This window comes from Haliotis asinina, chromosome 8, assembly GCF_037392515.1.
Source record: "Haliotis asinina isolate JCU_RB_2024 chromosome 8, JCU_Hal_asi_v2, whole genome shotgun sequence".
Taxonomy (NCBI): Eukaryota; Metazoa; Mollusca; class Gastropoda; order Lepetellida; family Haliotidae; genus Haliotis; species Haliotis asinina.
Genome location: NC_090287.1, coordinates 40,238,858 through 40,360,753, shown reverse-complemented (window position 1 = coordinate 40,360,753; position 121,896 = coordinate 40,238,858). Strand labels below are relative to the sequence as shown.

At 39.5% G+C, this 121,896-nt stretch overlaps 1 protein-coding gene across 1 annotated transcript; it reads right to left on the bottom strand.

The window, feature by feature from the left end:
* Positions 1 to 8,811: 8,811 nt before the first annotated feature.
* LOC137294229 (neuroglobin-like) lies at positions 8,812 to 86,535 on the bottom strand. Its single transcript, XM_067825225.1, has 3 exons — positions 86,279 to 86,535; positions 28,293 to 28,530; positions 8,812 to 11,791 (listed from the first exon to the last, which is right to left on the bottom strand). The coding sequence occupies exons 1-3, from the start codon at positions 86,428 to 86,430 to the stop codon at positions 11,624 to 11,626; spliced, it is 558 nt and encodes a 185-aa protein (XP_067681326.1). The 5' UTR covers positions 86,431 to 86,535; the 3' UTR covers positions 8,812 to 11,623.
* Between the last annotated feature and the right edge of the window lie 35,361 nt (positions 86,536 to 121,896).

Genomic DNA, 121,896 nt, shown 5'->3' with positions numbered 1-121,896 from the left:
TCGCCCCAGGACATACCTGTGTCTTCACAAATTCAAGAGAGAAGTTGAGCAAAGACTACGGACAGATACTTGTATGACACCTTTTTGTGTCAATAAACAGCGAGAGTATGACGGCACCTTGCCGTACGGAATTATAATGCTAACCTTGCAGAAGAACCAAGCGTGTGTATAGACAAATTTCCTTCACTTGCACTATTTCGTCCAGCTCGCTATTTCCATGAGCATGTGTCGACAGAAATAGTGTATTATTGAAAACCCATTACGGTTACAGTCTTACAATAAAATCCACCTGAGAAATAATCTTCATTTTGAGTCTTCATCATGTAGGGAACTACCACAATCATAAACCAATATTAAAAAGGGATTGAAAAAACATAATAGTACCTACTAATACAACGGCTTTTGCAAATGGAACGAGTACTGCGTCACAATGATATGATGTTCTGATTGCTGACAAGGCGATCGATATTCGAACTCGTACATAAACATTGATAGTATGTGTAGTAGTATCCAACTACCAATGAATACTAAGTCTACCGTTACAATAGTATGACAGATTTTTCTGGAGACATTCTAGCCCTGTAAATAGAAAGTAATAAGAACATAAATGTGTTAAAATTGGTAATTAGGAAAGTCAAATCGCATAATTTGCTCATGATGATACAGTGCTATTAGATGGGACAGAAAAAAGTCTATACATAGTGCAATGAAAACCTATGCTAGATGACCTAGATAGCATCTAAAAGTAGGTCTAGGTACAAAGTATGCAAAGAGAATGTGTTCGTGCGTGTGTGTGTGTGTGTGTGTGTGTGTGTGTGTGTGTGTGTGTGTGTGTGTGTGTGTGTGTGTGTGTGTGTGTGTGTGTGTGTGTGTGTGTTCGACACAAAATTGCCCAGTGCCACGCATGTGAAACCTAGTGGTACCATCATATGAAATCTTGTATCATGCCAGTCAGATACACAACTAGGGACCTTCCATTCACCGGGCAGACGCTCGCTCAGCTAAACCATAAATTTATGGATCACGTATTGATGGCATGAATGTAATTATACAAAAGTTAACACACCGTTTTTAGTTTCAACAAAATCTGTGTATGTGCCATCGAATGCAGATTGTGTAGTCGACTTTTTGTAAGGCAGACGTCGAGTCACAGGAATATTAATATGCAGTGTTATATAACCCACACTTGTCCATACAGTCGTAGGCACCCGTGAACGGCCACCTCCTTGTGGTGGGTGCTGGGTAACATTAAGAGCCGTTCACCCCCGTTGTGGACCCGGAAGGATATTTGGTCTACCAACCCGTTTGCCGTGGGTTGCGGTCCTGTGTCGGTAGAGGGAGGCAGCCTGGTGGTTGAGGACAATAGGTGTCTGCAACCGTGTTGCTATTGCCTTTGACAATTTATCTTTTTAAGTCTTGGCGCATTTTTTGGACCTTCTTTATTTCAACTTTCATGTTTTTGCCTAGAGTCGTATGCCCAGAAGGCGGTTGCACATGGGCCAATCTGGTGGAATGATTACACATTTAATTTTTCTGCTGGAGTATATCATCCGGGTATCATTGGTGCTGCAAGCTGGTGATCCGTTTGTTTTTAGCATTGTCCTTGTGATACTCCGTGTCGGGTGGGGAGCTCGGATGATGAAACAATTATAAGCTGGCTATGGCCTACCAAACTCCCTCGAAAAGGATCAAACGACAAATTGACAATGACAATGAAGAGAATGAATCCACTGGAACAGACAATTGGCCATGTTTCCTTGTTCTAGACCTGTTGACAAAACTCCACTCAAGTTGAATCATTTTATTATTTCTAAGGGGATATATGGCATTGCAGGCGAAAAAAGCAGGCCGCAAACTTTGGCTGTCAAGCAGACCTGACTTGGGTTGCTCTGACTTTTGCTCTTGAGCAAGCTCATGACACAGCAGCGGGTGATGGCAATATTCATTATCAGCTGCTGAAACACTTGACTGAACCATGTCTGGTCTCACTTTTAGATATATTTGACAAAATATGGACATCTGGAAACTTTCCTTCTTCATAACGTAATGTCATTGTAATTACAATACCCAAACCTGGTAAGGATCATACTGGTCCTTCTTATTACAGACCAATATCTTTAATCAGCTGTGTCTGTAAGACCACGGAGCGAATGGTAAATAACAGATTAATTTGGTATCATTACAAATATTCAATGTGGTTTTTGAAAGAATAGAAGTACCATTGATATTTTGGTACATTTAGAATCCTTTGTAAATATGCTATAGTAAATAAACAACATGCAGTATCGATATTCTTTCATCTTCAGAAAGCATACGATACCACCTGGAAGCATGGCATTTTAAAGGATTTATATGATTTGGGGTTGAGAGGTCCTTTACCTCATTTACTCACAGTTTTTAACCGACAGATAGTTTCATGTCCGAGAGGGTTCAACCCGACCATTATAATCAGGATCAGGGTGTTCCACAAGGGAGTATTTTAGTATTAAGATCAACAGTTTATCCAAGGTTTTAAACGAGTCCATTGACGGATCGCTTTTTGTGGGTGATTTTAATATTTCTTGTCACGGTAAAAATACAGTTGTGTTTAAACAAAATAAATAAATGGTGTCTTGAAATCGGCTTTACATTTTCTTAGTCCAAAACTAATTGTATACACTTTTGTAGAAAATATAAGCCGCATAAGGACCCTGAGCTATCTTTAAATGGCACTCCCATCAAAGTTGTAAAGGAGGCCAAGTTCTTGGGTGTACGTTTTTATTCTCATTTAACCCTCTTATCACACATTAAATCTCTTAAAGCCGAATGCCAGAAGGCACTAGATTTGTTGAAACTTGTTTCCAACTCAAAGTGGGGAGGGGATCAAACTACCCTCTTAAGACTTTGTCGTGGGTCTTTCAGAACTTCACCTATTGACAGTCTCTACGTTGAGACCGATGAACCATCTTTGACACAGCGTCGTATAAAATTGCCTTTACAATACATTACTAAATTATATTCTAATGAGTCTACCCATGCCTATAACTGCGTGTTCAATCCGCTTTATGAGGATTTGTATAACAAGTCTTCTCTTGCTCCACTTCTAGGGCACAGAATTAAACCATTTATTTCTTCTGCCAGCATTGAGCTGGAAAGTATATCGCCTTCCCGTCTTTTATCTTCTCCTCCTTGGCAACTGGTTAGGCCACAAGTTGACCTAACATTAACATCATTTATAAAATCAGAAACAAATGACTTACAGTATAAACAAGAATATAATCGATTAAAACACAATTATAACAATTACAAATCCTTATTCACAGATGGGTCCCAGGACGGTGCAGTAGCTTGTGCCACTGTCATTGGATCCAGAACAATATCTTCTAGACTACCAGATAGCAGCTCTATTTTCACAGCTAAGACTAACGCCATATTAAACGGCTCTTAAATATATTCAAAGACACCCTACACATAAACACTACATAATCTATTCGCACGCTCTTTCTTGTCTTCAGGCGATGAAAAATTTGTCATGTAAACATTCACTTTTAATAGAAATTATTGAACTGTATAATGATCATGCTACTGGCCAGTACGACATCGGGTTTTTTTTGTTTTGTGTTTTTTTTGGTTACCTAGCCACGTAGGCATTTCTGGTAACACAATGGCCGACCTTGCCGCCAGGGCAGCACTCAACAAATCTGTGACGCCATTTCTTATTCCATACTCTGATTACAAAGCTAGCATTAGATCTGATACAGAAGAAGTGGGACACCCAGGTAGGTATAAATAAATTATATGAAATAAAACCGTATATTGGTTATACGTACTTGGGTTGTCAGTTCCGATTTGAAGAGGTTATTTTACAACGATGTCGTATTGGCCACACAAGGTATACACATAAATATTTGCTTAAAGGTGTGGATCCCCCGTTTGTATCCCTTGTGATGAAAGAATCACAGTCAAGTATATCACAAGAGATCAGTATTTTAATTCACAAACTATAAAGGATATTTTTAATAACACAAGTTCGCATTTAATCATTGCATTTTTAAAAGAATTAGATTCATTAACTGAATTGTAAATAGATAAATAGTTTATTATTGGAAGTGTAAATTCATAATATAACTGTGCTTGTTAGTGGCTGTATCCTCAAAGGGGGTTGAAGTACTGTAAAACTAATGTCCTCCTGAGAGGGTACGTAAGTCCACAAACATTCAAAGTAAATTCAAACTTTCCACGTTTTTAATCGTAGAATAAGTGTCTTTTTATTGTATGGCTAGATTGCCCAAATTGCTGACGACTGAGGGATGATATAAATACAGTTAGGGTCCATGCAGGTAGCAAAAGTACTGTAAGTCCCCATGGCCCTTAGTATGGTGATCTACCTTCGGTTGTTACCAATCTATAGCCCAGTTTTTTATTGTGCTGTCCTCTATAGGTAAATTGTTTTAGGTATAGTTACTAGTTTTGCATTCTTTTCTGTGATATTCTAGTTGCTTTACTCTTGACCGGTTTTGATAATACACATGTATTCCATTTCAGTGTTTTGTTCCCGTCACGATGTGGCTGAAATATTGCCGATGTGACGTTAAATATTAACTCACTCACTCACTCATACAGGTGTATATAACAACCTGGCAGAACAAGCTAAACCTTTCTACGACCATCTCGTAATTAATGTCCACATGTTCGTAAATAATGCCCAGTGATACTTTCGCCACTCTTTCCTCTTAAGATAAATAGAATCTGTTCCCGCAGATAATTGGTTATTCCTTCGGGTTTTTATTTCATATTTAGAAAGCTAAGGTCTCCTTGGACTACGTTTTGTACGACTAGGACATTTGCACTGGAAAACATGATTATGTACATGACAGTACGCTCTGTCATGGCAACGTTCTGTGTGCTAAGTAGAATATATTTCAACTTTATAGATCGATATTCAGTGCTGTCCCATTACGATATAACATTTCTCCTCTGTCCTAAATATTATATGAGCTATCTTTCTGTGTGTGACCACTTCAGAGCCATTGATCCATTAGATCAAACTGTGAAAATATCACCGAAGTTCCAGTCGGTATACCAGATGTTCCGATTGCCATCAGTGGACGCGCGAGGTTTGTCGATAGTTTGAGGAAGCAAAAGCGAAATTAAGTTTCTGTGCTGTAGGCTGAAGGGTATTTGTGTACAAGCTCTTGTCGGTAGGGCGCCTTGGTAAGACATGTTTTAACAACTGCCACTAACTGGAACTGGGTCGCGTATCTACCAAGGGCGAATAACGATCCCCCGACTCTTTAATGGGGAATATTTGGTGATAAGGCGTTATGGACATTGATGTCTGCTAATGTCAAGAAATGTTGCATATACGTTCGAAACATTATTTTTATTGACGCCTTGGACTATCAAGAAGTTTATCATAGCCTCATTTGATATCCTTTAAGTAGCGAGAAACAGCATATTTTCACCATAAACTTTAGTCATTCCTCAAAATCGTTTTCTGTTATATTCTTTGTTAAAATAGTAAGTGTTCATCAACCCAATGCAATGGATGACGAATAAAGCGAGGCTTTAGCGGGGTTCTAAGTTACAAAAACGTGCACAAAATTCGTCTTGAAGGGAAAAGAAAGAATAAATGTGAATGTAAGCAAAACATGCTGTCAAATCATTATTTAGCTGCAAACAACATTCGCTAAGAACTGCAAACGTCAATACCGGTATCAAACACCACTGAATGAGTATTCATAGTTTAAGTTCTCACACACTGGTGAATACCTTGTCTTCACGTTATCGTGTCTACATATGATTTTAGGTATACAGTGTGGTAAAGACTAAGCCTGATGAATGGTTCAAGTAACTACCAAACTAGATTACTGGAGGAAGCAGTGTCGGTCAGATGTCCTCGAGCTAAGGATACATTCAGGCTTAAGAAGTCACTTCCGAAATTGAACTTCATGTGAACGCTTCGTGATTTTCACTACTCAGCGTTACTCATCGACTACCGTTAATCTCTGGGCTATTGCTTTGTAATCGGAAACCTTCCTGCCCAATTAATCCACATTGAAGAAAGACTCAACAGTGATGGCGTTGTATATTGGCTGTTACCTCCATAAGGAGGTATACCCACTGTAACTTAAAATCAATCCTTGTTTATTACATGACTTTTCACTATGCACGCGTAGAAAGGGTCATTTTTTTCAATCATTACTGTGAACTCTGTTCGGTGAGGGCAGTTTCTGAAGCTTCAAATGTACATCAGTAGACATGCGCACATAGACCCATACGTCGTGATTCCGAATCTCAAATGTATTCTTGGTGTATCAGTTATATTACTGTACACTGCTCACGATCTTTAGTTTCACACAAAGAGAATGGCATCTTGTCTCAGACCTTTTCTCCCATATGAAACTGAGTCCACAATGTGACTTAAATACATACAACACGGATAAATCCAATCTGTACTAAATGTCACTGTTTAAAAATATCAATACGTACCATCAATAGGTGTTGTAGTGCATGTGATTTTGATGAAAAACAATAACAAATGAAGTAATGTCCGTGTGTATGTACATCCATGAACGGACCGGCCCGTACTGAGATCAACGCCAATATTTACACATAGACCACGACAGTCGACATGATCCCTTGTCTTGGGTTGCGTATCACAAAGCAAACATGGATCGAAGAACTGTTCCTGTACCCGGGCGTTTCTCCAAAATGAGATGTTGGAATTTTGGCGTATGAATGAGACAGGAACATGAATACGCACTGATCCACTCAGGACTTTGTCTGTACTGTTGGTTCAAACGAAGTTCATGTCTTACTTGCCTAAGTCTCTAGAAGTAATTGTTAGGAACTGTTTGTATCTTTTTGAAATGCACAGACAAAATACATTCAACACAACCCAATGTGCTCAAGACTGAAAAACACAGAATGTGTTTTATTTGTTTGCGATTTGCGTGTGTGTGTGTGTGTGTGTGTGTGTGTGTGTGTGTGTGTGTGTGTGTGTGTGTGTGTGTGTGTGTGTGTGTGTGTGTGTGTGTGTGTGTGTGCGTATGGCATGTGTTTGTTTATCTTGTTGATGAACTTGACGATTAGGACCCTTGCGTAGTTCCTGAGGGTGACTTTGGGCAGAAGTACTCAGACATGAACCTGGTATGTATATATTTTGACAAAGTGTATGTAATGACAGTCTGTCTTGGAATGAGATGATGTAAAAGAAGTTGTCTAAGATCATCTCGCACATGCCAAGAATGGGTTTAGTATGCAAATAGAAATCACAGACAAGCCTCTACCAGAGGCACAGTCCTTTATGTGATTCAAAGTTATAGCCTATGTCTGTAAGCCACGATCAAACAGTGGCGATACCAATAGATCTCATGTGGCGAGCCACTGACACAACAAATGTGTGTTTTTTTAACTGTTATCAGGTATAATGCACTCGGTCAGCATGTCTAAGCAGTTTCATAGACCAAAGACTTTTTACAAGTTTTTTAAAGAGTGGTTACTTTCTGGCCAGGATTGGTGGTGCTGTATTAAGCAATAATAACTCACTTTCGTCGCAAAGTTTGAACAAGCTTTCTTGTCTAAGCAGACCTTCTGAACATACTGAATCTGAACATTCTTATCGTGACATGCTTTATTCGCCGTCTGTACTTGACTTTCGAATATCAGAAAAAACAGTTCTTTGGACTAGTTGTCTGTCGATCTCCGAATTTGCAACATGTTTACATGTTGGGTGTCTCGCCAGTTCATTTGATGTCAGTCATGAGATATTACTTCTTGATGTGTGTGCATCTAGATTGCGACACAGGACGGTTATATGTTTCTTCAAAGTATATCTTCTTTTGAAAATGAAGATCAAACACATCACCAGACTATGAACAGCCACGAATGAATAGTATTTTGTACCAGAATGAATAGCATTTTGAACCGGAATGAATAGCATATTGAACCGGAATGAATATGTGCAAACAACAATCATGCTGTTTTCATGGAATGTGGTGCTATTCCTCACATCTGACCTAATTCACGTCAACAGTTCTACACATCTAACCTATGATGATCCGGGTTAGTATTGACCTTCAGCATCCCATGCCTGTTGTAAGGGGCGACTTAACGGGTACTGCTGAGTGGTTCGCAGACTTGGCAGATCCATATGATCGTATCCCGTTTGTGTAGATCAATGCTCATAATGTCACTCACTGGATTGTCTAGTAGAAACTCGATTTTAACAGACGGTGAATATTCACAGAGCTGGAATATGGCTGTGTAAGACGGCAAAGGACAGAAACACTTTCTCATTTACTTTACAGAAGCAATTTCGATCTGAAGTTCAGATTGTCCTCCTTACAGCGTGCGTAAGTCCGAAACCATTCGGTGTAAAGTTAAGTTTTCCAGGTTTTTAATCGTAGTATTTTTGTTATTATAAAGTATGGCTAATTCTCTGAATAAAAGCCAATAGCAGAGGGGATGGTGTAAATCCGACTAGGGTCCATGCTTGTAGCAAAAGTAATGTAAGTTTCCATGGTCCCTAGTATGGTGATCTACTTTCAGTTGTTGGCAGTCTGTAGCCCATTTATATTTTCCCTGTAGTTAAAATGTTTCAGGTTTAATTACTAGTCTTAAATAGATATCGGTGATAAACCAGTGGTTTTACAGTTCTTCGCCAACAGGGTTTTATTTTCTAATTTACATGTTATCGTCTCGATATGGCAGCAACATTGCTGACGTGACGATTAATGTCAACTCACTCACACACTGAGTTCAGCTTTGGTTCTTCACGGTTGAACAGAAAACAAAAGTTAGCTATGTTCATTCTTTTTTATCTCTGACAATATAATAAGAGCAAACAGACTACATGTAATATTCCGTGAGTAACAGTGCGGATTTCACAGCACATTAACTAACATATTCAATATTTCAAAATATACACATAGTAACTTTAGTGATGAGGTGAACTATGTCTGTACAATGTGTGTTTTAGACTGGACTTAGGAGACATTCTAACATTTACTATTGTCATATATCAGTATGTATTTACACCAAGCAGACTGGGATCCTTTGTGAAAACTAAGCACCGTGAATGGATGTACATCAACATATATATGTAACACATTAGTATGTATACATGTTTATAAATAACAATGTAGATGCATTGTACAAAGATCAGAGGGCACGGTACATATGCGTACAAACAAATACACGTAACGGACTTGGACAAATGAACACATACAACGAATGAGGCATATACAGAGAAATTATTAAATGCTTCGCATGGATTCGATTAGTGTGTCTCACAGTCCCTGAACAGCATTTTGTCTCTACTGCCTAGCCCTCTCTGCAATGCTAAAGCCTTAATGAAGCAAATCCGGATTTCCCCTGAGTCAGTATATTCCAACTCACTGGAGCTTCTTTTCAAGCTAATTGGATTAATTTGTCACAATCAAAATTACACATATACTACATATGTGTATTCTTGTTATAAAATGGATGGAAATGTAACCAAAACGTGGAAATAAAAACGTTATATATATCCTATTACTGTCAGATCGACGATACGTGTGCATGTACACAAATAAAGAGATAGTGTGTACGCATTTCCATAGTGTGGAGGTCGGCGCCAGAGAATAATCAGTCCCAAATGTGTGATATTAGGCGTAAGAGGTAATATAAGGGGACACATCATGGAACATTGGAAGTGAGTGAAAACACCAGATGTTCGCACTACGTTTGAATATATCCTGCTCTAGCGGCAGCATCTATCACTCATACAGTTGCCATGTAGACGTTTGCTGCCAAAGTCTCCGCAGCATTACTCCTGCAAGGCGACAGTGGCTTGTAAAACAATTTATTCTTGTTCACACAATCCACTGGAACATTACATTAATTTTGAGTTACTTTTGATTCCGTGGACGTCCTTGTTTCCGTATAGAGATTCTATAATGAAAGAAACGTTAAAGAATTTTAATAATTTTGTTCGTTTTTGAACGAAGTCACATCCGAAATGCATGTGTGTTTTATTTGTGCGTATACTAAGGAATGTGACGAATATTGATTATGGCATGATTCATAACAAACAGTCGATAAGAAAAAATGAAAAGATATTTTTTTTCTAATGAAAGAAAATAATATGTTCTGTTCCAAGATGTCAGTGGTACAGAAAAGAAGGGAACTGGAAGAAATATTTTCAAAACGGCTACATCATGACAACAGTGAAGTTTCGGGCTTGATACAATCAATTGACAAGATACGAATATGATAGGGCAATTCGATATATTGAATGACAAACAAACAATAAACAATGACTAATAAATGAGTGAAAGAATGCAAAAAGGTGTGAGATTATATTGACATAAGCTCAAGTGTTGATTTAAATATATCTATTACAAAAACCGACACAGATAACGATTCAAATAACTCCAAGACTGTATGTTTCTCAACAAAACAAATACATTAGCAAAACAAACAGTAAGAACTAATTCGTGTAAATCATATTATATTATGCACTCTCACCTGAATTTGATGGGACGGTGTGCGTATCAATATCGATTTGTATTCCTTCAGTTAGATTTCATCATCGATAACCAGATCTCCATAATGTAACTTCTCGGTACATGTTAGAAATTTCGCCAATACTTTGAATGTTAGAATTTTAACGGATGTCTCGTCTGTAAAGTACCCAGTGCCTTAGAATGCTCAATAGAATATACTGGCTTAAAGTATTTTTGTATTTGAGAAATATAAGGAAATAATAATCCTTGCTTTGTAGAACCAACCCAAACATATTCAGTGATTTGGCATCATATACATAGCTTAACAAGAGCACATGCGCATATATTTGCCTATGCAGTTGAATTGTCATATCAAAACCCATGTGTAAAACGCAAATATATAATGCATATATACAAAAAGGACAACGTATATAGGCAACTTGACATGTGTATAATTACAATTCTGTAAACCATATGACCTAAACCACCATTTCGATTGAAATGACCAAATGTCTTACTTCCTAAACCCATGGCAACTTCCGTGTCATACAGTTAACCTGCACTCCATTTAGAGTTTGCTCTGTCTAAAATCCCAGATAAAACACGTATACAGGCCTCAAGCAACGAGCGTGCGTCATGTTCTGTTGAATCAATACTGTTGCCATGTTGTCAAATCAAAGCCACTTGACATGTGCTTTGTCATGAGTTTTGGCAGGTCCTTTGCGAAAGGAAACCTTTTAAAACATTTCTATTTAGGCGAAGTCTAATCAATGACGGCAGGTTCCTTGTTTTACACAATCGTGTATTGCAACCTAAAGCTAGGCAATGTGTATTCATAGTTAGGGAACTGTATGCAATATACAATTACTTGTTAAAATAACGAGCCACCATAATCGGTACACAATACCACACCTTGCCACGAGTATTGGGCAGTCTTTACACTGTATGCAGTCATATGCAGACATGGTCAACAGGCATACCTGGACAACTGTCACGAGTGAACTTCATGTATTTTGGCACAGTGTGACATAGGGATAACATTATGGCTGTAATCCTTAAATGAAATGAACAACTGACAGGTGCAGTATGTGACAGGATGTGCTTCTCGGTGGTTCCCACCAATCTTTGCTATGTACACCATGACTAACAAGGCGTCATGAAACTGACATGTCCTCATTGAAGTCCCTGTCCGGATTTTCCATGCCTCTCTTCATTTGGACACTGATGTAGATGTACACCTTTCTCCACGCCTCCGATACCTCTTTCGTGTACTTTTCAGCTAGCACCACTCCTAGACCATGGTTGAGGGAAGGCCAAAGCCTCTGCAACACAAACATTGATATTAGATTCAGATGGATACACACCGATTCCGAGTGATGCAAAAACATATCTGTACAAGAAGGCCTTTCAAAAGTCTGCACGAGACAATATGACTTCCTTCAGGACACCCTAACCTATTCGTGAACACTATTCCATAGTGATGGATGGAACTGTACAATAGATTCTGCATTTATCAGGCTTGTAATATGATGATGGAAGTGAAAAAGGATAACACTCCTCAGATGTTTGAGGAAATTATTCTATGTATACTCAGTGGTCATGATAGAACAGAACACGTTTTCCACATTCTGTTAAACCTCCTAGTTACCAAATTACTGTAACATATGATAAACTTGGGGTTATACTTTCTAAGTAAAGTCATGAGATCTACAAGTATTTTTCAAAATATTCGATGAGTTTGGCCATTTTACTCCATTTCACTGATTTGTCGTATTGCTGTGATAGACATTAGGCCTGATTAAATATATGATTATATATATATATGTAACACCCCTTACATGTTACTCACTAGTTATGTTAGACCGTAGGAATAGTTGCACGCACATGTACACCTGTGCACACATATCACTGTAACCACGGAAGGTAAACTGATATCTACTAGCATATATACTACCGACATATATCAAATTCTAAAATACTTCTGTGAAAGATCAAAGGCGTCGACAATACTTTATCAGACGATAATGTGCACTTTTTTGCATTACGTTACAATGAGTTAGCGTCACTGCGCCATTCCAGCCTGCCCCCTCGTACTCGAACGTAACCTTAGTAACCGGACGCTAGCCTTACACAAAATAAAGATGGCGTTTCCGCTTCGACTGTCAATCGGAGAAAAGTTGTGTCTCTGAATGGATGGTGGAATTCTATTTTCTCAACAGAAATATGGGTAGAAAAATTTGTTATCGAAAACACGACATAGACTTTGATGATAGCGATGATGAAATGCTACTCAGCGTTCCGGAGACTGAACTGACACGTAGATCTGAGAGTATGATTACTGGCATTGGCAATGGTCGCTTCGCAAGTGCCAACGAACATCGACTGTATATATGTTATTTATTTCCGTAAAAAAATCATAATAATATAAATCTATCTTCAATCAAACACTGTTGGCACTTGTCAGTACTACCTACCTGACATGTTTCGAGTCTCATGTCTTTTTCCTCAGTAATTCGTATCACATAGACTAGAATCTAACAAAACACACGTACTATTTCAGATTGGCTCCTATAAAACAACCTCCCCTGGCCCGTTGATTCTGAGATGCGCTCGGTTCAAGAACCTAACTCCATTTTCCGAGGAATTTAAGCTGAAGTCCGGACTTAAGCTGGAAAAGAGTATTCATACTCTGCTATGACTTCCATCCGTGCTTCTGTAAATAGGCACATCACATCCCCTCCATTCGAGCGTCAAATAAACATTATGCATGACAAAGAATTTATGACATCAAACCATGTTTTCAAAGGAGTTGCCAAAGAGATGAAGCGAGCCGGCAAGGATGTAACCCGCAACCACGAGGCCATTTCACATGGAGATTTAGACAAACTGTATTCAAGTGCCACACTATCAAATCAATCCCCCGTTAGTCTGGTCAGAAAAGTCTGGTTTGAAGTAACCCTTCATTTTGCAGTCGTGGAGTTGAAGATCTTCGAGATCTGCGCCACGATTCTTTTGGGTTTACAGATGATGCTGGGGGTACATATTTCCATATGGTATACAATGAGGCATAAAACTCATCATGGCATAGACAGTCGCGAAAAGACTAAACAACCAAGGATGTATGAGACAAGGATACGAACTGCCCCGTACAAAGCCTCTGTCTGCACGGCCAAAAAAGAAATCCATCAAATATTTCTTTCTTTCAGCGTCCTTTATCAAAGCCTACCCGTGATCGTTGGTATTCCCAGCAATCCATGGGAGACAGTACTCTTAAAACAATGATGTCAACAATCTCCAAAGCAGCGTGTTTATCACAAACGTACACAAACCACTGTGTCCGCGCTACAGCAGCTAAAACGTTGTCCGAGGCCGGTGTTGGTGCGCTGGGAATTATGCCAGTTACTGGTCACATAAACGAACAGCCATTAAAAAGTTACATATCAACACCCTCAGTTGCACAGCGAAGGGCTTTCAGTAATATACTCCAGTCCAACAACACGCCTGCTAATGCACTGCCTCCGCCATCTTCTTCGTACGATCAGGTCGCTTCACGTCAGGTTACCTCGCCCCAGATCGATTCGAGTCAGTTGTCACTGCAAACTGCATACAGTGCACTTCATTTCATGGTGTGCAGTTGCTCCAGTCAGCAAATATATCTGGTGGACATATTACCATCAACTTTTTCGACGGAAAGCACGCCTTAACTTGACTCACAGGCAAACTGTAGCGCAAATGGCGTTGCGCAGCATAGAGAATATGACAAGTCTTCTTCCATGCGAGCTGTGAAGTACCCAGTGAAGTAATGGGTGTATACCTCTGATGGTGGCGAGATTTTATTTGACATGAAAGATATTTTTCGAACCGAAGCGAGGCCAACCTTTGCTCGCATCGCGCGCCCGTAAGAAGACTGCTCATTTTCTCTATGCTGCGCCACCCATTTGCGCTACAGTTTACCTGTACTTGACTCGACACAGTCCCGTGTCAACATTCGTGGTATGTCATCTTGACCCAGATGTACTGATTAAAAGTATGTTAGAACTACAATGGCAACCATAATGTTACCCCGTTGGGTTTACGAAAATCACAAACGTATTTGAAACATTAAATATGTCTGATTTGAATGTAAACAATACTGAAACGTGTTCTCGTTCGTTTCATCGGAAGAGTGTGCCTTAACATAGGGGGTCTGACACATCAGGAGAAAAGCCTGTCAGTTACGCCGGAACATGGATGGTACATTTATGTCTTCCACAACATCGTTCTTTTATATTTTTTTTATTTAGTGTGTGTGTGTGTGTGTGTGTGTGTGTGTGTGTGTGTGTGTGTGTGTGTGTGTGTGTGTGTGTGTGTGACTGACATTGATCGTCGGTAAGTATTAAACATGGCATCTTATAAAAGAAATACAGTTCGTTCTACCACCATGTATAGTGTAATAAAGCACACTTTCGCCCTCAACGTTTATAACGTTAAAGCACTCAAGTGTAGCCACTTACTACAGTCAACTGTTCTAAACTAGATTTTCCAAAACATTCCATTCTGTTTAACATGAACTGATGTATTGTAAAACAAAGTTATAACGCTGAAAAAGGTAAGTTCGTAAATGATTAAAATAAGTGAAAATTGGCAATTTTAACACACCTTTACGCCAAAATGCTGCTGTTCACATGCACGGTATCCGCACATGCAATTTAGCAGTTTAATGCATGATCCTCCTTCAATTCTTGTGCATAAAGGTGCAGTTGGTTCCCACAAGTTAGTGGAGAAATTCATTTTCTATGTGCCCATACATGCATACTAAACACTTCGTGAGGCTAAACTTTTGATTAGTAGTATATTAGTATGAACATTCGACATTTTGTAGGATGGTGCATTAACATAGCAGCTAAAGGCGTTCGTTCGTCACGCCGAGGATCCGGGTTCGATTCCTAAAATGGGTACAGTATGTGAAGCCCATGTCTGATGTACGCCACCGCGATATTGCAAAAAATAAACATTGCAATAAAAAAAGCGGTGTGAAGCAATACTCAATCTTTCTTGTTTAAAAAGATTGCTTCTTGTCTCGAATCTTCTCCATCAGCATATTCAGTTACATCAAAAGAAATATTTTTCTTCAACAGCGGTCTATTTTCTGTTGCGTGGCTTTCGTTTAACACATTATGTTTTCTCAGGATGTCGTATTCCCGACACTGCCTAAATCAACGTCAAAAAGCGCAATTACAGAAGAATATTAGTTTCTTCACACCGTTCTAATGGTTGAAACTCATACGATTGGGATGGAGAAAAACAGAGTGATATATATAAGAAAACGGTATTAGGCTCGATTATTCTAGTCTTGTGTGGAGCATACCCTGTCTGGTAAATATTATTGTTCAATCTTTAATATCATCAGCGTCATACCACCTTCTTTTCTAATACACAGCGCCCCTAGCGACAGAACTGAGATAGAGAGGGTAATTTGGACACTACAGAGGTTATTTACATCTTGAAAGAATAGGGGATGTTTTTATTTCCAACGTCATGTCCCCACACGTCCTTTGGTGTTTCAGCATCAACTCCTCCAGCAACAGCCGCCAGAGACACTTACCAAAACTCGGAATAGAGATAATATTATCCCCTAGACTGACTAGAATGGATATAAATACCCTTGTTAGACTGCGCTTCTGGCAGAGGGATGGGTACAAAATAGGCTGGGGACTTGAAATCAATGAGAGACTTTTCCTGGGAGGATCTTGTTTGGTTCGACCGAATATTTTTTCGCTGAAGTTAACACATTTAGTAGTTAACATATTTGGTCAAAAGGCGTCTGTTTCCAGAATTAGGAACAGCGCCTTTGGATAAACGCATTAAGACACAGGACAGGATCTGATTAAGTTCAAAGACAGGTGGTTCACTAGTTGAAGGACATAACGTTTTCTTCCAACGGGAATCTTGCCCAAATTCTTCGATTTGTAATTACACTAACCCTTGTCTGTGAGTGGATGCGCGAGTGAGTGAATGCACTCGGCAATATTTCAGCAATATTCAAGCCTCACGACGGAGGCACCAGAAATGAGCTTCACACATTGTAACCATACAGGGAATCGAAGCCGGGCCTTCGGCGTGACGAGCGACCGCTTTAATAGCTAAGCTACCCCCATCGTCCTCTAATTGTGCTCTGTGAACAAGACTACAAGGACCTACGTGCACGGAGTGAAAGTAGTAAAGAGCATTCGGTTTAACATATATTGAAATATTTATTGGATCGCAGCAAGCACATTTCATATTAATAAGCTTTTAAGTGTATGTATTTCAATGCAGGTCATATCAGACGTCATTCTTGTTAATGATTATGACAAATTTCAACAAATCAATGCGTCAACTGAGTCGTATATACGTGTTACAAATTCCGTTCATTTTCAAAATGACTTTACACAAACTGAGAAATACATACACTCAACACAAAAAAAGAAGCTTCATGTGTGTGGGATGCTTGTGGATAAATCTTTTTGTTGTTGTTTAATGACCGTAAACTGACCGGGTGAGGCACTGAGATGTCCTTGCTGCACACTCCACAGTCAACAGTAGCTCGAGTCGTTTCGTATTTCACGGGGATTAAAAACCTGTATTGGTGCTGGTACCACCACCCCTCACTCACTGGGGGTTCAAGATCATTCTGTACCTGTTCAGTGGGACTGAGGTCAGGTGATCTCGATGGTCGCATTTTGCAGGAAACTTCTGCGGGTGTACTTGTTACCAGCGTAGACGTCCATTACGGTTTACGTACGTCAGAATTAGCCATATCATAAGATCTTCGGGCATGAAGATGGACAGCGAGCATGCGGTATCGTAGGGTTTGACAAGTTACTTCACCCCCAACACAGCGCGATACTGTTTGACTTTGCGGTTGTAAGACGACTACGCGAATGACGTAGCCCAATTTAATTGTCTTCTCCAAATGACGTCACACATGGCCGTCCAGACCTGGGATGATCAGATGTCGTACTGTTTGATGCACGTGTCCGTAGTTTGTGATTTTGTCTGTCTACTGCATCTCAGGGTAAGCAGTCACAGCAGACTGGCCAGACGGGCCAGATGTTCGCGTTCAACATTTGTAAGCCGGGGCATAGAAACTGTGGATCTGTTAAAGATTGTTAACACGGGATACTTTCTAATAACCAGCACATTCTGAACAGGTGTTGGTGGTTAGGCACATGAGATTGTGTCCAATTGACGCACACGCTCAGGGTTGTGTTTTCACGAAATAGCGTGCTGCATCCACCCCGCCTAGTTTGCGACGGTTACAATGGGCAGATGCGTCAGGTAAGGCCTGTCCGTCAAGGAATTAACCCATATCAACTACCTAGTACTACACATTTTCAATATAATTCATTTCCCAAAGCGTGAAGTTTTTGGGTTCAGCATATTTACTTGAGCGGACTATATCTTCCAGTTGGAAATGGCTTTCAATACGACCTTTTTCCATTCATACATCATCTGTAAATGTGTACAATTTACTTGACAGTTGCCAACTCGTGTTCCATTATCCAACATCTGCACGCTATATTGGTTATAAGAAATGCTTGAACGAAGAATTCAAACATGACATTCACTAACAAATCCCTGGAACTAAAAGTCACGATCATTGGTGTTCAACAGTGATGACTGTATATTATCGATTTTGCAGAAGACTAAGCAAAGAGCAAATTGATAGCAATCTAATATATCTCCAAATGACCCGTGCTGACCACATTCTCTGCCGGCCCTGTTATTACTGCATAATTTTGCCGCAATCTGAACGTATCCTCGAAGCGTGGATGACGGCTAATTTAAAGTGAGATGAAGTTAGAGGAACAACTAATTTTCCCGGGAGGGCATTTCTATCGTTGATTAGTTTCAGCATAAACGCTTTGCTCGCCTTCGTGGTGAAGTGCTGTATTATGGAGCTTCTGGAGTGAACATCCTTGGGGAAACGGTTGGTACTTCAGAAGAGAAGGCGCGTTGTGTGCGATATCTCATGTCGACACGTCTTCAAACTTAATGTAGACGATTACGTTAAAAGGAATATCTGGTATTGAACACTGAATACTTGTGGATCTGCAGTTTGTAAGGACACTGTCAAATATTGCGCTTGTTGTGACATACATGTCAATTTGAAATTGATTTTCTATCGTTAGGCTTCTAATGAAATATCAAATAATTTAAGGCGAGTGACGGGGACATCGGTTTCCTTCAACCTGGAGTAGGACCAATGCCTAAGGCAACAGCGTGCCATGCACAGTGCGGTAATGATGTCAAGAGTGTTTGTTCTTGATCCCCTTAAAGAAATCAGAACAGCCTCAGTCCCTTTTTTATAAGTACATTGCAAGTGAGCCAGCACTGAGTACCACCTGCAATTACATTGGTATCTGTCTTTCTGCAATTTATGCGTATGTGCGTGCGTGTGTAAGTTCTTCTACGTTTCTTTTCTTTAAAAAATGTTCGCTTGAGAAGAACAATTCCACGTCAGCTTTCATAACATGTTTGATTGCAGAACATGTTTCATTTCCCTAAACGTTGGTCTTTCCTCTCTTTGTAATGAATTGCGATTATTAGATGTTGAGTTAATGCACATCGTGTAAAGCTCCAGTCGGCAATTTTAGAAACAAAAGGACGGTGAATACATCTGCACCGATAAACGTTCTTATGGTTCACATAACCGTTCTGGAACACGTAGGATACTGGGCATCTATGCCATCCTGATATCGCTACGGGGGTTAGATTGAATAAAATTAGACATGCAATCGGAGGTAAATTATAAGTTGGGGCATGGAGATTTCAGTCCAGCAATCTCGTTAATAACAATGTAAATCTATCAACGCCTAGTTTAGATTCTAATTGAAATGATTCGAGAACGTAAACAAAGGTAAATTAGAGCAACCTTATTGTTTTTTTCTGATAATACAATGTAGAAAGAAAACACTTCAGGCTTGATTTCTAATGATGTCGTCATTTTCACGGATTGGGGAAATAAGTGTCATTAATCAGGTGCCAAATTGTGGTAATTATCGGATATGACCGTCAGAAGATCGATGACTAGCTATTATCATTCCGCGAAAAACTGTCGCGGAAGCACAGCATTATTTTAGCGAAAAGGTGATATGACAATTGGTGCCATTTGTTTGTTTGCACATTAAAAGATAACCCATTTATTTATAAGAACAAGTCAGAATTATGTCTTATAATTTGTGAAGACGCGAAAATAATTAAGATATATGTTTTGATAAAATGATTTTCTGCTACATTGATCATCATTGAAGATACAGCTTCATAGATACATTGACAGGTGGTTTCTACTGTTCGTTAGCAATCCTTTATCTGCAATATGGAAAACATCAAATATATACATGTAAATCATTATTCGAATATATATTAGTATGTACGGGGAGCGGAGGGGATTATAGGGTTCGATCGTCACACGGGTCGTGACGAGCACATTAATATTACTAAAATGTCCTTATGTTACATTTTCGGTGTTGGATTCTCTTTCCTTGCTAAATGTAAACAACATAACTATAAACTATAACTATACCATAAAGCCCAAACTTTGGTCAAAACGTCGTAGATGGTGGTGACAAGATGGTGGACAGTACAAGGACGTTTCAAACTTTGCCGCAACAGTAACCACAATTGTCTGATTTTTATACCATACTTTTCATCTTGTATTCCACCTGGCCATGGTTGCACCATTATGTAATACTGATGTACAAAAACATTCTCTTGATATTCTCAAATTGCACATTAAACTCTGTTACACGGCTTTTGTCAGTGAGGTTTCTGTTGAAATCATTGCTTCTTAAACGAGTTTATTTAACAATAGACACATCTAATTATGAAACAGTATTTTGTTCTGTATTTGGATTTAGTCGCTGACTTGATTGATGTAATGAACAGATATTCCCTCTTGTGGTTCTACGCTTTGTTAGTATATCTCAATAACGCCAAACTATACAAGAACACCCTGACTTTCATAGAACATAACTGACCTTTTCTTTAGATTATTATGGGGGAGGGGGAGCGGTTTGATGATAACCTGGTGGTTAAAGCGTGCGTTCAGCGTACATCTGAACTCCCGCAGTCACCCTTTATTTTTTATTGGTGTCAGTATCAATAACATTCGTATTTTCCTTTAAGCCAGGAACTGTGTGTCTTCCCTACAAAGACGTATGCGCGTAATGATATCAAACGTGAATACCGGGACCCGTGATTGCGACGTTTCGATACAGATTCTTTTAACGTTGTCAAGCAGGAATGATACGGATTCCTTTAACGTTGTCAAGCAGGAATGATACGGATTCTTTTAACGTTGTCAAGCAGGAATGATACAGATTCTTTTAACGTTGTCAAGCAGGAATGATACAGATTCTTTTAACGTTGTCAAGCAGGAATGATGCATGAAATGATGATTTCATGCATCATTCCTGCTTGACAACGACACAAGAATCTGTATCTCAACGTCGCAATCACGCAATAAAGAAATTGTTATCCATAACAATTTGTCCTATTTGTACACCTCAACTTCTAAAATGCCACTCAAACAAGGCACGAATGTCTTGTTCACAATATAGAACATAATATGCCCCCCGGAGCATACCTTATTACTGGTGAATGCAATTCACGAGAAGGCATGACAGATACTGTTCGACTGTAGAGTCTGAAGTGAGAAACACATCACTGGGACATGCATAATTAAGATTCGTACAGTATTTCATTCTGCAGACAATGCGTGAGGGGACATCCGCTTGAGATCACTACAAGCTTCCTTTTGTGCCTGCCTCAAGCTACTTAATTACAGAAGCAATGTGATACAATTAAAGCCCCAAGCTGTAGTGGGACACGGACGGGACTGGACAGTCAGCATATCCCAATCGGACATTGACGTCCACACACGTCTTAATAACCGACTTGAAGGTCACACTCAAATCAGAGTATCTCCCAAGGGCGCCATCATAAGATTGGATCGAGAGCACATATGTCTAAGATTGTGGAGGGTACATAATGTAAGCGAGTCAGTTTGTGTGTGTAATAACGAACTTGTTTGTATGTCAGGCATTTGGGGCATCGTTCTTTTTTCCATTCTAAACGGAAACAGATACTAGTATACCATTTACCAGGGCCTAGATTTTCGAAGCTGTCTTAGCGCTAAGATAGTCGTAAGTTCATGTTAATATATAGCATTTACGGCTATCTTAGCGCTAAGAGAGTTTCGAAAATCTAGGCCCATAGAGGTAAATGTTTCCAAACATTTTGCTACACATTTTGTATAGATAGGGATGTATTTTTCAAAGGATTTCTTATTTATGTTCAGATAATGTTTGTTTATGTTTTGGGCTGTGTATTGTGATTAAGTTTGATCATTTCCACAATAGAAGGTAATATGATAGCGATGTTCCCAGATAATTGTAGTGGAAAACTAATAAAACTGAACTTTTGGAGTTTTTATCAATGTTTTAACAGCATTTGCATCACGTTTGTTATGTTGATATTAGTCATGTCGGTGGTCAAGCTGAAGCAGTGCGTCAGTGCTGTATAGAGGTGCACAATGAAGCGCCGTGAAATTAGACGCATTTTCAGTACAAACATTTCCAATTGACTAGTGGAAAATTCCAAAGTACTCGTCGAATTCATGGAGTTGTCATGATCCGCCATCATTGAGGTCAGTTGGAACTAGTTCTCACCATAAGATTTGGTGGTGCGCGGTGAAGCGGCCTTAAAATCAGCTGAGCGTCAATCCAGAATTGATACCGTCTGATTTTTCTAAACAGGGAGTCAGAAGTTTGTATTTCCTTGATTCATGATAGAATATATGATCATGAGCTATGCCGATCCATTATTTCCCACAGCATCTACATTTTATTCTTTTTTCACCCGGATGATATATTTTGTTAACATTTTCAATCTAAGGTCATGGTCCCTTGCGTGGTGATCTACCTTCTGTTGTTTGTGAGCCTGTTTTTATATTGTATTGCCCAAGTTGAGCTGTAGTGTTAACTTTACACCTTTGTTTAGTCTAACTGTGATATTCTAGTTCTTTCGCTGCCTTTTGCAATCAGGTTTATATATTACACACATGCCACATACGTTCTCTTGACGATATGGCTGAAATATTGCCAGTGTGACGTTAAATCCTAATTCACTCACTCACTCAGTCTAAAATAAGGTTATCACAGTAAAGTAATGGGGACTATTCATGGGAACCCATGACAAATATAGCAAATATGACACATGGGTTGTCAACGGGATGCACTGTGCTATCCCATAAACCTAAACACACTCACTCAAATTTTCTATTTTAATTTAACTCGTAAGTTCCTAAGCCACCCGTTGAACCCGTATCATTACTATTTTCTCCAACTTGTTATATCCTTATATTCCTTTTTACTACCTGTGGAGTCCGGCCCAGCAGATACCCAAAAGTTTTTAATACTTCTTAAGAATGGCATGATTAGAATATATGGCAACACTTACAAAAAACTGGGCGGCATCTCAGGTTAAAAGGCGTATTTCTATAGGAGGGCTGGTATCTTTGACACACATGTACAGCAACTCTCACCCTTCCAAAGACGTTATGTTGTGGGGCAGATGTAAAACCCAGTGGTTAAAGTGCTCCCTCGCCCCACCGTCACGATTCCCACATGGGTACATTGCGTGAAGCCCACTTCTTGTGTCCCCCGCCGTGATATGATGTTATCTGAATAGTGATACTATAGCCAGTTCACTCACTCAATCTCATGAGAACTGTTCATGTGAGATGCGAACATGACACATACTACCCATCAACAGTTTAGCCACATTTAATTTATTTAATAATGTGTGTGGATAGAACGGTAGGTAGATAGGTAGATAGATAGATAGATAGAGATGTGTGTGCAGAAGAATTGAAGGATCAGGCATAAAATTACTGGAAAGCATGTGCAAAGATCGTTTTGCGTTTTGGTGTAAATATTTGTTTGGAATTTGCCAATTTTCACTGATTTTCATCATTCAATGAACTCATGACAATAATCATTTCAACGTTACAAACTGTTTTCACAATACATCAGTTCATGTGCTAAGAGTACCGTTAAACAAAATGAAATATTTTGCGAAATTTAGTTAAGAGCAGTTGACTGAAGTACGTGGCTACTTCAAACACTAGTGAATCTAAACTTTTAACGGGTAGAATATGAACGATCGTACCTGTGAAAAAACAGAGTCTGTATATCACAACATCGACGCCTTTGTTTCTTTTGATATTTTGTTTACGATAGTGACAGCCCACTACGTTGACACTAACAATGACAAGTACACCTCTCTGCTAGAATGACATGGTCACTTGGTATAGAGTATACAATGCGAACACACAGGAAACATTTCCAGCATTCTCAGTTCCAGTCTTCAGCAAACAGTACATGTTAATGAGACATAACCTTGTAGATCAAACTCCATGTTTCCTTCAACAGTCTGCCAAGGATTAAATTGTAAACAAAAGAAAGAATCCTAAATGGCGGTATCAAGGGACTGCCATTGACTGTTCAACGTCATGCAGATGACATATGCACTGTCTCCTGGTATTATTTAATGTCATGTTACAAATGTTAATCCCTTTGTATGCTAAACAGCTGAATACGATTTTCTTTGTACTCTGCGTGCCTTTGTGAAGGATTATACAGATTACGCAGATTTTATCAAGGGAATTGTTTTCGAATAAAATCAGTGTAACAGGATGTTTTGATCTTACTGTAACACTTTTATGTCTGGAGTATTATAACTGAAACCTTTATAGAACGGACTCTGTAAATAATGGTGTCTGCCCGACTACTATTTCCTGAGTTTACGCATGATTATGAATCAAAAAGGCTGAACGACTGGTTGAGAACGTGAACCTTCAAACAGGCGCTGATTTGCTCTCCTTAGTGAAAGGGGAACACTTTCATTACACAGGTTACATTTCGTAGCAGATAGGTTTTGCTTTGATCAAGTCTAAAATGGATTATTCAGTCTCAAACTCTTTAGTGTAGATCGTCCTGTAATTTCAAATATTTCATCACTTTAAAGAAATCAGTCTGAGTGTTTCTGAGTAAGGCACCGGTAATATGAGGACACCGATACTTGACTGACTTGCGTAATCACAAAGTAGTAAGATTGCTTGTTCGGTATTCACTACCATCCCATCTTATCCTCGGTTCATATTCACATCTAATCCAAGCATGTATAGTGGCATACTTTCCCCAGAATGAATTACTAGGACGTACTGGAACAAATTATTCCAAGAACTGCATCTAATCGTAAAAATGAATTGAAGAAACTGGTAGTAATTGGTTCTAGATTAATGATTCTAGAATCAATGCTTCTGTTTCATATTTCAGAATACTATATATGTATTGAGTGAAAGATAAAAAACGACACTAAGCTACGAGGTTGCACCACACGTATATCTGTAGCATGCGATTGCATTTCACAACTGGAGACAAAAGCCATTATGTTTCCATGCGGTACGTGAAACAGCTACATATAACGACAAAATATTCCCAAAGGCGAATCATTTGTTCATCTAAGGGAACATAGAAACATAAAGTACGTGTCGAATTTGGATGTTGCATGGGGCACGTCATATTTGATACTGCCTCCTCAAGTCATAAATGTAATGCTGCATCAGAACCAGATGTTGTTTGCGTCTTAATATTTTGTGTGTTGTTTATTGCATACAACAGTATTCAAGCTATATGACGGTGATCTGTAAACAATCGAGTCTTGACAGACAGCCATATGACTGACACCATGAACATCGATCTACGCGATTGGGAGAAAATAATATGCATCATTTAAATCAGCAAGCCTGACCACCCGATCCCGCTAGTCGACTCCTACGAGACAAATTCGTACTCGGATCTTCACTGACATGTTTGCATCCTTATTATTTCTGTTACGCAATTATTCTGCAGGCTAACGAATTCTGATATTCTAGGAAAAATCATAATCGTACATGATTCTTGGGATATGAATTTTAAGAATGATGTTGTTATGATTTCGGGGCATTTTCTTCATACAACCTAATCTCAATGCCCATAGGAGCAATTACCAGTGATTGAGAGAAATAACACGCTGTCAGCCACAGGCCACCTGCTGTCGCCAGAAGACAAGCTGAGATCAGTTCTCACCGGGAAATCTACCACAAACATTTTTTTTGTCCTAAACAGCTGCCTATCAGTGCAACGACGCTCGCCGCAAACTTCTTCTTTTTACAACCTACATTTAATTCAGAACACCCAGCACAATCCACCTTTTCTCCCAAAAGCTTCTCCAGAAAAGCGCCTTCCAAAATATGGAGAACTCCAGAAACCTGTTTTTATCTTAACATCAACATGGTCATCAAAACACCCCGCACAATCCCCCTTTCTCCCCAAAGCTTCTCCAGAAAAGCGTCTTACAAAATACGGATAACCTGGACACACTCCTGATCGGCGTCGAGAGATCAGGAGGTACCAAACCAAGGGCTTTTCCTGAACCTTGCCAATCACTGTCATAAGGAATAGAAATTTCCATATCACAAAAAGTCAATGTCTTTATACAAAAGGACAAGATCAGCTGTGTTGGCAGGAATTCGTTATAGCCTGAGCATGCTCCTAAGCCAACGAGGTTTGAAAGCATCATTTTCCATGACGCCCTGGGCATGTTCTAGGTCGTACCTTGGGTGGACCTCGAAATGAAAGCCACAGGTATGGCGACGAGGTTAATAGAAACGACGAGATATGCCATTCTGTAGTTTAACATCTACTGTTTGCGTCAAGAAAGGACTGGCCAAGTGTTGAACATTCTCAGATAATTCATTACACTATATTTCATGTTAACGCCCAGATTTCACTTTAAAGACCACCCGCCTTTATCCAGCAAAGGATATCTATTCTGTTCCATATGCTGCATAAAAACAGCGGTTTGCAGCAAAGCTTCACCTGTTTTTATCTTAACATCAACATGATCATCATCGAAAGCTACTTTAATTGTTGATATTCCCTTCAACATTCTTAGCCTGCATAAACTGGCTATAGAGCTCACAAGATTATCATCGGAAAACATATATACATGTACGCAAAGGTACACAATTACATTCTACCACGAGGACCAAAATTACCCATACCTGCGGAACTGAGTGTTTATGTAGCATTTACACATTTTCCTAAAGCGAAATATATACTCGGAATTTGTCTTGCGCATTCTTGAATTTGTATGTCTGATGTTACGGCCGATGGTCAATAACGCTTTACTTGTATAATTCGAAAGAAGAACATTGCGAACATTGTTTGTCAGATTCAAATCCCATACCTGTATCTTTGGAAGAGGAATTGGTAAGGGGAAAATGATGTGTCAAATTGACGTCTCCTTTGGCGCAAGGGGTTGGGCATTATCCAGAGAGGATGCGTAATCTGTGTTGTGGAGATATGGAATGGTAACCCGTCGTTCTTTTGAGCAAAAACGTCAAAGGGTTTGAAGCAAAACAAGGACGAAAAGAACCCCCTTGAAAGTTTGCACCTCTGATAGGAATTTACTCTGGCGTGCGCACCTGCATGTCAAGACCTCAAGGTCAGTCCACCAGTAACTCACTGAAGACTACCTGCTCTTGCAGGTCAATACGATGATAATATTCATATGAGAGACAACGGGGTATGCTTGTGCATCCTGTGAACGTCTTTTATTGGCAATTCAAACATGTCATAGGGCTGAGGTTTTTAAGATTGATCTCTCATTTTCTCGGGAAGGGGTTTTGCGCAATGTCTGTAGGACCATGGTGGTAAGTCTCCAACAAAGTGCCAACGGATGCTAAAATTTGTTAAGAGGTGTAGCTGAATGCTAGGAAACAGCTTTCAGTATTGGTTTTGTATGCCACCAGACTCTAGTGCAGTATTAGATTTTGAATTTTTTTATAATAAATTGTAGGCAATACAGTGTGGTAGAACATAAAGCACGCAGATATTTTCTCATGTTTTGCATGAGTGTAGCCACGGATCCATGTAACCTTGAGTCTCCCGATGCAGACGACAACTGCTTCCGAAACTTGGAATCCGCGTGAGATCATTTATCATACTCACCATCACCATCACCAACTGACTTGAGTTGCCTGTAGAATTACTTTCCATTATTTTTTAAAAGTTTGGCGTTGTTTGACAAATTCATTTTCTCCTTCTTCTCTTTCATTCTGAATAAAACCTTTGAGTTTGCCTGAAGAACATCAACAGTTAAGAGAAATATGGGATTGGATTCCCTGGTGATCTTAATTAAAGACACAGTTCAATTCAAGAAACGCGGTTTCGTGTTTCACGTTTGCTTGAAACCAATATTTCTTTCGCGGTTTTTGTTTTTGGTTTTATTTCTCATCAATAGACTTTTTACTTCATTCGGAAACTGTGTGAAGCTCCTCCACGATTCTGCAGTTACCTTTAGGTAGTGAGCAGTCTGCAAAAGGTTTCAAAGACATTATTTCATTTAATAAATCAATTTCACGGTCAGGAAAAAATTTGGCCTCCATTTTTTCTACAGGTAGTTTTAACGATTAATGTATATGGATGCAACCAAGAGGGTTCTAGTGATCCTGACATAGTCAAACTAGTTAGTCTCATCATCAACTCAGGGGCCTAACTCCATGTTGTTATTAATACGTTTGTTATTATTGTTATACCAATACCTCAACAACACATCCATGAAGATTAGGGTTAGAACTGATCTTCAGTAACCTTTGCTTGTCGTATGAGGCGACTAACGGATTCGAGTGGTCAGACTTGGTTGATTGATGGTCATGCTGTTGATCACTGGATTGACTCATCACTCACTCACCTTCAACATCTGGGGTTTGACACTCCTCTTGACATGGGTCTGCCCTATTGATATAAGGACGCTGTTGAGGAAGTCCGAGTCCTCCAGACTCTCGACTGCAGCACCGAGCCCCTCCATGACCGTCACTGCATGCTTCTGAAGCATTTCTCTGTCCATGTCCCACTCCAGCTGGTTCGCTTCATTCATTCGAACGATTTTAGGGAACAGCGATTTCATATCTGGTTCGGTCTCGAAGAACCTGAAATATGAAAAGATCATACATCAAAATAAAGTGACCGTGCCATCGATTTACTTATAGTGTGAGGTTCAGCATGGCTTCAGGAGCAATGAACAGGAAACAAGGTGCGGATATTTGATATTGGAAACTTTCAGCTACATGCAGCGAAATATATCAGAAATATATCAGGTCAGATTACATCGAGACAAAGCTTAAACTTCGATTGTATCTGACAAAACAGTTCAAACAAAATGAAACAAGAACGGCACTGAAATATTGAAACGGTCTTTTGGGGAGCTGTGCACCATTCGTTGTCCCTTAGACTCCGACTGAAGGTAGTTAGCAATAGATATGTTTTAATACCAGTGTGCCAAATATAATATAAAGACACATTTACTGAAATATCATTTTACGTCAAATTACACAGTGACTGCATTTTAGTTGAACCTGTTTGGGATTGAGGACAATTCAGGAACTTTTGAATGAACAAATGTACCATGACATCAAATATGGTAGTGAAAATGGTAATTGTAAAGAGTAACGACAGTTACCAGTTCTCTGTAACTGCCTATTTCTCATGACAGAAATTTGACAGAGGGTCATCAATAACATGCGAAACATCTCAGAATAATGTCACTTAATTATGTGTTTCCGAATGTATGTCGACTGGAAATATGATGTATATGCTACTGCAATTAGACAGTAACACACTTTCAGTTGATCCGTCACAACAGGATGGAAAGCACGAATCATCCGTTATAGTACGCTAATCAGAGATACAACAAGTCGGCTTGTCTTCTCTAATCACGGCTGTACCCTCGAGAGATGTTCTGTCGTGTATATGGATGACACCACGCTTCTGTCACCGAGGAACGGCGACAGCATGAAATCTTTCTCAAACTCAGGAAATTAGCAAGTAAGCCGCTGCTTCAATCACCAAGTCCTCCTTTTCTGGAAGGAGTATCCGGGCTGTCAAATGAAAATCGTCTTGAAGTATCCTGAAGATAGTTTAAATCAGCTGAATAACACGATTTCCCTCTGAGACGTGTAGTGATGCACAAATCGAACTTTTTTTCCTGTGGGCTACAATTTGGACTTTGTTATTTGTAGTATTTCTAAGGAGCATAAATATCATTTCATTAATAATCTCTTTTTCCTGCCATTACTTCGGACTCTAGAACCGTCTAACTTGACTAAAATTGGTGATGGTACGTTTTTTTACTATAATCTTTTTTTATTGCGAAGAATCTTCATGATATTATCATTGCGTTATTTTATGTGAACGTTTATTTTGGTTAAACCTATGCAACTGACTGATATTATAACCCTCATAATTCCCTGTGGCCTGCTATGGGACAGTAGAATGTTAGCTCATTACACGACGATTTCTCGATTTGCCTCGATTTCTATCAAGGGTACACTTTGTCCCCTTTCAAGTTAATCCATCTGAGAAACTGCACACGTGGGAATCCCAACCATCAAAAACCACCTATCCCCCACCCCCCACCTCCCCCGAGTTTAACATCACGTTTAGTTAAAGCTGAATTCGAGACATCAGTCAACAGGAGTATCTTACTGTACTGACATCTTTAGTTAACATTTCTTGCATCGAAGTACCAATGATCGTTTTCTTTTCAAAGTAGCGTGCGCAAAGAAAATCACTCCCTTGACTATCGCCATCAAACGACCATGTATTGCTTACTTGACGCTTTAAGTACTGTTGAAGTACCATTGACTTGTTCTTCAGCACAAAAAAATGTCCACTGCTCAAATTCCTAATTCCTTTCAAAGAAGTTATCAATCGTCTTCACGGAGATTTAGCAGTCTCATCGCTTGCATGATAACGGTGTTAGAATCCTGCAGAGAAACGTCACTCTGACAGCAGAAAGTTGTTCATCCATACATTGTTATCCTCCCTTCCTGCTAATACTTCATACAGCTTCCTAAAGAACTGTTAAAATATTGTCCTCGTGGACAATAAAGCGTGGATTACACACATCTTAATAGTTAAGTAACAAATTAAAGAACTGAAGTGAGAGAAATATAGTTTGTTATTTGGTAGTTTGAACAGAGGATTTTTCCGTGTATGCATTTTGTTGTAAAAGATATTAATCGTATTATGTTTACGAAAATAACTGTCAGTAGTCACGTGTGTTCGTCGGCAGCTGCATCTGTAGCCAATGGCAATCTCAACAAGCTTAATGGAGACACAATTCCAGGCCGGAAACTACGGTATCCGGTTTTAGCCAAAATGAAATACGATTTTTTGCGATTAACTACGCAGCTATCAATGTTGAACGCCAGAGGCGTTACACAACTGAAAATTATTACCCAAAGTTTCAGTCCAAAATATACAGTGCCATCATTGCCAACACTGTTCCATGAACTGGACAGATAAACAACCTCAACAGAACGTATATGAAGACAGTTTACACACACACACACACACACACACACACACACGTACGTACGTACGTACGTACGTACCTACGTACGTACGTACGTATGTATGTATGTATGTATAATGGTGGAATGATGAAAAGAGTTGTTATGACATGATGGTTTAGATCATGATGGTTGTATACATACATGGCACTGAGAATATATATATATATATGATGATGATGGGGTACCCCGTATTAACCTATAACGATGAGTCAAGTTCTTGTGGGTGCAGCTGACTTTGTGTCAGTGATTCACTGGCGATTCTGAACTTGTATTTTATGTCCTTAAACTGACTTGATTATCAGTCTATATGACACACGACGGATATGCATCTATCATACGTTTTTTTTTAAATCAGGAAACTTACTCGAACACGAGGATCTTGTAACTGGAATTAAAAAAACCCTTCGGGGCTCGTTGATTCTACTTCCGAAATCAAAACATTATCGCGGTCTCAATAACGTCATCTTTTGATGGGATAATCAAAAATGTTTGGATTCATTATACTGTATCATACTGAATTCACGAAGGACTGCTGACAATATTTCAAATTACACATTTGCATTTCTCTTGAAAATGCAGTCGTTTAATCACTATAATATACTTGTTATCAATATTTGATGTTCTAAATGTTTTTGTACCAAATTGTGAATTGGTTAAGGACGCACTGGTTACGACACACAGAGGTCCTGCTCTGGAACTCATCTAGTCGTTTCAGATGTAATGTGAACAAATATCCATGGTCATTAATTTTCGAGAGGACGATGACAACAACGAGGGATGAGAGTTTAAACACTAGACTAGAAACAAGAAGTTGAGCAGTTTCACCAAGACAGTGAAAAGGCTGAAGGAGAAGGCGACAGAATGTCAAAGTACGTTGTCGGAGACGAATAGAAACATACAAAAGGGCAACTGGTCTAATTGTCGACGGTTGTTTGAATGTGAGTGATGAAACACGCCATTATATCGAACGAATTCCTTTCATGGTGTCTCAAACAAACGACGCATCGTGCAGATTTCAGAATCATTACGTGAAAGGTGAACTAAATACGACACCGGACGTCGCAGCATACATCGATCACTGGGAGAAACTGGTTTCATGTGACGATATTTGACTTTTAACATGACAGTTGGTGTTCTGCAAAATATCCATGTAGGGTTTTTTCTTTCACAGATTAGCATTTGGATCTCTACAGGGCGTGTGCAATGAACATGAGTGCATGACCATATGGCCCCACTGGCACCAGCAGTTCGCCATTCCTTATCGACCCTCGTGTGTTCTGTATGACTACTTTTCAACACCAATGCAATGAATTCTCTTGAAACTTTTTTCATAACTTCATCCTTAAAGTTAACTGCAAGTCGTGTTGTGGACAATGATAGATAAGGACATCAACGGGTCCTAACCGTTGAGCCGTTAATGCAAATGTGGCATACGTTCATGCAAATGTGGCATATGTTTGAAAACTTCAAAGATCTTGAAGAATGGTCCAGGTAGATAAGTGTTTTTAAGTGTTTGCAGATCCAGTGAAAGGTCTGGAGTCGTTTCCCCAAATGGGTTTGTGAAATACAGCCTATTTACGGAGTAACGTAGAAAAGGTTCTAGAGTATTTCATTCTTGCATCTTATTGAAGAAGTTCTCACACGTACTACTCTCTACGTACCTCATTGTGTATTTGATTTCTTTATTTCTGTTTTAGCGGGCTTGGATCGTACTGACCCTCTGCTGATTGGAATCTCTGAACTCTTAAAATTACACTTGAATTTACCATTATCAAATCAGCAAACTGGAGCTTACTCCCCACAGTACACCTACTGAACATACATACACATCCCTTAAAAGATATGTGTCAGAATCCACAATTCCTGTCAGTTTGCCATAGAGCTTAAAGCGAGTCGTTTAATACACAATCCCAAGCAATGTCTGACAGTGAAATATAAGCCGGCGATGAATCAAATGGTCCTTATAGAAAGAGGTTGTTATGTAGAAGGTGGCAGACTGTCCAGTTAATGTCCAATTAATGCCCAACCATGTTGTGGCTCGTGGTCCTGGGTCGGAAGCACGAAACATGTCTCGCGAAGAGTACAAAACTGTGTTAGGCTACATGACTCCTGGGAGTTACTAGAGATTACTGACTAGATTTTCGAAACGCTCTTAGCGCTAAGATAGGCGTAAGTTAATGTTAATGTTCAGCACTTAAGACTATCTTAGCGTGAAGAGAGCTTCGAAAAATCTAGGCCTCGGTCCTGCGCCGTACTTGATGAGACTTGGAGCAGTGAATGGGAACCCGGTGGGTTGAGATCGCAAGGTGGCTTTTAACCGTTTAGTACCTCACAGCTTGCATAGATACATCACGGATGTAAATAGTCATCGCGAAGTAAGAACCAACTATCATCCGTTATCATGGAATACCTACGTACCATTCAAAGAACGAGACCAGGGGCCCGTTTCACGAAACTCTCGTAAGCCTAAGATCTCGTAACTTGTCTCGTAGCATCCATAGCTCCTATGTCACAGTATAGGAGGTACAATGGCTACGAGAAAACTTACGAGATCTTAGGCTACGAGCGTTTCGTGAAACGGGCCCCAGTATAGTAAACTACTGTTATGACAACCTTAAAGGAATCAATAGCTGTATATCGCTGTTGCCGCAGTTGAACACAATTCCACAATTGTTTGTTACCTTAGTTTACATGTTTCCATCATGGTGTGGTGAAGAGTTTGCACTTCAGGAATACGTTCTGTTGCAATGACGATTTAAGAGGATATTAGCAGCGTCCAAATCCGGTAGAATTGAACATGCATTATTGAAGAGCGTGGACCTCACAAGAGAACGCTAAGTACAGGTAAATACACAACCTTTAAGTACGTGAGGTAAATCTCACTTCCATATGCCTATAACCCGGTCAACGCCTAGTATATTGTGTAGGTCGACTGATTTACCAGAGATTTATTCGTACAATATTTGACGAGATGAATGGTCGTTGAAGATGAAGGCACAGTTGAGGCCAAACTTCTTTTTGTTGGTTTGACAAGACATGACAAACAAGTACACATGAAGGAGGTGAGCGGACTTCCAGATCAACCCCAGGGCCTTTCCTGCGACCGGCATGATCCTGCTCGCAGTCGCCCCTACACAGACACTCTGAATACCGGACTCCGCACTCACACCCAGTATAGATGGGAGATGTGAGTATATATATATATATATATATATATATATATATATATATATATATATATATATATATATATATATATATATATATATATATAGTTTTAACAACAATGGACAGGCAGGGATTCAACAATGGACAGCTAGAGAATCAATAGCACTTCCTTCTACAGATGATGTGATGACTGACACAGCCAAGGGGGGTGGCCAATAAAGACCACAAATGTCATACAGGTTATAGACTAGTGGTTTCTGGCTCGTCAGAGACATGAACCCCAACCAGAGGTATAACAAGCCACAACCTATATTTATATCATGTTACATATCTACCCTTTAGGAAAAGTAAGGTTGTGGTCGCATAAAATAGGTAAGGCCCATGGTAACCAACATGTTGCCATAGCAACACATGAAATTTTCAACAAACACACATTTTCACTAAATGTGCCATAACTTCTGAAATATTACATATATTTCAACACAACTGATTGCAAATTAAAGGGCATAGGTTGGCCCTTCTTTCATCGTATATATGTGTTTTGAAAACATTTGTAAAAGTTATATTTTGTTCAGCAAAAACGAAATTTTAGTGAAAATTTCTAATTCCTGACTTTTCAAAACTCACTGAAAGAAGAAAGTGACAAAAACAAGAGTAAGCTTGTTTTGATTAAACTGCTTAAACCTTTAGCTTCACAAAAATGTCACCAAAACTGAGAATTGGTGTAATACACTTGTTAATTTATCTGTTTTGATTGGCACGTTACAGAATAAAGAAACCAAAAAAATTACGGCCACTTCAATTTGGGGTAGGTAGCCAATGCTTCTTTTGCCTGATTACCGCCATATATTTTTGGGCAAGTTATACTATGATGTGTCAAGAGGAGAGTCGCATTTCTATGACAACAGCATTGGGATCTATGTTAACAGAATCTAATAGTTTAGGGGCTGTCATCCCGTCGAGCACCTGCTTTCATGATGCACTAAGCATGATGTAAATTTATGCTGATGTTAATATCACATTGTCACTTTCATTAAGATATCTTATAGTTTGTACAAAGTATGTAACTACAGATTTATCTGTTTCTTCACATAGCCATTGAAAGACTTAATCACATCTGAACCTACACTGCAGATGATCCAGACATCACGTTTGCCAACAACAGTCATGTTTGAAACGTCATCATCCGTGATCAATGTTACTCAAATTCTTCATCTACATCACTGTCACAGAATGTAGAAGAAAAGGTGTTCTGACAATCCTGTCCTCCACATTTACAAAATTCTGTGCATTTGAGGCCTGAATGGAGACACTGACACTTCTTCCCAACACTACAGTCCTTGTCTGTGCAATACAAGTGTGTAAGATGTCTCAGTTCAGTTGGAGCTATCTCCTTTGTGAACATCACTGGTTCAAGAGAACCATCCATGGCAACTGCCCACCCATGATCCGTGGCCTCACCAAGGACTGGCATGGGTACGTGGCTTTGGCACCAAATGGCTACTTGGTACCTGGCTCTGCTCACATGCTGGGAGAAGGCATCCTCAGTTGGAGGTAGATCAGCAGCAGACTTGTCAGTCGTTGACGCCATCACATATCGCAGACGATCCAGAGTTGCACAGGGCTGGTCTTTTCTCTTGAATATGGACAAAATAAATCTCCTTGCTATTGTAACATCATCCTCAAAATTACCGGACATACCGAAATGTCCCAAAGATGCATATTCTTCCTTGACATGTTGCAAGAGTTTACTGTAAACAGTGGATTTTCCAACTTTGTAAAAGCTACTAGTTGTGTCACAGCCAGTTAGTGCATGAGCTGCAGGCAAACTCTGACAGACATCATTTCCCACTGTTGCAGCTATGGTGCTGATGGGAATGTACCTCCGTCTGTTGGTGGACTGTGTATTGTGTCCAGCTTCCATATATACAGATGATCTAGGCATGGCATTTGTTGTGTAGTACAGGAGAAGTACCATGACATCTGTGTCGTCACTTCGAATAATGATGCGGTCATATCGTTCTGAAAAATGAATTGCATGCAGCACCATCCTTGTATCAGCTTCCTCATGGGAACTGAATAGGTCTGTGAGATCAGACACACTGGTTCCACTGATGCGTTTTGTCATACAGCCATCAACAAATCCACCAGCAATGATGAGTTCCTGTCCACTGAGTAGAAATTCTTTTCTTAACAGAATATATTCTGAAACAAAAACTGCTAAACCTGCCTTGTTAGTATAATTTTTCAGAAATTTCTTATAGTTTGGAACTGTACGGCTGCCTCTTACATCAAACTTGGCTCCTAACTCCTCTCCACGCCTTTGTCGCTCCAACTGTTTGATGGAATTTGGACTGTCATATCTATCAAACACAATGGCAATGGCCCCAACACCAAGATTGCCATCAAGAATTACCTTCAGTCGTCGAAGAACGCAATGTCCTAAGTCATCAAAGGTTGTGAACTGTGTGTCTTTCAAGCTTTGCAAGAGTGCCATGCCATCAACTACATAAGCTGTACTGGGACCTGTCGTCAAGCTGTGAACTTCACCACATGTAGCTTCAAGTTTTTTTGCTAGATCAGATTTGGTGCATTTCCTCATTGTGCCATCATCGTGGAAAAGGGAAGGAGGGACAGCTGCAAGTTCATGTTTAAGGACAGATTCCAAACTGACATCTCTCTGCTTCGACACAACCAGCAGTCGACGAAAAAGCACCTCAGAATCAACCATAAACCTTTCAGTTTTCATTGTTGGCAAACCTTTGCGCATCTCTGAGAAGGTCAGTACTTTCATACGAGGTTCCGGATCCCAGAAACTCTTGTTCTTAGTTTCTTTAACAAGGCGCTTTGCCAGGAAATCCTGATGTTTCTTCTTGCCTTTATCCAAAAAGCTATTCAAACTTTTACTTACCTCAGCTGAGGCAACCTGTCCAGTAGCAATGTTAATCAATTCTGAAGGTACAGTCAGTAGGTCAAATGGATTTTGATATTGAGAAGCAGCCTCCATGATGCGGGTAACGTCCTGTTCATCCCTTACAAGCCTTGCATTTCCGAGTTCCTCATGTGGCTTATCACCCCTGCTTCGATCATTACACAGAGACGTAAAAGATTCAGCATATTCTGCAGTGATATGCCTTGTCTTTAACCACCGGGTAAGAGCACCCTTGCGTAATGTCAGACCAATAACTCCTCCTTTGCTTTTGCCACCCCTGTTGATGGTCTGTTCAAGGGCTTGATCTGTTGCCACACTATTGAAGCTGTGCCTTGAAGATCTTCTTATGACAAACCCACCTCTATCCAAGTGTCTGTAGGCTGGCAGATCCTTGTCTTTCAAGTTGTTCATGTCCGCTACGTACGTTGGAACAAACCTGGCATATGAGTGTCTACCTGCGGCCACAAACCATGGAATTGCTTCACAAACAGTATTGAGATGAAGACTGAAGTTTGCTTCACGCTCTGCTCTAAGTAAGCGCAGAAGTATATCTCCTCCATCCAAGAAAGTGTCCCAGTAGGAAAATGTTAGAGACATGGTTCGTCCAACCTGTCTGAACTCATCAATAGTTTCTATGAGTGTATCAAGATGATGATACTGAAGTTCATTTGATATCTTGATTGCTGAGTCGCGATCTTTCGTAGCAAATGCATCTTGCAGTTCATTCAACTTTTTGCCAAGAATGGAAGTCTCTAAAGTGCGCCCTTGTTGTTGAAGCCATGACTCCATTGCCACAAGCAACATACGGAATAGAGCTTCATGTACCAACTTCAAGCCTCGAAGTCCTCTTGCATATTCCTTCCCTTGTAGCATCTTACGGGTTGTGTTGACTGCATAGACATCAAAGTCAGTCAGTAAAGACAGAAGGCCTCCATCACAATAGAGATGGCCTAGACTAGCAATAAAGGCCAACGTGAGGTGCATGCCTCCAACTCTCATCGTTACTTTTTTATACAAGGCAGGAGGTTTTGCCCACAGGATTTCCTGTGCCTTCGAGTAGATGGCCATGTCAGCAGTTACAAGTATGTGGTCTTGGCCTAGTTTCTGAGCCAGCTGAACTAACTGCAGCAGAACAGTGTATATTGTGGAGAGATCTGTTGGAGATGCCTGAATAAAGGGAAGATATCTCACGGATGCAACAGGTGAACTTTCTTCTGATATGAAAGAATTGAACCCAGTCCAGGATGGAATATGCTGAGATTGTCCTCCTTTTCGCACACGAACTAGCTTCCATAGTATGTCCTTGTTGTGGGCACTGGCACAGACTGGAGAAGTGCTGTGTAACAGTAACAGAACCATCAGCCACTGGATTGGGTTCAGGGCGTTGTGCTGGTTTAGTATACCTGAAACAAAGTAAGAAACGTGATTCAAATTAGATAATGCTAGACATGTATCTTCATCAGTGCAGCAGTCAACTCCTGGGCTCATCTTTGGTTCTACTTAGAACTGAATCCAAACTCTCATGAACAAGTAAAGTCAGTTGACAATACTATTCCACACAATGTTTTTTGTTGTTCACATCACATTGTATACATGAAATTGAAAGTACATGTAACAGATAGTTATTCCATCAGATTGTGGTAGGTATCATGTACTCTTTTCAATGTATATAACTAAATTTATTCATTTATTTTGGCTTCTATTCGCAAATAATTCATAACATACCTTGCCAAAAGAAGTTCATTGTCATCAAACTGGATGGACTTTTGAGTGACACGTGGAATTGGAGATTCCTCTGATGTTCCCGTTTTCCCCCTCTGAAACACGACTGCAGCCATGGCATGGGTGGTTGACTTTCCATCAAGGGTCTCTTCATTTTGATCAAAGTTATCAATTGCTGCATCGATCTGAAAGTTCTGATCACTTGACAACTGGAGACCTCTAGGCATGTACATAGTTTGATCTTGTTGATCAGGGGCCGCCGAGGTAAGGAATCGTCGAACTTCATCATAGGATACACAGTGACCCAGTGAATGGAGAATATCTATGAGCAACTTACTCCCAAATTCATGATGTACGTACACACCAATACCCAAGGTCATGGGTGTTCTTACATGCCTAGATTTAGAGATAATGTCATGACAAATTGCAAGTGTTGCAAGATCATTCTTTGAAACATTTGCATCACCACAATGTGATATGTGTTTGTATGATTTTTCATTGGTAACCCACATTACAAAATCATACAGTAAACTGGGAACAAATTTCGCACATGACAGCATATTTAGTGGCGTAGATGGTTCATAATACAAATTTGAGTCACAGATACTTGACATATGGTATCTCAATATCTTTGCTGCAGAATGAAGGATCTGTCTTTCACCAATCTCAGATAGTCCAGATGCTGGCGCAAGATCACAAAGATCTTCAGCATCATCATTGAAATACTGTTCTTGCAATTCAGATGCTTTTCGTAGAGCATCACCCACAGAGACTGTACTTGAGACCAATAAGTCTGAACGTCCACGGCGTTCAATGAAAACAAGTTTTTCACCAAAATATTGACTTAATTTCTCTTTCAGTTTCCATGAATACACCTGAACTTGCATTCCCAACTTTGACAAATTCTTTTCATATTCTACCGTTACTTGAGACAGAGTTTGTACGGATTTACTCCTGGAAAATATTGTTTCTTGAATGTTAGACACAAGTTGTTTGAAGGCCATGTCATACTCTGAGTCTCCCTTGTAATGATCCAACTTTCTCCTTGCTGCTGTAATGTTGCGTTCTGATATGTATGCAGCGTAACAAGAACGATGGTACTTTGCATCAAAGGCAAACAAGTCAGAATAGGATGTCATACGTAAAACAACTTTTTCGTCATTTCTAGCATTAGCTGCAGCCAACACCCTTTCTTGTGTACCCTGCCCTGTTCCAGTGGCAATCTGTGTTAGTTTCTCACCCTTTTTCCACCCTTTGCTACAAATGAAGCAATGTTGCCGGATATTAAATGATGACGTGTCATTTCTGCTTAAGCGCTTGTTGTATATGGATTCTTCAGACTTTGTGTTATCAGATAGCTGACTGTTGTCATGTACATGCTTCAAATTGGATTTGCTGGTATAGGATGCTCTGCAAGACTTGTGAAAAGCAACTTTAATAGTCCCTGTCAAAATATCATCTTTGAATGGCAAAAGATCATGATACACTTCATCTAGACGTACTTCAGATGCTGTGAACAATGCTTGCAGTCCATCTACTGTAGGTTTCCTCACGATATTTGATGCCTCTTTCCCTTTTTCAGCAAGCTGTCTATGACAAAGAATGCAGTGTTCTAAATCTGGTGGGACTGGGCGGATTCTTTTGGCTGGTGGTGCCAAATCCATCCTTATTTTGCTTACACAATAATGAGCATCACAATCCAACTTACATGGATCACAGAACCTTCACTGAGTCCAATATTTATGTTGCATCATACAGATCAGCCATTATCCTCCATATTAGATAGCACAAGGGGAAATCACTCTCAACAAACATTTCCAAATTTGATAAAAATGAAGCGCCCATAAAATCTTTAGTGAAACTTGATGAATGCACTGTGTTTTAGAAAATAGTTGTTTGACCTTGTGACAGTTTGTAATGATAATATACCTTCAGATATATTATTGCCCTTTCCATGTGCTATCACATGAGACTAAACAGAGCTTTCTGTCTTATTCTGACAAATAGTTATGATGAATGAAATCTATCAAAATATTTTTTTTTCATTAACCGATACAATAAATAACTCATTATGTCCATCTGTAGCTTCAGAAGAGTTAATAATTAGTACTTATGGAAATGATGAACATTAGAGATCATTTTAAAAAAAGATGAGAGTTGTACCCCATCCAAAAATGTTTTAGTGGATGGTTAAGTGAATGACCCGTCAAAATCATATTTTGCTCATGTTACCATGGAAACAGAGCATTATATATATTGCATACCTATTTCATATGACCACAACCATATTTTTCATGAAGATTAGACATATATCTACAAGAAAAAATAGGTTGTGTCTTGTTATACCTTCGGTTGGGGTTGCTCCTGTTTTTGTAGGCCTTCTGAAGAATGGCCACTGGACTATTAACTGACACAACAGAGTACTCTGCGGTAGTGATAAAGATTAAGATTGCAGATTGAAAAATAGTAGCTAAATATGATATGGCCTGGCTGCATAGATTTTGGTCTTTAGAAATATTTGGACGGTGGGTGCCCTGAATTAGACGCTATAACAACCCTATAACTATAACATAATTCGCGTGTACCGGAGCACCCTACACATGCACATATTTACTCATGTAAGTAAATCTACATGTGTTCAATTTACGTACTGTGAAAGAGAAGATTTACTTTGCGTTCACACTGATTTATGTAGAGTGAGTAAATTTGCGTTCACACTAAATTTGTGTAGTGAGTGAACTTGGAAGTGTAAGTAATAAATGTCTTAATTTGTCTCATACGTGTCTCATATCTATGAACTTTAACAGAGAAACATGTTCTCTTATCAATGGAGGTATAGGAGACAAAGGGGTTTTCGATCTTATCTGCAGGCAATTGCAGGATTTCTTAAAAGTTATTGACGAGGCTGTTCGCCAACGATTGGATGTACGAGTGAAAGTTGCAATATAATTTATGGCTTCAAATTCAGAATATAGAACTGTGGAAAATTTGTTTGGTGTTGGGAAGTCAACGGATTGTAAATGCGGTCAAGACGTTTGTCATACCTCATGTGATGTTTTGCTTCCGAAATATGTAATTTTTTTCCTATATGAAGATGACATGATCTAGTTTACTCACATGTGTAAATATGCTTTTGAACCTGGTCCTGACCGCATGTAAATTTGCTCCTAGTGTACATTTATATACATGAGTAAATACTTGCATATGACACATTTACACACACATGTAAGGTTTGCTCATGCGTATATTTATACGTTAATATGCAAACAAGTACATGTGAACGGGGCACATTGATTTCATAGTTTTCCAACACATGTTATATCTAGGATAACACTTTCACAATACAAATTGTAGTACATGAATCTAGTTATATTTGTCAAAAGAAAGACAGTAGCGACAACAAGTAAATCGCTTCGCAGCTTCACAAAGTTTGAATGAGCTGGCTCGGATACAATGTGTCTCTGCAAGCATCTACTCATGACACTTTGAAGAAGTGTCTGCCCGAGACGGCCTCTATTTACAAGTAGTTAAATGGAACTCTGATTCTCTCCTTTGTCCACTCCTTGATACTCTTCTCGTGTTTACACAACGTTAAATGAGCCAGTTAGTTCAATAAGCCATTTTCATCGAGCTGCCCCTCTTAAGCGATGAAAAGTTAGCTTGGAAAGCTGTGTTAAAGATCTGGACCGCCTGTATGGATAACTGGCTCCGTTCTCCGGTAAAGCAAACACGCAGAAGGTCTTATCGATCTTCAAATCAGTTTCTTGCGATTCTGAACACTTGAGATTATTTTCATTACTTTGGGTTTATCAATGAACTCTGATTGTTCTTCCTGTTGCATTTGTGGTGGAAGGACTGGTTCCCTGGACCTCCATCCAAATGGGGATCAGGTGGCTCCAACTCTGTGGTTGATTGAGTAACAATGTCCTCCGAAGACAAATGATACTTCGCCTCGGTTTAAATGCGTTATCGAACTTGCTTCTTCACAAACATAAGACGGTCTATAAGAAAAGGGTATCACTTATGAGATGGAGTATGGATCTCAGAGGTATGTCCGTGCAGGTCCGGGTTAGAAATGGTGTTCAGCAACGCATGGTTGTCGCAAGAGACGGATGCTTGGTTGATACATGTCACCGTATCCCAGTTGTTGTAGACTGGTGCTCGTGCTGTTGATGCTCTGGTCGATTGTTTACATACCACTGCTATAAAGCTGGGATATTGCGGAAAACTCACTCATTTACTGGTGTCGCACGGTAACCATGGGTATAGGAGCATAGACTATTCATAAGATATACTGGAGCCTCCTGCATCATCTGTATTACAATACGTATTGACGATATGAAGGAATTATAACGTCAACAGTTGAGAATAATTAGTATTGATTATCTGACGAAACATACCGGTGGGCGTAAAAGACCAAAGAGGAGTAAAGAACATGAGACTTTATTACTGACACCGGGTGTTCGCTGATGAGAACAAATGATTTGGGAGCACTTGCTGCTCACTTCAAGTGCCTATTCATGAGCTTCTTGCTCGGTACTACTGGTCGAGGGAAACCAATGACACGACAGCCCATACAAATGTTTTGCTAATTACTGCGAGTACCAGGACTTTGTTTTTACAATAATGGTGTTTCGGAATTCGCCTGTTACTTTCTTCTCTATTTAAGTTCTTACCTGTTGTGTAAGTTAAAGAAATACATGTATGTCAATGTGTCATCAATTCATTATCTTCTTTTTCGTTCAATTGCTGACACGGTTCTCTATGTGTAATCTTTGGTGAATCGCAACACAGAATACTATCAAATACCAAATCTCATTAGTTTGCTAATCGTATTCAATCAGACCCGATTTGCCAAACGTAAGAGCCGGGAGAGATGCAGGGACGTGCGAGTTTAGCTTGGCATTAAACGAACCGGGATAATTTTCTCCAAGTTGTCACGGAGCCAAGTGGAAGGATTTATAGAACTGAATTCAATCATTGTTAAGCGCGACCTAATCCAAGAAAAAGTACATTTTCCCAACTTATAAAGTACAAAAATGTTTCCTACAAGAAGCCGCGTTCCTCTGATTAAGCAACAGCTAGGAAAAGGTTAGACACAAAAGACACCAGTCGCATGAGATAGTCACGTAGAAATGTTTTCAATTGCCCAAATTGTATTCAAGTGTAACAAGCAATGCTTGATGCTCCCATAAATGAGGAATACTTCTAGTTTTGTCACTAAATGACGTAGCCAACATGAACTCGTTACATCAACGTATAAAACGAACGGTCCTCTCTATTGCAGTGAGAGCGGTAACATGGAGCCAGTGATGCTGCTTAACATGCACGTTCCTGTATATTCAGTCAGTGAGAACCTACCTATACCCTATCATCACGCTGTTCAAAGCACGTGTACGAAAAATGATACTATATCTAGAACCTATAAATGACTAGCAGATGTCAATTTTCGTATCATGAAGAACACAGTAAGCATATACGTATGTAATACGCAAGCATACACTCAACGACGTTGTGTCCCTGATGTAATACGCAAGCATATACTCAACGACTTTGTGCCCCTGATGTAATACGCAAGCATATACTCAGCGACGTTGTGTCCCTGATGTAATACGCAAGCATGTACTCAACGACGTTGTGTCCCTGATGTAATACGCAAGCATATACTCAACGTCGTTGTGTCCCTGATGTAATACGCAAGCATATACTCAACGACGTTGTGTCCCTGATGTAATACGCAAGCATATACTCAACGTCGTTGTGTCCCTGATGTAATACGCAAGCACATACTCAATGACGTTGTGTCCCTAATGTGGAGAGCAAACATATATTTAACGATGTTGTATTCGTGATGTAAAGATCAAGCCTATGCTCCACAACGTATGTTCCTGTTGTAAGGAGAAAACACATACTCAATGACGTGGTGTTCAAGGGGAAAGTAGAAACTTCATAAAAAGAAGGCAATAGTTTGTTTGTTTGGTTGGTTGTTTTGTTGTTTGTTTTTTGTTTTGTTTTTTTTTGTTTTGTTTTGTGTTTTTTTGGGGGGAGGGGGGTTGTTTGTTTTTTATGTCTGCAATGTATTAGTCAACATATAATTATGACGTCGTTTTAGGGCAGTCAATGTGACCTTCAGAAGTCACGTGATTCAGTTAGGATTTTGGTTTTCAAATACACATATTTCGTTCACACGAACAAACAAGGCCCAATCATCATATATATGAAGGACAACATTATTTCATACAGAATATGTTCCATAACACGTTTCTCATTGCAAAGGAAATGAATGTTGCATTTTGAGTAACTCTAATATCGAAATTGGTAAAGTGGAAAAAACTAACAGTATCGATTTAAAGTTATCAAGATGAGCGCACATTTGTCCCCATCTTGTGAGCATTAACCCTCAGAAGTTATAATTCCTCTTGTCTTTACACTCAATAAATATTCTGTTATTGATTTAGCATCTGGCCTTTGTACCAGATGAACTTTAAAACTTTGCCGATGTACAAATGTCTGGATTACTGCACTAATAGTGTCCGCAAGGAAAGTAATCTTTTCAACAACCTGAAGACAGTATTAGTCATACGAATCGACGTATCTTCACTCACAGTTATTCTCTTGTAAGATGTAACATATACTGAGCCAGAACATACTTGTATACTTGCACATTGAATTTATATGCAAAGCTTCCCACAGCTCTGCAGAAATGCCTTTGAACAACTGGGAACTGGGATGTGGACGAAACGGCTACAGATTTTAAAGGCGCGGAGTGCTGGAAAAAGTACCATTATTAAAGGCATTCGGTGCGACCACTGAACAATTCCAATCTGGTCTCAAGCAGCGTCTAGACCTAGACTGGAATTGAAAACAAAAGCCTGGGACATGGTGGCCCTGCCTCTGCATCAGTCTCAACTGTCCACGAGTAGTGACGTCAGCGCTAATGTTTCAAAATAAGCGCAGGTGATAATTCTGCTCCCATCTGCCGCTATTTGCGACACACACATCTGAAACACAACACAGCGGACGATGTGGTAAAATGTAGCAATGTGCCCTTAAAGGTCAGGTCTTATAAAAACTACTGGAGGATTGATTTTCTGGTGACAAATTTCGCCCAATTTGGTTCATTAAGCGACACCCTCTTCTCGAAGGACGACCTTTAAAACAGAATGGTGTATCCAAGAGCCACATGGATTTTGAAGGTCAAGGCAATGCCCTTTAATTTTGTAAACACCAATTTCCAATGAGACACGTTGTTGTCTGCTGATTGCGGCGACGGGGAAGTGCACCGGCATGTCCGGGCCGAGGACGACAGTCGTCACAAAGCCCTGAATTAATAGAAAGAAGATTCCCCAGCTGCGAATTAGGCCTGTCCAGAGAGTCTTTGTGGGGGAGATGGAATGGTAAATGCACCTTACACTACAGGCGGAAATACGCGAACTGTAACCTAATGATGACGTACACTGGATTCCAGTATGGGGGGTATAGAACAATCTTCTTTTTCATTTTCCTGACCTGAGGGTGTGACGTTTTTTTGTGATTGTTGTTGCCACTGCTGTCTAAACTGTCCCTTACATATTGACAAGTGATGACCAAATGATGATAAACCAACTGTCGTGACTGATGAGGATAACGATACCTTACTATCATGAGAGCAAAGTCTGTCCCTGGCTGGCCAAGGTTACAAGAAGTACTATTATTAAAGTCTTTCAGTGTGACGTTCAAGCGTCGTACTGAACAAATTCAGTCTGATATCCGACACCAACAACTAATATACCAATATGCCCTTTTCGTCCCAACGTCTGTCATTGTGTAATACTGTGGACTTTGAGCTTTTCTCCCTAAATTTGATCATTTGTCCAGTTGGAAGTCGGATCAAGGATGCTAGACTCCGCCGACAAACGTCAGTCCTTTGGGATCTAGATGACCTTCACCTTGTCACTGCCTATGAGACGAGGTGTGGACATATCTAAATTGCCATTGTTATTTATCGAGTCAGCGTCGGAAGGATTAAACGATGAATGTGCCCGTGGTGATGATGCCATTGCCACAGCTGGTTATAGATGAAAATGACATTCCGGATCCGACATTTCGTAGAGACACTTCCGTGTGTGTAATGGCTTCAAGAAGGGTGCATGTAAATGTGGTAATGGCGTTAGCCTAAACATTGGAATTGCATTATTGTAGAACGACATTCGGTACGGAGAAATCAGAATACGCGATTTACTTATACGAGTGCCTAAATGGGATTCAAGTGTGAGATTCTTCGTGTGTGTGTTTGTGTGTGCTGGGTTTGTTTTTTTTTATCGTGTTGTTACTTGCAAACATGACATTGTGAGCTATAAGACGATGTTATTTCAAAAACACAATAATGTTCTGTCATGTTGATGAGCATGGAAGTCAAAATAAGAAGCCCTAGGGAAAGAAACCCTTACAAAGTGAAGGAATGAGGCAGTAAAAGTGTACGTACATGCTCTCGCAAGAGGACGTACGATGTGACTATTTCAGTCATAGTGACTGTCAAACGTAGCAACATTATATAACAGTAATTATACAATGTAAAATGAAGAAGTCGTGATCTTCTAGTTACTTTTATCATTTTTTTAACTTTCCTTAAAGTGAACAAAAACTGCAAAACGAAAAAGCAACATATCTACACGTTCCCCACGTCGACATCTACAGGATCATCAGCTACTGTGTCGTTATTCTATGACTGTAATAATCAATAATGTGTTCCGTAGTATCATGGCAGGTTTTGCTGACTCATCAACGTGAAACAGATGTCGTCTTTCTTGTGATGATCAGCCCAACTGACCTTATCTCGAGTTTATGACGAAACGTACCCTTAGAGATATTGCATTGTTTGAATGTGAGGTAATACAACTCATAAAAAGCTGTCTCATAAAAAATCAACCCAACTTACATGTTATTTCTTAATGATTTCACAGTGACACCATGTTTAAAAGCATGGGTATTGTGATATTCCCCGACAGCAATAGGACATCAGTGAGTGCTGTGGAGTCCTGGTCAATTGCTTGCAATGTATAAAACTAATGTATCCGTGTCGGGCAACATAGCGAGATGAAATCACCACGCAGCAAGCAGGTTTCACGGTTATATATAACGAAACAGTTATTAAATTCTGACTTCCCGCTTCGATGATAAAAAACTGCCGCAAGTTATAAACGGTCCTAAGAATATCGGAATGGTCTGGTAGAAGAGTAGTGATATGTTGGTTAACTGCGTGTCACCTCACCGTATCCCACCAAGTTGTTCATCATTTCGATCACTGGTTTATTGTAGTTAATATTGTACTACGCCGCTTTTAGCAATGTTCAGAAATATTCCAGCAATATCACTAAGGGTACAAATGGGTTTCACACCTTGTTCCTCTATGGATAATCGAACCCGGGTGTTCAGGATGACGAACAAACGCTTTAACTACTACACTACGCTACCACCCAGGGGTGTGTCACGTTGTCTATTTAAGCATCACTCTCGTATTCCGGAACATTGCTTATTGCAGCTTTCAGCAAAAACAAACCGACGTTAATGAGAGTGTAAACAGGTGAATATAGCGTCGGAGGTCAACACTCACTATCTAGATGATGTTTGACGGTTTCATTTCGTTTTAAAATTTCCGAGATGTCACAGATGGCATTTTATGAACTCAGAATCTGTACTTGAAGTAGCAACAGTTTATAACATATTCCAATGCAAAACATCGTAATGAGGTCCATAAATCTGTCTAGTATTACCTAGTAGCGTCAGTATAAATACAATCCACATTCGATTGCCGGTAACTGAACGATAGCATTTAAAAGAATATGTGTCTTGGCGAACAAGAACACTTATGAACCATAGCAGTGAGCAGTCTTCGTGAGTAATGATACCACAATTACTCCCGAGGATGTAGAGAGCTGATACGAGGATCGCCCCTGGTACTTGTTAAGAGTTTCTAGATATGAGGCTTCATTCTGTATCAGATCCTACTCGCCGTGGGTGGAAATCCTGCATACATGTATAGTGTCAATATCAATGATTGGACAGTGATCAAAGACATGTAAAATAACCATCAGCGTGTCTTGAAATAGGTATACACGCGGATCGGTTAATTGAAGGAGGTCTCACAAAGGACATGCGTTTCAGTGTACCGCGGAGCGTCAACCGTGAGGAAAATTATTTTCGACTTTGATGTTTTTCTTTGCACGAGCGTTGTGTTCAGCCAGACGGAAATCTTCCTCTTCATGCCATGTTTTGCTCTTACCTGATAAGTTTGTTCGCCTAGTTTCCGGAAAGGCAATGACGCTTAAAATTACGTGGAACTACATAAAGCAATTCAAAATCTCAGGCGCAATGATGCTTGACAAAATGACTCTACGTTTGGTTTGGGGTTTTGTCTTTCGCGTTTTCTTTTTTCTTTTCTTGTTTATAATTATTGCTTGTTCTTCAATTAAGTGTTGTTGTGTGTTTTATGTTTGGTTTTGATTTTTTGTTGTAATTCATACTGCCGCTGTTGTTTTGTACAGAGAGTTGGAGTTGGCTTCAGGGTGACTCCGGAGAAAGACGTGGACACTGGTAAACACCTAAAAAATCACTAATTGGGCAATCATTCTTTTTCCGACAAAAATGTGGACGTGTACCTGCAACAGGAGATTTCGCGGCAGCACGTTTCCTGCTAACAGTAAGCAGTATACATTCCAAGTGATATACGATCGTGCAGCATTTACTGTCAACAAGCAGGGCATCCGTGGACATTATCTGGAACATATCACCAACATGGCAGGTTAAGTGATTCAAGGACCAATCTGTCCCAGCTCATGGGCATTGATGGTCCATGAAATCAAGCAAAGAGACTTAATCGGGAGATAAATTCCTGCAAATGATTGAGATCCGTCGCATGATTGAATTGTCTAAGTCTCGAGACAGGAAAGGTCATAGAGGATTTCCAGTCCTAGACAAAAAATAGTGCAGACAGCGTCTTGAAATTGACAATCGTGAATAGTGTAATTGATTGAGACTTTGGCAAATTGGCATCACTTCGACGTGCGATCATGGTCCATACAGGCCGCATGAAGCGTAATTCCTTTCAAAACGGACACGTTGAGATGAGAAATTGAAATTGATAAATTGGGGAGCGTATTGATTATGATATTTATGGTACTGGTGAAGACATGTAGCGGACAGTCGCCCTCGTAGATTTCCGCTAGTTGTGTCGTGCATTTCCGGTCAAACTGCTAATCATCAAACTGAAATCTTTCAGCAGTCAGTCTGTAAGGTAGGATTAGTTCAGAAAGTTCGATAACTTTCAGACTTTCTAGAAAAATGTAATGAATACAGTTTTTGAGAAGTGATTTTCAAGATAAATAGCCTTATTTTCGAAATTGACATGCCAGAAGTAATACGTTCGGTAAATTTCTGAAGCATCATTTATGAAAACTAGGATTATGAAAACATGGTCATATTTTCAGAAATCCAATCTCAATCTTTTCTCCGTTCTTCAATTACTTGAAAATCATATTTTAATAATAGCATTTTAGCAAACACTTAAAGAGGGTAACATGCTAATGGAGCTGCCGACAAGAAAATGTTGGCTTTTTGAAACCATCTCTGTTTCATCTGCTTCGTGTTCACGGAAATTCGTCACAGTACTAAAAGAGAGGTGAATTTTCCAACTTCACATTTCAAACTTCAATATGAGCAGAGCAGTTGTACTGTATTTCCCCTGTAACTCACGTCTTTGTGGTCCTTTATTCTGCATGCATGAAATTAAGGATGGATGACAATATGTGGATGAACAACTTCTCAGTTGCAATGAGAGCGACGTTTCGGTGTAGGTTCTAACACCGTTATCAAGCAAGTAATGAGCAGTATAAGGAAGGGGAGCATATACACAAGTTAGAGGACATGTTTGTACAGTTTGATTGGGATTGGAAGCAAGACACAATAAAACCACATGGACTTTGATAGGAGCGGGGCAAACGAAGCCTAGGGTTTAGGTTCTGTCGCACTGGATACTGTGGTCGGGATTGTCTTTGGTGTGATATGATTGGGCTGATTTTGAGTCAAGTTAAGTAACTGAGGTCTGGTGTTCTTTGATTCGGGTTTTGAGAGGTCTTGATATTTCTCCTACGCAGGTTTGTCCACCGAAATGTCGCTCTCATAGCAATAAAGAAGTTGTTCATCCATATATTGGCATCCTTCCCTACTACCCTTACTACTTCTAAATACCTCTCAAAGACGTTTGAGATTAAGCGAGCATGGGGCGATTTCAAACAACCTCTTACTACTGTTGTTTAAATGGTGCTTGATATGGAATATAGCATTCACGGCATCAACAAAGCCAATTCTGGTTTACTTTTAATCAAGTTAACCATTCACTTGTTTTGCAATTGTTTGTTAAAGTAGAAAATGCATCGTAGTTCATACCATTTTCCCTTTGTAAACAATATGATTTGTTACACTCATTGTGTCCTATGCAACGTGCAATCTACTTTGCTTGAAACAGACATTTCTTATGATTATGGATGAATTTTACAGTTAGTCAGGTGTTCTGTACGTTTCATATCAGTACCATTCCGACGGTTTCACAGACATGTTTGCAAGTTTTCCAAAGGAAGTCATACAATATAGGTTACACGTCCACCATGTGCTGATTAAATGCATGGGCAGTTTTCTTAAAAGTGCTAACAATACTGTCTTGTCGACGTGTTGACCATGAGAGGCTCTTAACACACTTTGTGGCACCAACCCTTGTCAACAGCATGGTCAACATTCCTTCAGACAAGACACAGCCTACCTGACAGAAAATCTATACTGATATCCCCTTATGGTCTCACATCACAGGGTAGTTGTGTAGTAGCGTTCATCCTAACGAACACCATCTCTAATGGGATATAAGCCGTAGACAGATCCCCTACACCGCTGTGGTGTCCACACTCAAGTCTGCAGATGATGCTAATACTGTCTACACTGCCATTATACAGCTGCATCTGTATGTTGAACAGTCTGCAGTATGTTCTTCACACATTTACAAGGCATCCACAACACAACTGTAATTTGTAATGACAGGCAGTTATAACTCATGGAAACTTCTGAAGCACGAAACTGACGAAGTAGTTTAAGGTGGGAATACCGAAAAAAGCAAAATAGCGTAGAAAAAGTATAAATAGTTTACTTAACATCAGAGATGACACCCACATCACAATGCGGTGTCCTGACCTATGGGTATCCCTGTAACACAAAGTAATTGCATAAACACATACTGTAGGTGAATATATATATTCACTTGAAAACATCTATCATACGTAGGGATCCTGATTGTAACTGGTTGTCAGCAACCCATGCTTACCAAAAGTGGCACTCTACGGGATTATGCTGTCAGATTCACGGTCTTGATGCATATCATTGTATTCCAGATACTCATGATGACAATCACTGCATTGTCTGGTCAAGACTCGATTATTGCGGATGACGCCATATAACTGAAAAAAGTGTGGCGTTAAACAATGTCATGCATACAAACAAATCTGAGTGATAGCCCAGTGAACTTTGTCAGACGGTGTTGGTTTCATTTCTGTCAAGGATGCTTACATTTGGGTTCATACCATGTGACTTTGGAACTGGGGCGAATATTTGTAAATTTCCAGTATGGCTGGCGATGTGGGTTTCCGTTCTAGGTCTGGGAAGTTGATATCTGGTATGTGACGCCTATATAATTCACGCTATGGCAACATCAATACATACTGATATGAAATTTCTCACTTGACAGCCAGACATCACTACCAGACAGTCAGATGGAATGTGTCAGTGGATCAGGAATGCCCTAGGGGTAATCATTGCACACAATTATATTTCTGTATTTCAGAATATATTAATGCCGCATTAACTCACGAAGACAATCTATAATCCGTTTCGAGTGACAACACGTATTATATTGACGAATCTGACTGAAGTCAGTTCCTCAGACGTCAAAACAGGTTATTTGGTCACCAAGACTTTCTACAAAAGCCCAAACTGGGAAGACCCCCTGAACTGAGTTCAAGTCATACCATCTCCATTACTACTTCAACATATAATCTGAAGCGATAAAACTCTTCTGTACGTCCCCGTTTATAAACGAAACAGCCCCCACCTGTCAATAACAAGTAGCTCATCGAACATAAGATCAGGACTTCCTCGTCAGGCATACGATTGGCATAATAATGATGATAAGAAATACGAAAATAGGAAGAGGTGGAAGATAACGAATGGCATTATAAGAGAGCTTGGTCATAAAATAATGTGTTACAATACGCCTTGCATCATAAACGACTGATCGGCCATAAGGGATCCATATCTACTTGACAACAGTGGGACATTTTTTGGCCATCTGAGATAGATTCGGTTGACTAGCACACTAATGAAAAGCAGCGAGGTAGCTCTGTTTTCCCGTTGTTCACAACACCAACTTTATAATGCCGCTCAAAAAAGTTAACAAATGGGAAGCAAATATATCAAGAACGTGGGATCGAATCACTGAAATGTATTGTCTCATACCATTATACTATCACCATGTCTTTGAGTCCCTCTCGGGGCAAATAAATTCTGTTCAATTCTAATTCCTAACATATCAACTATTCAGTTCACAGGCAATCCAGCGCTGATATTCCGTTTTAATTAAAAGATAAGCCTCGGTGGTTTCAATTTATAGGCTTTTTTGAAAAGGAATGCGATACACTGCAGGTTTGTAATTTGAAAAGTTTAAAGGGTTGCTTTTTTCCCATGCTATGAAGAACCAGTAAATTCCTTGGAAACGTCTGAAAGGATGATCGGCTGAATCTAATATCTGACGGTGGAATACAGCAAAGAGCGGCGTAAAACCATACTCTCTCATTGTTTTATTGGCAGGGCGTATCGAAGGGTTGTATCGTAGAACAAATGATATCACAAGACGTAAATGGGTAAGTTTGTATGTAAAGCAAACTAGATGTTCACAAAGACAGAATACACACATGTGAGCAATATTCTCTGTTCTTCAGTTCAGAATGTTGCATTCTAAAGTGACATTGCACAGTATAATGCATTGCATCCTATACTGTTGATTTTGTCATCTACATGTGAATCAGCATTTTATCATTCAGATATTTTTCTAGCTCGTCTTCGGAAAAGGGCGACTGGCGAGCTTTGTTTCTGAAGCATTTACTCATCCCGCCCTAGCCCGGATTCATTTACGTAAGAGACCATTACGTGAAGCACATTCCTAATCCCCCGTCGTGAGATTGCTAAAATCAGCGTAAATTAATACCCCTTCCCCGCGATATAATCAAGGCCAGAGCTCGAAGACCTGAAGGTATACTAGACTACTACTCTGTCCATTCTAATGTACACAATATTTACTTTGTACATATTCAGTTTGAGCTAGCGATATATTTGCAATGTGCGCAAGGTATCTAAGGATTGTGTCCAAGAACAAATGATATCACAAAGCATAAAAAACAAACCTGTATTCGCACCAAACATGTGTACCAGACTTACTAAGTGCAGTTGCAAAGACTCTCTCCATTCTAATGTAGACAATGTCTACTTTATACACATTCTGTTTAAATTAACGAATCGGATATATTTGAAATGTGCGCAAGATATGTCTTCAGTAATGACATCAACAGAAACTCGTATGGGGAGAATTATGAAGAGCAATGTACTAAACTGAGTTTCGTAAGGTTTCAGCATGTTCTTATGTTACCAATTATATTACACAACGTTTCTTGTACCATCACGTCCATGTTAATCGAGGTGCCAATTATAATGCTTACTTCATATTATTTTCATCCCCTCTCGAAACGAATTCGCTTTGATGTAGGCTCTGACTGATATAATGATTGACGTCCTTTTGTAACATGCATTATATGAAGCAATTTTACACTTACTCAACCTCTGTATTCTGATAATTAACATGTGGCCTTTCTGAAAGTAGTTCATACACAATTACTCATTCTCTTGAAAACCCATATCTATTTACACAGATGTTATTTTTGCGATAAATGGGTGTATATAAGCATTTTAATGACCACTTCAGTTAGGTTTTTATCAAAGAACATGGTGAGAAAAAAATGAATATGAAACTGATATCCTGTATCTGAAGGCTGTGGATCAATATCTGCAATGGCATGGACGCTTTCCGAGGCAACATGCTACCAAAGCGTCGCAAAAAAAAAAGAATTAAAGTATATTTCCTGTGCACTACGTCTATGGCTAATTTACTTTATCCTTCATAGTAAATCCGCCTATATGGCGCTCATATCCAGGCACACTGTCGGCTCACGGCGCTACGTACGTTGCTACATAGAACCCTGTCGTACTTTAAGATACTTTTTCAACTCCCTGGGGACCATACAGCCATGCTGCACGTTAGGCGCAATGAACGGAATACTCACATTGCCAGGCATCCCCACGGCTATCCGTTTTGCAGCTGGGTGAAGTGAGACGATGTGGATCCAAGTACCTTATCCAAGGATACTACGCTAATTTGCCCACCTCGGGACCCGAACGTCGGTTCCTCCCCGGGGTTGGAACTCGGGGCTCTAGCGTGATAGGCAGACGTCTTACCATTGCACTACTGCACCAGTAAAATGATAGAATATAATAAACATATAATATTTTCAGTATATCATGTCATTCAACAACTCCAGAACAAGTGGATGTTCAATGAAACACTTCTTCATGTCGTTCATCATATTTGTTAGGGATATTACTTAGAAGCATTTACTTGTGAATGAATATTTATCACATATTTGTGTTGACATTGTGCTGCAACAGACTTTGTGACTGAGAGCAATCTAACTGGGGATCGTTTCTATGTACTAGTAAATAGATTATAATAACACTTCTACATAAATATTGTGTCATGCAGCACCCATTATATGTTTCTACAGAGATCCCTAGCAAATTTTGTTTAGTATATGCCAGATTGTGCCGCCGCTTTAAACCGTGAAACCGCAAGAACTAATGGGGCAGGCATCCACATTCAAGTGTATTTAAATTACTTACTTCTGCTGTTTCTGTCATTTCCAGTCATCCAAAATGTAGGCAATTCTACAGAAAATCTCAGTCATTATCAAAACGCTTAAAGCTACAGTCAGATTCGGGACCAGCGAAAGACGTCAATGAATACTTGACCTCTCCCGACCGGTCACAAGAAGGGAGGCAATCAGTGACAAGATTGGATGTACTGCTGGTTAGTCGCGCTACTTAATGATTACCTAACGCAATATATGTATATAAAATCAGATATCAGAACCTACATAGGTATTTTCTATGTATTTAGTTTATTCTGACGAGAGTTCAACGAACTGATGATGTTAGAAAGAATGTTATTGTACATTAAACAACACAGATAATCCGGGACTAACGCTGGCATCATTGAGTATTCATACAAATCTCTGTTGAGCCTTGTTATTACTTTCAGGAAACGTCACGTGACACTCACATTGAATGTCACCGCGGGCCTTTCAGGGGATTGAGTTTGTTCTAACTGTGTCAACTGTGGCTTAACTTTGCTTTGCAACAAGTCTCCGAAATATGCAGTAGGACGTCTGATGATAAAAGCTAACAAGCCTTGAAAATGTCGATATTCAAGAAAGCGTTTGGTCAAATAACCATCTTCCAGCCACTGATTTGTTCGCCGGATAAAATAAGTGAGTGAGTAGTTTAATGCCGCTTTTAGCAACATTTCAGGGAAACACAAGAAATGGAATACCCAAGTGGGGAATCGAACCCGGGTCTTCAGCGTGACGGGCTAACCACTGGGCTGTCTCCACGCCGCTTTTACCAATATTCCAGAAAATGTCACGGCGCATGGCACCAGAAATGAACTTCACCCATTGTATCCATGTCCGGGTTCTAGGCGTGACGAGCGAACGTTTTTTGCCACTAGGCTACCCCATCACTATAGACTTTTATGACTTTTACGACATTCGTATACAACATGAAGGAAACAAACACATGTTAGGTGTTTTGTTTTTTTCTTTTGTTGTGTTGGGTTTTTGTTGTTGTTGTTGTTGTTGTTGTTGTTGTTGTTGTACAACCACAAATATTAAATGTATCATCTTTCTGTGTTTCTCGTATCAGCGATGCACTGATGTGGGAATAAGCAGCCAGCATTCAGATTACAAGTTCATGAGAAGCACAAACAAGAAAATGTTCTTTAAGATTGAATCAGCTTTGGCATTCATGTGGTGTTACTGAAAAACATCCATTCTTATATGAAAATGTCAAGATCTGTTTGTGAAAAGGTTACGGTTGCCTTTGCTTTGAGCATTGCTACACCTGGGTATTTACGTCCCTAAGATGTCTCTGTCTGCTGAATCCAATGTCTGGTATTTTAAGCTGTCTTCGTTTTAGACATGTGCGGTGACCATTGAAACGTCCAATTATAACATGACTATGATGGTGTGCAAGGATGTCTGTACATTTTATCTTGCCAATTGATCGTAGTTTAATTCTTTAGTTTTGTTCTCCCGACCAAACAATTTCTTTCCACTTTTCCAGCTTTCAGATAATAGTTCATGATATCTCTCCCAGTATTCCTAGACATCAGGCCCTATGTGTTGACAATTCACAACCTTTAGGTGCATTCGAACATTTCTACCAAATTGTCTCATGCGACTCGTGAGGGTTCCGGGGTAGAACAGGTATTCAGTAACACATGCTTGCCATAACAGGCGACTGTGCTTGTCGTAAGAGGCGACTAACGGGATCTGGAGGTCAGGCTCGCTGACTTTATTGACACATGTCATCGGTTCCCAGTTGCGCTCATGTTGTTGATCACTTGATTGTCTGGTCCAGACCCGATTATTTACAGACCGCTGCCATATAGCTGGAATATTGCTAATTGCGGCGTAGAACTAAACTCACTCACTTGATTAAGGGTGGTTTGATCGGGGTAACAGTATCAAAACCTCAGTGAATCTTCCCAAAAGTTATAGTAATAGTCCGCTAATACTGCGCTCGTATCCAGGCACATTGCCTTCTCACAGCGCTACGTACATTGCTATTCCCAATCATAGGACACTATCGTACTTTCCAAACTTCTCTTGGAATGATACCGCCATATAGCCTGACATTCGCAATGAACTAAACATTGCCAGACATCCTTACGGGTACCTATGTTACACCTGGGTGAAGTGAGACAATGTGGATCTCAGTATCGTGTCGAAAGCTACTATGTGCCTATAATGTGGCTATCTCGGAACACGAAAACTAGGTGCCTCCACTGGGGGCCTTTAGCGTGACCACGTGTCCTAGAGGATTACAAGAGGATCAATGCACTGACATCTCTACCCTGACCAGCGTTAGGCCCAGATCTGAACCCTTTAGAGCATGAAACCCCCACCACAGAACTGACATCAGTTGGAGGCTTCTCTGCATGCTGAGGGGTTGTTATTGACAGATTCGACGTCTGACCAGGAGGTATGAGACGTAGGGTGGAATGTCCACCCGGTACTGATTAGGTTCAATGAACACGTACACTAGTCTTCAAGGAACATGTTTATGTGACGATATCATTGTCAACACCCCTTCATTAATTTGCAGCTCCATACTTTTGGGGGATTGTTTCGGGGTAAAACAGTACCTGTGATAACATGACGTAATCGCTATTAAATTCTAACCACAACTAATCGGTGTTGAGTTTCTGTCTAGCCAGGTGGCTTCTGAATGATCGGGCTTCTGGATGTCCGAGCATTAAGGGCCACTGCGGTGTTTATGTAGGGTATATTGTGTATATGTAGGGTATTACATATAAGTCATTCTAGACAAATTGGACATATTATCATTAAAGACTTCTTACATCCATTTCAGATACTGTGTAACCTCTTTAATCGGGATATTTCTTATCACACAGTGACTCAGGATCAACAAGATGTCCATGTTCCCAGCTGGGTTAGAGAACAGGAATTGAGTGGGGTTCATATTACTGAGAAATGTTTCTGCGGACAAAGGTTATTCAATGGAACGTTTAAAGAATATACCCACATTCTTTGTTTGAACAATTCCCTATAGCAGTCCTTGTTTCATACATAAACATTTAACGTTAAACTGTAACTGTAACAAAACCGAATGAATAACACAATCATTGAATACATCTACGGCGACTCTCAGATGAAATCAAATTTTCCAATGATTCGTTCTGGCCAAATCAGGCAAGCACTCCGAGTGCCTCAACGCTGGCCCATATCCGTCTGCTGGCCGATACGAACCATAATCGGCCGTGAGTCTTCATTACATTGATATTTCTCGAAGAGTCCAAGAAAGAGACGTGATATGATCAGACTGGTTGTGTCAAATACATTTCCATTGGTTCCGTGTTCTGAATAAAGTGCCCTAATCTATATTCAGTGTGACATATAAACGGAATTTATGTTTGTATCATAAAAAATTCTCACTTCCTGATACGCCTTGATAAAAGGCCAGTCGACTGCACTGAGCGTCTGAAACAACCGTTGTCAGTTTATAGAACGTTACAAGGCAATGATTTTGGGTGTCCGTCTGTCTAACGCCGAATAACATATTGTTACATATCTACGATATGACGGCGGTATGTATACACTCGAGTCGGCATCCGTTTACGAGTGAGTGATTGTCTGAGCATTATTATCAGTGTCGAGGGCACGACGGCATGCAGTCTAACAAAATGATCAAAGCGACCAACTCCTCGCCCAAGAAAACCCAGTCTTGTAAAGCTCCTTGCAGCCTTGTTTCTCGCAAATCCTCTCTTCGACCGAAATTCCGTCTGTTTTATTAGACTGCATTCAGAACTAACACCTTGCAGACATTTTACTGAACTCCAGATATCTCGCTTAATGTGGTCAAATGAATGTATCGTAGTGTTGAAACATACCAACCGAAATCGACTGAGACACGCTAAACGGAAAAGTGGTCTTTAAATAGCATTGAATCGTTATTAATGCGCTGCGCAGTCAGTTACACCAGTCAAAGTTCAGAAACATCGGTACAGAGCAGCATATAGAGTCAGCTGTCGGTAATACTATCACTGATTTATTTGACCTAGGCGTTGAGATTTGACTAGGGAACCTAACTTGACAGAAGATCGTAAAACCCCCTTGAAATACGGTTGAAAAAAATGTCTCAGGTTTCCAAGGTGATCGTAATGCAAGTGATATCTTTGGAAACACTATCGTTCTTAGCGATGATGTTGCAACGATATCATGCATATAAGATACCGTTACTACCGTCCTTCTATACAGTTCTTATAAACCATGAGATCGAAAGGTCGGTGGCTCTGCGTCATAACGATATACTTTAAATAGGCATTTCTCGTCACCCTGTCTTGCCTCGTCACATTGTTATATGGAACAAGGGTTGGTTGGGGTATCCTTGTTGAAATATGGCATTTCATCTCAGGGTGATGTCATAAAAGCGCAACAGACACGCGGGCACACATCCCCTTCACAAACGCACACACACATCACCACCACCGTACCACCATTCATACACCTAACACACACTTTGTGTAGTAGTCTTGATCCTAAACACCCATTTACCTCAACTCAGCTTTTCAACCTTCCTTGATATTCTTATACAGACTATTCCTTTGACAAATCACGCACGCAGAATCTTAACGACGTGTACTTGGCTTCTGCAACCTATACATTAATCCTCCTGAAAGAAATATGGTTGGTTCAGTATTTATCACACATGCCTAGTGGAATGATATATAACAAAGTCCGATTCCTACGGAGTGGTGGTTCCCTTGGTGTATTCACAACATCGTCACAGTCTCAAACCTTGAAGGGGAAACAGTCGGAAAATATGATGTCCAGCGAAGTCTAGAGCACAACAGTGCTCACTTTTACGACTATGGAGTTTGATTCATCATCCAATTTCAGTTGTTGAAAAGACGTTCACAATGGAAAGCTATTTCACAGTTCTTTGATATGGAATGTGAGGTTTGCAGGGCACCCGACCCGCCGAGGCATTCTTGCCGATTTCAATTACAAGAACCACATGATGCAGACAAAGCGGTTATGAGCTAATTTCAATAACTATAGTGTTAGTTATAGAGGTTTTCTAAACCTCTGCCAAAGCATGTAGTGGACATTGGATGGCGTTTGTTATCTGCTGACTGTCTGTAATTTGATCATTCAAGGCGTAAAACTAATTGTGAAAATGCGGCATTCAAAAGGAAGTACAGAAAGCTGAAGTCCTCTTTCCTTGAATACATGTTTCTGTGGATTTGTAGCTCCCATTTGTTCAAAATCTGATTCGTTTCTTTTGACAGGATGACGTGAATGGATTCCCCTAGGGCTTTTGAGTTTTAATGAAATAAACAAACTTACGCTTTGTGAAATAGTCGCATGGAGTGACAGTATGGTCGCGAAATGAAATCTTGAAAATTATATTTAATGCCCTAACCTACAATAAATAAAGGGATATGCTCAACGTACTTATAGCGGCGACCTAGATATGATATATAATTAATTTAGTAACGCATACAATTACATCCAGGTAGCGACTGTGCCTCCATAATTTGCTCATGTGAGGCTGAGATACGAGCTTTCTACACCCAGAGCATGATTATATATCAGCCCTAATTGACATTGTTGGACTAGTACAGCTCCGATACATTTTTCAGATGCCAGCAAATGGACGTGGCAATATGAGAACTCACTTAGATACAACATGTAACACATCAGACCTTGTGGCACTCCATTTACTGTGCAGATTAAAAGGAAATAAAACACAATAATGATTTATGTGAAAGCCTCTCCGTTTGTTTTAACCATCACTTGTAATCGTTTTGAATATTCATGCAACTGTTCACAAAAATGCAACTGTGCAAATTCCTTACTTTCGCGATAATTGAAATTACACGACAGAATGAAATAACGCTGAAGCTGTTTTACCCTTATTGATTGGGCATGATAATGGAGGTCCATATTGAATTACTGACCGATATTGTTACCAATTTTCCAAGAAAATTTTCACCATTTCTTAAAGAAATGCCAATGATTACCTTTACACACATCATCCACGGCACTTCTCGTATGCCTTTCTTTCTTTGTTAGATTTGAACAACAAACACTAATTACGATATCTGGATGAAGACAAACACTCTGTAGTTTATGTATTAAGAACAAATATGATGTCGGATTTAGATATTCTGAGATAGACATTTAATCTGCAGACAGAGATGAGGTACCGTTCCGTAGACTATAAGGCATGCATTCCAATTACATTGTTAGCCACATCGCATGCTTATGTGTCGTGTTTTATGTCGTTCTTGCGCAGATGACCCCATTAACAAATCATTGATAAATTACCGTTCGCCAGCTGGTCTCAGGTCCTTCACAGGACGTACCTGATTCACTGAAGCTCGGGGAAGCTTTTAGTACGTTTCCAGAATGATAAATCATCTCGAACTGCGACATGTGTAATATTCTCAAACCTGTCTTAGCGCGTTGTGGTAATTAAGAGCTGAGCCACACCGCTCTTCGAGGGCGTTTCTGACTTCGATTATTTTCCAGTTTTAATGCCTAGAGATATAGTGGTGTGATATTGCTTAAGATGTCTTTTACGCGTGTAAAATGTGCGTGATTAGTGCTTAATATACTTCACTCACCTAGTGGAATCACGAATTCGACTGATTTCTTATTGATACCATTGAATTAGCACAGACGCATTGTAGTATCTTATACCCACTCGTCCAAATCTGTTAGATACTTCATCACTCCGGTGACACCACAACGTCCGAAGGTGTCATACAGGTGTATACATACACGCAGTCCTTCATCTAGAATATGTATACACGAGTAGGCTTTTCTATTTAGGAAGCCTGTTTTCTTAAAACAAATTGACATACGATCCTGAATATGTTCACTGATATTCACAGACGAAATACGCGATAACCTCTGTAATCATGCGGACCAGTCGCCACACTTCCCATGTGTTACAATGCATGGTTACTGCTCTTGAGAAACAAAGCTGAAGTTAGGTACAAGTGGTTTGAGTAGCAATCCTTTCAACGCAGGAAGTATGTGGTTTCTCACAAACATTTTCTGGTAAGAAAAACGAAACTGACATTGACGATGCCATTCAATAACTTTTGATATATTAACGTTAATTCCTAAGAATGAAGGCACAGAATTTCTATTCCTTCACATTACTTCTTAATTTAAGAAGGTTCTAACCACATTTTCCCATCTTCTGTCGTAATAACGTTAACCATAACTTACGAGGACGTACGAACAATTATATCCTAGACAAACTCAAATGAACTGTGTAATTGATTTCAAGCAGACGTTAGCGATGGGAAATTAATAATGACACAACTCTTATTTAATAATCTCCAGTGTCAAGATAAGAGAACGCTAAGAACCGAGAATAAAAATAATCCTTTCAATTGAAGGAAATTACTCTTCCCTTAGCTGATCAAATAGTTGTGTGTTCTAGTTATTGCCTCAGTATAAATCATAAACGTGTGTAATATCTGCATAATATGTCCTTATAAATGCAAACAGCATGTTCCGTGGAAATCAATAATGTGCTTTCAAGAAATTCTTTCTTTGCCTTCGGATATGAGATAAATGATCTGGAAACAAATTTGTCTTGTGAAACGGTAATACAAAATATCATGGTAATGACTCGATGAATAAAACTCATCTTGGCACTTGCACTTAAATTATGTTTCTCCGAGCTGAAGAAATCAAATTAGAATTATGATATACACTGACAGTACAGCATTATTAAATTAAAGTCATTCAGATGGTAGTCTCGTCTTAACTTAACGTACATGTAATCGAGACAACATGTGTTTTTCATGTTTCCACAGAAACAGCTAGGAAGGATTATATGAGCCAGCCAAACCGCAACAGGTCAAGGTGTACAAGGTTGTATATTAAAATTGTATTCCTGTCACATAAAAATCTATTTGTACACACTTTATATTTTGTTCCTGGCTGTGCACATAAAACCTAGAGAACATTCAGGGTCACATTTCCATCGCCATGGCCATATAATTATAGATTTGCGTATGTCGTGAGATACGAGCCATGATCTGAATCAGGACATTCACTGTCTTCATGATATTCATATCCTATCGAAGTCTATTAATATTTCTACGTATCTTTGACGAGAGAAATGACATCATTGACATAATAAGGATATGGATGATACGAGAGTTTGTATGACACCGGACCAGCCACCATATGCTTCACAGTAACTAAGCCTCCACAAGCATGGCGTTTCATGCCAGGGCTAATATTGTCCTGGCATACGTACAAGGAAACTGAGGTATAGAATTACTATTTAACACTCGTCAGAAAAAATGAATTCTATCACCCTGATAAAGGGGCATATAGTGCCTATTTGTCTTATCAGCTTTAACACATGTGTTCTTTTGCTGATCGACCAATTACTATGGAGTTACTATGGGGTCCTTAATGCGCACTTTGTTTTCATACGCAATGATAAACATGTAACTGAACCACTGCCAATGCTATATGTAATATATTCCAGTTGTGAGTGTGCGAAATAGACGGTCTGCTGGATACAGACATATATCATTATGCAAAATGTCTAAAATGCGGTTTGACGTCATCAAAAAGTATGAAAACCTAAGAATGAGAAAACCTTTCAGTAAGTGGTCACACGTCGTATGTCCTATATTTGGGGGTTACACTTTCGCAGTGAAGTACATATTCTAGCAACCCATTCGTAATTCGAACCCGCCCACTCAGAGTTAGGCACCTAATCGCCAACTAAATAACACTCGGCTACATCGAGCCTGATACATGCAAACCATTGTTTGATACCAGCCAGGCTTTACAAACGGAACCAGAGCACCATGAAATGCTATCAACTAAGTGCAATGGGAGGGGAACATTCTTTTGTCATGATTTGCTAGTATTGACATTTCTGAGTTACTTGAGATTTGTACGATCCTCCCATGCCGTCAAGCAGAGAGAGTCCTGTTAATCCAGGAGAGTAATGTAAGGCAAGGAGAGTTATGTTAAGCATGGGGAAGTCATGCTAAGTAAGGGGAGTGATGTTAAACCAGGAAAGCCATGTTAAGCCAGGCTAGTCATGCTAAGCAAGGACAGTTAAGCAACGCGTACGGGCTCATGCTAAGCAAGGAGAGAGTCATGTTCAGCAAGGAGAGCCATGTTAAGCCACGGGAGTCACGTTAGGCAAGGGGAGAGGTGTTAAGCAAAGAGCACGATCTCAAACAAAAGATCCGTGTTAAGCAAAGAGGGTCGTGTTCAACAATGGGAGCCATGTTAAGCCAAAAGAGTCGTGACTCGTGTTAAGCAAAGAGAGCAGTCATGTTATGTAAAAAAACAGTCGCGTTAAGCAAAGAGAGCCGTGTTCACCTAAAAGAGTTACGCCAGAAGTGTCAAGTCAAGCAAGGAGAGTGGTGTTAAGCAAGGAGCGTCATGTTTTGTAAGGAGAGAGTCGCGTTAAGAAAAAAGAGTCATCTAAAGCAAAAAGAGCAGTGTTAAGCAATGAGTCGCGTTAAGAAAAAAGAGTCATCTAAAGCAAAAAGAGCAGTGTTTAGCAATGAGTCGCGTTAAGAAAAAAGAGTCATCTAAAGCAAAAAGAGCAGTGTTAAGCAATGAGTCGCGTTAAGCAAAGAGAGACATGATATGCAAGTAGAATCAAGCATGGAGAGTCACGTTAAGCAAACAAGAGAGCCATGTTAATAAAATATATCCATGTTACGCAAGTCACGTTAAGCAAGAAGAGACATATTATCCGTTGCAGTTTTTGTACGTAATTTGGATTTTACCATTTTAATGTTTACCACCTTTACCATTTTAATGTTCACATCTCCCTGACTTTATGATTTCATTAACAAATTAATTGATTTCAGCACCACAAATTTATCTTTGATCGTGCACCTGTTCGTTAGTTCTATGAAGAATTTTATGCATAATTTCGTGTGACTTTTAACTTCATTTTATTATGAAAACCAAAATGATAAGATTAATTATCATCTGCTGATAAAAGCCTTCGAGAGATTGGGTGCTTTATGGCTGCGCCTGCTAGTTTAGGTTGCCATTACTGTTACACACTAATACCAATATCCTATACGATGTGACACTTTTAACACTTCTTTGTTTCGGGCTATCATTATGAAGAAAAATGCTAACTTCAAAAAGTAACATCAAAGCAAACCCAGCTCATAAGGTGGGGATACTTGCCGTTATCTCTAACGAAAAAATGTATTTCCCAGCGAATGTAATCTACCTCTTAATGCATAAGGTTATCTGTATGGGAAAGGGGTGATAGATCCTATATGCCCGTCAGCTGTGTGTTGTAGATTGCACAAACACAGTTGTACATGACAACCAGGGGGAACCAGCCATCAAACTTCAGCTATGTCGCTGCCCACAAAACATGCAATCGATTTCTAGTCCTTTGCTCTAAATTAACAAGTTCATGAAATTGAGTGGGCTCTTAATGTAGTTGAACTTTCACACGTCAAACTACATTAGGCTTCAGATCAGTGTTAAGAATCGGAACGTTGTCATTGTGTTTTCGGTACTTTGCGTCAATGGAGGTAGCAAATTGCGCCTGCACAATTCTCAAAACGGCACCTTCCGTTCCCATTTTCACATGCTAAGCCCCAATGCTAGTATATAAGAAGGCATCAAAACAACGATATCTGCAAATGTGTACGGCCAAGATGTGCGTTACTATTAAAAGCTACTTACCTTTTGTTTAATTTTGCTGTGGTTTATGGAGTTTGGTTTGTTCGTGTATCAGTCATGGGTTTCAAATGAATACTGACTTCTGTACTGAGGGTTAAAATTTATTTTTTCTATAAGTAATCACTGGTGTCTCGAGCTGGTGCAGGGCAGATGCTACCAAGGTAAGACACACCATTATATCCACTGACATACATATCAGTTGTATTTGGTAGAAAGAAACCGTTATAAAAACCGTTAACTGACCTTGGTATTTTGGACTATGGAGATAACGCGATATGTATCAGACTTTGAATCATCATCCATGTCTCAAGGTTAAAGTGTTACACAAGAAACAACAAAATCAGAGGACATGACGTTCAGGTTATGACATATCACGCGTTAATGAGCCTCTGAAATAGGGTTAATAGTGGGTTTTTTGCGAAATTGCTATTTACATTGACGAGTTTGGTTTTATTGTTTAACCTCACTCTAAGCTACATGACAGTTATATAGAGATAACAAGGAACCTACTGACTGACAACTTAGGAATCAATCTACGCAGATGGAATACCCTAACATGCGTCAGCCAGCCTCACTACCACATCCCGTTAGCGTATCTTATGACAAGCATGCTGTAGACCAGTTCAAAGCCGCATGTTTACGGGTATATATATACGGGTATATATACAACAGAGCGTCGATTAAATGTTCCTAATAAAATGAGTGAGTGAGTGAGTGAGTGAGCGCGCTTCTAGCAATAATCCGTCACCACGACTGGACTGAACACATTGTACCCATTGACATCGAACTCAGGTCTTCGGCGTGACGAGCGGACGGTTTAACAAAAAGGTTACTCCACCTGTCCCCTAATAAAATGGTACGTTCCTCACAATTTTGACTAGTTACAGAGGTTTCAGTTTGTAAATGCAAAACCGCATGATCATGTGAACATCCCAGACATAACTTATGGACCAGAAATCTTGTCACAAGTAAAAGATTTATGTTTAATTTGTGCTCAAGTGCCACTCTTTACAACTAAAGAAGATTTTTTAGAGATATGTTCGTTTTGCAAGACAGTTGGAAGCAGTTCTTTAAGTCTCAAGTTAACTTTTTTTATTTTATAAGAGATAGAGAGTGGTAGATACATGCTGTAATTCAGTATAATAGAGTATGAGTACTCCATTCCGGCAGCAAAAACATCGACCTGGCCTTCATTCCACTAGCTTAACTGTCGACCAAGATAAATTTAAGATGGAATGTTGTGATCTTCAAGAATCTGCCGAAACCGTTTCCATTCATCAAAAGGCTGTACATTCGTAAAACTTGTATGAATTACTCACTAATCAGAGATGGCTGCGGGTGATCGAGGAAATTTAACCTTCCTTCAGCAACTGATTGCAGATATATATTTTCCAGAAGAAAAACAAGGAAAAGCTAATAAAATATCTCTCAAGCAGTACCTGGCGTCAGCTCATAAACACCCGTGTCCCTATGACAGACTCAGAGCTCAAAACCTTTTCGTTGATTTCCCACAAATGCCAGAAGGACATGTAGTATCAACTATGAATCTTCATTCGATATATTTTCCTTCTTTAAGCTCTATCTAATATTTGTCACTGTAACATCAAGTATTTTGAGATCCAGTCATTGTGGTTACAATTTAGTCAGCATAACATGGCCAATAGTAAAACAGCTAAACGTGATCATGACGTTCTTGGAACGTCTTTCTGGACCTGTAATTTGTAAGTTCTTCGACGGCCGGAAATAGCTGATCACTCCTCATATGCGGTTCACCTTGGAAACAATTCTCTTTGCAAACCCACCAGTATATAACGGTATTTGACGAGCTTGCTATCTCACCTGAAGCCGTAACGTGTGCAGTTTCTCTTGTAAACTCAGTCACATTTATTGAATCATCCTCAGGTTTCGTGAACATGTGGGTCCACAATCCCAGCGGGATTCATTGAGTTCTTGTGAACTCCTGGCTTTGTGTAATACTTGTGACACTTGTGGGTCGATTTAGGAAATTGGGCTCTGCTCGTCTGGTGAGAAACAAGCTCGAAGGGAATGCCTTTGTGTTTGAACAACTTCTTCAATCAGTGAAATGTATATAGTGCTAAACCTGAAACCTCACATGCGGAAAGTTAACGATAAATGAAGACACTCTAGGGAACTGTTGTATAACTGGAAGTAAAACCGATCTTTGGCGAACGTTAATGTACCTTTTGAGTATCATTTGATTAAATTGTTCCAAGATGAGATGGGAGCGTGAAAGTGTTAAAGGATTTCAAATGTCCGTATCAAGATGATGGCATTCCCCTTAACAATGAGAACAATTTAAACTATGAGTACCCGGTTATCAATAGTCATATGTATTATCCCCAAATGTGCTGAATTGTAACCGTGTATATCGCCAAGTTGTTTTTGTGAAGGTAACGGCGTTTAGTCAACTGTGTCGTTTAGACGGGGTAGTAAGGTTTATAAGCGCACAAAGCACAACATACAAAACCGTGTTCTATCGTTACCAGAGATCATAGATGCCTTTTGTCTGGAGTCCACTTGTCGTATATATCAGAAACATATTCCCAAGAAATGTGTTCACGTTTATCACTTTATACGGATCAAATCAAGATGGTATTACCAATGTACTTCTTTGAAAGTTGACAAAGAAAGAGTTGCCTATTTGACAAACGAACCAGACAACGTATTGGACCTCACAGCCAAACTCTTTTTATTACACTACTGTTCAAAGCGTTTATAGTGCTTTAATAGCGTTTTTATTTACAAAACTCAATATAAAAGATATTCATGGTATCTTTCGAGTATTAATCGTTTTCAGCTAACAGTATCGGAAACGACAGTGATTCTTTCGCGGAAGCTCGTATTGATTCTTGCATTGCGAGAACGACAAGGAGAGAGTCTCCCAGTGGTCGTTGCTTGTTAGAGCAATATGTGGACCTATAAAGAAGACTTGCATCATATACATGCAGCACTTAACATGGTGCTTTGTCCATAAATACTCTCTGCGTTGCAGGATTCAAAGGTAGGAGTCCCTATTCAGCAGTGTCCACGTATGGCAGAACACATTATCTTTAGAGCAGTTTTTCTTTCGGGAAGTAAAAGTGAATTTGAACATTAGGTGCTTGGTCAATAAATGCTTTTACCGACTTCTCATTTGGGGCTATTTGGGGTTTCAAATTGGCCAAATTGGATAGATGTTACGATTACTGCAATTTATTTAATGACATGGGAGAATTTCTTATGGGCAAAAGTATGGTTAGTCTTAAACTAACTGTATTGAAGGGTTGTATTTGAAGGGAAGACGTTATACCAGTGGGTACAAGTACTGTGAAAGATTACAACGAGCGGTCTTGATTTACGTTAAACGTCAGTAATTGTGGCAAGCATGCAGTGGGCAAGTTTAATGTTCATCACAATCTGATTTAGCAACAGATTAGAAAAAAACGCCGGGATATTAAGTCGTAACGATAGCACTTTACAATTCAGTGATTCTGTGTCTGCTATTTTATTGATCATGTCATTTCCTGGAAGGTTTCACGTGGCGCTTTGTTAAAGTGGAATGACTGCTTGTTCTGTTAAAGTGGAATGACTGCTTGTTCTGTTAAAGTGGAATGACTGCTTGTTCTGTTAGTAAATTTGATAACGTTCCAGGTATAGCATAGACTTACTTTGTGCTTATTTTCACATATCCACTCTGTTGTACAACATATACTTACTTGGCAAGATGTCATTATTATGAAAAAGAACTGTTATTTAAAAATTATTCTTCAAGAAATAATATTATGATTATCATTATTATTCAATTTACGTGTAAACATACCCTAAATATATAAAGAATAAACTGTAAGGTTATTGCTGTGCAGAAGCTTTGACAGGGAAATTTACTTATTCAGTTTCATTTTACCGAGGAAACACCAGACAAACTATTCCTTAAAGGGTCTCGAGGGAAAAGAGGAAAAAGCATCTCCCGAACAGAGGGTGATGTCAGCTAATGAACACTCGTGCTTCCCAAGGCAGTTGCCCCGAGCTCAACATGACTTCTTTAGACGCAAACCTCATCTCATTACATAGCTTGATTTTAACCGCCGAACGAGAGGGTCAGATGGTTCAAATGCCCAAACCACAGTTATTATGTTTTTCAAGTAATCGCCGGTTGATACATCATTAGTTGCATCGTTCCAACAATACGGTAACCATTAGGGCAACCGACGGCATTAAATTACACACTCGAACAGCCGTATCAAAACGACTGAGCAAGTCCAGGGATTAGCCTTGGAGGGATGTGATCATGCTTCCAATGACTGACGCAACAGCTTCCCAAAGTGTCGAGATCCCCGAGGTGGGGAGACACAGAAAGATTGTGAAAAGGTCTTTGAAAACACTATTACAAGCTTTGGTGTGTAATGATCGAGACTGAAGTTGATGAGTTCTTGGGTGGCATTAATCACAACACAGAGACGGATTGGTTTGGGTATGAAAACTGTTTGACATATTCTAATGTAGTGGACAGATGATGACTTGTCCTCACATTATATGTGCCTCGCAACTCGCCCACCTCGCTCGCGAATTCATGGTATCATCACTACTGGGTAGAGATGCCAAAATAAATGGCCGTATTGTTGGAATTGTATAGTGGACAGAGTTTGACAGAGATTATGTGAATCTGGAAAGGGTTCTCTGTGGCCTTATTCACATATTAGACAGTGGCTTATATGTATGAACATACAGTAATACAGGGGATACATGCAGATACGTGATATAAGCAGTCACGGATTCAATAAATACACAAATGAAAAGAGAATGATGTGTACAGAACCTGCATTATGGTGGGGTATAAAATTGAGGGCTTAGAATTATGACCTTACTCACCTAGGCAACATAAGAATCAACACCAGATGTGCCTGAGTGACCGAGACAAGTCTTTGTTCTGACACAAATATTTTAGCATCAAGATACCTGACAGATCACTGGCGTCGCTGTTCTGACAGAAATAAGCGTCAAGACACTAACTCCTAGCTGATCACTGGGCGTCGTTATTGTAACACAAATGTTATCTCATCAAGACACAAGCACCTGACAGATCACTGGGCGTCGCTATTCTAATGCAAATATTATAGCAGAAACACATAAGCACCTGACAAATCAATGGGCGTCCTTGTTTTGGCACAAATATTACGGTGTCACGGAAAAAAACACTTGACAGATCACTGACATATTGCCCTGACACAACTATTATTGTGTCAAGGAACAACCAACGATCAGAGATGCAACCTTAAACCACTTGGCGTATTTATGTTCTTGTTGTAGTCGCTGGGTTTGTCAAAACACAAACATTTTAAGTCTAAGGTAACAAGCAGTAAGAAATCATGGATCTGAAGCCAGCATTTCGAATGCTAGAATGACTCCTTGACCCTGTAGTCACATAATGACAACACTCAGCTAGAGCTGTTGGGCGCCTCAAGGTTCACTAGGCAGGAACTGACACTTGGCGAGATGAAGCTATTCCGTCTATCCAGTGCCTTGCAACGTAAGAATCACTGGAACCCCAGTCATTAAACAAAGCACGAATGCATTAGATAACGAGTCGGGCCTACGTGAAGCAACTGTGTCGTCGTCTATCGATGTGAGTAATTAAGTATGAATACCTCTCACATCACAACGAGATCACTGGACATTAACTGTGCTGAGGCATTACGGGGCTATATGACCTTTCCCTAACTGTTTGTGTGTGTACGTTCAAACCACTTAGTGTCATGAGATCACAAATCCACTCATCAGTGAGAGCTACAAGATTAGGTAAATAGGCACCTGATTTAAAAAAAGTCGTTTGTCTTTCGGTATCTAAAGAAATACTAAAACAGAAATGATCCGGTAGGTGAGCTCATTTCCAATATTATATTTGCACGACAAAGGGAAACAATCCTGCACACAATCAAACACCGCCTGGGGACTTGCGCTGTATTTGTGTGGGTGGGTTGTGTTAAACTCCATTTTAAACATTGTTTTATCTCGGGCGAAATCGAGTCTACTGGTAAAAGCGCACGATTATCACGCTGAAAACGTAGGTTCGATTCCCCGCCTGGGTTCAAAGTGTGAAGCTAATTTCTGTTGTACCCCGGTATGGTATTGCTGGTACAATGCTAAAATGGTCTAAAACCGTACCCACGCACTCACTCAAAGTGGTGTATGAGATTATACTCGCTTAATTCTATCACGGGGTGTCGGTGATATCTAGGTGGTAAACCCGAAGTTGCTTTTACCAAGTTGGTGAAGCCAAATGATTTGAATCCTAAACATGCTGATAAAATTATACAGAGCAATCACAGCAGAGTCAAACCCACGCTTTTTCATTCTGGTTTTTGGCAGGTCAAAAGGACGAATGCCTGCACATCCACTGGCATCCAATGACTTTGTTGTCTGCCGCCGCTTTAATTTGGTACTACGAAGAGAAACAGTGTCCCTTGTTCGAGATTTACGTTTCACTGTTCACATCTGGAATGATGGAATATGGGTTTTAGTCGAATTCTGTAATGTTTACTCATTTGCTAAGCAGACAAACATAATTCGATAACGTGTGAAAAATGGTGATCGTCATCACAGTTAGACGTGTGGGATTTTTGTGAATAAAGGAGAAGTTCGTTTAACTTTAACGTCCAGTTGCCCTGAAAGTAGTTCCCTACATAAATTATCTCCAATGCACAAAGAAGTAATTGCAATCACCTGTAATTCTTTAACGGTCACCTGACAACAATGCAAAAATGAGTCATTTCTCTTATCTTTAAGTATGGAACCTACTTAATTTCAGACAATTCGTCAAGCAGAATCTCATTGTGAAAGCTGGAAGGACATTATCAGACGGCAAACAAAGTACAGCAAGGACAAACTCTTCAAAACCAGTTTCTCAAGAAAGGAACATTCATGAAGGAAATGTTTCAGAAGGAAACATTGCACAAAGGAAATGTCTCTTTTGATAATGACAGAAATAAACATGGGAAAAATTCCTGCTGTTTATTTTGGCAGCTTGTCTTGTTTAACTTTAATTCCCTTAAAATTTAAGTCATATAAATGTGATCCTCCTACTGGCAAGTCAATGCTGAAAGAACACTACGTGAAAAGTTCCGATTGATTTTTCCATTCCCAAATTACATTCTACTACCAGCATGTAGAACATTCCAAGGGATCGTGACCTTTGTTAATCGGACTGGATAACGCTATTCTTTGCTAAGACACGATAACATGAGATTTGCCATTTTTACTAAGAAATGGAGTGGCATTAGGAAGTTAACGCGCACGATGTATTTCATGTTCCTATGCTGTTTTTTGTTTCTTTGCGAGGAATTTTAGAAGTTGTAAAGATAAAGGAAATCCAACTTTCATGGATAGTCAACCTTTTTACTGCCGTATGTTGTCCACACCGAAACGTCGTACTCACTGCGACAAAGACGTTGCCTATCCATAGAACTTTGTTTTTCTTTACTCTGTATAAGACATACTGGACGAAATGGGTCCTATTGTGTAGGCAATAGGCAATGTAGTCTGGAGCTAATCACGTCAATTCCCCACAATATTCATGAGCAGTCGTTGTATGTAATTGTTCAGATGAACTCATAGGACACAGATAAAGGAAGAACTGATGGGGGACAACAGAAAATGAATAAAAAGACGGGAGTCAAAGTCCTGGCCGTTCTGAGACTAACGTCTCATGAATATGAAACCTGAATGCTGGAAACAATCATCGATGTACGGATTTGATATTTTCAGCTGACGAATAGACGAGTGACGAAAACTGTCTTTCTTCATGGTAGAGTCAAGTCGTGGTATTTGAAGCATTCATAGACTCTCCTACGCCAAAACGCCATAAAATAAACTTTACAAACGCCAATGTCAGTTGGAAGATGTAATGCTTAATGATTAATAATCTGTGTAAATTATCACCTTTTTGGGTAGAAGTGGGTACGACTGCTCAAATATTGTGTTTTATATGTCACTCATTGAAAGTCTAGCTTCACTTAAAACACTGACAACATGTTATGTATGTGTGTGTGTGTGTGTGTGTGTGTGTAATGTCTCCACTAACTTGTGGAAACCAACGTGCTGACGTGTATGAATAGCACGTGGATCATACTGAATAGCACGTGGATCATACTGAATAGCACGTGGATCATACTGAATAGCACATGGATCATGCATCAAATTTCTGGAAGATATCAATATCCTGCATATAAGCAGGTACGTTTTATGCAAAGGTTTCATCAATGTATTTAATAATATTCTTGTCAACGTTGCAAATTTGTTTTACAACACATCACATAATACGTAAACAGTACCTATACACAGTATGGAATATTTTACAAAATCTAGTCATGTATCTACCTTCCGTATGCTTAAGAACTTCTTAATGCTCTCCTTGAATACGTCCTTTTGCTGATATCATACAGGCTACCTAAAGGTTCATTAAAGTGATTAGAACAGCAGCTAAGTAAAGGGCTGCAACTGTCTTCATGAAACAAATATGATTGATAAGAATGACGCTTTCTTACAGTCGACGAAAAAAGGCATGTTATCATGTGGCACAAGTGTTCGCTCGTCACGCCGAGAGCTCGTTACATGGATACAGTGTGTACGCAGGTACAATGTGTGACAGTTCATCTATTGCGTCTGCTGTCAATACATTGAATAGTTATTGATACAAATATTACATAACTCTTACCAATTCCCTATTGTCGTGCCGCCTGGTTTAGTTTTAACGAATGTAACAATCCCTCGCACTTATCTTGTTACCTTGCGCACATTTCATAATACTATCTTCCAAATAGGAATCGATATGTTTCATAACGTAGGTGTATCTATAACCAAATGAAACCCATGCTAAAAGCTGATCTAAATTGTACGGTTCCAAGTCACCCAAAAGCACATATTTATTAATTGGTATCACTTAGGGACCACACAGCCCAACCACGAGGTTCTATAACCACGAGGTTAACATACTGTGTCCACAGCAGCACTGTTTTATACGTACCACTGAAAAGTCGAACACTGAATGCAGAGAGGTGAAGACTATAATATGATGGGTTCGGTTTTCGCACTGACAGAACGAGGAGTGAGTGAATGAGTGCGTTTAGTTTTACGTCGCACTCAGCAATATTCCAGCTAAATGGCAGTACATAATCGAGTCTGCACAGACACCCGGTGATCAATAGCATGAGCATCTATCCACGCAACGTGGATACGTTGACATGTGTCAGCCAAGTTAGCCTATTAGCCTCCTTTTACGACAAACATGAGTTCCTGAAAATTATTTCTATTCCGGATCTTCGGGAATTCGGACTGACAAACATAAAACGAATGATTTGTTATATATAGATTATATAGTCTAAAAGGTATGTAGTACGATAAACACCATACAAAAGTTACCGACCTCCTTGTGTCGGCTTAATTTAATACATTCAGACTTAGGTTAGGATGACAGTTAAGCACATATTCATTAAGCACATCTGCAGCTCGTAGGTGTTGATTAGTGACACCTACATGCACAAATCATACTTAATGTATAATGGACGCCTGACCTTCATTAGAGTCCGACTTAACACTGATATAATTGCTTGCTTGATGTGTTAGGACAGACACACATCAGAGTACGCCTATTACATCCGCCACCGACAACGGGGGCATCTCACGACTGCAAGGAATTCTTTACAACAGACGTGACGCTACGACCATTAACTAGAGTGCAATTTGCCTTGATACAGTGTGGATCAACGCACTGACCGAAAACTTCGCTCATATGTAAAAAATTAGGTCGGTGAGGACGTAAAAGGGTGTATATTTGGAATAGGGTTTGCTTTAAGCCAAAAATCGTATTCTGGACCACTAGGAATATATTTTCGATATTACCTATTCAAATAATTAATTACAACATTGTGATTAAACACGATTACAGTACTTAAAGCGTTCGCTCGTCGCGTTAATGGCCCGAGGTCGATGGGCACAATGTGTGAAGCCTATTTCTGGTGTTCCTCGCTTTGATATTGATGGAATATTATTAATGGCGGGTAAAACCCAACGTACTCACCCTTGACAGATATTGATGTTGGTCGACGCTACATGACTTCATAGCGTTCATTTTCGGATTATTCTCAAACATCATTTTCAGCGCGCCATGAGGTTGGATTGTCTTTTACTTTTGCCTTCACGTCATCTATGGGGGAACATGCTGATACGTTATATATCACAGCAATTTCGGGTTATCTCGGCATAACCTAAAACCATATCTGTATGACACTGGCAGTTAGCCTTTCAATTTTTGGTGATGATAGAAACTGAAATGAAGTACAATAGTAGAATCAAGAGTTTCTTAACCGGCACTCATGTACAAGCCACGGACGGGACTGAGATTGTACGCCGGTGTTGACAACGTGCCGGATTGGGCAGATGCCGGGTCCACTGAAGTAGTTTCTTTCATCACTACACTGTGTTAAGTCATCACTGGACTCACCTGTACCATTGCACGGTTTAACCATAGAAATAGATATGACGTCCAGTTGCAGAATTCAAAGCACGCAACATAAATATTTTGTTTTGCTAAAGCTATCACACCTGAGAGAGACAGAGGGAGAGAGAGAGATGCAACTGTTCACCAATGACGTCACCCTTCCATGGTGCTTTCTCACACAGTCGACACTCATTAGCTCTTGTGAGTATGAATAAACTATTCATGTTGATGGTGTGTCGATAGTCTGAGATCACGCGATACGACATGTGTTTGAGGTAGTGCACAAACATCACGGTATAGATCTCTGATATTCCTAAAATATGTATGCTGCAGATATCATGTAAGTCTCCTCCAAAGATGCAAGCGAACGGGCCGTGTATCCGAGCTAAGCTTAATGACGTAATGCAATATGCATACTTAGATAACCTTAATGAATAGACGATACTATGATGCTCATCACTTCTATTTCGGACTTACAGAGTAGCAGTAGTAGTTACTGAGAGGATAACTTACAGAGTTAGTGAGCGTGAAGTGTGAAACTTCATAGTTGATAACGTCTGCGTAAAGGTTCATGGTAAGACATTCCCGCTACCATAGGCACAACCTTAGGCACACGTTGTGCTCTCCGTCTAATTGTTATTAGACCCATGAAAGATCCGCGGTAGAATAGGCCTTCAGCAACCCATGCTTGCCATAAAAGGTGACTTTGCTTGTCGTAAGAGGCGACTAACGGGATCGGGTGGTCTGACTTGGTTGACATATGTCATCGGTTCCCAATTGCGCAGATCGATGTTCACGTTGTTGATGGCTGGATAACTGGAATAATGCTAGGTACGGCGTGGAACTAAACTCACTAATTATTATTATATTATTATATGGGTATTTATATAGCGCTACAGTCCACCCACACATGTACGCTCAAAGCACATCTTTGTTTTCCCTTTATCATTGGATGTCAAGTCAGCGGCACATCATATTACCAATCTCAAATCTGAGAAGCAAACATCTCTTGCAGCCACGAGGCTCACCGAGTTAATGTGCACGTGACTTTCCTACTATTCCGAAGTGCCCATCCTTTCGTACGAATTAGAATTTCTTCATGAGCTGGAAAACGACATGTTAGGAACGGCCAAACAAGTGGGATAGAGAGAGAAACTTCTGTTAAGCTTAACGTATACTGATGATTCGCTATGATGCAAAAAGAGTCAACTTGCATACACCGTCCCAGTAATACGCACACCTGAATTGGAATATGAAATGCTTACATCTGCTTAAACATCATGTGGTCACTATAAATCAAAATGGGTACCCAGTAGATCCTCAAAGGCAGCTCGGGTTATTGGTTATCGATGCAGTGCAATTGTTGGGTCTCCGATAGCAATTACTCGATGGAAGAAACAAAAACCTATCCATGCATCAATAGTATACGTTACTATCGATAGTTTAGTCACTGAAGTCCGTTGATAAATGCGCCGCGCAAAATACAGGAGGTATCAGATTTTTTCACTTTGATTTAGAGTTATCCTTCCCTTTTTTTTACAAGAACAGCTGACGTCGAGTTTCTTGTCATCTGTTAATTCGAGTTTCTTGTCATCTGTTAATTCGAGCTTCTTTAAGAGAGACTGTTAAGAGAGACTGAAACTTCTTCAACTTGTTTTCATTTCATAGGCAATAACTTAGGAAATAACTTCTAATGAGACAATTCAAGGAGAGAAAAACTGTTGAAATAGTATTGCAATGGTTGTTCGTTATCTCAATAGTTTGTTGCAATAGGTTATCGCTATCGCATTAGTTGCTTACCCCTAAAAAGCTCACCCCTAGTAATATTGTCCATCATGCTATATGTCTGAGCGAACTATATAAGCGTAGTATTAGTATTAGCAACAGAAGTAGTAGTAACATCATGGTGATGGTAGTGGTCGTGGTGGTCCCAATCATGGCTCTGAGTTTCCAGCATTACACATGATGTTTTCCTATTACGATATATACCTTGCATTGTCACAAATTGTTCATATCTTCTGAAGACAAGGATGTAAACTGAAGAACCTCACTCAAATCAGACACGTGTTCTTGTCGTGACTCACATGCAGTACTTCTGGGAAACTTGGGAGATGCTGACATTAGATTGGGGTTGGGGGGGGTGTGGTACTAGGAGAAGTGAATTAGTTAAGAAAACGATCAATATGCTGTACGAATCCTTCAGTAAAAACCATGAAGCAATTAATCATAAAACACATGTGACGATAAACTAAAGTGAAAGGAATGTCCGAGGCTTCAAACGCTGTGGAACCTGCTTTGATGAAAATTAAACCCAGAATAAATATTGATTTCAATCAGTTTTGCATCGTTTTTCACTAAATTTAACTCCATTTGATTAACTATTTTTCACAGAAAAATACATCAAATAGATCTAATCAAGCAGTACTCCAGTATATTCATGTTTGAAGCTCATTAACATGGGCGTACAAATACCGTTATCAATTAACGAACAATATTTACAACTAACAAACTTTGTTCATCTTAAGGATTGAATGAATACTAACAAGCATTAATGATAACATAAACACTGATGTTTCATCCAATTAGAAGTTTCACTATATTTTCTGAAAAAAATATGTTTTCTATCCAGTTGGATGAGGGTTAATGTCGGCAGTGTGAAAGAGCATTACAATTGGTTTCCATTTGGATTCCAAATGATTTTTATATCTGATACGATTGTGATAACGTTATATCTGTCAAATGGCTTCGATCAAAGAATTCAACTCTTTCATCTTTTGAAATAGGGTTCCGAAAAGGTGAATATTATTACTGAGGCTTAGAAAATTTAGTCACCGCTTGAAAAGGGTTTTCTTGGGATTGCATCTTATAAGTGAGATTGCATGGAACTATATTTTGGTGAGGTTCTTTTGTATGCTACGTTGTTAGAGATTTCGAGCTATAATTAACCATACTTTACACCTAAATCTGAGACACTATGTCATACAAACCTTCTTCACGGGATAGCTTTGATGACATAATCTCCCTGCTTCTGAATCTACGAGCAGTCGTGTAAAAACCTGATGAAAGCTTCCAGCGACCACGTTGCCCGAAATATTGTCCGCAACTCAATAGAGGATGACATTAAAATCCAAATCTGTTTCTTGTTGAATGAATGGTAGGTCATTTATTTGTCACTTACAAGTTGCATTTTCTATTCCATCCTCACAGATGAAGCATTACATTACCATCCAATAACTATTATTCTGAAAAAAAAACACACTGACTATTCCAGCGACGTGTGTATGTGATGTAACCATATCGTGATTCCTGTCCTTACTTGTTAATTAAAAAACAAACACAAAAAGACCGAATGCAGGTTTGCAGATGCAGAGAGTTCAACTCCCAAGGTGGTCCTCCTTAATCTTTCATGTAGCTATCAGCAAAACCGTTTTCCTCATTTGTTTCCATTTGTTTTTGAGTTGCAGTTTTGCAAATAAACACTAAAGTAGGAAGTGCACTGTTGGGCGGCGTCTTGCTTAGTCTAGTGATGTATTGCCTTTCGCAGCGAGGTTTTATCTATTTGCTTCTTTTAAGACTGCCCCCGCAACACTTTAGCTGTCTGATAGTGGTCTGAAAACAATCAGGCCTGGAACAGATAATCCAGATGTTGTAGCCATGAGCATCTCTCTGGAACAGGACGACATGAAGCAAAGTCAGAGCACCGATCCCGTAGGTCGCCACGTGTGAGATCGGTTTGTGACGACCTACGACCTGTATCTTCTAGGTCCTTGCTCAAAGAGTGACAGAAGTAACAGATACTATGTGTTATGACTAATAGGAAATCTGTGCATGAACTCTTCAACGCAATGTCAGTGGGGCTTCGTGCCAGCTACTGTATGCAGTCATACGAATATCCAATAAATATTCATTACACTGTATTTCGAACTGTTGAACGATTTACAATACGGCATTATTGAAACTCGCAAGTATACTGAATCAATCCAAAGACATAGATATGCAATCAGTACATTTTCATCAAGGATGTCGACTGCAGTGATTAACCAGAACCATAGAGCGGTGTAATGTTCTTCACCACCTGGCCTGATGGTCTTTTAATACTAACAGTCTTACCTTCCTTACTTTTGTGTATTAGCTATTCCAAGATACATACATATATTTACCAGATTTACCCGAACTACATGTATGGCCATACTAACCAATTAGTCAGTAAGAAAGAGCTGCGTAACTCAATCTTCACCTGTATATTTTCAGTGGGACTATTTATTATGTTTGGGACTGAGTTTTATGGATATACACCTCATACTCTTCCTTATGTCTGCCAGTTCTAAATGTCATTCAGTTATGTTATCACATCTAACGCTAGCCACCTTCCTGATCGAGCGATTAAGAAGATATTGCTTTTAATTAGAGACAATATTTTTATACCTAGCTTAAGCTTAATGAAACATAATCTTTGATAATTTAGCCCATGGTGCCTAAGAGAGCGCAGATGTCGGTAGCACGTACGGTTATTTTGACAAATGTGTTGTTCAGTTAGTTATGGAGGAATGCTCAAAAAGTCTTTGACGTTCCACTGTTATTCATTTGACTGAGAAACACTTACAGTCAGGGAGATGTTACAATATCACATAGGTTTTGAATGAATGATACTGTTTACATACCTCCCCCCCCAAAAAAAAAAACAAATAAACAAAAAAAAAACAAAATAAAACAAAAAAATAAAAATTATAAATAAATGATTAAAAAAAATTAAAAAATAAAAAAAACAACATACTCCGAAACAACGCGACAGGACCTTCATACCGATCCCACATCTCCAGATAGCCAACCTTAGGTTGTAATGCAACCTGACAGTTCAGCATTATCCAAATGCCAGGGATCTGTTTTGACTCACCGTCAGCGTGCTCCCAGATGTTTAAGTCACCGTAATCCCTAAAACGTCATCTGTAGTGTGCCTTTAACACATGTCTGATCCAGCTCAGGCTTGGCAGCTTAGGACTAAGCTTTGTTTAAATAGGATCTGACATACCGTATACTTTAAATTACATTTGACTCTTAATGGTAGGTTATTTAATACCATTTTATCTATTGTTTGTACTGTGGCACTCGGTGGTTTGATGCATGGTAAAAGTGGTATGGAAACAGGGATTTCTAACGGCGCGGCCAATGGCTGGACGTTGTTTGTTCGATGTACTACGACCATATAGTGGATCGCCAGTGGTCACTTATTCTGCGTTATCCTGAAATTTGTTTGGACCGAGCGAAAACCTAATGGCACTTAATCCAATAAGGAGCTTTACACGCCTTTGTTGGTGAGACTGGAATTAGAAGCCTTTGGGCACGTCAAAGGGGAAATGTAAAGTTTCCGTTAACACATGAAGTATCTGATTGGCATTTACAAATTGGCACGACGCAAAGACGTGACACACATTTTATGGACACCAACTTCCTCTTACCCGAAGGAGTGATATGGAAAAAACTGATTAGAAAACGTTTTTCCTTAGATTTGAATACTCCCGCATCTTCTTCTTGATCATGATATAAGCCTGTGTAATGGCTAGACCACGTCAAATGGACATTGGTATTTCCAAAAGTTACAGGTGAGTTCTCTTGAATGGCTCGGTTAATTTAGTTAATTTGAACGCACCTACTTGCTTTTGTCAAAATATCCATCAATCAAATCTATCATCCATTCATATCTCAAGTTCTAACGTGCCACCAGGAAACTACAAACATATACTGAATGCCCCCTCAAATTAAATTTTCTGCACTCCTCGTTTACTATTTGTTCCTTATTTCTATTTGAAAATTTACAACCCGACATCCTGTGAAATGATAATTAGATTGGATAATATCTCCAAATGTAAATAAGGTAATTATCTATTTTCCAATCTTGAATCGTCAGTTTCATACTTTCGTTGGGTCGACAGGGTGTACGCAGTATGTCCAAACCGAAGAGCTGTAGATTGTAATCTAACCTCAACAGCCTATCACCTGTGGACAACAGGCTATGTCCAACTGCCAGCTCCATGGTCCGAGTGTATCTCTCATTGTTACTCTTAGTCTCCAACTGAGACAGTCAGATACTCTCAAATTTAGTACATTCCATATATCCCATTCTATAGCTCCGTTAAGATTCTCGACCAGGAACCCCGGTGAAAAACTGCCACAAAACTGCACCTGATAACAGGAAGCGATTGAGCGAGCTACTTGATTTGATGCGTAGAGCAATCAGTCTCAAGTAGAGCTATAGAGACTACACCAAGCCTCATCTTCAGCTTCAAGTAGTTTCCTAACTGGTTCCATGTTTCAATTACGCATTTGGTTGACTAATACTCCTATTTTCATTATCCAAGCACGGTCTCGCTTTGAGCATTTGGAATTCAAATATATACTGAAAATATGTTGTGTGACATGGGGTATCTAGGAACTACTTCTCAGTCAGAACTACTCAACGATCTCATCACAAGTCAGCAAATATTCTCTAAGTCTGTGTAAGACAATTACATACTACTTACGACCGCATCAACACCTGAATTAAGAATTCATAGAATTTTACATTGCATGTAACTATGCAAGGCACGCGTCTAAATGGGTGTATTCTGTTAAAGTCATACTAAACTGTATACGATTAACGATATGGTTAAGTGTTGTCCTTGTCTTCATTTCTCCACAGCATCGGACAGTAGCACTCAAAACCTAAACTAGCAGACATATACTATCCCCAAGAAGAAACGCATAGACGATTTGTACTGTTAAGATCTATTAATTACCTATGTGTTCAAACAATCATTAAAATATGCTACATAACTGTTAATAACATGATTTTACACAATTGCACAAGTTAAATATCGATTTAACGGTGTCTCCTGAAATTATGGAGTTCGACGAGATTTCTTACAACGATTAGAAAGGCACCGTCACAAAGCAACAGAAAACACCTTCCACTGGCAACAAAATCCAGATACTTTCAGAAACTGACATTTGTTTTGAGGGAGTTTGAAGGTCAAATCACTACGTCGGGTCTTGACTCTGCGACACGGAACAAAGCCATTGAAAGAGTGCATAGTGGAGGTACCAATCGTCTGTTGCCAGGGTCTGAATGTTAATCTGAGCAAGATGTCATGGCTTGCAGCTCGTTGCAATCAAACAGGTATAACAAATGACTGTCCTTGTACAGACAGACCTTGAATTACGCTGCCCATGATCGGTACATCCGGGTACAGTTGCGTGATCGTCCTGCCACGGGTAAGAGCACACCAGCCAGGGTGCCTGGACAGGGTATCCGGTCAAACTACGGAAGAGGTTGAAAGAGATTGGTCTGAGAGTCAGGAGACCCAACGTCGGGGTCGTGCTACGTTGTCACTATCGCGCTCAGCGTCTCTGTTATCTAAAAGCATCCACTTGGTTGTACAAACATTACCTTGTTCTATATTGGTGTAAAATTTCATACACTAAAGTCTAATTCTGAACGAGTTATACATGTTTGCAACATTTTCGCAACAGATTGCTCGTCTATGCGTTTCTTTGTTTGGATAGTAAATTATCAATACACGCACTCGAGACAGTACAATGTGAAGCAGATGATAACTGAACGGGAAAATACAGGTTTTCGTGAAGATGAATTGCTAAATTACGTATCGTTTCAATTCTGCAGTCCATATTCTTTTCTCGACAGGTATCTGGATCAAAGGTGCCTATTTAACGTGTCCGACCCGTCATGTTTAAGAATATGAATAATTCCTCACACCTTATATCCATTTTGGAAATGAAACCCGGAACAGCGCAATGAACCAACACTTTTGTGCTACCTCAAGCCCAACCTATTGAAGCTGTGTTTGTACAATACTCCGTCGAAAAGGGAACCTTTGTAGGTCTTCTATGAGAGGCAAATATTGATTACAACAGACTCTGAATAAATATATGATACTAACGACAGTAGATGGATTTACAATAAACCTAGATCTGTGTGATTAAACCCTGTGGCATTATATAACAGTTTAAGCACCGATCAGACTGGCAACTATGTATGACTTAATTGCTTTCTTCACCAGTTCAGCTAACATTACTGCCAATGTCGGCAAACATTCTCGGTGATCATTAGGTCAAGAAACTTGCTGAACAGGTCGCTGGTTGTTCGCACTGTCTAGTTATCTGTTGTCGCGGACGTTGTTGTCTTGGCTGAAACCACGGACGGACATGGGTTCATTTGTCATCTTATATGTGCTCTCGTGTGAATACAGTTTGAGACAAATGGCTATATTTTCTGATGTTTGTCATATCCAATTTGTTTCTCGAGATGAAAAAGCTACAAAAACCTTTCCATAATTTCTGTTAAAAGTGGGTATTTTAACATTCCGATTGTATTCTGACAATGTGTTTCGGAATCAGTTTCAAACAGTGGAAAGAGTTCCATAAGTACCTCTTTCTGTTTATACGGGTTCTTATAAATTAGTTCCAGCTTTTTTTTCTCGTTGATTGTAATTCACAGGCGTATGACGTTTGTTTCAGAAAGGTGTCTTTACATCCAAATATGTATAATCATCATGATGCAATGTTATTCATGGTTTCTATCTACTCCTCAAAACTGAAGTCAGTGTGGGGCAGTTGTAAAAGTGCCTGGTTTCGATTCCACACATGGCTATTATGTGTGAATCTTACTTCTGGTGTTCCAATTACTTAACTTCCTTCCGAGACTCAGGTAGCTGTAGAATTAGCTCTCCTTGTATCTCTTTGTTGAATTTTTGTTTTGCAGTAAGTATGATAATGCGTATATGACCCCATTTTTACCGATGCTTTATGCAATGTTTCATTTCAACTGGTCTTGTTCAATTCAATCAAATTTAAACCCATTCATTTGAAATATCATAATTGTGTGGACCCCAATCAGGTTGCTTTAGCGAATCACGCCAGCGTTTACTTAAAGCTACCCGTTCAAGTTTATATTGTGTGAAATCATGGACGGCAAAAACATAACATCAGTGTGAATTTCATATAATATATCATGATTGATTATATTCAAAATACATAACTCATATATTTTGAATTTGCGGTTGTTTCCGTCAAAATTATAAAAATAACAGTTAGGAGCACATTAGTCCTACGACACCAAAACTTGTCATACGACTTTACAACAACTTGTCATAATTGTTTCATGTATGCATCTTTCTCAACAACAAGACCCTAATTCACTATCTATTGAAATGTAAGGACCGCGACCACATACACCGCAAATCAACTCACTTGTAAGCGTGTGTACTCCTCGCACCTGTAATCATGTTTATAAACAAGATTAATACTCACTTAAGAAATATGGTAACTCCCAACGTAGGCAAGTCATCTTTGATTTCATCCCAGGAATCTTGAACCAGTTTGATTTGTTTCGGAGTCAGGTAGGTGCTGAGCTGAGCTTGAGGTCGGTCCACCAGGCAGGATATGGACTGATTATTTCCCATGTCTGTGGTAGCCCAGCGAGGGCCAGCCAGCTCTCACAAGAGGGCTCTATCACTGAAGCCGCGATACAGATTCCATTTACCACCAAGCCTAACAGCTGATCAGCGAGAGAGCTGCGCGCCGGTTATCAATATGCAAAGAACGTGACGCCCTTATTAAAACTACTGTCAGTACTCGCGGCTGACGGTGACCTGGTCACGTGACGGTGGAACAGAAGGGGAAACCCATGTGAACGAGTGGACGACCAATCAAAGATGGTCCCGAGATTTCACCTGAGGGATAAGGACACCCTTTAAGGAATAAAGTTCAGAAGAACGGCATTCGACTGTCAACGAAGTCCCTTCTTGAAATTCATGTTTACTTTAGTGCTTGCTGTTCCTCTTGGGTTCTATGTGTTGGGTACCCATGTGCCGCAACGTGTGTAGATCATCGCAAACATTTTATGTACTGTTGATAAAAGCATTGTTCAGCCCTGTGCCGGATCGATACGCCAGTCAGTACTCACAGGGCATGAAGGATAGTTTATTGGGGGAGATAGGCTTGACGGTGGGCTGATTTATCTCGCTGACGTGATCAAGGCCTATTGTGAAGGAATCAGCGAATCAAGGTGGATGAGGGTAAGGGTGATAGACGTCGTCTTCAAGATTATTGCACTTTCATATTTTCGAGTGTGTTTGTGTGTGTGTGTGTGTGTGTGTTTGTGTGTGTGTGTGTGTGTGTGTGAGAGAGAGAGAGAGAGAGAGAGAGAGAGAGAGAGAGAGAGAGAGATTTTCTTCCCATGCATCACATTTGACTTCTGGGAAACTTCACGGTGCTCTCAGAAGATTCCAGTTTTACAGTGCATCAAATACCATGACGTCTTTTAACACCCACTCAGAAATAGTATACCGTCTACGAGCGGACCAGTCCGTGTTCAATCCCCTTAATGCCGGATTCCAGACAGACCAACAGGTAACATTTTTAACGTCTTCTGGCGTGATGCACAGGGGATGGTAGCAGCGATCGAACGTTCCCACATCACAGGATCACGGAGGCGGACATCTTTGGATGGAGGAACGTAAAGTTATTCGGCAAGCGGCCCTTTCCTAAACGTGATTGTAGACTCTATACAGCGATTACACATGGCATTATACAGCATTTACTAAAATAAGTGTGTGTTGTGCGATTATAAAGTATTGATTTGTTTGTTTCGTTTTGTAACAGAGCACTCAGTAATATTCCAGCCATATGGCGGCGGTCTGTAAATAATCGAATCCAGGGATCAACAGCATGAGCATCGATGTTCGCAATTTCAATGCTATGACTTGTGTCAACCCAATCCCGTTAGTCGCCTCTTATGGCAAGAATGGGTTGCTGAAGACAAATTCTAACACGGATCTTAGCGAGTAATTCTGAGTAGAAACGCCAACAAGAAAACTGTTTCCATATACATGAGAACATCAACTTAACGAGATTATGTTGTACAATGCGGTTTTCATGAGTGTGTGTTTATAGCTCACTATGAAATAGTAACGACACCAAGGCTCCTTTTCAGAACACTATCGCAACGCTACGACTGTCGTAAGTCGATGATACAGTGTAGGATGTACGACAATCATGAAGACACGATCTAGCTTTGTGAAACGGAGCCCGGTATTCACTGAAAGGCGATAATATATGCCCTCCAAGAGACACCCGTCACAAACCGATGCAAAGGTCAAAACAGGGTATTATGTCAAACATCATTTTTGTCACAGGTGTGACTTTTTGGTAACCATTCGAACGCTTTAAATATTTAAATATTTTAAATATTTAAGTCGTGCAGAATGAACACGGTGCGGTCTGACAGCAGTAGATCAGACGTTTACGGATTTGTTGGCGATGTAAACTATAGTGCATAAATGTGAATGTGTCCCTCCGAACATGGCATCTAGCATTTATATACATTTTCAGTCGTTTCCCGAAAGTACGAGCACTTACTGCCATCGCCAACACTGTAGAACACCCTCGAAACAATGTCTCCCGGAAGTAAACAAACAGGAAGTCAAGGGCAGATAATTCCCGGACAGGCCTGCTGCCAAAATCCTAATAATGCGGATCATCTATTACACGAAATGTGACCCATCATATTTATCATTCAAAACACAAAACATTGTGACCCAATAATAATTATTACTGACTTAATAACAAAATATACAGAAAATACACACTCGTAACAATATATATATATGACTGATCTAAACGGGCGGTATCACTCATCTTCTTTATCAATTTAAGGTGGACAGATGCCATGAGTTGATTGGTTTGTTGTTTAACGTCGCACTCAGCAACATCCGATCTACATTGCTGTGGTCTGTAAATGACTGAGTCTGATTATTGTCCAGAAAATCCACTGCAACATCATGAGCATCGATTGGGAACCGATGTGACAGCCAGTGACCCTGACCACCCGTTAGTCACATGGGTTACGAAAGACAAATTCTAACATGGACCTTCATGGGACGGTTAATCTATGAGGGGTAATTTGCTATTTGACAGTCAGTAAAGGATATCAAATCCAGGGTATACCTGAAGCTTCACTTCAACTGCTTGGCCTGATTTCCTTGTTCTAAACTTGCAAAATCATGCCGACATAATAAACGATGCACATGAGGAGGAAGGGAAGCACAGTTAGTTTCCAAGGGGATGAGTACTCTCCCTACATGTTCTGGCATCCACATTTTACAAAAATGTTATCAATGAACATTTCGCATATGCTTTCTCTGATGTCTGCTACTTCTCCCTCAGGTCTTATAACCTTTCAGTGAAAATCGACGAATTCCTTTAATCATGAATTCCACAAATCCTGAATTGGTAATTCAATATGTGATACATTTCATCTTATTGTCTACACGAAAAAATCAATATTCACATGTTGTATATTACATCGTAATTTTCAACCTGTAGGATGTACTGATTGGACTTAATGTAAATGTAAATTGACACACATGTTGTACTGGCGTGAGAACACTCACAGGTCCCCGTTCTTCACAGCCATCGGAACCCTAACACGGTTGTAACTCCCATACTTTAACACAGACTTACGACAGTCGTAGCCCTATCATCGCTTTGAGAAACGGGGCCCAGGGACTAGATTTTCGAAGCTCTCTTAGCGCTAATTTATATAGTCGTGAGTTAGTGTTAATGTATGGCACTTACGACTTAATGCTAATTAAGTGTGCATCCAAAACATAAATACATGTATACTAACATACATCAGTGGCGAAGCTATCATTATTTAAAAAAGGGACTTATGTTATACATGAGTGTTCGCTAAAAACGTTGGACAAGTCCTCAATACAAATACTATATTAATAAAGTGTTGCACCTATCACGCCTACACGAAAAAAATGACTTTCTACGCGCCTGACCATTACAATGATATCAAACAATCGGGCTGGGATGTTTTCAAGGTGACAATTTGGTGACTGAAATGAAGTTCTGAGAACATTTGGTTGTTAGGGAGAAGCAAGAAAGTTCTGTGTGGAATGAAGAACGACGCAGTATCTGCTTTGTTGTCAAAGGATCGGATAACATATAAGGCTAAAGGCTCAGATGTGATAGACAAACGCAGCATAAAGTTTGAAGTGTTTATCCCTGTGCGGGAACCAAAACCATATCTGTGTAAGTCCAAGCTTGTCTGCGGGTTTGATAAACCTGTGATTACTCCATAACAATATGTCCATGGTTTTCTCACACAAATAAATAAATATGTGATAGTTTCATATTTATCAGAGCATACTTGAATTTCACGATGGAGGTATTTTGATTACAAATTAAATAATCATGATAGCTCATAGACAGTTTGGGCTGATTGCAAGACAGCATGGTTGTTGATTGTTAGACACAGCTAGACACTCACGTCGAGTCAATTTCACTCCACCGACATCCAATTTGGTTAATTTTGCAAAAGCATTTTTTCACGAAACCTTTAAATAGCACTGACACGCCATGTAGACTTTATGCTGTAGACTTTTTCACTGTCAGTTTAAGATGGTAAAATAATACAGAACTGTGTTATCAGACATGAATATCTCAGTTTTCGGGGATGTCAATTTTGACAGGTTTGAAATGTACACATCTAAGTATTCTGATAAAAACGTGATGAAATATAAGTGGCTTTTCGTCGGTTTTGCGGACTTGAGATTGGCTTTATAAATAATTACAGATACAGGAAACATGCAAACATTGTGTATCTTTAGACTGTGATGACAGCTATCTTACGAAAATCTCGAAAGCGGCAACAGTGTTAAGGAAGGCGTTGTGGGATGCGGGACACTATTCAACAATACAGTCTTTATACTACTAAGTTTATTCATCTTAGCGCTAATATCGCTTTGGGGCGGAGGTCTCCATCATCATGTGGAAATAGGGAATGTCAGTTAGCTTTGGGAGGTGGAGCCCAATTCGAAATCCCGTCCCATTGTCTAGTCATCAAAATAACACCCCTTAAATTGTGTCCCAAGACAATCGGGGAACGGTTCAAATTTATTGTGAATTTATTTACTAAATTGTTATTTTTATGAAAATATTATGGCTCAATAATTGCTAGATTTACACCACCCATATGTTGCAAAATTGATCTGTTTAACTCTGCTCTTGCATGACAAAAAGGTTTAGAAAATTACTTAAAGTTTCAACTTTCAACATGATCAAACTTCACACATTCAGTCCACGTTTCCAAAAATTTAAATGGTAACTAACGCTTCATAAACCTCATACCCAAACTTGTGACTACTGTTCCCAAAAACCTTATCAGCACTTCAAAGAGCAAAGTAAAAGCTTATCTGTCTGTATCTCTTGAGAGTGTTAACACAGGCTGGCAAGGACATATTGAGCCGTATGTGCAGTAATAACCCTAGAGACACACGATTCTCAAGAATCCATCTGAAGACCACGAACAGGTCAAAAGAACAAAAACGGGCTGAGCCAATTTGTAAGTAAGCGACCCCCGACGAAAACATATCGATCACATTTATCAAGAAGTGTGAAACAGGACCGGCAATCAGTGCGCACAGACGAAATTACCATAACTTGTTACAAGTGTTTGAATCAAGGCCTTCTCTCCTGAGAGACACAATCCGTATTTACAGACGCCTCTTGTATCTGGAGGGTCATGAACTATGGCTCTTGGAACACGCTCTGTTTGCAAAGAACGATGGTAAGAAACAGTATATTTTCCTGTGATCTTATTTTGAAAGAAACGCTTGCGAAGGGGCGCTGGAACATTTCACCCAAACTCCCAAGGCACATTCTCCTAAGCCAGCTAGCCATTGCTTGAGCTATTGTCCCTACCCAGTGCCCGTACCGACGACGTCCTCCAGTCATTGCATGTTGTGGATAGTGAGTGTGTTAATATGAAGACAATGGGATCTGTAGTCAGGCCCAATTTTCTCGAAACAAGATTTTACTCAAAATTCAATCTTTGTTTGACAATTTGAAGCAGCCGAATTTTTAACTCATCTTCAATTTTAAAATAAAACAGCCCATACAACTCACGTAATCTTTCCTACCTATTCATATTGTCTGGTATGTATCCGTTTAATGTTGATTTCAGTTCATAGTGGAAAATTCGTAATCTCAAATTTACGCAAAAGCTCTGTCTGAAGTTCAAACTCAGACTTAAGTTTGTTTCGAGAAATAGAAGCCTAGTCTATCAATTCACTTGCGAACAGTTTGAAGATCATGGGTAGAACTGGTCTCTCGCAACTCATGCTTGTCGTATGAGACTGATGGGATCGGCTGGTCATGCTCGCTCATCTGGTCGATGCATGTTATTGTATCTTAATTGCGTAGATCAATACACGTGACGTCCAAAATGTGGATTTTTTTCCAGACCGCCGTCATACTGCTTGAATATTGCTAATATGACTCTAAACACCGGAACAACCAGTCATAACTTTATCAAGCTTGAAGCATCGCCGTTAAGTTTGTAATGATTCTGGCCCTCAAAACAGAATGCTCAGCAAGACTTAACTGTTATGGCCTAAATGAAATTTGTGCAACAAATTTCACTCCGAAACGCTTTACGCTTCATTTCCACGTCCTCGCCGTTGCTGTTGTGCAGGCTGTTATCGTTTTTATCGGTTTATAACATTGTCTGTCTGGGTGTTTTCAAAAGAACGTTTAACTTTAATAAGTTATTGGTAGTTTACCCGGAAGGCAGTTTACGCACGGGGTAATGTGTAATCTGCAGTGTTTATAAAGGCGTTTATGTCTGCTGGAGACATTTCCAGATATATATATTCTGGGTCTTTTCCTGCTATATGCCGGAAATGTCGGTCACCGACACTGCTTGAGGAAGCTCGGGATCATGGATTATGCTACATCTAATTCTTCTGCTTCATTCGGGATCTGCAAAGTCTTCATTCTATATATGCGTCTGGAAAGAAAATCAGCTGGTGACAGTCCTTTGCACTAAAGTTAATTACGCGGCAATTGCGACTGATAACGTTTGCACACTGCTACTAATTATACATCATAATATTTCAATCAAGTGGTAAATCCGAAAAAAAACACCCTGATCGGTTTTCTCACATTTTCATCTTACGGCATAAAAAAGTTTATTTTTAGAATATGACATTCTTGCGGATATTCTGCTTCTTGTTACACCGTTTGTAGAACCGGCTTAGTGCGATGTTAAATGTTTCTCAGTTGTAAATGATGGTGTATTTGTTCCTTTTCTATCCTTGTTTTTTGGCAGTCAACAGTGTTGCAGCTGTATACATTTACCTTCCAAGCAACGACCTTATAAGAAGCCATTTGTGTACATTACCCAAACCACCTTCGTCAAAGATACATCCATTCGCCCAGTGCGATTTGCATAGGGTACTGGGGACATATTCTTACCAGGCTTACCAACGTTGAAAGCACAAGCTGACTTCCAGACACATTAGAACGGTAACCTGCCAATTTCATCCGCGGGATAGTTTGAACAAACAACTTATTAGAAGTGGTTTCTCTCTCCAGAGTCTAGTTGTCAGTTTTATATAGCATTACATGTTTCAAACAGTACGTTGCTCGGGCCCTTTCGTTCATTACCTCATGATTGTCCTGCCTACGAGGGTCAGTGGCAGACACAGTACATCAGTGGGGTAAGAATACTGGTATTTGTAACATCATTATTCTGCTCTTCGGTTTTTGAACTGTTAAATTAGTACAAATTGATATGTGAGCATCTCTCTGCACGTGAATAAATGTTAGATGTGTCTCAGTCGGGTTCAACGCTGCTTTGAAGAGCATTTCAATTGTATTACATTCCTGTGGGATGGACTCCCGCACTGATGCGTCTTAGACAATTGCCATTTTTCTATAAACCCACGAGCACCAATTGATGAGAATCCCAGGAAGGAAAGGAGCAAAGTTAACAAAGGTCTGTTTTTGAACTCATGATTAATCTCTGCTCAACGGCACTTCATTGAAATACCAGCACGCATTTTACACCTCAGCAATTCTTCATTAAACTCCAACGCCATTGCATATAGCAACACAAGTCTAAACGTTTCATTCCCAATCACCGTAGAAAACAGATGCTCGATAACAATTACGTCTTTAATTTTGTTACGGAATGATTTTACAAGAAGTGTAAGCACAGCATTGACTGACAGAAACTACCATCCGTATGCGTATGACAATAATTGTCTTACGTTTATTCGTTTCTTCATAAAACAACCTGTTTGAACAAGATTTGTTCAGATTTCTTTGTATTAACGTCTTAATAAAAGAGGTTGAAAATTGCACAAGGTGAAACGCACTGCTAAGTCGACATTAACACTTGTTCATATTTCGACATAACATTAACACTTGTTCATATTTCGACATAACATTAACACTTGTTCATATTTCGACATAACATTAACACTTGTTCATATTTCGACATAACATTAACACTTGTTCATATTTCGACATACCAAATCTAAATCGGCCATGCGGTCTGAAGTATTAACGATTAAGTTACTATGTGTTGCACTGGTTCAGATAAGTTCGCAAGTAAGTCGGGAAACTGAAATAAAACCGATTCATGTACTATCAAATAAGTAAATAGATTTTCCTTATAATTTCTTTGGACTTACCAGAATTCAATGTGTATGATGGATGCATGGTTTCCATTGGGAATTATCACACTCATCAACAGTTATTTCGCCTTTTATGACGACTAGCACAAAACACCTACTCACATCGGAGCAAGGTGTAAACTGAAACGACACTTGTTGACAAAGGGACTGGAACGCCGTCTGATTGGAAATACAACAAATCACTTTAATTAGACCAGTTTACACTGTCAGCTCAACATCAAAAGTATCACTATGAACACTGCTCAAAAACAGAAAGGCATCGGCAAGGAATCTTCTGCGAAAATCTTGTATTTTAAAACATTTATAACTCGTCCACAAATAGACTTTAGTGCATGGAATTTACACCAGTTTAGAAGAAGGTAATGTCTACACAACCAAGTGGATACCTTTGGATTGCGGAGACTCTGGACGCGATGGTGACGACGTAGCCCGGCCCCGACTTCGGGTCTCCTGGCTCTCAGAAGAATATCTTTCAACCTTTTCCGTACGGTCCGGATATCCTGTGAAGGCCTGTGAAGTCCAGGCACCCTTGCTGCTTTGGCATTACGATTACGCAACTGTAGTACCCGGATGAACCGGTCTTCGGCTCTGTCATTTGTTATACCTGTTTGGTGCAACGAGCGGCAAGCCAAGACATCTTTCTCAGATTAACATCCAGACGCCTGGCAACAGAAGACTGGAATCTCCATCATGCATTTTTTCAATGGCTATGTTCCGTCTCGCAGAGTCAAGACGTGACGTAGTGATTTGACCTTGAAACTCCCTCAAAACGCATACCATTTTCTGAAAGTAGTTTGGGTTGTCATTGCCAGACAGTCAACGCTCTTTGCTGCAACATTTCAACTGGAATGTGATTTATCTTGCGCTGTGGCAATGCCTTTCTAATCCTTGTAAGAAGTCTCATCCAAATTAACATTTTCAGGCAGAATCGATGGTTTACTTGTGCAGTTGTGTAAAATCATGTTATCAACTCTTGTGTTGAATATTTTGACGATTGTTTGAAAACAATAGGTAACTGATAGATTTTTTTAAAATACCAATCGCCTGTCCGTTTCTTTTTGGGGAGAGTATACTTTGTGAATGCTCCAAAACGTTGACTGATACTGTCATTTTAGTATTAATATATTTGTGGTAATTGTCCACTGACGTTAACTTCTGATTAGCCGAATGAACGAAACGCGCGGCTTAAGATATAAAAGAATACTGGGGATAAATGTTTGTTTAAAGAATAAACTTTCTATACTGGGTTATGACGAAAACCCAGAACTGTCTTTACTTTAGAGCCAACTGGAGTAGAGTTTGAAATGGTTGAATGAGTAACTGAACGAGCCTAAAACCCAGATTGTCTGCAACAGCCTCAGGGTTAGCGAAATATCAGCTGAAGTAGCATTCTGGTGCAGCTTATTAACATTCAGTAGACACTCCAGAGATGAGTGAAACAACACTAAACTGCCTTGAAACCACTTGGAGTTATTCTATAAATACAACCGTGTTACAAAACACAAGCGTCTAAAGTTTCCCCTTGACATATCATAGCACAGCCTTGGATGTGGTTATGCTGAACTTATGTTCATATAAGCATACATAAATTAACCACAACACACACACACATAAGACTAAACCCCACAAAACCGGTAAACTAGTGATAAACGGCACACTGAGTTGCACACATACACATGACACCAAAACAGTTCAGTTTGGATATTTAGATATTTATTATTTTTGTTACCAAAATACAAAAATTACCAAAAGAAAGTTTCGAAGAAATGAAATCTTATAAAGGTAAGCGTTCATGTTCGTGTGTTTTATTTAAAAACGTAACAAAAAGAGAGGTGCCTGTCAGTATACCTCCATGAGTAAAGCACCTATCCTATATCAGTGCTAATGTAATTATATGTATAGTAACTGAAACAGCATTTCCTGCTAATGACCTAGTGCTTGTGTAGAGACGGAGCCAGCTGAACTGAAACGGCTGGTACCATGTATGTGTCAGATAAGGTTGTCAGCCCTTCACCAGTAAACTAAGTCATGCTTTGATCCGAGGACAGCTCATACCATCCGTGCTACATTGCGACGCCGTAATTGCTTCACTTCCTCTTCTGATGTGTCAAGGAGTCTACATATATACACCTGGAAATTAATCAAGCAACACCCCAATTTTTTCTATTGGAGCAACTTTGAAGTGTTCTGACAATCAAAATATGCCGGGTTGATATAGTTTGACACTTTTTTATTCAACAGACGATCTCTGACAAACAACTTAAAGGGAAAAAGTATCAAGACTTTGCTTTATTGCAACGAAATCCAAATTCTTAAAACTGTCTTAAATTCATGAAAAAATGGACACAATTTACTATTCATCCACAGACGTTGTTGTCAGGTGTATTAACACAAATGTCACATGGAAAGAAAGAACAGTCATCTGAGAGTCTGCACACCGACTTTCATCAATATCTAGTGTGTCCTCCCTGCGCACGCACCACCGATTCCAGACGCCTCCTCATTCCTTGGATGAGTCTCCGGATCTGATTCTGGGGGATCCTGTTCCACTCCTCATGCAGGGCAGCCGTCAATTCGTTGAGATTATGGACTGGTGGGTCTCTCTGCCTCACACGACGGCCAATAAAGTCCCACAAATGTTCAATGGGGTTGAGATCAGGGCTCATGGCAGGCCATGGAATTCTGTCAATTGCATTTTGCCGCAAAAAATCATTTACAGCATGCGCCCTGTGAGGTCTAGCATTGTCGTCCATAAATATGGGTCTCGTTGCCAGAGGATGGTTCTCAAAATGAGGTACCACAGCCCTGTCAAGAACCTCCTGTTGGTAACGAACACCGTTAAGGTTGCCACGGATGGTAATGATATCCAACTTGCAGTTCATGGAAATGCACCCCCATACCATAACGGAACCTCCCCCAAAGGCCACAGTCTCCTGGATGTTCCGTGGAGCCATTGCTGTGTTCCTCTGCCTCCAGACCCGAGTACGACCGTCCACCATGTGCAGCAAGAACCGGCTCTCATCTGAGAAATGGACCTTCCTCCAAGAGGCAATGTTCCAGTGCAAACGGTCATTACACCAGGCCAGTCGGGCTGCCTTATGGGCTGGAGACAGTCTGGGTCGCTTGATTGGCCTCCTTGCCCGGTATCCTGCAGCTTTCAGACGATTCCGAACAGTCCTGTTCGAGATGGGTCTCCCTGGAAGCCACTCCTGTCTCAACCGAGAGCTCGAGTCGAAGGACCTGCGCCGTACAAGTCTCAGTAAAGCTCTGTCCTCCCGGACTGTGGTCTTCCTGGGTCTTCCTGGTCTAGGCAGGTCTTTAACTTCATTAGTGACCCGGTATTTTTTCAAAAGTTTTGAAATTATGGAATGATGTCGTCCGATTTGAGTCCCGATTTGTCTTAGAGACATACCAGCATTCCTCATGCCGATTATTTGCCAACGAGTGGCCTCTGATAATTTCCTACGTGCCATGACATTGAAATGAATGAAAAACCGAATGCAATCGACAACCTGCGCTTGTAAACACCCCAGGGAAAAAGTGCATTTTTCGAAAGTTGAGGTTAAAGCAATGCACGTGCGCTGTGCAAGCTTCACGTGCGTCATATCAACCCATGAAAAGCTCATGCTGTATGTCAATACATCAAAATTGAATAATCAATCATCAAAATTACTTCGTTAAACTTTGTTAAGTTTTTATGTGTCTTTGAATTTGGTGTTGCTTAATTAATTTCCATATGTATACATGAAATATTCATAACTCTGTGCATTCCTTGAATTAACTAGACAAATACATCAATGATGTGATGCAGCCCAATCGTCAGCGATAAAGTTACATGGAACTTTCTTCTTGCGAATCTTCTTGGAAGACAGGCAATGTTAACATTGTTTCCGTACAAAGGTATACATAAATGTACCGAGCTTGCAGAATTTCACCATGCTGAACGAGTTGAGGATTACTGTAGTCGTGTTCATCAAGCCTTGAGATCATACGAGGGGAGTTGGGGGTAAAACAAATCGATGTGTCTGAGCAAGCAGAATTGGACCACAGTTCCCTTTCAAAGAAAATAGTGAAATGTAGTGTGAATACAGACATCCATATGTACATATATGTGAGAGAGTCTGCATTAGTAGAATATGTTTAAGTCAAATGTTATGCTTCCTTCATAATGCCTGTGGTCCAAATTTCCTTCAGGACTCATTCACTCCTTCAGTTACGCATTCATATCACCTGGATCACACACATTTCCATAAATCATTTCTTAGTATTTGGAGAAGTAAAAAATACAAAGCGATTTTTGTGTCACACGGGCTTTTATCCCATCTTAATGGAGTCAAAAATGGTTTTGAATCACAAGTCTAAAATATCATTACGACTCTCCTCAAGACCAGAGTATTAACAGTGCAACCATCTAATGATTCATCAGAAGCCCATGCTTGTCAACTACTAACGGGATCAGGTGCTCTGACTCGCTGACTGTACTGATACTTGTTATCGTATCCTAATTGCGCAGATCGATAATCATGACGTGGAGCACTGGATTGTCTGGTCCAGACTGAATTATTTAGCGTCTGAGACATAGAGCGTTTCTATTTATATGGTGGTGAATATTGCTGCGTGCGGTCTTAGACAACCTTCGGTTGCTGTTGATCTCTAGCATGTTTTCTTTGTTTTGTTTTTGTTTTTGTTTTTTTATTTTTGTTTTTTCTTGCATTATAGTGTTACGTGATAATTTTATGTCTCTGTGATACGGCTTTTAATTTTTAATTTTATCAATCTTTCATTTAATTGTTCTCGTCACATATGACGATACATATTATGTCACTCACTCACTCTCACTCACTCAAACAACAAAGACGTTAGATTCAACTCAGTGGACTTACTCAAGCTTGAATGACCAGGTCTATTTCTTGACATATCTAACATCGTTTTCCATTCATTCAGCCATCATTCCTACTGACATTCATAACAAAACATTTATGGTTACAGAATTGGTATGCATCAGGAACATGCGTGAAATTTCTATATATATCATGTATTGGTAAGGTACTGCGCTGCGCCTAATGCCATTAAAGTGATATAGCACAAATTATGGTTTACTGTATATTCAGCCAATATTCCTTGTATATTCAGCCAATATTCCATATACGCTTACCGCCATGTATATCTACCACACGCCTCCCTCATAATGGAGTTCAAAACAGTTCGAATACAATCAAGAATATATTTATGACATGTATTTGTTTATGGAACCATAACGTCAGGCCACCATCATTTCAGATCAAACACAATCTTAAGTTCACTGTCCAAACAATACGAGAAATTGTGATTTTCCTCATTCCTAACTTCTGTTTCTTACTGAATGTGAATCGGATTGGGATAGAATAGAATTTGTCAAGATGAGGTGCAGGTACTTACATGATCTGACATCGTCAAATTACAGTTGTGAATTGCGTCATTGTGAATATATGATTTGTTAAGTGAATTAGCATTAACATATATGTATGCTGTATCTGAATACAATGTGAGCATTCAAGAAAGTAAGGATATAGTAAGGAGTACCATTTGTATAGTTGGGAATTTGGGAACTGCTTTCTGTCTATTGCTTTAAAAGTTATTTGTTTAATTCTATCAATACGTTCTCAAAGTAAAATAGAAGTACAACATTATTTGTGTATACGGTCATGCATTCAAATTCTTCATCTGATTATTTAACATTATATATAATACGAATCACTAATTGCTATTTTCTTAAAATTTCGAGAAAAAGCAAGGGTTTAGTGAACGTTCTGTGGAAGATCGGAGTATCGTTTAGATTTGTGGAATGTCATTTACTTCAAAAAAGGCTTTTGAAATATTTGTGTTTATTGGTTGTAAGGCAACGGTTTCATTTTTAGCAACTGTTCATCAAAATTTTATGGTTCGGTACACTGTTCGGTTTACATCAACCATATGATACAAATTTGATGTTTGACGCTCAACTGCTCTTGTATGATCAAAAGGTGGTAGACTTTCAACCCGATCAATGGTCTGATAAGCAATCCTTTTCTGAAAATTTAAATATGTTTCAACGCTTCATGAACAATGTATCCCAAATTATGACTACTCTTCTTTCGCGACTTGTCAGCGCTGTAAAGGGCACATCTCGATACTGACAATCTGTCTGCATCTCTTGAGCGAATCAACACTGGGCTCGCTAGGATATACTGAGCTGTATGTGAAGTAAAAACCTCAGAGACAAACGGTCCTCAAGAATCAATCTACAGCTCAAAGTATGACACTTGCGACTGGGTCATGATCAGTTTGCAAGTAAGCGACCCGAGACGAAAACATATCGATCGGGTTTATCAAGAAGTTTGAAACAGGACCGGCAGTAAGTGCACACCAACGAAATTACCACAACTTGTTACAAGTGTTTGAATCAAGGACTGTCTCTCCTGGGAGACACGGTCCATATTTACCTTGTATTGAAAGGACCATGAGCCATGGCTCTTGGAAGACTCTCTCATTATAAAGACTGATGATAACAAACAATGAATCTTCCATGATCTTGTTTCAGAAGAAACATTTGCGAACGGACGCTGGAACTTCAGAGCCAATTTCCCTTAGTACACATTCTTAAGGCAATCACATTTTTTTCTTGGGGCTGTTGTCTCTCATCAAGCTGGCTAGAACCCATGACAACGAGGCCCGAATTATTTCAAACATTGCATGCTGAGCTCCACAGTAGTGTTAATATGAAGACCATGAGGTCTTCAGAGTCAGCACGTAGACATGTTAGGTCTATCGATTCTTTTGAGACAATTGCCAACAGTTATCACAGTTTGTTTTTGGAGTGAGGTGTTGGATGGTCCTAAAGGCAGAATACATTGCAAGACCAGAGTTTGAAATAAGCTTAGAAAAGACTGTGTGATGCATCAAATTTGTGTTTAATGAAAGTGGATTTCGTTTCCTCTGACACATGTTTACATTTCATTTCCATGCCCTCTTGCATCATCTTTGCTATTATGCTGACTGTTATCGTTCTTATCATTTTGTATTTATGTCTGTGTGGGTGTTTAACATGACTCCTGTGGAAGGTTCGACAAATCGATTGCATGTTTACTTAAAGGATAGTTTGTGGTGGCGGTAATATCAGGTCTGCAGTTATCCCCATAGACGCAGTTTAGATCTACATGTCTTTCGAGGTTGCAAGGCCCTGATTTCAAATTTGACTGTAATACATTTTTTCAGATCTGTAATCACTCCGCCTCCAGGCCACTGCTTAGTTCTACTACATGCTGGCAACGGCGTGTGTTTGATCATCAAGAGTCTAGAATTATAGCGCATCACGACTTCATCTACATGTAACTCTTCACAGTACTTAAATATCTGCATGTTTACATTAAGTCATTACATAAAAACGACAGTTCACACTCCTCGTAAAAACTCTAATGATTATCAACAAAAGATACCCGACATTTACGACTAACGTTTGCATATTCGATACTTATTAAACGTTGGCTGATATGAAGCATGACGTTCTCACTTCTGGTATCATCACCATTAATACTAATTTATAAACACTTGTATATAATGTACTCTTGCTCGATCAGCAGATGTTCTTAAAATATTCAAAAGATTTTGCCTCTTTCATATACTTATATTCATCCACAACAAAATCATCGATCATAACAATTGACCCTTTCAGCCGCCCAATACGTTCCTGGGGACATTGCAACTCGAAGTCCGAGCGTGGAACATCGGAAGGGCAAGCAGACTTCCAGACACATGAAACAAGAGCCTGATAATTTCTTTTACATGTACGCCACGGGGTTGTCGGAACTAACAAGGCGTCGAGAGTGGTTTATCTTTTCAGTGGCATCTTCGTTCATTACCTCTTGATTGTTCTTTTGATGAGTACAAGGCTCTGCATTGGACAAACCACAACAGTGTCTGGTAAGAAGACTAGTATTTGTACATCATTAGTCTGCCCTTCGTTTGTCTCAGCATTAAATGAGGAGGATGTGGAAGCATATATCGACACACGAAACATTTTCATCACTGTCTTAGTTGGGTTTAACGCTGGTTTGGATAGTATTTCAATTACATTTATCAGGGTGTGTATCTTTAAGTAGCAGAAAACTCCCAAGTGATGCACACACGACCACAGATTGGTGACATACAAAGGCATGTTAACGGAGTGATACCAGTCAATCGATATCAAACAATCAATATCAAACAATCGATATCAATCAATCAGTCTGGATTGACACTATCATACGTTATGCAACCTATACGACGAGTACGAATCCAAATTCTCGACAGGTCTGTCATTTTGGTACATTTTGTAATTCTATAAGCGTGCGTTCTCAACATCCCTGGTCACAAGAGGCAAATTTACACCTGTTTCCTCGAATCTGGGTTAATATGTGACACCGAAGTGTAAACGTTAGACTGTAAACGAGAGACATGTATTTACATTTCTTTACGTTAATTCATTTATCATATATTAAACTACTATACTAGATAGGGCTTGTATACTGTACGTTAGTCAATATGCAAACTACAACCCAAACTTTGAAAGTATAGATGAACGCAAGTAGGAACATCATGATAAACTGTTTCTATTGGTTCATGTACCTTAAGGGAAAGGCATAAGTGGAATATCAGTCAATAATCATACTAAATATTTTCGATGTAAAGTTTTAATCAAAAAGAATACACATGGGCAAGCTGGAACTCTTGCTCATATTTGTACACAATCGATGTTAGTGGGTTCGAATCTCGGTTGGTCGGACCATGATTCCAGATCAGCATGTCAATGCCAGAGGGATTCATCCAAGTTGAGAGACATTCTGAGACCTTCATCACTTCCATCTGTCCTCTTACTCATTGTAGAAAGATGGACGCTGTTCTATATGTCGAATTTAATATGAAAGATTAGATAACTGTATATAGTGGGAGCATGATTATATTGACAAAACACAATTTATGAAATGTCAAAGACATTTGCGCTACCATAACCTTCCAGGATTTTACAATGACTGCTGCATAGACCACACATTGCTGATAGCCATACTCACCAAAAGGTTTCTCCCTTGTTTTTGAAAGCTAACATAACAAAGGAGGTTCTTATCTTAATATACAGCTTGTTTACTGGAAGATACGAGCATATGAGACGTACTGCCGTAGAATCTGACACTTTTATCGAGTAAGGGACATATGGTTCAGTGAGTAAAGCTTTTATATACAGGAGTAAAATTATGTCTATACAAATAATGAACAGACTGATAACGTTGATTAATCTTTTCACAGTACCTGCTTTTGAAGTACAAAGAGTGATTGTTGTTTACGCAATAAGAATTAACGTTTACAGAATGTTAATGCAGAAATAACAAGGGAGAGGTTAATGAGGAAGTCGGTAATGTGCCGGACAATGACAATACTGAGATACGGGATTAAGCTTATTTGGATATGGGATTTAGGTTACTTAGTGAAGGTACAGACGCGGTAGTAACCTTGTAGGGAGGTAGTAACCTTGGGCCTGGGTTGATGGCTGACTGAAGAAGCCTTAACCAGACGAAGTCCACAACATCATCTGACGTATCAAATCCTGCATCACTTCAACATCGAAAGGCAAATGTAGCATTGAACGTGTAAAAGAACCAAATAAATCTTCAAATGATGTTGATCAGAGTGTGGTCATGATAAAGCTGTTGACGTAAACTTCTGACGTTTAGATTGGATTTGCATAGAGTCCTGTGCTGAGAAGCCAATCTTTTCATAAATCACCCTGGGTTCACATCATCATGTCAAAAGCAGGCATGGGAATAAGGAGAATAAGATGATACAACATGGTACGATATCACAGAATGTTCATGACGGTAAAATATGTCACTCATTATACTACGATCGTATTTTGTTTTAAATGCTGCCTCTCAAATGGCTGGAAAACCTAATGTTCATCTCTTTCTTTCTTTGTTAAAGTACATGCAGCAGGGTTCCAACATTTCACGAACCAGATGTAACACTAGATATTTTACTGACAGAAAAATGTCACCTATCTTTGTTCATTTGCCTAAAATCCATAAATATCTGAAATACCTTAGTTACAAAAGTTAAACACCTAGTGCTTAATAGCAATATCGATTAATTAGCTGTGTAATTCATGTGGTCGCATGAACACAATACTGAAATCAAGATGCATTATGCATGCATTCATGCGTACATTGCAGGCTTGTTTTCTGAGCACAGCAGATGTGGCTAGTTTAACGAGAGGTGCTGGTGGATGATATGACGGTCCTGACGACTTGGTTTTACACGGGGTAGACCACTACATGGACGTCATCAATGCTATTGGTGGCGTTGTATCGCTGTCTGTTACGTTCTATCGTTCTATCTATGCTGCAATTGAAGTCATTAGAAATTACTCGAGCAAATCCACAAGCGTCTAGACTTCCAATGGCTCGTTCATCTCTCGTTAACCTAACCACAGCTGTTGTGTTCAGAGTGAACGCCCGCCAATTCAAGCCGCCAATGTATTCCTGAATGCATGCATGATGCAAATCTATCTTGAGTTCCATGTTGTGTTTATGAGAACTCTTCCATAAACAAAACCATCTCTAACCTCAAACTAAAAAAAATAGTGGACAAAACAGGCCATAAATCCACGAATCGTGTTTTCCTCAAACATGACTTCAGGTGTATATTAAAATAAAATAAAATAAGTTCAAATACTCTTAAATGTCATTTACAATATTACGACGTTCCATTTGCCTCCAGCACATATATTGAAAAGACAGGGGCTTTGTCACAGAAATAGTTTGTGAGTACAACGCATACGCGTCTATGCAATATATATGCAAATGAGATGTTTATGTAATTATGTATAAGTGAAAGCAATGTTATTGTCTTTGAGTAATGATATTCAAGTTTATATATACAACATGCAACTCTCCCTTCTTAAATACATCAAGTTACATTCGCAATATCAACCCAGTAATGACCAAATAAGCCTTCGTCCCATACGTTAGATAAGGTTGTCAGCCCTTCACCAATAAACTAGGTCACGCTTTAATCCAAGGACAGTTCATGCTATCTTTGTTACATTGCGACGAAATTACCGTAGGTGTCTCCTCTTATATGTCTTTTATACATGGAATGCACACTTCTGTCAGTGGGTTGGATTAGCTACACAAATACATCAGGGATGTGCTGTAAAGCAGACGTCAGCGTTTAAGCTATCTTCATTCTTCTTACTAAATACGCAATGGTGTAGCTGATTTCCATGCAAATGTGTACATAAAAAGTAGGTAATGTTTCCGACATTAAATCCTGCAACAATTTGAGGCTTCCAATAGCCCTGTTCATCAAACTTACGCTGACAGTGTACAAGGAACATGGTTTGATAAAACAGATCAATGTGTTTAAGAAAACAGCATTATACCATTGGTTCCATCAAAAGAATATACTCGACTGCCATCTAAATATAAATGTCTACATGTACATTTATGTGATATGTGTAAGAATGTTGACTGATAAAATCAGTACAAATCAAATATCTAGTGTATGTATGTCATGCATGTGGTCCAAAGCAAAGCACAATTTCACATTCATGTGAAGAGGATCACACAGATTTCCATACAATTTATAACAAGGAGGTTATGTCGCATGGTCCTTTTCCCCATTTGAAAACAAATCCTAAAATCTCTCAAATTTCAATACATCAGTTCTCAGTAGACTGACATAGTCTCTACAGACATGTTGTTTCGTATACTGGACAATTTCTTCTATGACGAAATCATCTTGTGTGTTAGTTTCATTTGACAGTCATCCATCAAGTCTGATTCAAGCGCTGGCATAGCTCTCATATAGGAATATTATGTCACATATCTAGCTATTTACAACTATTTACAAGTAATCATTTGTAAATTATATACGGATTTTGCATGGTTACAAAAATGTATCTAATGTGTCTGTGGGTCTGAAGTATGATAGCCGACGGTGTGTCAGGAAGACCACTTATGACCATCATTCAATACTCATGGAGGCGGTCTGTAAATAATCGAGTGTGAACCAGACAATCCAGTGGTCAGTAGCATCAACGCAATTGGAATACGATGACATGTGTCAGCCAAGAAAGAAAACGTCATCGGGCGTTTACTGATATCTGAAATAATGGTATCAATGTGCAGTGTGGAGATGAGACATTTGGCCAAAAGGTCGGCATCTCTATAGGTTCCTATAGTGCTTCCCCTTCTTCCCCCGATATGCTCCTTTTTTAACACGTTCTTCCGACCATTCAGTGACAAAAAACCACACAAGACTGAATGACAGAGGGGTGACTTCAACGTTCGACGTCAGCTCTCCCTTTAGCTGAGGAACATCAGATCGTTCCAGTCTTTTGCCTCTGCATTTTACAATTTTTGTTGTACAGTTGAGAGTGCAACGATCGCCATGCGAATCATGACCAGGGTTAATCATTTAATTGTAGTTGAAAATGGACGGAAAACAAGAAACTCGTTTAGGGCATGAGTGAAACAAGCATAAAGCTCATGGTCATCATTATGATAAATCAAGGATTCGAACTATTGAACAGCTTATCCTAGCACGTCTAATGCACAGTACTGCATCATCTGTCAACTTGCCGAAGCATATGCAACTCAACCGATCTTCTCTGCTAATCAGGACCACATACGAAGAAACCATTACACACCACCGTCTATATCAACCTTTAACGGATGTTGAAAATCTCATGCTTGTACCTAACGACTGAAAATTGACGTTCAGATGAATATCATGTGTTCTGTCGGAAAGGGTCGTGAGTGAAACACTTGCACGTGAATAAAAGATAAAATCTCTGAAGGAATCCATATAAGCCTGTTTCGAACACTCATGATTGCTTTAACACTCATCTAATTTCCTAGTGCTATTAACAATTTCATCCCAAACAAAGCTGTAATAGGGCTTTCACACGATCTTGTCAATTATGTCAGTGAATCAATACGTCTGACGTTATACGTTCTGATCGTGTGGCCTTCAGATAGACACAATGATATTCCTCAAGTACGTAGTTTCATGTTGGAAGAAATTCAGTCTGGTCTGACCAGGAAGCAACAGACAGTACAGAAAGATTTACTTTTGTTAGGAATGTTTGACATAGGAAAGAAATGACGCGGGTTCAATGACGCGGGTGAACGATTATTCTGAAGACCTCCTGTAATTGTTATAGACGGATACACTGTTTTCTGTGTGTACACTCAGGATGGCTTCCAAGAGCTATGATCAACAACTGTGATCTTTCCTTCAAATAACCCGGGACGTGTCTGTGTGTCAGATATGAACAACACAGAGAAGACACATCACGGACGTCAACAAGTTGTGTTTTATCCGTGTTTCTATTCTCAGTGTCAGCAATAGAATAGAGGAGGCGTCTTATGTCGGAAATACATAGTAGTGTAATAAGAATGAATGGAATGTTCCAAAGAACGAATGGGGTAGAGGTCTGTATATGTACACCGTAAATGCGTGCTTACTGCATAATGTCTCTTTCTTCCGCGTGCACAAAACAAGTCGCTGTCAGCGAGATCCTTCCTGTAACTAGATCATGCAAACCAAGGAGAGAAAGCACGAAGGACAATCTTTATCGTAGAAGCATAATGAAACACGATCATGTGAGTCGAATGGTCCAATCTTAAAAAATCTGGCCTTGTAACACCAGATGCCAAAAAACCTGGCTTGTAACACCATATGCTAAAAAATCTGGCCTTGTAACACTAGATGCCAAAAAATCTGGCCTTGTAACACCAGATGCCAAAAAATCTGGCCTTGTAACACCAGATGCCAAAACATCTGGCCTTGTAACACCAGATGCCAAAAAACTTGGCTTGTAACACCAGATGCCAAAAAATCTGGCTTGTAACACCAGATGCTAAAAAATCTGGCCTTGTAATACCAGATGCCAACACTGATTTCAGTGAAGCATTCATGTAATTGTCATAGACATTTTTCTTTGACCCTTGATGGAATCTCTTTAATGGGAATAATGGAGACTGGTCAATCTTCATCGCTCACTTTTCATTTTGACAATACACTTAAAAATTGGGCCTTAACACCTCTTTGCATGACTAAACATTTGGATAAAAAAAACTATGACACCGGTAGTACCGTTTGCTATATTTATTTAATTCATTTATTGATTTAGATTAACTTTATCCAGACACACATGCATCGAAAATGAATCTGTAAGGAGACAATTAGAACTGAGCTGCATGCAATGGGTTGGCAGAAAAGTCGAGGAATTCCATGACCGATCATGAAACCTGAACAAAATGAGGGAAGGTTGAACTGGAGTTTACAGCATAGAAAGTTTCACAGGGACAATATGATTTTCTAGATGAACGTTCTGTGTGGCCTTTCCTAAATACAATGAAATTCCGAACCAAACAAACGTAATCAGTGCCTAAAGTACAATCCGAAATTTACCGTGTAGGGTAGCATAACTGTTTCATGGGCAACGGCCCTTTGTGTGTATTTGAATAGAATATGAATACTGAGCAGTACACAGATATTCTCGAGGGACATTTACTTCCATCTGCTCACGTGTTCTATGGAAATGTTTGCATTTTCCCGCAGGATAAGAACCAAAACATCGTTCAAAGCATTCACAGGCCTCGTTTCGGACCCAAAACATGACAGTATTAGATTGGCCAAGCTATAACCCCGATCTAAATCCAACAGAAAATGTTTGGGGACTTATGATGGAAAGTGCCATTCAGAAAAATCTGACAAACATTGCGGAAATGAAAGAAGAGGAGGTCCAATATTGGGACAGCATGGACCACGGCTTCCTACCTTCACTGATCAGTAGTATTCGCATTGTTCAAAGCCTGCATTGCTGCCCATGGTGACTTGGCAACTACCTTCACCCTACCTTCACTGATCAGTAGTATTCGCATTGTTCAAAGCCTGCATTGCTGCCCATGGTCACTTGACCGCCTACTAACTGTTAGCCTGTCTTTGAATCTGGAATTATGCTGTGCTAATATTCACATTTAATACGTGAGGAATTAGTGAAAAAAAACCCAGAAAATTTACAATCTTTAAATTCTCTGTAATTTCTGGTCATACTATATGCAAGTTGTAATCTAGGAGTTCTCGAAGATGAGCACCATCTATTATTTGTATGTGAAAGGCATGCGGAACTCTGAGCAAAATATTTACATAGTACCAATTACAAAAGTCTATCTGTTCTCACTATAAAAATATCGAAACCATAACTACTGTCTCAATTTTCATGAAACATGTGTTTCCTTATCGGGAAGATGAAAATATGTTCTTCCTGTCACGTGTTAGGTCTATGTCGCCATTTTGCCAGATGGTCGAAATACACAAGAAACTACAGATACATCGTTCCATTATGGTGGGTTTATTGTCCGAATTTACACATTCTGGCGAAGAAAGATGGTGAGCTCAACTCATTGCTTGCGTAAACCACAGAAATAGGTGACAATACATACATACGAAATTACGTCACAAGCGTGGAAAAACATATTCAGTCAAACAGGACAACATCGTATGTTTTCTGAAGGAAAATATCAGCAATTAAAATGTTTACCCTGATTCCACTTCATGTCAAACAGATCAAGCGACAAACAGTTACGTAAATTCCATATTGTATTTGTTATTAGATTTCGTTGAAGATATGGTAGCCTAGTGGTGAAGACGTTCGCTCGTCATGTCGAAGAAGACCGGGGTTCGATTTCCCACATGGGTACACTGTTTGATGCCAATTTCTGGAGTACCCTGCCGTGATATTGCTGGAATATTGCCAAAGGCGGCGTAAAACTAAAACTCACTCACTCACTCACTCTCGTGGGTGACGATATGGCGGCTAATCCAAACCCGGTAACGCAGGATGCATCAACGTCAAACACCGAAGTAGCGCCCTCAGGCCACATAAATATAGACAGGTTAGTTATAAATTCAGACAAAACTATATAGTTATGTGAAACATGCACTATTTCAAATTAAGTGGTCGTATAATACAATTACAGAAGCTGTGAAATCCACTCAAAACAATTAGGTGTTCAGTCCAACATGCTTTTTGTTTAAAAAGTACAATTTCGTTGGAGAAAAATGATTTAGCCTAGTCACAACCCCGTTGATCCATTTCACTGGCTGATTTAAAGTAGTATGTAGAGACACAATTAATGACCTTGCCCTTCACCTCTCGATTTTTGTTAGCAATCTGGTAAACACACCAGCAAATCCGATTCAATTTATGGCACTTTGAAACCGTGAGGTCACAACACACTTTCCTAAAGGAAAATGATATCCGTAGAATCAAATGTGAGCACACAGTACACACATCACTTCGTAAGAGTAATCACAAAGACCTATCTGTCGCGAACTCTCGTAGAAGCTCGAGGTATAACAGAATTATAATAACTCTGAATGTAATTTTAAACCCCATGCAATTATAATAGCTCCTAGTTCAATTTAAAGTATCTCCTATATATATAAATATAGTCCAGTATCTTCTAAAACTCCATGCCGCTACATTGTCGTGGATAGGAGCCCCTGTTGATGTACTGGCGGAAATGAAAAAAAAAACACATCACAATTTAATTCTTGAAACCGCACTGTGACTAGTTCATGGCAAAGGATTTGATAAAATCAACATGCAGTTATTCTGAATATATGCTCAACATGCAAAAATGCAAAACATGTTTTCGAACACTCAAAATACTAGTATAAACGCCCATGGCCCGGACCATCTGTTCAAGCCAGTGGAATTCAGTGAGAAAAGAAGGTATGCTAGATGTCATCACAATTTATCTTGGAGCATTCCACGAGTGTATGTAGAAAAGTAGTCAAATCAGAAAGTTTAATTGACGCAGTCAAAATTTGTCAAAGCGCAATGTACTTGTATCTAGAAATGCACGTGAAGCTCCGAATGTCCAGATGAATTGATCGCCATTTGTATCAGATGTGTTGATCATGTCCCTGACAAGATTGTTTTGAGAGTTTGCGACTGACTCTAAGACAATTTTTTTTGAGCGGTAAGGGCTTTTACATCTTTTCCAAGTTAAATACTTGTTAGCTACGCGATAAATACTCCTGAAACCCTCGAAATGTACTCACGAGAACTCGTGAGCTCAAGAGCTGTGTAATTGATGACAGCTGACATGGTGGGCGAACTGAAAAATGTTTTAAATATAGATCACATCTTCTTTGACAATGATCGAAGCAAATCTTTCTTTGTCCAACGCATCAGAATAGCATGGGTTGGTAGGTGAGTGTGTTGATAAATAAATGGATAATTGACTGACTGACTCACGGGCTGACTAAAAGAAAGACTCATTGACTCAATGAGTTGAATGCGATGTATGTTTGATAGAGGAATATGTAGCGCAAATAGATTCGGTTGTTAGATGTCTACCACCTGTCGTAAGTCAGCGAGCATGGATATAGCACTAACAAAATCGGGACGGATCATGATTCGAAAACAGATCGCATGCTTCTTGTAAACCTAGTGGATGCAAAATCTTCGCATTGCGTCGACACAGGAGTGCCAAGTTTACTAACAAAATAAATATAACAAGACTCTTGATCTTTCATGAATTCTGCAAATGTATCTGTAGAAATATAAATCTATTTCAATTCCCAATTATCATCACGAACATCTGACTATTTAGGTATGAGTGAGTTACTAAAATTTCACGGCAGTATTCATGTTATTTGACACCGGTATGTCAATAATCGAGCAAACCAACTGAGTCATAAGTAATATCCCTTCGATCATTGGACGATAATACAGAAGCAACTAAGGCGAAAACAACCAAGAACCCGACCTAGGCCTACTCTGAATACGGAGGTTATGTTACCAGGTAACGCCACTTCTAGCAATGTTCCAGGCGGAAGAAACCAGAAATGGACTTCACACGTTTGTACCCATGTAGGGAGTAGAACCGGGATCATGTCGAGCAAATTTTTAACAACTAGGCAGCCATAGTGCTCCTATTAGATATTTGCAATTATGTCAGACCAGTAATGAAGAGTAACTCAGTGTATGGGCCCATTTCTGTAGACTTACGTCTCTACATGGGAGTATCGAATGTATGTTTGATTAACTTTGGAACAGCCTTGGTCGCGTCCCTTTGAAATGAGATCATCAAAACACATATATATTTCAAACAGCTTTATCACATCCTTAAAATATCATCATAGAAATGAGGCCATGGTTTTGTGAACATGTACAACACGTACTTTGTATGTAATCAACACGAATTCCGAAAATGTTCATACCCTCACGTCTTTCAAACAGCTTGTATTTAAATGTACGAACCTTATTCATTTACTGATGAGAGTAGTTTCATGTAACAGATTTTAACTACATGCCAACGGAGCTAAATTAAAATGAAAACGTTTCTAGCGTGCCATATACAATCTTTATGGATTGTGTGCGGGAAATAAACTACCTTGAATCGAATCCCTTTACGTATTTATGCGACTTGTGTGGTTAGACAATACTAAAAAGTCTTCCTGCTTCTCAAACACTCGTATAATCACAGACTGTCATTGATTGTCATTTATATTTCATCCCTATTTTGCCTTTTACGCCAGATGAAATCTTTTTCGGCAGATAATCAACATTAGCTATTCTCTAATGTTTACCTATCATAAATATATTTGTAGAACGCTAATCTTTCTGCCTTCAGTGATTTATCACAACCAGTGCCATGGTCAGGGTAACACTAAATGTAGTGGAATGATAAATCCATAGAATATATTGATTACTGGTGTTACGATAGTTACTCCAGTCGGTTGAACTAAACTGGACAATTCTCCTAGACAGCCAACGAAGCTTCGTGGAAATTGGATGCGATCAGCTTGACTATCAGCGTTTGTTTGTGTCATCACTGGCCATTGCAGTAGATAACCTACAGACTTCACTGACTGATCATTCGGTGTCCAGAGGAAGAAAGTGCTTGTTTAAGTGATTCATGTTGAAACGTGATTAGACAAGTGAAGTTACTGGGGAGGTGAATTGCTGTCGCGTCTCTTGTAATCAAGTTAATATTAACGTTCTCATGATTGTGAAAGGGTCTATGCTTGTTATTACTTATCAATACTGATGTTAGCATGGAAAATGCCTCTGTAAGGGATCACGATTAGATCTAAACCGGATTTGTATGGTTATTGAAACATACAACGGGATTAAATTATGAAATGTCAGAGTACAAAATGAGTTAATCATATGTCTGAGTTTCACGAAAGGTCGTCTGCGATACCGCCATTAACCGTTAAGGACAATGATTGCTTAGGTTAGTAATGATGATTCTACAGAAAAGTCCATCACATCGACGACTGATCAAGCAACGAAATATTTACTATACATTAGGAATGAGTTATGTCACCATAATAATACTTGAGTAAAAAGGCTTTCCCTGAGTGAGACAAGGTAGTTTTGATCAAACATAATTATACTGTTAATGTACTGTTAAACTGCAAAGTAGAATAAAGTTAAAACATACAAATAACTTACTGTTATATTCGTTGAATATTTTAGTATCTGCAAGACTTCATGGCGTTACTTATGTTGTCAAATAACTATGTGTCTATGTAAATAACAATGTATCTACTGTCTATATAATTTGATTTGTCTTCGACAACATCTCTGTTTGTTAGAGCCATTTAGTGTGGTACAAGAAACCGAAAGACAATGCACATATGTAGATTAAAATTGTATGGTTCAAGGGCAGACTTTGGTCCACGACAAGCTGTCCATTTCCTATTTCGAAATCCATGCCATATGGTAAACGATCATTATTTCAGGGTACGGTTAGGGTAATGATAACACATAATATCACAACAATATAGTCTACATTTATCTAAATAACAGGACATTTTCAAACGAAAACGTGAAGGGAGAAAGGGACTATTCACAGTAGCAGATTCTGGTTGGAGTAAATGTCAAGGTAGCGTTCGAGACTACAAGAACGTATCACTGACAAACTGTGATGGCGCCAGGTAGTTCAGCAGACAAACATATCGGCGCGTGAAAGACACTAATCGATATGCTAGGACTACCAACTTGACCGATCTTACTAGTTACCCTACCTAAGTTCATTAACGGGTTGTAGGTCCAAGGACGTTATGTAGCTCACATGATAAAAGACATATCAAGATGGCAAGATCAGCCATCCAGCCATCAGTCGTACAGCATCAGGCTATGGGTTTAGATGCAGTGTCATATCGGAACTAGTTCAACCATAAAGTGACGGAAACAATTGACTCAGTCATTAAGGTATGCTCCCTAATTGCAAGGTAGATGTCTATGGATGAACATAAATCTATATCTAGACATCTATATAACTAGAAAACTTGCATGTATGCTGTTTACAACCAGTTCTAATCTGTTCTCAAAACCCTGAGTAGTTCAGAATACAAAAAATATATTTCTTCTGTGCAATAACTCGCAGGAACTACCGTCTTTTGAAAATATGTGGAATCTTTGTAAAGAGAAATACTGGAGTGCACGATTCTGAAACCACGGGTTTAGATGTAACGTCATATCGGAAACATTTCAGTCAGATAATGACGAAAACAATTTACTCATTCATAAAATCATGCACAATACTGAGTCAGAAAATGAATGAAAAAAAGATGCTAAGAACGATATCTAGACATCAATGAAAATTTAAAAATATACGCTGTCTGCAAGTCTCTTTGCATAGAACTGAGTAGAATCATGAAATCCATAATCCTTCGAAGAGATGATAATAACGTGGAATCTTGCTGTTATTGTTTCAGTCGTCTTGACCAAGTTGCATCTTCTAATTGTCGCTTACTTACAAACTGATTAAATACAACCGATGTGTCATGGCCTGCAAGGAGTTCTTCCAAAGAGAGTGACACAATACAGTAGTGTGATTAACTCCAGTGTTGATTCCTAATCAGAAGATAATTGCACCAACGTGCAACATTTTTTTGCAAAAAAAATTGGTGACTACTGCAAATGCATCATGTTTTTATGGTGACACATTCCAACATTACAAAGCAATATTACATATAGATTACATGAATGTTTGGTTCAAATTTCACAAGAGCTTAGTAAATCTTTGAAAACGTTTATAATAGACGGGTAGAGGACATGGCCAATTTTCTCGCTGTCGTAAACAAGATTATGTCGGATTCAATTCCTTACTTTGACTTGTGTAACGGAGTAATTATGTAACGGTGTGTGTTACTTGTAGCATGTGATTGTGAATGCGTCAGCATACAATCGATTCTTCTAACTAGACATCATATCTATTTGATAGTGATTCATAAATTCACCCTTTGGTATAGCCGCACTGATATAATGAATCTGCAATTTGCAAACGCATGTGAGGATTATGGAAAGTTTGTCAGAGAGCGAACTTTGTGGACTCAATAATAGAAAATCAGTCAAATCAACGCATCTGACCTCCCGATGGGCTCTTACACGTATGGTGTACTAAGAATTAACAGAAGTGGTAGAAGTAATGTATTCAAATACGCATGAGCACAGATTAAAACAAACGCGTTCCCATTAATAACACCACTAGCACTACAACTGGATGGAGTTAGTGAGTGAAAATGCTTTATGCTCCATCAGCAAGTATGCAGCTATTCGAGAAATATTATTCATATTGCACTATATATACAAATAAGACAACAGGAAGTGCCAAAAACAAGATGAAACTACACATTCGATAACGTGCACTCATGTTCTGTGTACCGTTAGATGGCGGACATCATATGTTGGCGACAGGAGTGGACAGGGACCGAGTTGTTCCTTGAATACTAGGGGAAGAAACACAGATAATGGATATTCGTTATCTGGATATTTACGTAAAACACAAGTCCACTCTTTCGACAGGGATGTTGTTTTGACGAATTGTTCCGGCCTTAAATTTTAAACCGATGGATTATTTCAAGAAAGTATGATGACATTCGTCATCCAGATCCCGGTACCGTTAGCCGCTTCATAGGTCGAGAAAGTTTGACAAGATCAATTCTAACCCTGACTTTCACGAGTCGTAATTGTATAAGAGGTTGCAAAGACGACATTAATGATCAGACTTCTGCGTTGATGCATTCGTATGTGATCTGCCTCAGATTACGAAGACGCAACTGTATTGTTTATTTTTTGGTGAGTCTAGCGGTGCATATGTCTCTTAATTGATAAGTAAGTGTCTTACGCCGCCCTCTATATACTGAGCACGTCAAACGCATACACTTACTAAATAGATACAAATGCTGGGGGCAAAATGCACAAAATGCTGAAATACCTTCGAACCCCAGTTGCGTAGATCGATGTCCATGGTGTTGATCACTGGATTGTCAGGTTCAGATCCGATTATTTACAGACCGTCGCCATATAGCTGGAATATTGATGAGTGGGACGTTAAAGGAATCTCACCCTCTCACTCACTCACTTTTACTATTTCGAACTTATTAATACAGCGTTTAAGTCATTCACAATGTGGTGAGGTTGTCTGAGATTTTATACCTTTTTTTTAAAACTAAAATGTCGTGAGTACCATGTTCCTATTACACGATGACCCGTGAAGGTCCCGGGGTAGAACAGGCCTTCAGCAACCCATGCTTGCCATGAAAGGCGGCTATGCTTGTCGTAAGAGGCGACTAACGGGATCGGGTGGTCAAGGTCGCTGACTCGGTTGGCACATATCATCGGTTCCCAATTGCGCAGATCGATGCTCATGTTGTTGATCGCTGGAGTGTCTGGTCCAGACTCGATTATTTACAGACCGCCGCCATTAACTGGAATATTGCTTAGTGCGGCGTAAAACTTAACTCACTCACAATCACACGATACATGGATATAACATCGGTGTGTCGAGGTCCAAGCTGCTGCGTATACTATTTCATACATGGTTACAGTGTACTAATTATAATTTCAATGTCTATCATATCGATTAATTATATGTTCTTTAACAACACCAAGCACTAGCATTAAAGTGAAGAATACAACTACAAAGTCGGGTAAATGACCAAATTTCCTTGATGTGTATGAATATAGCTGCACAAGTACTTGTTATGGCTATATTCATTTCTTGCACATGGTTTCCATAACCAATGACCGTACAACATACAATACAGAGTTGCATCCCTTACAGTACAAAGGATCATAAAATAGTTCCTTGTTAGTTCGAATCTCGTATAGTAGTCCATTTCACAGCTACAGACTACGTGTACGAAATGCATTTTCCTCATTTGTTGCACATGACGTCATCGTTCAACACTGTTCAAAGTGACTAGAAAGACAGTTCATTCTGTAACACACTAACTACATATACAAGCAGGACCCATAAAGTAAATATACATGAATACATTCTGCACGCACATCAACACTTCCTCTCCGTCAAAGAGATTGCCTATCAAGTCAGCACTCTCCTGATACTCACTTCAGTTGATGTTTCGAGGATTCCTACTTCTTTACTGAGGCTTTTGGCTCGGAGTTGATTTAATTCAGCGACATTCGGCATGAGTTGGATCTAGAAAGGAGACAGTGTCATTCATGTGGCAACAGGCTATGCTAATACTTGTCAACCACCATAGTGTTTTTCTTTTGATGGAACAGGATTGGGAATGAATGAAGCAGACCAATGTAAACTGTCATGCCATGCTGGGTTGTCATGGGCTAGCGGGTTCGTTTGTAACACATACGTAATTAGCAAATCAAACTGAACAGTCAGGAGCAAACCGTAAGCCTAAGAATACGAAAGCGAATGTTTCCCATTCATGAATATCAATTCCAGGTGTCTGACCTCCACACATTGTCGTGGACAGTGAGTGAACACAGGCTCGAAATTGCTGTTTTGTCAGCAATATTTTTCATTTAAGGTGTATCACCTTATAAATATAGGTTGAGTTACTATGCAGTAAGTGTTGTGGTGGAACCACCACTGCCAACAATTAAACAAGCATCCTCTAAGCTATGGGTGATATGTAACTTAGGACCATCAACTGGTGTGTGACAGGTGATTTGATGGACGACTAAGTACGGTACACCACAACATCATAAGTGACAGGTTTCATGGGAACAGTATTTGTTGTAAGGCCCACCCGATATGGACCCTGCACATGAAGTAACGAGACGCCAATAACGCCACCTGCCTTCACACTTACAGCGATGCTTCAAAAGGCAGAATGACATGGTAACATTGTGACCCTCGGTTCCTAGTCACTTAAAGACCTTGCAGTGTACGATATGAGGTAGTGTATTTGTATTAATATCCCAAGGGAAATGCGGTACTCGACAATCAATCAGTCCTGCACAAGTCATTTCACAGTAGTTTACACAAGATCATTTTGTAGGTTCACCTTTGTGTGAACCGGATTATCGTTGGAAACGGTTGCACTGAGAGTCTTGACAAATACACAAAAATATACAATAACCTCCCTCAACAGTTTGATTGCAGTTTACATCTCAAGTCTCTCGAAATCAATGATTCTGTTTTCTCCACTTTTGAACTGTAGAATTGATATACGATCTTGACCTTCTTCAGTCTTATATTTCAATCTTATTTTGTCTTGGGAGAAATTACTTTCAACATCTTTCGGTGCCCTTAGGGTACCGTTCGTGGTGCTGACTTAGTCGTTCTCCTCTTTTGTACTATGAAGAAAATAAAATTAAATATTTAAGGAAACTGTAGAGGGTGTACCTGTTGACTGTCCTTGGAAGGGTGAGGTCAGTGCGTTATGAGAAAAAGGATTGTAAAGTCAGGCTGCCCTAAAGAAATGTTCCAAGTTGTACCCATTGACAAGGTCTCAAACCCATAACCATTAACTCTAAACATTACGATCTACAGTATATAATCAATGGACGATGTTTCAGAACTGCTTATTACCCTTAAATAAGGAAATGCAGAATAATTGTGTTGAAATACTGGAGTACTACACGACATCTGGAAATCTTGGAATTTGGAAACAGTTCATGTTTATAAGGGGTAGGCAAATCCATTGGAAACAGTTGTGCTTCCCTCCTTACCGCGTACCTCATTCCCCCTTGAAAAATATGAAAAACACTTTTAACTATATTTGAGTGGCATATAGAATGCGGAAAGTGCAGTAATGGAAAATGACAAATTTATGGATAGCTGCAGTTTCTGTTTTGTGAGTGCGACGTTTTGGTACAAATTCAGTGTGCCACAGCCACAATACGAAAGAAGTTGTTATCCATACATTTGTCATTATTACAATATCAAGTGGACATGTCTAAAACGGAGCAATGGAATTTGGTCAGCTAGCTCAAACCGCTTCAACTGTTTCAGGAGATGGGGAGAAACATTTAGAGACATTAAAATATTTGCTGCATAAAACGGTCCTCTGGCAAGTTGAATGGAATCATTTTGTTTCTTTCTTTTCAATAATCACTTGTCCAATATCCCCATATATCCTGCCTTTCTTGTCTACATTTCACTAGTGCAAATGCCCGGTATGTACGTTATTCAAATCATGATCACCATTTGATATATTTTGTTTCATTTATTAATGCTCGACGCTGTAACAAGAAGATTGTATGTCTGACAACACACTGTAACTTAGTGCACTACTTTCACAGATATACAGTACCAAGAATTTGAAGATGTCTGCTTGCGATTTTATACTTGCATTTCCAAAGTGCTTTTGTTTCGTCATAGCGACAACAGAAAACTCATGATTCAAACACACTGACGTGTAAACTTTAGCTCTGTTTCCAGGAACATGTGTGTTAAGCAAATAAGGTGTAGCGACGAGGAATTAAATTTCTCGGTGTGCGTCTTTAGTTGTCTGCCTCGTGCATTTTGTTATGCTTCTCCTTCCGTGGGAAGTATATAGGGCCAAACAAATAAGAGGATCAACGTTTACTTAATTCACATCTCCCCCAGAGATGCCAGAAGATTAACAGCAATATGTAGTCTCATTCTCATTCTACCGGGTGCATATTCACTGCTGAAAGAACAGGAACCAGTGGACAAATGGAAACATGGGACACTACATGCGTCATGGTGATTCATCAGTATGTAATTATAATATCATTGGAATCTTACAACGAGAATCCTGTGACCATGAAACGGTCGTTTTTGTGGGAAGACCAATCACTCTTTTACTGCGTCAACAACGTGCAGGACAGTTTCACATCAAATTTCTCAGTGCGAAGATCCGCGTGAATGCGTCAAGGTGAGTTATTTCAATGTGTTTTCAGAACATTAATGAAATGACGCCAAAGTGAATATTGCGTTTTCTTCATAAATTTGACCCGCCTCGTATTCAGTTCTTCGCCTTCTCTACATGAATATTTACAGCAGTCAATGTATCCTTATTATGCAATCGATAGTATAATTTCAAAATGCAAAAGAAATGAAAATAAGAAGTACAATTTGAGATACGGACTATTCTGCTGATACGGAGTTAGACCAACAGCTGAACATCTTTCTAGACGACCAATATTCTTACCAGGACTCTGAGCACCTGAGGATTAGATGGCCAGATTCTGTGACTCAACTCGACACTATGACATGGTTGTTGCTCATGCTATCACACAGTACAGGCCGAATTCGATTATTTACAAGTCGCCGTAAAATTGTAATGAATACAAGGCACCACCAGAAATAGTGCTCATGCTCAGACTCTACTGGTGCCTAATTGTATTGTTCTGTAAACTTTTCCAGTAGCAATTAGACACTTTAAGTCATTTGTGGGTCAAAAGGGAGGCTTTGTTGTGTAGGAATGCCCGCGTCACCTTCACCATAAAGAATATTCGTACCATTAATTACGTACATTTTGTAACTTTATAAGTTCCACAAGGGCGATCTTGACATTGGCGTCTCTATGGATATGACCAATCAGATCCTCTACTTGTTTCACTTAAAAGCAAAGGAGACAGTTTAATACTTCGTACTTCCTCTCGCTGTTGTCATGACAACGTGATGAGAGTCGTGAGTGACATATGATGTCATGGGGAAACTGGAAAGAAATTTTGAAAACAAATCGATCTGACGACCCCTCATATTTCATATGTTGACAGCTTTCTTTGCTCGGTGGCATGTGTTTCCGGAAACAAGTCAAGAAGAATAGGATCCCCATATGTCTCATAAGGTTCCAAGAAATCGTTGTAACTATACTGCCATATCCTGCAGGGAACATATACCGCTTAACTTAAGGATCTTAACCTATCATTACATCTTAAAAAACGTTCACTGACAGATACTTACATTGCAAATGTCTTTTTAAATTCCTTTACGGGAATCATTTAAGAGGGTTTAGCGCCAGGTGCTACCGTGCGACGTGCCTTGACAAGGCAATTCATAAAAGCATCCTGCTGACCCTTGTGGACTGGTAGGTCATGTCGGATGTCGA

Bases quoted from the DNA above. Each gene is read 5' to 3' on its own strand.
- LOC137294229 (XM_067825225.1), bottom strand. From the start codon at position 86,430: ATGGGAAATAATCAGTCCATATCCTGCCTGGTGGACCGACCTCAAGCT. The intron at 28,531-86,278 runs GTGAGTATTAAT...TTCATATTTCAG, and splicing joins GGAGTTACCATATTTCTTAA to GTTCTTCGAGACCGAACCAG. The intron at 11,792-28,292 runs GTGAGTGAGTGA...TTTGTGTTGCAG, and splicing joins TCAAACCCCAGATGTTGAAG to AGGCTTTGGCCTTCCCTCAA.